The sequence below is a fragment of the Crinia signifera genome, chromosome 6, assembly GCF_055691185.1.
Source record: "Crinia signifera chromosome 6, ASM5569118v1, whole genome shotgun sequence".
Taxonomy (NCBI): Eukaryota; Metazoa; Chordata; class Amphibia; order Anura; family Myobatrachidae; genus Crinia; species Crinia signifera.
Genome location: NC_139222.1, coordinates 131,933,806 through 132,077,984, shown reverse-complemented (window position 1 = coordinate 132,077,984; position 144,179 = coordinate 131,933,806). Strand labels below are relative to the sequence as shown.

Here is a 144,179-nt window from a genome sequence, read left to right as displayed (position 1 = left end):
GTAACCAGCACCAGGCTGAAGGAGCCGGGGCTGGTATTAAAAAAATCAGGAAACCCGACAAATAGGTGTTCCCTGATTTTTTTACAACCAGCCCCAGGCTCCAGTTCCGGGGCTGGTTCCCAAAATACGGGGGGCAAAATGAGTAGGGGTCCCCCGTATTTTAAGAACCAGCCCCAGGCCAAACCATCCAGCAGGGTAATGCCACAGCCAGGGGACACTTATGATATAAGTTCCCGCGGCCAAAGCATCACCCTACTGACCAGTCAGCCTGGCCAGGGGCCAGCTAGGCCACAAGGCGGCCAATAGCGGCATTCGGGAGGCGGAGCCGCACGATGTACACAAACACCGTGCGGCTCTCAGCTGTTCGCTTGGTTCGCGTGTCAGTTTGTTATTTTGCAAAGACCCCTTCCCTGGACTACGTCGCCCTGGGACAGGTGAGTATAGTTTCCTTCCACAGCTTCCACCATGGATTTCGTCGGATCGTGGACACCGGACCCCTGGACCCCCGGACCAGGACACCGGACCCTCGGACCAGGACCGAGGGCTACCTACGGGCTCAAGATAGGTAAGTATCAGTATGTGTGGGCTGCGGATGTATTAAACTTTTATTTTTCACGTGTGTCAGTGTGTTTATTGTACTATTTCTTTTACTGTGGAACTACAAGTTCCAGCGGGCCCTTTAATGCCCCGCAGGCTGGGACTTGTGGTTCTCCAAGTCCCAGCTTGCGGGGGAGGCTTGCTGGGACTCATAGTTCCCCAGTATTAGACAATAGTTTATTCTATTTTTTTACACTTTAATCAGCCCGATGCCCACCGCACAGGGGCATCGGGGACAGCACCAGGCTTCAGCCTGGTCAGGTAAGTCCTGGAGGGGGGGCACCCCTTCATTGGGGGGGTCCCCACTCCCCCAGGGCCCCTGGCCAGGCTGACTGGTCAGTAGGGTGATGCTTTGGCCGTGGGAACTTATATCATAAGTGTCCCCCGGTTGTGGCATTACCCTGCTGGCTGGTTTGGCCTGGGGCTGGTTCTTAAAATACGGGGGACCCCTACTCATTTTGTCCCCCGTATTTTGGGAACCAGCCCCGGACCTGGAGCCTGGGGCTGGTTTCAAAAAATCAGGGAACCCCTATTTGCCGGGTTTCCTGATTTTTTATTACCAGCCCCAGCTCTTTCAGCCTGGTGCTGGTTACGGCAGTGGGGGGGACCCCACGCAATTTTTTTTTTAAATCCCCCCCCCCATCTTTACACTGCTTAAACGGGTTTTTAAACGGGTAAGTGTGAATGTGACAAAAACAGCTTTTAAACGGTAATTTGCCATTTAAAAGCTGCAGTGGGAAAGGGTCTTTATGGCTCTTACCCGTTTAAAGACCCGTTTAAAAAAAAACGGGTCATTACCCATGTAGGCAGTGGGAAAGCAGCATTAGTGGCAAGATGAGGTGAGCCAGGAGACCTCTAAATGGGTATCTTTTTATTTTACTTTTTAAACTTGCAACAATGTCTTATGAATTGGATACTGCTAGTATCATGAGCTTGCATTCCTGCAGTAATCCAAATTTGGGCCTGAAGTGAACAAGTTTTTTTTTTAACTTGCTGAATCTCGTTCCCAGTGGAATGTATATAATTGATTTTTGAGTGCTGTGTACAGAAATCTGTCTGTGGGGCATACTGCTCACAATCCAAATTTGTAATGCAGATATGATAAATATTATTAGTGTAAATTTGCAACCTGGAAAAAAAATATTTTCAGGCAAAAGTACAATTTTTTTCTGGCCAGTAGGTGGCGTCTGATAAGAGCCTGTTCTGGTGAAAAGCTGGAAGTACTGTGAGACAGTGGCGTAACAATAGCACCGCAGCCCCTGCGGTCGTGGGGAGGCAATGTGTAAGTGCGGGCGTCGGGGGGCTGCGGGGCTATTGTAATGCTCCCCCCCATCCCCCGCATCTTTACCTGTATTCGCTGCGGTGGTCCCGGCTCCCCTCCTGGCTTCATTCTGACAGCTACCTGTCTGACCACTCCATCCTTGATCCCCTTCAATCTGGCTTTCGCCCACTTCAATCCACTGAGACTGCCCTAGTGAAAGCCACCAAATCCAAGGGTCACTTCTCCCTGCTTATCCCTTTGGACCTATCTGCTGCCTTTGACACTGTGGATCACCCTCTCCTCCTCCACACACTCCAAAACATTGGCCTCTCTGTCAGTCTTCAACTGGTTTTCCTCTTACCCCTACAACCGTTCCTTCTCAGTCTCTGCCTCTGGCTCCACCTCACCACCTTCCATCCTTCCTGTCGGGTTCCCTCAGGGTTCCGCCCATGGCCCCCTTCTGTTCTCCCTGTACAACTCCTCTCTGGGTGCACTCATTAACTCCTTCGGCTTCCATTATCACCTCTATGCGGATGACACCCAAATCTACTTCTCCTCTCCTGATCTGTCCCCACTGTTTTCTCTCAGGTTTCCAACTGCCTCTCTGCCATCTCCTCCTGGATGTCTGAGCGATTTCTGAAGCTGAATATGGACAAAACCAAACTTATTATCTTTCCCCCACCCAGAGCTATGCCCCCTACTAATATCTCTATCACTGTTAACAACACCATCATCTCCTCCGTTCCCCAACTCCGCTGCCTGGGTGTCACTCTCGACTCCTCCCTCTCCTTTGCACCCCACATCCAAGCCCTGGCCCATTCTTCCCGATTTGAGTTACGCAACATTGCTCACATCAGGCCCTTTCTCTCACAGAGTGCAACTAAGCTGATCATCCACTCACTGGTCATCTCACAGCTTGACTACTGTAATGCTCTCCTCACCGGCCTCGCTCGATCCCAACTGGCTCCTCTCCAATCTGTCTTCAACGCTGCAGCCAGGCTTATCTTCCTCTCCCGCCGCTCTAATTCTGCCATCCCCTTCAACAAAATCTCCACTGGCTCCCATTCCCCTACAGAATCCTGTTCAAACACCTCACACTCACATACAGGGCCATCTCTAATTCCATTACTCCATATATCTCTAACCTCATCTCCATTCATACACCCTCCCGCCCTCTACGGTCGGCTGACGACTGTCATCTCCTCCACCCTTCACTGCTTCCCATGCTAGAGTACAGGACTTTGCCCGTGCTGCACCCCTTCAGTGGAATGCACTCCCTTGCTCCATTAGACTCTCCCCGATTTTGCAAAGCTTCAAAAGGGCACTGAAAACTCACCTATTCATCAAAGCGTACCCTTCCACTGCATAAACTAGCTGGTTCTCCGACCCCTTGCCTGTGTGATACCCTGAAAGTAATGTAAATAGTTAAATAGTGATGTACCTATTGCTGCAACTGTATTGTACTAAAAATGGTGAAATGTTAGGGAATGCCAGCTTGGCATACTGATAAACAGGGTAGCGTGCCGCCCAGTACTCGAGGACAGCTTAGTAATACTCATAGAGGGGACAATAAAGTTATAATGCACGAGCCCAGGGGAGAAGGGGATAAATAGGCTAGAAAGGACGTTGGGACCTAACCGTCCCGGAGAGCCGAGCAAGGAGGAGGAGGAGAGGCTACAGAGAAAGCTGTGAGCGGTGATGCAGGGAGGACCAAGAACTTTAGCCCCCCCCCCCCCTTGAGGGTACCTAGATGCTCTCCTCACCGGCCTCGCTCGATCCCAACTGGCTCCTCTCCAATCTGTCTTCAACGCTGCAGCCAGGCTTATCTTCCTCTCCCGCCGCTCTAATTCTGCCATTCCCCTTCAACAAAATCTGCACTGGCTCCCATTCCCCTACAGAATCCTGTTCAAACACCTCACACTCACATACAGGGCCATCTCTAATTCCATTGCTCCATATATCTCTAACCTCATCTCCATTCATACACCCTCCCGCCCTCTACGGTCGGCTGACGACTGTCGTCTCTCCTTCACCCTTCACTGCTTCCCATGCTAGAGTACAGGACTTTGCCCGTGCTGCACCCCTTCAGTGGAATGCACTCCCTTGCTCCATTAGACTCTCCCCGACCTTGCAAAGCTTCAAAAGGGCACTGAAAACTCACCTATTCATCAAAGCGTACCCTTACACTGCATAAACTAGCTGGTTCTCCGACCCCTTGCCTGTGTGATACCCTGAAAATAATGTAAATAGTTAAATAGTGATCTACCTATTGCTGCAACTGTATTGTACTAAAAATGGTGAAATGTTAGGGAATGCCAGCTTGGCATACTGATAAACAGGGTAGCGTGCCACCCAGTACTCGAGGACAGCTTAGTAATACTCATAGAGGGGACAATAAAGTTATAATGCACGAGCCCAGGGGAGAAGGGGATAAATAGGCTAGAAAGGACGTTGGGACCTAACCGTCCCGGAGAGCCGAGCAAGGAGGAGGAGGAGAGGCTACAGAGAAAGCTGTGAGCGGTGATGCAGGGAGGACCAAGAACTTTAGTCCCCCCCCCTTGAGGGTACCTGGATGCTTCCCGCAGTCCTCCGGTGACTGGTACCGGAGTCGATTGTACTGGTCCACCTGGAGGTGTGACCCCCTGAGGCTGGGTGGTCCTGGAGGCGCAGTTGAGGCTGGTTTGAAGAAGGAGTGACCTGTCCGAGTGTCGCTGAGGCATACTGTGGGGCCGCGTCACGAAGAAGGATGTCCCTGCGGCTAGTGGATATCTAGCCCTGAGAGCGGTGTACGGAGCGGTAAGCGCTGAAGGGGAGTTGAGGCGACAGAGGAGAAAAAACTTGCTGGAGTGACGTGGCTGTCAGGGCGGGCCTAGTGACAAAGGGGAAGGCCTAGTGAGGATTTAGCCGTGACGCAGCAGCCGGGGCGGACGGTAGGCGGGGCTCGCAACACAGCCTAGAAAAGGAGTGAGACAGACAGATCCTAAAAGTTGCGAGCAGACTCGTACAGCTGCATCAGGGAGCCAGAACTCTCTTCCCACAGCATGGACCTGCTGTGTCATCACCTGGTTATCCTATAGCAGTGAATAGGAAGACTCTTACCACTCAGGGTTCATATCACCTATCTGTACGGTACAAAGGGGTGGAAGTTACATATGTTGCAAGGGAGGGTAACAAAATATTGAAGAATTGTGTGCTTTTGTGCCTTTACCACTGTTTGGATTACAATATATAAATATTGCCAGCTATGGTAACAATTGTGAACAGTTAGATACTAACCATAGACTACACTGTGTGATCCCAAAATCTTGCAGCAGTCAATAGTTGATCTGTATAACCTAAAAGAATAAATCCAGAACTGTTTCAGGGACTTATATTCACCAGCATATCCGAACTAATTCTGTACTATTGCTGGAATAAGGACTGAGTCGGATCAGCACTGTCATTGTATGGTTAATGCATAAGTAGCAGTCATTACTATCTTATATTGTATTGTATCGTATAGCATTTGTTAAGTTACAGTAACAGTTAAATTCCTAAAGTATTGTATCTGGATTAATAGAATCGGATAAGATAAAAGTTGTTGATGTGAAAATAGAGAGACCATTGTGATTACCAGTATTTATGTAATTGCTGAGTCGACAATTCACGTGTTTATTACTAGCTGCTATACCCTTGTAACAGTGGGTAAGCATTGGAATGTTTTAAAGATGTTTTGTTTTTAAGTATATGACTTACAAAAGTATTGTTGTCGTCGGATGGAAAGTTGAGACAACCTGCAAATAAAGAAATACTTACCTGTTTCAAATATCATCTAACCTGTATTTGTTGGAGTTTTTCACATTAAGGATAATCCGGGTGCCAAACCCTACTTTATACCGAGAATTACAAAAGTTGGCGTCACGAACAGGATACGAGCGGAAGAGGATAGCCGAAATAAAGGCAAGATGTCGGAGTCGGAACCACAGACTTCTAAATCGACAAAAAGAAGAATCCTTCCATCCCCGACTGACATTTCTACAAGAAGGAGGGGAGAAATGGCGGAAAGTTCGCCTATTACCATGCCATACTATTTCGGAGCTCCATGGCTACCCTCGTACTCGGGAAATAAACGTACATCAGGGACGACAGCCTTTAAAGACTTTAAAGATAGGATGCAATCCATGCTTAAACTGTGCCCTTTGAGCGGTGAACAACAGGTGGAGATAGTGTTAGGGCAGTTGAAGGGACCAACAAGACGGGAAGTAAAAGCGTGGATTGGAGAAAGGAAGGTTACGGTGCCAGACATCTTTAAGAAATTGGACAGCGTATTTGACGCACGGACCATCGCGGAACTAAAAGGGCGCCTGTATTCTAGGAAACAAAAGCCGCAAGAATCCTTGAGGGATTTTGCATTAGCCTTGCAGGAAGCTTTACATGCCATTCGGGTAGTAGAGCCGGGAGATAAAGGACAGGAGAATGAGACATTGATCAATCTCTTTATAGAAGGGGCCAGGGAGTAAGCAGTATGGGCCCAACTCCAAATGTGGAGAAAACAGAGTCCGAGCGGTACCTTCTCAGAATTTAAAGAGGCAGTATTTCAAATACCAAAATGACGAGGAGGAGAGTCAAGTGGATTCAGATACCGAGGAGGAAGAGGATGGGGCGGAAGAAGAAGTTACCAGCAAGATGTTTAACCGTATGGGGAAAGGGGCCATCACCCAACAGGCCCAAGCGGGACGAGACATCTCCGAACCTCTGGCAGAGAAGCTTGATGCTATTACGAAAAATTTAGCAGAAATGGGAAAAGAGCTCAAAGACCTCCGACAGGAGCAGATACTCCTCAAACGTAGAGGAGAAAGTTCAGGAGCAAGTGGTAGAGGTCGAACACAGTGGGCCACTATCCCTGGTAGAGGACGACGAATCACTGACAAATTCGTTGCCCAGGGTAAACCAATTTGTCGACGCTGTGAACAGAGCGGGCACATTGAGCGATATTGCCCCGAAGAGGATTTAAACAGGGAAGACCCGAGGCCAAGGACCCGCCCCCGGGACAATCTGCCCCAGTAGGTCCAACCCCTTTGACTTGGTGGTCCCGGTATGTAGGGGCTTGTCCACGATCGACTCCGGTACCAGTCACCGGAGGACTGCGGGAAGCATCCAGGTACCCTAAGGGTGGGGGAACGAAAGTTCTTGGTTCTCCCTGCGTCACCGCTCACAGCTTTCTCTGTAACCTCTCCTCCTCCTCCTCCTTGCTCGGCTCTCCGGGACGGTTAGGTCCCAACGTCCTTTCCAGTCTATTTATCCCCTTCTCCCCTGGGCTCGTGCATTATAACTTTATTCTCCCCTCTGTGAGTTTTACTAAGCTGTCCTCAAGTACTGGACGGCACGCTACCCTGTTTATCAGTATGCCAGGCTGGCATTCCCTAACATTTCACAATTTTTAGTACAATACAGTTGCAGCAATAGGTACATCACTATTTAACTATTTACATTACTTTCAGGGTATCACAACATTCCCCGGTTAAAACAATGCCTGTCCCCAGGTATTCTATTACGTTCAACATTTTCTTAGTATCTACAACATTGGATGTACCTCATAACTACACAGACCCCAGGGCAAGGGGTCTACATGCGATATCGTATGGGCAATATGCCCCAGGTACTTCGTAATGGTCTCTCACTCGGATGAATCTGAGCATCATCCTCGTCTTGATCCGGCATGTCTAGATGATCAATCCCAGGGTTCTGGGTAGACTCGTGTACTATTGAAGGGCAGTTGCTTCATTCTCTAATTGCGATACGTGGACCAGAGATGAGCCTAAGTATCTCAGTAGGACCAGGCATAGCTATGTCCTGAGGAAGATCTTCCTCTTCAGACTCCAGTAGGCTCTATTTTGATATGGGTTCCACTGCCGCCATGCATGCTTTCAACTGTTCTCGTGCTACAGTAATAATTGGACCATCTTGACCTCTTTGGATCTGATAGACATGGAAATCATCTGTCAGCATTCTCACAACAGTGTAAAGGCCTCCATACATCGAGGCGATTTGGTCCGATTTTGGCCGATTGCGACCAATCGGCCGGTTAAATCGGACCAAATCGCCTCTCCCTGACATGCAGTCGGTTCCGATGCGCGGTCCCGTGCGCATCGCACCAGACGAGGTGGTCAGACTGGCTGGCCGTCCGACCACCCGTTCTGGGGCGGGCGGGAAGCAGGGACGCATGCGATCCACCACAACGGATCGCACGTGTCCCTGCCGCCGGGAAGGTTCTGGCGGCTCGCACTCTGTCGGGTGTCCGTACACTGCTGTGAGACGTCGCAGGCAGTGTATGGGCACCTTAAGGCTGAGGTTCCCACTTGTTACTTATCCGATTGTTTTTCCACCACACCTGCTCCCCCAGGCTGAAAGGAATCTCGCATATGTCAGCGTCGTAGTTTATTTTCTGACGCCGGTGGACACCTTCCATCCGTTTGTTCACTACTTCCCTGACCGCCTCCATTTGTCGCTGGTGTTCACCGACCCAGTCAATTGTGAATCCCTCGGTTCCCATGAAATCCTGGTATAATTCCAGATCTTTTGGCAATTTGCCATGTCGCCCAAACATGAGATAGAACGGGGTATAACCGGTGGAGCAGTGTGCCGTATTGTTGTAGATGTACGGAAGGTTGGATAGTAGGGTTTGGCACCCGGATTATACTTAACGTGAATAACTCCAACAAATACAGGTCAGATGATATTTGAAACAGGTAAGTATTTCTTTATTTGCAGGTTGTCTCCTCAACTTTCCATCCGACGACAACAATACTTTTGTAAGTCATATACTTAGAAACACAACACCTTTAAAATATTCCAATGCGTACCCACTGTTACAAGGGTATAGCAGCTAGTAATAAACACGTGAATTGTCGACTCAGCAATTACATAAATACTGGTAATCACAATGGTCTCTCTATTTTCACATCAACAACTTTTATCTTATCCGATTCTATTAATCCAGATACAATACTTTAGGAATTTAACTGTTACTGTAACTTAACAAATGCTATACGATACAATACAATATAAGATAGTAATGACTGCTACTTATGCATTAACCATACGACAGTGCTGATCCGACTCAGTCCTTATTCCGGCAAAAGTACAGAATTAGTTCGGATATGCTGGTGAATATAAGTCCCTGAAACAGTTCTGGATTTATTCTTTTACGTTATACAGATCGACTATTGACTGCTGCAAGATTTTGGGATCACACAGTGTAGTCTAGGGTAAGTATCTAACTGTTCACAATTGTTACCATAGCTGGCAATATTTATATATTATAATCCAAACAGTGGTAAAGGCACAAAAGCACACAATTCTTCGATATTTTGTTAGTAGCAGTCATTACTATATTATATTGTATTGTATCGTATAGCATTTGTTAAGTTACAGCAAAGAGGTTGGCATATGCAAGGGTCTGGCACAGAAAAGAGGGAAAATAGAAGCTGCAGATATACTTACCTTCCAGCGGCGGCTGCAGACTTTGGGCTGCAGTGCCGACCATGTATCGCCAGCACTGAGAGCATCGGTCGATCCAGCCAAAGAGTTTAATGGCATATAGCAAAGGTAGAGGTGCGGCACTCAGACTAACAAAACAGGTCAGATAAAGGAGATGACTACTCTATCTGATGACATTTCAGTTTATTAACTGTTATATACAGCATATACACACAGACATACACATATATACAGATGGAGCCCCTGTCATCTTTGCCCTGCGTCTGCCAGAATATCCCCTCTGGTGAGCGCCATCAGACAGGGACTCCATTGAACTGTGACACGCGTGTGTCTCACAAGCACGCGCATCCCAGTCTCTCAGCCGCTGTGCAGCGGCAACCTGGCCGTCTCCACTTCAGGGAGATGGGCACGGTTAGGAAGGGGGGGTTGGGGCGGCGAGGGGGACTGGCAGCGGTGGCGGGGGAGGCAGCAGATGGCGGCGGTTAACTACATTGCCACGGGAGCTTGCGGCTGGAGGGGGCTGGTGATGGTTTCGCCAGCCCCTGCCTGAATGAGACAGGCTACTTCTGTACACACACAAAGTTACCTCCTTAGGGGTGAGTCCATTCTATACGGTCACAGGAAAGTAGGCAGCACACAAAAGGATCCAAACTTATTAAGAAAAGTGCCGGTGCAGTTATTTAAACATATTACAAATTCCGACACTCACGGGGTGCAGGGAGATATCTTGCCGGATGCCCTCCAAAGGTGCACCTGCAGGACACAGCTGTCTTGCAGGGTGAGGCAGCCTTCCAGTCATAAAAAAAAACCCTGAAAGCCAAAACTTGATCGACAACATTTCAGCACCTTTTATGTAGTCACCTAAGTTTACCACACCATGTACCCCATATATGAATCATGGAACACAATAGTAACCCCTTATACTGAATTTGCCTCTTACACATTATGCCACATGGAATGAGCCAAATTTCATACCGACTGAGCCAAAATTCACTGTATGGCACATGGATTGAGTCCAAATTCACGTTATGCCACACAGATTAAAGCAAAATTCACATTTTGTCACATGGATTGAGCCAAAATACACACTATACAAAACGGATTGAGCAAAAGGTCACAATATGCTTCCTAAACAGGGGCATTGCGCGCCAAAGGGCACGCATTCAAATTTACACCATAATGCCCATTACATGTTAAACCACACACCCTCAAATCCATTATGCATTATGCCAAACACCATAATGCCTATTCAAAATTATGCCACATAAGTGCTGCTTACCTACATGCTCATTGCCAGGGGTTCCATGCTCATTGCCAAGTCGGAATACTTGCTCACGTTAACTGGGGGACAGCTGTCGCTGAGCAGAAGTGACAGCCATTTACAGCCAGGCAGTGGTCCCGGCTATTTGAAATAATACCCCTTTCACACCAGAAAATGCAGGGATTTACCCAGGAATATGGTCCCAGGATCATGCAGCGGCATTCCTGGGCTGGCCCCTTTTACACCAGCCTAGTCCCTGCATTTTCTGATGTGAGGGGGAGAGAAAACCACCCCCCTCACCCCCCCTCCCCCTTTAACCAACCAGCTATATTTTCAGAACCAACTGACCCATGTACTTGAGACCAGTATCATATTGAAAAACTTTTGAGTGGGCTTTGAATGATTTTGGTCCCATGAAACTGGGCTGTTTGGTTCCAGAAAAATCTGCCCTCAAACAACATGAACAACAATGAAATTACATTTCAGAAATGTAAAAATCGGCTTACCCGCAATATCTCTGGAAACAATTAACCCATATGGACCAGCCTGGTATCAGATAGAAGGCCCAGTGATTTGAGGTTGACTGAGATCAATATCGAGCTTTTGTGATGCCAGAGGGGGAACTGGCAGCCATTGGAACTGGGTGGGGGTTAGGAATTAACTGGGCCCATATCTCCGGTTCCCGGGGGTGCTAGCGACGTGGGGCCAGGCTCGTTGAAAAGCCCCAGCCCTCAGCTAGAAAATGGGCCTATTTGAAGAGTGGACCTGAAGCTACAGCTCCATCAGGCCCATTGTTAATCCGGCCCTGCATCTCAGCAGCTTATTATACTTAGAGAATCTTTCTTTTCACAGAGACATCAAACCAGAAAACTTTCTCATCGATGGAGCTGGGCATATCAAGGTTGCAGATCTGAACTCAACAAAATGCATGAGGAGAGAGAGGGAGGGAGGGAGAGAGGGAGGGAGGGAGGGAGGGAGAGAGGGAGGGAGAGAGAGAGAGAGGGAGAGAGAGGGAGGGAGGGAGGGAGGGAGGGAGGGAGGGAGGGAGGGAGAGTTCAGACTTATAATTACATTATTGTGACTAAAACTATTACATGTAGTACATTATGTCTTATGCTAAGTACACACCAGAACAATGTGGCCATTTACCCCAATCTCTATTGTATGTAAATTGGGCATGATTTCAATCCAATTTCGATCTGATGCGTGCCCCACTGGTCGTTTTGGAGCTCCTAGCTGCTGCAGTCAGAATTTGTCAAAGATCCCTTCTGCTGGGTGAGCAGTAGGGATGCCAATCCCGGGGCATTTTTTCAATCCCGGGATTCGGGATTGAAAAATGCTCAATCCCGGGATTGGCTTCCCTACCTGCACTGCACATTAGACTTCCCCATTCTCCTCCATTAGAACTGATCTCCCACCTACATAAATGATAGGAATGATGGCATGCATCACACTGTTAATCCGTGCATGTACTGCCAGCCGGCCTATCCCTTCCATCGGAGAATGGACACTGGGAAATTAAGTCTTATTGCAACAGGCTGCTATCTGGTGGGATCAGGAGGGTGGAAGAAGTCCCTGTGGAGTGTAAGGCCGGTTTCACACACTCCGGCTCCTGCCGGACGGTGAAATCCCACACGGCTAGGGAGCCATGCCGCACACAGTACTTTAACATGGAGGGGATGGCCACAGCCCGGCAGCCGTCCCTTCCAGTGGCGGGATCCGGCTGCAGCCGTGCGGCCGGGCCGTGGCCGTCCCGTGTGAATGGACACAATAGTGTCCATTCACAACTAATGTGTGCGGCACGGCTCCCTGGCCGTGCGGGATTTCGCCGTCCGGCAGGAGCCGGAGTGTGTGAAACCGGCCTTAAGCATAGCACATGATTCTGTGCTGTCCTACAGATCATGTCATTCACAATGTAGAGAGCAGAGCATACAAAGGGTCACACACAGGGTCAGACACACTATCACACTGCATGTAAACTACATTCTGCACATGCAGTCATGCACCTCCTGTTACCTGACCGTGCAGTGTCAAGACTGTCATCATCACGTACAGCAGTCACATTATGTATCACAGTGACCTGATGTACGAGTGGGCGGATGGGAGGGCTGCTGTCTTGCCGGGTTGGTACTGCCGTCTCCTACCGCGGGATGGCCGGGAGCCGGAGAGGCTGGGTGGGTGGGTGGACGGCTGAGGCGGGATGTGCGTGTGTGGCTGTGCCCTGCGCAGCGTGACCTCGTCACGCTGCTCAGTGCTGCACTGCCGGCCGGGTAAGGGAGAAGTCGGGCAGCGTCTGAGTGCTCAGACGCTGCCCGGTATTAGACTGCGCATGCGCAGTCTAATCCCGAAATTGGACACGCCAATCCCGCCGATCCCGATCCCAGGATTGGCCACCCTAGTGAGCAGATCAAGTGCTCCATACAGATCATGCGACCATCATACTCACGATCTGCTCACAATCATGATCATTCTGGTGTGTACCCTTCTGTAGATTACTTTTGGCAGATGGAAGATTTCATTGGTTACAACTGTGGGGCCAACTGGTTTTCCTTTGGAGTCGTCCTTTTCCAACTGCTGACTGGACAATCCCCGGGAGAAAGCAGTCTAGGTAACCTCCAGGACTTAGCTCCTGATGCTGAAAACATCATTGAAGATGAGTGTGAGTGATTGCCGAGTATGCAGCTATGGTTGCCAGATCAAGTAATTCACCTGAGCATGTGAGCCATCCAATTCCAGATTAAGGTGCACATGTGCAGAGAGAGTTACATGTGAGTGGGATGTGTTCAAACTGAAATCTAAATTGCATGGTAAAAATAAAGCAGCCAGTATTTACTCTGCACAGAAACAAAATAACTCACCCAAATGTAACTCTCTCTGCACATGTTACACGAGCCCCATCTGCAGTGCACATGGTTTTGTCCATTAAAAAATGAGTTTGCTTTTGCAAACCAACCTGAATCATCCCCATATTGTATGTTGTGTAATACAAATGAAACAATCATCCAACAAGTGGCATGTTTACCTTTTGATTTAGAGAATTTACCTCGGGTAAAATTTCTCTGATACCCGCTGGTGGTCATGGTTTGCAATAATTTTATCAAACGTGTGCTTCTTTCACTGTGACTTCTATACAGTACTCTATTTTTAATAAATGATGTATCAATCAGTAGAAATCATATTGTTTTTTATTTTATTAACCTAATCCAATAATAGATTTCGATTTGGAAGTATTGAGATTGGTTGTTCTTACAGTAGAACCTGTAACATAATAGTCAAAAAAAGAAGGCACCTAATATTGGTGGAGACCATTCGTTTCTTTCCATAAATGGTATGACTCATATTTGCTGACGTACAGGTGCAAAAGAAAAGAGCCTCCCAGTAACAAATACTGTCAGGGTGGCCAGATTATTTTCTGCCCAACTGAAATTATTTCTACTTCTTATAGAAGAAAGCAGGTATTAATTGGGCCTTTAGACTCTGGTGGACTATGGTTACAATGGTTTTCATTTTTCATATTTTAAATGCAAGGAAATGGGTGATTCATTTTAATCCTAAACAGGTTTTCTAATCTCCTTCCACCTAGAAAATACCTTAATAAACTCCCAAATTGTTTTGCTTCAGGAACTGGATAAAAGCTTCTTACTTTTATCAGGTGTTTCTGAGAGACTGTGATCATTTTGAAACTGCCTACAGTTTATCATTAAAGGACATTTTTAGAAGTATTACTGACCAGAACAGCTTCTCTATATACAAAGCCTGGCCTCTTGACTTTTCATCTTATTGCAATGTCTCTGGAGTCTATGGAATGTCTACTGATGGTCTACTGCAGCGGTTCTCAAACTGTGGGTCCCGACCTTCTCAGCATGGGATCACGACTCCATGTTGCTGATGACTTTTATAATCTCAGACAGTGATTCAAGGAGACTAAAAAATGTGTGAAATTGTCTACTAAGTTAGACTCCTCCCATCAATGTGTGCCTCCTGTAGTAACTTGCTGGGGTCCTGTAATTATTTTTATTGTCTGATGGGGTCACAGAGCAAAATAGTTTGAGGACCCCTGGTCTACTGATTGGAGAGTCCCTTTATTGCCATCAGGCCAGAAATTTTGTAGGCCGATGTAGGCAACCCCGGGAATAAGGTTCACCATGTTTACTGCTAAAAATACCTTGCGCTGTATGTCGGGTTCTTCTTATTGTTGGCAGGTTGCAGTGTTGAGTGAGAGTTGAGTTGAGTGAGAAAGACTGTACCACCTACTGCAGTTCCTCCAGCCCTTACGTTTGTAAGTTCCTTTCATCTTTCCTCAAGAACATGATGCTCAAGGCTGGATAGAGGCAGTGGTGTATATCCTGCTAGTAAACATATCTTGGTATCCACGCTGACTTCCTGTGTTCCTGGAATACTCATGGACAAATAATATTCTCCCTTGCTGGTCAAGTGACCTCCCGTCTTATCTAGCTTCTGTTTTCTTGGCTGCATAATTTATATAAATAAAATTCCTCCAGCTGCACAATAATCTTCTGTCATTTAGTTTCACATCTCCTGTTGCCTTTGGAGGAACTAAGAGTTTGGAAATAGACATGCTCTTTAATTTGATCAGGTACATCATTTTATTAATGGTTATAGAAAAGGGAATCCCGCACTGGTATCAATTTCTCACTCTGGTCTCTCTTACTGTCCACTCTCCCAGATACCTCTCCTAATATTATGTGGAGTTACATTCATGAGGCTCTCATGAGGTGCCACCCCCTACTTATATAGTAACAACAATTTGTAGCAAAAAAAGAGAAAAATAAGTAGATTTATGTCTTGGGTGTACTGGGATCAGTTACAATATAAAAAAAATGTTTAAATACATTAATCAATACATCAACTAATTCTCCACTTTTTAAAAATATTAGTTAATTTAGAGCAGAGCCCCTGCAATTTCTAATGAAACAATGTGGTCATAAGCCATAGCACAATTCAGCCCGGCACTCCTCCTATAGCCACAACTGCCCCGGTGCCCTCTCGGTGAAGATTGTATACACTGCGTCCAAAAACAAACAGAGGCACTCGGGAGGTCTTTTAAAAAAACTTTTAAAGGCAATGGAAAAAGGTTCCCAACGTTTTGGGGTTCACTAACTCCTTTGTCAAGGTTACACCTTGACAAAGGGGTTAGTGAACCCTGAAACATTTTCCATTGCCTTTAAAAGTTTTTTCAAAAGACCTCCCGAGTGCCTCTGTTTTTGGACACTATGGGGGAAATTTACCAATATGAAAAACCTAGTTTTCCGTACTAGTATTTCCCCACCGACTGCATACGACTGTTTCAGTCGTATGCAAAGTCGTGTTCCGGAGGGGAAATTACAAAGCAGTCATATACGACTGCTTTGTAACCCTCCGATGGTGTAACCATTCGTATTAGCGGCACATATATACGGCTGCTAATACGAATTCGTACCGCAGTCTGCACGGATCAGTCAGATCCGTGCAGGCTGCAAGGTGTAAAAAAATAGAGAAATTAAATAAAAAAAAAAAAAAAACAGCTTGGGGTCCCCCCCACAGCTGTAACCAGCACCAGGCTGACAGAGCCGGGGCCGGTAATTAAAAATCAGGGAACCCGACAAATAGGGGAACCCCTATTTGTCGGGTTCCCTGATTTTTAATTACCGGCCCCGGCTCCTTCAGCCTGGTGCTGGTTATAGCTGTGGGCGGGACCCCACGCCGATTTATTTTTAATATTTGTTTTTTTTTCTATTTTTTTACACTGAAGCCTGCATGGATCTGACTGATCCGTGCAGGCTTAAAGCAAATACGACAGGGAAAGCAAGGTGTATTTTCCTGTCGTATTTGCGTGGGTGTTTTACACCACTTAGCAGCCGTATTATCAGTACGGCTGCTTAGTACATCAGGAACCACCATTCTTTTGAATGGTGATTTCTGTCGTATCCTATCGATGGTGTAGACATTCAAATACAAATACGAATGTTCCATCTTTAGGAATACGAATTGTTGTATTTTCGGGATTGTAAATCCCGAAAATACAAATGTGTAAAAAATAGGTGTATTTCTGCCTACAATTACACCTATTTTTTACGAATCCATTTTGGTAAATATAGAGTTACATAGTAGGTAAGGCTGAAAAAAGACTTGCGTCCATCTAGTTCAACCTGGTATAGATATCCATTGCTGATTTGGTAGGTTCTGGTATTTTACAGACAAATTATATTTCTTATTTGTACTCATGGATGTTTTTCTCCAGTAAATGTTTGTCCAACTTTGCCTTGAACGCATTTAATGAGCCAGCCGTTACCACCTCTCTGGGAAGAGAGTTCCAGAGTTTGACTGTTCTGACCGTAAAGAAATTCTTTCTACTAGCTGAATGAAATCTTTTTTCTTCTAATCTATACTCATGCCCTCGCGTCCTAGATTCCTTTCTAGTAGAAAAGAGGGTGCGTGACAGTTCCTTATATTGGCCCTTGATATACTTGTACATGTTGAGCATGTCCCCCCTTAAACGTCTCTTTTCTAATGTAAATAGTCCCAAATTGCTTAATCTCTCCCCGTAGCTTAAATTCTCCATTCCCCTAATAAGCTTTGTTACTCGCCTTTGGACTTTTTCTAATTCGATGATGTCCTTTTTATAGTGTGGGGCCCAGAACTGTACTCCGTACTCTAGGTGAGGTCTCACCAATGCTTTATATAGTGGCATAATTACCCTCGAGTCCCTAGTTTCCATTCCCCTCTTAATACATGCCAGAATTTTGTTGGCCTTTTTTGTAGCTACATTACAATGGGCACTACATCCTAGTTTGCTGTCTATTTGGACTCCTAGATCCTTTTCAAGTATGGAATTACCCAGTTCCTCTCCGCTAAGGTTGTAACTTGCACACTGGTTGTGTCTCCCAAGGTGCATAACCTTACATTTATCTACATTGAACCTCATCTTCCATTTTTTTGCCCACTCATCTAGAATTGCAAGATCATTTTGAAGCATGGTGATATCTTCTGATGATTTGATGACTTTGTTAAGTTTTGTATCGTCCGCAAAGATGGATACATTGCTGAGTAACCCTATCCCAATATCGTTAATAAAAATGTTAAACAAAATGGGCTCCAAAACTGAACCCTGGGGCACTCCACTTCGTACCGGTATCATATCTGATACAGCACCATTCACAACCACTCTTTGGCCCTTATTCTGATCTGTGCGGAAATTCCCGCATTCTTACGGAGCGGTCAGCACGCAACGGTGTTTTGCCGCATGCGGCCATCGTCCGTAGAAACGCCCACGTGTCCTCCGCATTCGGACGGACTCACTCTTTAAGAACAGGGCGTGTTTACGGACGACATACAAACCATGCGTGTGCGGGAGAAACACTCCGATTCGGCACGGTATTACAGAGTATTACAGAGTATGCTCGGGAATACCGCATCCGAACGGGAGCCAAGCGGTGCTACCGCACGTAAGCGGAGTATTTACGCCAAACAACCCACTATGAAGTATCTTCTGCAATACATCACATGACCCACTTATTCAATTACCTATCCTCATAAAAAGAGGCGAATTATACTTACCGATAATTCCTTTTTCTTCATAGAGATCCCATGGCAGCCTTAACACTGGGGATATTCCCATCCCCCACAGATTCAGACAGGACATTTTTCTCTAGGACCGCCCACCTTGGGTATAATAGCCCCCTCCTTGCTCTCCTCTGTGTCTTTGATGTCTCCGTAACACTGGTCCTGGAGAAAAAACACACATAGCATAATACACAGGGAGGGTAACCAATGGCTGCCATGGGATCTCTATGAAGAAAAAGGAATTATCGGTAAGTATAATTCGCCTCTTTCTTCTACGATCCCCATGGCAGCCTTAACACTGGGACATACCCAAGTAAACACACGGGAGGGCTGAATTCATGCATGTAATATTTATTTATAGATGTAGGCTCTTAAACGACCGAAGTAGCCTCTTGTAAGACATGCTTCCCAAAGTGGGCAGCCGATACATTAAGTGCGTAGTGATTTGCAAAGGTATGAACTGACGACCAAGTAGCTGCTCTGCAGATTTCCGCCACCGACGCCTTCGCCTTATTCGCCCAGGAAGTGGAAACTGCCCGGGTAGAGTGTGCCTGAACAATAGGAGGAGCTGTTCTACCGGCCTTCTTGTATGCAAACAGGATGGTCTCTCTGATCCACCTGGATATTGTCTGTTTCACCGGTGCCTTCCCTCTCTTCACTCCTTCTGGAATGACAAACAAGTGATTAGAGGTTCTGAAAGGCTTAGTTCTTTCCAGATAAATGGATATAGCCCTGACCAAGTCTAGAGTATGCCAGGCTTCTTCCTGCTCGTTTTGCGGGTTGGTACAAAACTGAGGTAGTGTTATCTCTTGGTTCAAGTGGAAGGAAGAGACGACCTTAGGGACAAATTCTGGGTGCGTACGTAGAACTACCCTGTCTGGATATATCACCAGGTATGGTTCCTCTATCCACAAGGCCTGCAGCTCACTGACCCGTCTAGCAGAAGTGACTGCAACCAGGAACACCACCTTCCAGGTGAGGAATTTCAATGCGCATTCGGCTAGAGGTTCAAACGGCTCCTTAGTTAAGACCGCCAGCAATAGGTTCAAGTCCCAAGGTGCTACAATGGCTTTGATTGGTGGCCTGATTCTTTTCATCGCCCTACCAAATCTCTTGACCATCTTGTCTTCTGCCAGAGGCCTATCCAATAGAACACTCAGAGCCGAAGTCTGTGCTTTGATAGTGGCCGTGGCTAGTCCCATTTGAAATCCCTCAAATAGAAATTGTAACACCTTGTCCGTGGGAATGCATGCAAAGTCTCCTTTGAATTCACCCCAGGAAATAAACTTATTCCAAGTTTTATAGTAGGCTGCCGAAGAAACCGTCTTCCTAGCCTTCATCATCATCTCCGCGACTTGTGGCGATAGATTATGTTTTCTCAGAATCTGCCGTTCAATTTCCATGCCTCTAGACACAATGCTGCTGGGTTTTGATACCACAGTGGCCCCTGACTCAACAGGTCTGGTCTGTTCGGTAATCTCCAAGGTTGCTGTATTGACATTCTCAGGGCATTGGTATACCAGGCCCTCCTCGGCCAATGCGGCAGAATTACTATCACTTGTACCTGGTCTTCCCGTATCTTCTTCAGTATCTTGGATATTACTGGGAAAGGGGGAAAGACGTAACCGAGGTCGAACGACCATTTGATCGCGAAAGTGTCCAGCGCTTCTGCCTGAGGATGCCAAAACTTTGAGCAGAATCTGCTCACCTTTCTGTTGGTGGCTGTGGCCATCAGGTCCACTTCTGGCACCCCAAACTCCTTCACAACCTCTTGGAACACCTCCTGGTTCAGTTCCCACTCTCCAGGTAGTATTGCTCTGCGGCTCAGGAAATCCGCAACTATGTTCTCCTTCCCTGGAATGTAAACCGCTGAAATCGACCGCAGATTCGCTTCTGCCCAGCTCATGATCTTTTTCGATAATCTCATCAACTTCTGACTTCTGGTTCCCCCTTGATGATTTACGTGGGACACCACTGTCACGTTGTCGGTCATAATTCGAAGATGAGAGCCTCGAATTTCCGTCTTGAGCATAGACATTGCTTCCCAAACAGCCTGCAGTTCTCTTGCGTTTGAGGAGTTCTTCGCCTCTTCCTGAGACCAGTTTCCCTGAACCGACGATTCGCCCATGTGGGCTCCCCATCCTGACAAACTTGCGTCTGTTGTCAGTATCCGGAAAATTGGATTTTCTAGGCTGGAGGTTCTGCTCTCCAGATCTTCTATCCACCATCTCAGGGATCTTCTCACTGGATGAGGCAGCTTTATCATATGATGGTCTTTGTATCCTCTTTTCAACAGTGGAAGCAGATGCCACTGTAACTGTCTTGAGTTCCACTGTGCCCAAGGTACAATCTTTATACATGACACCATCATCCCCAGCAATTGAACTGCTTTTAGGAGTGGGATCCTTTTCTTCAGTAGTATCCACTCCGTCAGCTCTCTTATTTTCGAACATCTCTCCACTGACAAGGCCACTGAGTACTTTCCCGTGTCTATTCTGACCCCCAGGAACTGTATTATCTTGGTAGGATTGAACTGACTCTTCTCGTCGTTTATTATCCACCCCAGTCTTGTCAGTGTCTCTAGAGTAAGCGATAGGCTCCGCCTTACCTCTTCCGCTGAGTCCCCAGCAATTAGCAAATCGTCTAAGTATGGCCAGATCTGGACTCTCCTTTTCCTCAGTTCCGCCATTACTGTGATCAAAACCTTTGTGAAGACTCTCGGTGAACTCTTCAGTCCGAACGGTAGGCATGTAAACTGAAAGTGCTGACCTGCCACGTAGAATCTTAGAAACTTCCTGTGGTCTCTGCATACTGGAATGTGATAGTACGCGTCTCTTAGATCCACTGAGGCTAGGAACTCGTTCCTCCTTATGCCTGATAGTATTGAAGTTAGACACTCCATCCTGAACTTTATCTTCCTTATGAAGTAATTCAGCTCTCTTAGGTCCAGGATGGTCCTGAACCCACCTTTGGCTTTTTCCACTAAGAAGAGATTGGAGTAAAAGCCTTCCTTGTGTTGGGTCTGCGGTACCTTCTCTATTGCTTTCAGCTTCAATAATTGCTCTATCTTCTCCCAGAGTGCTGATCTCTTTTGGCGATCTTCTGGTACCCTTGACTTCATGAACCTGCTGTGAACTGGGAACTTCGCAAATTCTATGTGATAACCTTTTTGAATTATCCCCAACACCCACTTGTCTGTTATGGTGTCCCTCCATTCCTGTAAAAACAGTGACAGTCTGGCTCCTACCTCCAACTCCCGAGGATAGTCATGATCTTCCTCCTCTATCCGACTGGAAACGCCCACGAAAGGGCTGACGAAAGGACTGCCTCGAAGTGCTGGAGCCTCTTCTATAGTACGGCCTGCCCGGTCTGTACGTCTTGGCCTCCTTGTACGACTGTTTGGATGATGTCGGGTAAGGAAAACGATTCCTTCTATCTTGAGGAAGCCGGATAGATTTTCCTCCTGACAACTTCTGGATCATTGTGTCTAATTTAGACCCGAATAGGAACTTCCCTTCGAAGGGCAGCGTTGCTAATTTATTCTTAGAGTTGGCGTCCGCACTCCATGGCCTAAGCCATAGCGCTCTTCTGGCTGTGACCCCAGCAGCCATAGTTTTCGCTGAGAATGATACAGAGTCTAATGAAGCCTCACATAGGTAGTCTATTGACTTCTGCATAACCTCAAGGGTCTTCAATAAATGATGTTTAGATATCTTCTCCTCCACATCCGTATGGAGGTTAGATGCCCATAGCCTTAAAGCCCTTGCCACAGATGCCACTGCCACCGTGGACTTCAGTGCCCCTGCAGAGGCCGAATGGACCTTACGTAAGGCGTTCTCAGTTTTCCTATCCATGGAGTCTTTGAAGGCCGCCGAATCCTCCACTGGGATAGTGGACCTTGATGTAAGTTCTGCCACCGCGGCATCCACCTTGGGCAGTGAGCACCAGCCTAGGAACTCATCGTCCTTGTATGGGTACATTTTATCGACCCGATTACCCAACGTTAATTTCTTGTCCATATTCGTCCATTCTTTGGCGATCATATCTCTCACCATGGTGTGGACCGGAAATGTTCTCCCCTTTCTCGGTTTCTCATCGTATAAGGGGTTCTTCACTCCCGACGTACTAGGCTCTTCTTTGTAATTCATCGCCTTGTAAATATTCTTCAGTATACCTTCAACCAAATCCAGATTAAAGGTTCTGGCTTCCTCTAACTCCCCTTCGTCCGTGGAGTCCTTCTCTGGCTCCTGATGCTCTATCTCATCAGCTGAGCCCTCTTCACCACTGAACCCCGCCTGAGCTCTAGATCTCTTTGGCGTTTTTGCCTGCAAATATTCATCTTTGGAGACAAACGAGTCCTTCATCCACGTCATTAAGTCCTTGAGAATCTCTGCTTGCTCAGCCTTTCTCTCCACTCTTCTCTGTCCAGCCTCACATTCGTCACACAGTGATTTATTTTGAGCTGAAGCAAATAGCTTATCACAAGACATGCATCTAGTCTCCACAAACTTCTTTTTTGCTGTTTTCTTTTTGGGAACTGTATCCGCAACAGGCACACTACAAGAAAAAACTACACTAAGTATCTTGCAAATAAAAGCACTAATGCCCAAAATCAAAGGGCTTACCTCACTGGGGCATCAACCGGCTTGTGGGGAGAAGGTGTATCCATACTGCTCTCTGCTTCAGTGCTACAAGGTCCAGAGAATCCTTAGAATAGCTGCACAAGCCATTCATCCAGGCGTTTCTTTAAATAGGGCGCCTTAACCCTATGTTAGCCGCTTTTCCTATTCAGGATGGCCAAGCGGAACACAAATGCTTCCCCCTTGTTTCCGTGGGGAAGCATTTACCAGCGCACCTCCGGCGCTTGTGGGCGGAAGTGACGCGCACCGCACACTTCCGCCCCTTCTGCCTGTACTCCGGAGCACACAGACGCGGCTTGCAGCCCGGCCTGATGGCTCCCTCCTCCTGCTGCTGCCAGCGTCAGCGCTTGTGCCAGACACCACGCGCTGCTCCCACAGCCTGCAGTTTCCGGGTATGAACATTTTTCTTTACATAGCGCATATCAGGGTTAAAAACAGCGTTTTCCCTATGGACACTGTATGAGGCAGTGTCTCTGTACAAACGGCAGGCATATATGCCTAAGGCAGTGTACTGACCTTAGCATCTTCTTCTCCCCGGGGAGCCACCCCATCGCTTGTATCGAGGTAACCCTGTTTAAAACAATCAAACAACCTACTCTGTCCTACTCTTAACGGAGACAGGAAAAAAGACACAGAGGAGAGCAAGGAGGGGGCTATTATACCCAAGGTGGGCGGTCCTAGAGAAAAATGTCCTGTCTGAATCTGTGGGGGATGGGAATATCCCCAGTGTTAAGGCTGCCATGGGGATCGTAGAAGAAAACTGCTTATTTGGAATTGGAATCAATTAGATTCCAATATATCCTTACAAGCATGCCTAACACATGCATTGCACACATTAACCCTTACAGCAATGTAAGTGCAATGGTTTTTATTACACCCTGTGTAAAAGATTATAAACAATCTACACATATACTGTTTCAAGTGCAAATAAAACCAACAACTGTGACAAGTACAGCATATGTGGGGGACTAGTAAGGTTTCCTTGAAGCAGCAATGGTTTCAATTAAAGCACTGACAAGCGGCCTATTAGTGAGTAATGAGTAAAGGAGTAGATTCTATTGGGTTCAGGTGTTAATGGTTGTAGTCATTAGGCGTACGTTCGCCTAGCGCATGAACGAGTGGTGTCCGCAAAGCAATAGTACACTTGTGGACACCGCACATTTCTGCCCTTTTTGATCGCGTGCATTCGGAGTGGTTTCCGAATGTACGCCCCCCAACATAAGTGTACTCCCCCGTGTCCGCCCATGTTTCCGCCCCGTTTTGCCCACTTTGAAACTACGCCCATGTGTCATTCCGCATGACGCCCATAATACGCCCCTATTTCCCGAATGATAGCGGTGAACAGTTCTGGACGGGATCTGGCCGAACTGGTACCGAGTCAATGCGTGGCACATGCGCGTTGCGTTCTCCACGCATGCGCAGACGCTGTAAAGACGCGATCCGAAAGTATGCGGTAAAGTCCGCGTCAATCAGAATAAGGGCCTTTGTTCTCTATTACATAGCCAATTCCCTACCCATCTGCAGATATTTTCACCCAATCCTAGGTTCTCCATTTTATTAATCAATCTCTTGTGTGGGACAGTATCAAATGCTTTAGCGAAATCTAGGAAAATCACATCTACAGCATTTCCATTATCAAGGTTTTTGCTAACCTCTTCATAGAACCCTAGTAGATTAGTTTGGCATGAACGATTTTTCACGAACCCATGTTGGTTAGCACTGAGTAGATGGTGATGATCTAAATATTTCTGGATACCATCCCTTAAAAATCCTTCAAATTGTTTAACATCAATTGTGGGTAAACTAATGGGTCTGTAATTAGCAGGATCTTCCTTTTTTGAATATTGGCACTACCTCTGCTATTCTCCAATCTTTTGGTACTATACCTGACGATAGTGACTTGCTAAAGATATAATGTAGGGGGGTAGCTAGTTCATCCCTTAATTCCATTAATACCCTTGGATGAATCCCATCTGGCCCTGGTGATTTATTTGTTTTGAGTTTGCTTAGCCTCAGTATTATTTCCTTCGGCGTGAAATCCACAATGAGATCTGGCTTATTTGTCCCGTTTATATATATATATATATATAATATATATATATATATATATATATATATATACACACACAACGGTTTGGAAAAAGGTCTAAGTGACTACAAATATCTGTATCGGAAACGTTTTACTTTTAAAACATATAAAAGTTTTATTTAGTACATGTAAAAAATATATATATAAAAATGCACAAGAGCATTTATATAAGAACAAACAGTACAAGAAATGTCATAGAAAAAACCAATAGTAAAAATAGCGAAGCTAAGTAAAAATGCCTATCTAAATTATCGCTAAAAAAATGGGAGATATACAATAAGTTATAGATAAAAGATACAAAGGTATCAGAACTTATCTTTCTATGGAGGAGTCAGCAGGCAGTACCCAACGCGTTTCGTCATCTAAGACTTCATCAATATATATATATATATATATATATATATATACACACACACACACACACACACACACAGGATGTTGGACCGGCACTCTCCACAAATGATTCAAATGGTGCTGCGTGCCTTTGCTGAAAATAAATACCAAGCAGGAATCCTAGAAGGATTAAACACGTCACTGCAGCAGGTTCTGGTGAAGAACTTGAAGTTTATTAGCCTCGACGGGCCGTTTCGGGGCACACACACACACACACACAGGATGTTGGACCGGCACTCTCCATAAATGATTCAAATGGTGCTGCGTGCCTTTGCTGAAAATAAATACCAAGCAGGAATCCTAGAAGGATTAAACACGTCACTGCAGCAGGTTCTGGTGAAGAACTTGAAGTTTATTAGCCTCGACGGGCCGTTTCGGGGCACAACCCCTTCTCAAGAGACTTCCAAACAAGTACATTTACTTCTAGGATTCCTGCTTGGTATATATATAGAAAGTATCCCTGCACTCGAGCAGTAATACTGCGAAGACTTAGGTGTCCTTCAATCCCAAAGGGAAATGTACAGTAGGCAGAAAAAAAGTCACTCTAAGATTTTAAAACTGCATGGCGGCAGTATGCACAATAAATGAAAGGACACTGGTAAGGTGCAAATCGACGTTTCGGGCGGGTAGACCTTTATCAAGACATACAGTACACTTGATAAAGGGATACCCGCCCGAAACGTTGATTTGGTTTTACAGTATTTAACCCCTTGAGTGGTGAGTTTTGCTGGGGCAGGACAAACCGACCAGGGCAAGTTTGTCCTGCCCCAGCAAAACCCACCACAGATTGTAGGAAGCCGCCGCCCCTCCCCCTCACCTCCGTCCCTACGCCTGAGCTCGCTTGCCGCCGCTAACCCCTGCCTCCTGTAAGTCATCACACAGGTGGCAGGCTCGGGGATGTTTTTTTTGCGGTGGCTCGGGCGCCTGAACTCTCCCGAGTCCCCCTGAGCCACACCAACAATCCCCGAGCCTGCCGCCTACGTCACTGATGCAAATAGTGAATGCCGGCTGGGGGCAGGGGAGCTCCCGCGTACGATTGCCAGAGCGGAGGGGGTGCGACCCCTAAAGGTAGTGCGCCAGTGGTGCTCCGCTGTTATGACATAATTATTATTGTCTTTTATGTAATGTATCTCCTACTTACATACTAATAAAATATTTCTCTACCTAATTCTTGATCACCTATCAGCAGCATCCATCCATTGTCATCATTTTTCCATTAACATGCTCATTTTTATTATCAGCACACTGTATGCCTTTCCCCATGCTCTATATTATATATAGCATGGGTCTTCAACCTGTGGCCCTCCAGATGTTGTAAAACTACATGTTCCAACATACATTGCCACATTTTTTCCTATAAGAGCATGCCAAAACTGTCAGGGCATGCTGGGACATGTAGTTCCACAACATCTGGAGGGCCGCAGGTTGAAGACCTGTGATATATAGTGTAGATTTCTCAGCTCTCGAACTACTGTATTATTTCCCATTACCAATTCTGGTCTCACTGGCCTTGCTGGGCCTCACAGCCCCTTCTCCTTCTAATAGTATACATTCATAAAACAAAGACACAATCAAGCATAATCGATTTTTAAAGTAAAATAACTTTATTGAGTTTTTAAATAAATTATGCTTTTTTTTACTCTGCATTATAAATTAGGATATATTCGACCAAGATTGGTCAGTCCTTAATACAAGCTTATCCTATATTGAGGACCAAGCTGTTGGTAGCCTCGTGACTCACATAGAGTCATCCTTCAGCACTCAGGAAAGGCAAAACCCGCTGTGGGGGAAACCTCTGGGGACCCATGGCTGAAGGATTGCCCATCCCTCTGGGCATTAGGAGGCTATGCAGAGTTATATTACCAAACATAATGGAATACCATATGAACATGGAAGAATGAAATATACATTCTTATGAAAAGAAACATACAACTATACCTTAATAGCTAACATTGTCTGATGTCAATAAAGCTCCTGTCCACATCTCCTGATATTACCCAAGTCACATTCCTCACAAAGCTGCGCAATTTTCTGAAGAGGCCGGCCATCCCCTTTTGAGAAGCATCGTATTTATCTGCTAGAACCTCCAATGATAGTAAACAAGTACCAAGGTCATTTTTTTGTAGGGTAGCCAAGCTCCAAGTCTGCAGGCACATCTAAGTTAGACACCTTGCCTGTGACAAGATACTTACCTCCCACGGGGATCTCTCCCCGAGAAGGCTAGGTATATTTGAGGAAACATCAGGTTGCAGGAGATATTTCTGGTGGATGGTAATGACAGCAATGTGTATGCTGTGTCAGTGTCCTGGTTGTGTGAGAGATCCAACAGCAAAGCATTGGTATAGTAGGTAGGTACCATTATGATCTCACAGCACAACCTCATTCATACTATACCTTTATTAAAGAGAAAGATACTAGATAAAGATATTCTCTAGTGATGTGTGATATGTTTACATTCCTCCATAACACCACCACCTCCTATTATACATCTATCATGTAATACATATCTGTCCCTTTACCATTTCCATAAAGCCAAAGTGTATTTAATTCATCAGCTCCTATCACCTCTCAGTTTCTCATTTCATTATTGTGCTGCTTTTCTCTACTGTCTATTTTTCAAGACTGCTACTAGGGTAGAAAACAAGCAAAAAGACAAATAAAACCAAAAAACAGAAGGAAAATAAAATGAGAGAAATAAGAGAATAGATGATATTGTGAAAGATATCATTCAGAAAGGGCTTTATGAATGATGGCTTTCACTTTATCTTCTAGTGTGTATGGTGCTTTAGGGGTAAATTTACTGTTGCCAGTAGTGACCAATCACATTCTTCTTTTCATTTAGCTAGCAACTTCTATGGGGCCCTCCAGTTGTCATTGATTTACACATCTCAGCATGCTCTATAATAGTTCAAGCATGGCCAAATAGCAAAACTGTAGCAGGGCATGCTGGGATTTGTAGTTCAAATTTTAAAAGATCCACAGATGGAGCTAATTATTTCACTTGATTCTGTGAGGAGACCTGCAAAACTTGCACTGTGTGGGGTCCTGAGGACCAACTTTGAGAACCTGTGCCATAGCACATTGTAAAAAGATTCTGAACAACATTTTTTTATTCATCTGTTTTTAAATAGTACATACAGGAAAACAAAACAAAATCCCTAATATTTATAGTCTAGTAATAAAAGAAAACCAAGACCATACTCTGTTCTAACCTTGTGGGAAAATTACTGTTGCTTACAGCCGTGTATACAGTGTTTTTCTACCAGGGAATAGATTATACATTCAGGTGTGCCTCCCTGTTCAGTTACATTATGATCCTTGCACTCTATAACTGCCGGCGCCCTCTAGTGTTGCAGATATCCCATCCCAGACAGTCTACTCAGCATTGAAGAGGAACTATGAAGTTTACTATAGTTTACTATATGTCTCCAAATCCGCACTCGCAGCAATCCAATGTCAACACTGGGGTGCTACCTCTAAGGCAACCGATATCTGTTCCACATACTGTATAATAGTCCATAGAACCACTTAGGTCCAATAAGGGCACTCACCAAAAATTTTCACAAAAATTATTATTGTTTTTTTTATTACATCACCATTTCATAAGTTTGTCTCCTTACACGCAGGTAGGTATTGTAGAGGTCGACGTTTCGGCCACGTATGGCCTTTTCCAAGACTCGGCAGCACTAGACAACTGTTTCGTTCCAGAGACCAGGGTAAATTTTGGTGAGTGCCCTTACTGGTCCTAAGTAGTCCTATGGAATATATATATATATATATATATATATATATATATATATAATTTATTTATTAACAGTTTCTTATATAACGCGTACATATTCTGCAGCGCTATAAAAGGGGACAATAGCAGGGAGGCAAAGAGACAAGTGGACAGAGAGCTCTCCATATAAAATGACAAATACACAAAGAGGGGAAATCAATAGAAAAAAAGCAAAGAGTAAAGGTGACAATTTATTTATTTATCAACAGTTTCTTATATAGTACATACATATTCTGCAGCGCTTTACACAGTATAGCTGAACATTCACATCAGTCCCTGCCCCAGTGGAGCTTACAATCTATATTCCCTACCACATATACACACACAGACATTCTAGGGTTAATTTTGTTTGGAGCCAATTAGCCTTCCAATATATTTTTGGATTGTGGGAGGAAACTGGAGTACCTGGAAGAAAACACACGCAAGTATGGGGAGAATATACAAACTGCTCACAGTTAGAGCCATGATGGGGATCAAACCCATGACCCGTACAATCTGGTTTGTGAAAATGGTGCAGGTTAGGGTATGGTGGAGAAAGTGCTCAACGCGTTTCAACGTGTCTTGTTTTATTGTGAAAATTCTCATTAATTGTACAATATTTATTTTTATTTAATAAATGGCATATTTTTATCAGTAGTAGAGTGTATCGTTCAGTTTGCCATTTTTTCAGTAGCTAGAGCATTTTGTATGTTTTTTACAGTATTTCTGCAACTTTGTATTCTTATCTTTTTATGGGGAGGATTTTGTATTGTTTGGGGTATTGTTTGCATTTAGTAAATTTTTTTGGTTGAAGTCACACCAGGAACCCAAACACTTTATTCAGATCTGATCGCAGTACAAATTTGTTTGGAAAATGAGCAAAACCATGTGCACTGCAGGTGGGGAAGATGTAACATGTGCAGAGAGTTAGATTTGTGTGAGTTATTTTGTTTCTGTGCAGGGTTAATACTGGCTGCATTATTTTTACACTGCAATTTAGATTTCAGTTTCAACACAGCCACCCAAATTTAGCTCTCTCTGCAGTTTAAATCTGCCCCACCTGCAGTGCACAGATCTGAATAAGGGCCTTAGTTAGGCATCCTAGACCATTTGTCATCCATCTGTAAAAATTCCATCGAAATACATCTAGTGGAAGTCCCAGAACACCCTCCCTGGGTCAAAGGTCTGCCCGGCTTACACCCACTTGGTGAAAAAGCTGCAAAGCGAAAAGCGTTGGTGACTTCAAACACAGACAACCATCAATTTGGATCCCCACCTGCTGTCACAATTTTTAACCGGACCAGCTTTCCACTTATCCCTACAGCCATTCAAACATCTAGGACCTAAACAAGCCAGCACTTACAAAGAGGAACCCTCCACCATCAGGCGTACCCTTGGCAGGAGGGAATCGGTACATCTGTCAGAATGAACTTAGGTCTACAGTCATTAGGTCGACCCCACTAGGTCAACTGGCAGGAAGGTCGACCTGACTTAAGATCGACATGACTTAAGGTCGAATTTGCATAAAGGTCGACATGAGGAATGTCGACTGATCATAAGATCGACATGGGGTTTTCACTGTTTTTTTATCCGAATGTCGACATAGTCGACATGGACACAGTTGGCAATGAGGATCGGACGCTCGCGATGCTTCGGGCATGGTGGCTCGCTTTGCTCGCCACAGCTTTAATAACCTCCTCCACGCCCTAGTGGATGGTAGGGCATGAAATACCGCCTGTCGGCACATGTCGGCTCAAAAAACAGTGAAAAACCCCATGTCAACCTTATGACCAATCGACCTTCCTCATGTCGACCTTTATGCAAATTCGACCTTAAGTCATGTCGACCTTGGCCCATGTCGACCTTAAGTCAGGTCAACCTTCCTGCCAGTCGACCTAGTGAAATCGACCTAATGACTGTAGACCTAAGTTCATTCTAATAGATGACCGCATCCTGGCAGGAGAGCGCTGTCTCTCCCTAAAAGCCTTCTTGCTTCACACAATGGGCTCATACATTTTGGGATTCATAAGGAAAGCATCCTAGGAACGGACACTCAGCAGGAGCCCTATTGGATAATTGGGTGACTATATCGGGTGCCGGATGGGGTCCCGACAGTCATTAGCCTGACGTTGGGATCCTGACTGTTAAAACCCAGACACTCGGGGTCCCGACGGCCACTGGCTATTCTTCCTTGTGGGGGTCCACGGCCTCCATAGAGGGAGAATAGAATAGATGGTGAGCGTAGCGAGCCATTGTTCCCGCAAGGGGCTTTGTTCTCCCCCGCTGTCTTTTTGAAAAACAGTACAAAATTTATACTCACCCTCCATCCGATGTAGATTGCGTCCTCTTCAGTCTAAGTAGCATCCACAGCTGTGGCAAAAAAATTTAAATAAACTGAATCCCGACACCAGCGGACTGAGGGAGTTGCAAGTGTGTTGCCCTTCCCCTTGTGTGACAGTGAGCAGAGCCGGATTTAGGGTTTTGGGGGTCTGATGCACAGACTGGAAAACCCTAAAGTTTCCCCCACTAACTTAACCAAACCTACATCTCCATCCTAACATCTGATTCTAATTAGATAGATAGATCTATCTATCTATCTATCTATCTATCTATCTATCTATCTATCTATCTATCTATCTATCGTCTGTGTTTCAGCGAAACACTCATCTGCAGCAAGTGAAACCACATCTCTTTCTCACAGAGGCAATCATGTACAATTAGCTGCCTTACTAGTTTCCAAACATTTTCTTCAAGGGGCTTACTAGTAGGTTTATCTAGGTCTATTTTTCGCATCCTAGGCTGGTGGGATGAGTCTCATGACTATCCCTAGGAGACTTTTGTTGGAATGCCGATTGCCAGCATCCTGAGTGAAAGTATGCAGTGAGCAGTAATGTTAGGCCAGGGGGATGGGGTAAGTTTAGGCACTGGGGGCAAGGCTTTCGGTTAAGCTACAGGGGTGATGAGGGAGGTTAGTGATAGGCTGCATAGAGGGAGAGTTAAGCTGCGGGATGGAGAGGTTAGCATTTAGGCTGTGGGGGCATTATATTTAGGTGAAGGGACTATTGGGGCTTGTTAAGCACTGGGGGGGACTTAGAGTTATGCTGCGAGGTAGTGTTGGGGTGTTTAGGGATAGGCGGCGAGGGGTGGGGGAGGGTTAAGCTGTGGGTGGAGGGTGTATGGCAGGGGTGGAGAACCTCAGGCCCAGGGGCCGTATGCGGCCCCCGTAGCCGGTCTGAGTGGCCCTCCCACCCACCTGGCAACTTTTCCAGTTAGCAAGTCCCGGGAATTCTCGTGAGATTCCTATTAATCAACAGCAGCCGGACATTGTCCGTCCTAATCAGTGGCAGCCGCCGGAGCGTGGGACGACTGCAGCAGGACAATTTGTAAGAGAAATTTTTAATTATGGCCCGAAGGATTTTTTCCCCATACAAATGGCCCTTCGCACAAAAAAGGTTCCCAACCCCTGGTGTATGGGCATCTTTAAGAGGTGAAAACTGCCTCCTGCTGATAAATATACTCAGGTGATAAGAACACCATTATTTTAGGAGGACATATTTGTTCCCCATTGCACGATTTTTATCCACAAACTTTTCAATGCATTTAGGTCTTCATCTGCAGTATAGTTACGACAACCATATATTAATTCATACTTGTTTTCTAATGGTTTGTGTCCTTCAAATAATAATGAAATTGCTATCTCATGTACCTATTGTGATTAGTATTGTTATAAACATGGATTATTCTGTTAGCCCAATTCTTTGGCTACAGCCATTACAGTATGGGGGGTATGCAATGTGCCGCCGCTATTTCATACGTGGGAAATAGCGGCGGCTCCCTATTCAATGCTGTCATTAACGACAGCATTGATGCGGGATCACGGCAGAAATGGGCCCGACTTCAGAAGCTGACAGGCCCGTTCTGCCGATAACAGCTGTGCATTGTCGTGATCCAGGCCGCAGATTGACAAGCCATGCCCCCTTTGCGCCCATTGGCAGGCGGGACATTGAATCCCGGCTGTCGATATGCGGTCAATCTGACCGCAAATGGTCCAGGATCACGGCTGTCGGTGGGGGATCGGCAGCCGTGATCCCAGATTGCATACCTCCCTAAATGTAGTAGATTTTAATTATTATTTATTAAAGATTGAAAACTAAATGAATCAGCTTAGACATCCCCTTTATTTGTAGATCTAGCTATAGACCTATCCTTTTAAAATTCTTCTTTACAAGCAAGGCAATGCAGGCATTCACACATAGCAAATTTGCTCACAGTTACTGCAGGTACTGAACTTTCACAAGGAATCTGTTGCTATAGGAACAAAATTCAGAGAAAAATCCTTGCAAGCATGATCTGTAAGTATGAACATACATACTTATACTAGGAGAGAGAACCTTTATTCCTAGTGTGTGCTCTAAACAGCAATATATGCTTCCAAATTACATTTACTTCTACCAAAACTGGCAAAGGACTGTCACCTTGGCAACATACAATGACAAATGCCATCTGCTAGCGTGGGTGAGTGTAGGCATCAGACTTCCTGGATGTCACTGTACTGATTAGACAAGCATATATTTGATAGAGAATGACAAGCAGTCTGGGATGTTGGAGAAACAGCCAAGCATACATAAAGTAACAAAAAACTCTCCTATTCTTTATCTCCTACAGAACAATGGATGACATTTTATCAAAATCTACCTTCGCTAAGCTAGAGAAGTTTAAAGGAATACCTCCCAAGCATTGCACATTCCAGGATGGACAAAATGCTCTGCTCCTGGACTTCCATGGCAGTAGCATTCAGAGTTGAGGCTGCAACATAGCCCAAAATTCAAATAGGGAAGCCACACCAACTGCCAGTGAGTCCCAAACAGGAATGTTTACAGTGTTTGGGGTGGCAGTTGGTGAGGCTCCCCTATTTTAATTTTGAAGTGTGCTGCAGCCCCACTTCTGCAAATGCCACTGGCATTGAAGTCCAGAAACAGAGCAATTTGTCTGTCCTGTAACTGGTCATGTTGGGAGGCATGGCTTAAGGCTATCCATCCTTGATACTTCCACCACTGACTAATATGCGCACACACTTAGTGGTTTGGTTAATTCTCCAAAATGTAAAAATTGGAATGACACAGTTTTGGCATTGCCGTTTGCTATATTCTAAAGGGGTAAATTTACTAAAGCTTCTAAAAAAAAAAATAAAAAAAAAATGGGAAAACAGAAGAAAGAAAAGTGATGTTGCCAATAGCACCAGAACCTGATTGATTACGATGTGCAACATCACAGCTTTTCATTTTACAAGCTTTAGTTAATTTGAAATGAATAATGAACATGGATCTTGAAACTATTTTAATTGCCTTAGCCCAGTGGTTCCCAAACTGTGTGCCGTGGCTCCCTGGGGTGCCGCGGCTTGGTGGTGCAGGTCCAACTCAAATTATTAATGGTTAATTATTTATGAGCAAAACCAGTGTCGGTGGCTGCCAATGATAGAATGTGTACAAACAGAAACAAATCCTGCCCTTTACCACATAACTGCCGCTAAGAATCGCATATAAAGCCAATCTAAATATTTATTTTTGGACCTAGGGGTGCCGTGAAAAAAATTCTGATTCTCTAGGGTGCCCTGAATCAAAAAAGATTGGGAACCCCTGCCTTAGCCTGTAGTTATAGTGGGGCAGATGTATTAAGCCTTAACAAGAGATAAATGCAAGGGTGATAAAGAGAGAAAAACATCCAGCCAATCAGATCCTTACTGACTTTTTCAAACACAGCCTGTAACATGGCAGTTAGCAGGTGATTGGATGGACGTTTATCTTTATCACCCTTGCATTTATCTCTTGTTAAGGCTTAATACATCTGCCCCAGTGAATCCAGAGTTCTTCAAGGTGGAGGCAACTTTAGCTTTTAGGGTGTCAAGAATGTCGCCAGTAAATGGTTCCACCAAGCAGATCACATAAAATAAGTTGTAAGCTAACATTATCGGATATATGTTATGCTGGCCATACATCAGAAAGACCTGCTCACAATCATGACTGTATCCAGATTTCCCATCAACTCTCCGGCAGTATTAGTGGTTCCATCGTACAATCCAGCTGCTGCTGCTGCATACAACCAAGGGTTAAGTCACCAAGGTCCTCTGATCAGATGTTCTGCACGTCTGGTCAGTCGTGATTGGAACGAGTTTACATGTGCTTTAATTGTGTCTGCCGCTTTCCTCTTCACTACTCCGACTAGTCAGAGACAGATGCTAAAAGTCTTATTTGACCTCTAGCATCTGACAAAGAGTACAGCACTGCAGCATTACCCAGAAGTGGTGGGAGTACATAGATCTGTGCTCCCTGTCAGATGCTAGAGGTCAAATATGATCTCTAGCATCTGTCTCCTCCGAGGCGGAGAAGTGAAGAGGAAAGCGGCAGACTCAATTAAAGCACATGTAATCTGGTCTCAATCACGACTGACCAGGTGGGCAGCACATCTGATCAGACGACCAACTACTCACCCGCAAAGCTGCGCATTGCACGACTGTGTGCACACAATCTGTCATACAACCTGTGAAGATTGTACTCTTGGGTACAATCTCATTCTGGTATGTGGGGGGCCTACAAAACCATCATGCCTGAGCTCCTCTAATTCCCTTCTCTCCACCACCAAACCTTCATACCTCAGATATTAGTTTTCCAGACTACGGAAAAACCTACTCTGGCTGAATCTGTGGTTATCATTTATGATTTTGAATGCATCAAGAGAAAATGTTGTCAAGTACCTGTCCACTTTGGCACAAGTCATCATTTGTCCTGCCAACTCATGTAGCATTTCAGTATATGTCCATGCTTTAAGCTCATCACTACCACCAATAAACCATATGCCAGCACCATTGCAAATGTTTGGCCAGAACTGCATAATTTAAATCAATCATTAAGGACATAAATATTAAGCAAAAGTTTAACCTAATAGCCATGGATTCAACAGATGCAACATTCACTTGCTTTTGCCCATGCCATTTCAGTTAACTATGACATTATTCTTGTTCTGAAATCTATAGCGGCTGCATAGCATATCAGCACAATGCAGTTCATGTACTGGGAATTGTCCCAGAAAAAGAACCTTTGACTACTGTAATATAAAGGCAGCTACAGGAAGAAAGCCAAAACACAGAATAACTTTTTTTCTATTTTTATTGGTCTTTCACAACTTCATAGATTGCTTGAACTACTAAGCTAGACAGCTTGTAAAGATTACTATTGGAATTGGTAATAATTGATCATTTCAAGGCTCCAGTAGTATCAAAGGTTTAGCACCCCTTACAGGAAATTAACACTGTTGCAAACAGTTGTTGGGCGCTGCACAGGGAAATTTACAAAAAAGAGGTCTACTCCTGGACTAGGCAGCTTGATAGCCATTTTCTTAATGCTGTGAACACGGGGTGACAGGAGCTGCGGTGCGGAGCGTTTTGCTTAAGCAAGATCGCTCAGCACCTGCAATAAGTGCTTCTAGGCAAAACGCACAATCTTCACAGGAAAGGAAGTGCAAACACGGTCTTTCCCCGCAAGACTGCGCATCTCCATCACTGGGGTGCATATACACAAAGCAATCCATGCTAGAAATGGGGCTGAAATCACCCCATGTGTATGCCTCTGAAGAATAAAACTTGTTAATGCACCATAGAATAAAAATATACCTAAACAAGCTAAAACCTTAGATAATGCCTTACCAACTTTAAAATCAGTCTAGTCCTCAAACTAGAAGTCTGTCACAAAGGGGCATTATTTATACAAATAAAAAAACTTTGCAGTAAATGTATGAAGCTTGAAGAAGTATCTTTCCCCATAAAGAACATACAGCCAGATGGATCAAGCTTCAAAAGTGATCAAATGGAGAGTGATAAACAGCCAGCCAATCAGCTCCTGACTGACATTTTTCAAATGCAGCCTGTGACATGGCAGGTAGGAGCTGATTAGCTGACTGTTTATCACTCCATTTTATCACTTTTTGAAGCTTGATACATCTGGCCCATTATGTGCAAGGTGTTAATGCAACAGCCAATCATCTCCAATATGTACATTGACAGTTGATGGCTGATTAGCTGGAGCATTATCACATTGCAAATAATGTTCTTTATGGGGATAGATACTATTTCACCAAGCTGCATACATTTACCCCAAAGTAAAAAAACAAACAAACAACAAACACACACACACTGGATTTTTTGTCTTAAGTGTCAAATCCTTTTTTTCTGAATCCATGGTTGTCACTGGAACGATGGTGTGTGGGTGGAGCTTAGGCAACCGGGCACCAAGGAGTTAGGAAAGCTTTGTGTGAAACCCAGGCTCCTCCTCCCCATTCTCTGTCCCATTCGCCCAAGATAGCCTCTGAGAGAACGGGAAAGGCATGAAGGAGAGGAAGAGAAAAAGGAAAAATGTCCAACCCTCAAGGCAGCCAGGTACATAAGGGTGGACGTCCAGTGACCACCATGGAGTCAGAAAAAAGGATTTTACAACCAGGGCGAAAATCCAGTTCTCTTTCATTCAAATGGCGGTCACTGGAACAGTGGGACATCCCAAAGCTGTCCCTTCACGGGAGGCAACACTCCTGACCTGGAGAAAGAACAAAAGGCAGAATCCAGTGAGGCAAGAGTGTCAAAACTATAGAAATCTAATGAATGTGTGAATGGAGACTATGTGGCAGCATGACAACTGCTCTGCCGAGGCTCCCCGACCCGCTGCCCGGGAAGGCCGCCCTGAGCGAACTGAATGGGCTTGAATAAAACGGGAAATGCTGATTAGCCAACAAATAAGCCTGTTTGATGGTAAGACATAACCAAATGGGCCAAAGTTTTGTTGCCGGCTAACCCCGCTTAGCTGCATTGTACAAAACAGGGAATCAGTCTAGCGATTAGGTTTGGTCCGGTCAACGTAAATACGAAATGCCCTGAACACATCCAAATAGCAGAGGTCAGGAGAACGCCGGCACAACAATGTCCTGGTTCAAGTGAAACTGGGAGACATTTCAGAAGGTGGCCAGAGTGCATACGGAGAACCACCCTATAAGAAGAAACACCAGAAAGGGAGAAGCCGGAGAAAAGGCTGACAAATCCGAGACCCGACGCGCCAAGGCCACTGCAAGTAAAAAGAAAGGTTTTCCAAGAGAGCCATCATAAATCCACACCATCTAGAACACAGCTCTTCAACCTGTGGCCCTCCAGATGTTGTGGAACTACATGTCCCAGCATGCCCTGACAGTTTTGGCACGCTCTTATAGGAAAAATGTGGCAATGCATGTTGGAACTTGTAGTTTCACAACATCTGGAGGGCCACAGGTTGAAGACCCATGATCTAGAGGCTCAAAAGGAGGCTTTTGGAGAGCCTGTAACATCAAAAGGTAAATCCCAAGGATGCACATGCAGGGCACCCTGGAAAAATGTTTGGATGGCCATGCATTTAGCTAAGCGCACTTAAACAAAGCGGATAAGGCCGAAACCTGGACCTTCAGAGAGGCAAAACGAAGGCTAAATTCCATGAGACTGAATTCTCGCATAGATAAAACTTTTTCCGCACTCCAGCGGAAGAAAGCCCACCAAACCCAGTAGTAAGTACGGGCAGAAGAGGGCTTCCTAGCCGCAATCATAGTTTTCACCACACTCTGAAAAACCTTCGGCTCTTAGGATCTCTGTTTTAAGAGCCAAGTCGTCAAAGCCAACTTCCGCAGGTTCGGGAGACAACACAGACCCTGAGTAAGAAGGTCTGGGTGCAACGGCAGAGGCCAAGGAGGGGCTATGGACAGGGCCCGAAGATCAGAGTACCACACCCATCTTGGCCAATTGGGGACCACTACAATGGCCACCAGAACTTCCTGCTTGAGGCGCTGGAGAAACAGGCAGCAAGGCCACCGGAGGGACCACTTAAATCTTTGTGAATGGCCAGGGAGCCAAAAGAGCATCCACCAGAAAAGCTCTGGTGCGAGAGCCGAAGCAAGGAATCTGGTAATTGAACCGCAAGGCTATCAGGTCTATTATGGGGTGAGTGCCCACACTCCCGTCTGAATGTCCTGCCGACTGAGAAAGTTGGCTTCCCAGTTTTTGATGCCTGGAATGTACAATGCTTAGAGGGCGAGCAAGTGGAGTTCTGCCCCCAAGACAGAATTAAAGAGGCTTCCCTCATTGCCGCACTGCTCAGAAATCCGCCCTGGTGATTGACATACACCACAGCCATAACGTCGTCCGTATAATCCTTTATAGCGTGACCCTGAATGAGGGGGGAGTCAAGCCTTGCAACGGGTGCAGAAAAATCACATGAATCAAGTCTGAACTCCTCCCTGGACCAACGGCCCTGAAAGGAATGACCTTCCAGGACTGCACCCCAGCCTCGAAAACTAGCCGTCCTAGTGAGGATGGTCGGTACTCGTGTAGTTTCACGGCACCACCGCGCACACAGTCTGTTAGAAACGTGGCAGCTTGCCAGACTCTGTGCGCGTGCCGCTCTAGCTGTTCTCAGCGCTACGTTACCAGCGTAGTGTGTGCCACTCTAGCTGTTCTCAGCGCAGCGCTACGTTATCAGCGTAGCGTAATGTACACGCTACAATTGAGACACTTTAGTGTCTGAATCCCGAGTCCTTGCATGCCGCTAAGAAGGGGGTTATCTGGATTCAGACGCTAATGCGTCTGAATTTCGTAGGGTGTAGGGGTACATAGGGGTGCACTGTGCAAAACACTCCTAAACCTGTTCACAATGACACTAGTCGACATAACAGCTGTCGACCTTGTTAATTACACTATCCACGCCAACCCGAAGCATGGCGAGTGAAGCGGTACGCGTCCTAGGACATTTTCATACCCCCACTATCCACGTTGGCGTGGAGTTGCGAATAGAAAGTGTGGTGAGCGCAGCGAGCCCCGCAAGGGGACGCGGACACCTTCACAGGTATCCGCGGGGCTCGCTGTGACCGTGACCTGTCAGCGCTGGGCAGCTGCTGCCCGGCGCTACGCTGATAACGTAGCTTTACATATGGGAAGCAGCCACGCTGAGAACAGCTAGAGCGGCACGCTCACAGTTAAACAGAGTATCTGGCAAGCTGCCAAGTTTCTGAGAGACTGTGCGCGCGTTGGCGCCGTGAAACTACACAAGTACTGGATGGTCTAGTTGAGTATTGCAAACAGATGGCCCTTCATCAGATTGGGGGCATGAAGCCACTAAAGCAGACGTACATTCCTGGAAAAGGGGAATGGTCTGAGACCTGAGGATTCGAGGTGGGCAAATCCACCTGCAGAGTTTTTTTTTTCTTTTTGCAGTTTCAGCCTGATAATACACATGGACACTTTGGCTTTAATTCTTTAAAATATTCAATGACCGGTAGAGAGAATAGCTTGGTTGCTAAACTGCAAAATATGTCACTCTACATGCAGTCATTGCATTGTCTTAACCCCTTCCCGACATTGCCTTTTATGGTAATTTTTTTTTTTTCCTCCTTGCGTTCAAATAAGCGTAACTTTTTTAATTTTCCGGATACACGAGGGCTTTTTTTTTGCGGGACAAGTTGTACTTTGTAATGGTACCATTTACTATACCGTATAATATTCTGGGGAATCAGGAAATAATTCAATGTGGGGTAAAAAAAAAAAAAAACGCCATTCCACAATTTTGCGCTGGTTACGCTTTTTTTGGAGTTCATAGTTCGTTTAAAATGATGGGTTATCTTTATTCTATGGGTCGTTACGATTCCGGTGATACCAAACTTATATAGTTTTCGTTACATTTTACCACTAAAAAAAAAAATAGAAAAATGTTACGGTTTTTCGAATTTGCGCCGCGTCGCCATGTTCTGCGGCTTATAACTTTTTTATTTTTCCACCTACGGACCTGGGTGAGGGCTCATTTTTTGCGGGCTGAAGTGTACTTTTTAATTAATACCATTATGGGATATGGGCGACTTTCTGATCTCTTTTAGCTATTTTTTTTTGGGTAGGCGATGCGACCAAAAAACGTAGTTTTGGCGTTGGGGATTATTTTCCGTTTACGCCTTTAACCGTGCGGGATAACTAATGTTATATTTTAATAGATCGGACTTTTAGGAACGCGGCGATACCAAATATGTTTATTTTTTTTATTTTTTATTTATTTTTATTTGGGAAATGGGGAAAGGGGGGTGATTTGAACTTTTAATATTTTTTTTTTTTTTTTTTTTTTTTTAAACTTTATTTTTTTTTTTTTTTTTACTTTTACTACAAGGCCCCCTAGTGTACTTGACCACTAGGGGGCGCGATCGCCTGTACTAGGTTTAGCCATAGAGCTCTATGGCTGAACGTAGTGATTTTATGCACTTCCTATTACATCCTGCCTCAGGCAGGATATGATAGGTATGCAGACACGGCCAGCACAGGGGTCTACATTAGACCCCTGGCTACCATGGCAACCGATGACACCCTCCGATCTCGGTGTGGGGGGCCCCGATCGGCGCCGGAGGGGGGCGCCCCCCCTCCGATCAGCTATTTAAGCACTGCGGTCGCTTTGCCCGCGGTGCTTAAAGGGTTAAACGGCCACTATCGGCGAACTCGCCGCTCGTGGCCGTGAGAGCAGGGACCTGGCTGTAATATACAGCCATTACCTGCTCTCTTTCAAGCCAGCTCACTCCGTGAGCTGGCTTGATTCCCCCTCAACCGACATATGACGTAAATGTACGTCATATGTCGGGAAGGGGTTAAGGTGCATACACTGATAGATTTGGGAAACGATCCAATATCGTTAACTATTTCCTCAGAACTGCTCTAAAAATGATTTGGTGTCAAATAGTGAACAATTGTATAAACGATTACACATGAACAGTCTATCTTTAACGATTACCATTTATTACAAAAATGCATAATATTGATCTGGTCTTCGGCAAAATTTAAGTAAAGGGTGTGGCTAAAGATGATAAAAAGCATCCACCATTTCTTGCTGTGTTTATACCCGCTTTTGATTATCTTGTTAAAGTGTGTTGAGTTGCATTTGTACATTGGTGTACAAGACATTAGTGGCCAGCAGCCTTTCAGCAAAATGTACTTGAATGCTGCTTGCTATCGGTTTCTTCTCCGTGCAGCATGGCACAGAATGAGAAAATGGAGGGGACTGGTTAGCCAGTCAATCAGCTTTTACCAAATAGTTAATCATGCATACACATGCAAACGATTTGAAACCATTGCAAAAGATTGGTCTATGATCTTTTGCATGCATAAAGATCATAGACCTATTAACAAGCGGCGGGTACACGCATCGGCATCATACACAGGAAACACCCACATGCTATGCCAATATATCAGTGTGTTTGCACCTTTACTCATCGAAGTATGCTTTGTGCAGGACTCAAGTGATTTAAAAATATAATGATAATAATAATGGATATTGCAATGAAAATTTTCTGCATCCTAGTAACATCAATCTTTCACAATTTCTTTCTAACATGGGTGCTAAAATGAGCCATTGCTGCATTCTAACGTCCAGTGGCTGAACAAGGGAATGTTTAAGAGGTCTATTGAGTGCAAAGATGAAACTATACTATTAGGGATGCCAATCCCAGGATACGTGGTCAAAAAATGGTCAATACCAGGATTGGCATCTATTTTTTTTTTTTAATTAAACACAAAAACACACCCCCATCCCAAACATTTACTCAAATGAAAAGGTGTGCAGTCTCAACACGCGGCCTTTACACATTATGCATGTTCTTGGTAGTCTTAGATGAGCTCATTAGACTTCCAATACCATCTCTATGCTGAGGATACTCAAATCTACCTCTCCTGACATAACGGTCTCTGCCATTTTTCCTGGATGTCCCAGTGCTTTCTTAAACTTAACATGTCGCTGATCATCTTCCTACCCTTCAACATAACCTCACCTCCCACAATTTCAATGTCTCTTCTAGCATCCAATTATTTTACCTTTGAGTTATTAACTCTTCCCCTTTAAACCACACATTCAAAACCTCACAGACCTGTCATTTCCACCTCAAAAATATTTCCAGGATCAGACCCTCTCTCACCCACAATGCTACAGAGACCCCCATCCACCCAGTAGTCATCTTCTGATTGGACTACTAAAATCTCCTTTCTGGCTTTCTTGTCTAAAACCTCTCCAGACCCTAATGTAACCTCAATGCTTCTGCCAAGCTCATCTTTCTCTCCAAATATACTATGTCCTCCTCCCCTTTCCCTTCACAATACAATGCAAGTTCCTTGCACTCACTTACATAGCCATCACCCATTCTCCTGCCACCTACATATCTGACCTTATCTTGCTTCGCTCCACAAATACACACACCACCATTCCAGGCAGCTGGTTATTGCCTCCCATTTGCGTACCTGAACATATCTTATTGAAAGACAGAATTTAAAGTTAACATTAGATGTTTTTTTTTTTTTTTTAACTTTAGAGAAATGTCTCCATTTTCCAAAATTGATGGATTTTATCAACTCTTCATCTGGTAGTGTCAATCATGATTATGGATGATGAAATCTAACTTAGCTTTGATTGTAACATAAATGTCTTTAGTGTATAACCCATTTCTGCAGTGAAGACTTTTCTATCTTGTGTAAACAGCTGCTGCCTGAATTGATGAAGCAAGCAACAGATGGAAGTTATAGATGCACAGTTTGCACTTGAAGACCTGCTCAGAAACACAAGCTTAGAAGTACTTGTTTCAGACCAATTTCCAAATGTAAAATAATTGGTCTTCACATTAACAAGGTTTATCTGTATTTAAGTTTGGTAATTGGCATGGTCACATGTGAATGTAAAAAATGTGCAACACAAAAAGTTCATTAGGCAACAAGAAACTAAAACACTGTCTTCATGTTCCTCTTACTACATATGATCATAACTCTTATAAAAATCACACCAGAAAAATAATGGTATTTTGATTATTCCCGTTAAGTAATTCAATTTTTTTTTCATTCTATATACTGAGCATTATGTTCATTTTAAATGTTTAAACTACATACATTAAAAATACAGATTTGAAATCTTACATTAAATACTGGTTAAGTAACCCGTATAGCCTAAAACCGAAATATTCCAAAAGCCGTGGTCTTTCAGAATATTTCCCCCCCTTTTCATACTTACCACGTCCCTCGTAGTGTAAAACTTTGCCGTTAGAAACAAAAAAATTGTTACAGGATACATTGAACCTAGTGACCAATCCAGTCGGCGATCATTTCATTAGTATGTACTGTGTCACCTAAGTTAACATTTTAATAGGCCGGAGCCCAGTTAGATGCAGGTACTTATGCCATGTATGAACACTAGTTGTTACCTACCATTATAAACTCTTCCACAATTACATTTATTCCTCTGAATTAAAAAAACAGCATGTCCATACACATCACAATATTCACACCAGCAATTTATGATATCTAAAAAGTTTTTGGTGTTTTCCAAACCATGGAATGTAAGTTATTACCAGCCAGAATTAATTATTTAACCACAGTCTAACTTTTTTTAATTTTCTTGCAGCTTCAATAAAGAATGAACAGAGAAATACATTTAATCCCAGAGCAACCACACAACATTAAACAAATGCAAAGCATTCAATAATATATGGGATGGAGTCTGTAATCAATCCAACCAACCATCAACCCGTACATAGGTTGGATGATCCTGGAGTATCAAGTCCCATGGAAACCACAAATAGTCCCTTTGTTAGAGGTAGGAAGAACTGCAATAAAGCCCTCTTGTAGCAAAAAAATAGTTTGGGTACAGCGGTCTCTCTTAATAGAGGCTTCTAATGGAAAATGGTGAGTTTAGGTCAATAACAAAACAAGACGAAAAAAAATAAAAAGAAAGGTTGCTTCTGGTATACACAGTCACTTTTTAATGTCACGTATAAGAGCACAAACTCCAAATAAAATGAAGAAAAATAGAGGCCCTATACATTGACACTGTTCAATCACCACATTTTAAACACTCTCATGATAACTAGAATGCATTATAAGCTTGCAAACCCCAAAAATCTTTCTGCTGGAGTTTGATAATGGTATACAAGGTTAATATTTAATATAATACATGAAAAAATTGTGATGAACAGACATTAAAGTGCACCCATTGCCTACACACAGTGGAGACATCCATTTAGTGGGCTAAGCCAATATTCATAAGAATACGGTGTATCAATTCCTTAAGAACTTGAGACATTACTGAGGCACAAAGTAGGCAGCCATTTCGTATGCCGAACCAATATTCATTAACTCACAGCAGCACTGCCAAAGTGAAGACTGAATTCTAAGAGTTTGGTTCATTCCACAAAATGGATGCCCCCAGAGGCCAAAAACTGCTTCTTCTATGTGTAGGTGACAGATGTATGTATGTATGTATGTATGTATGTATGTATGTATGTATGTATGTATGTATGTATGTATGTCCTGAAAAAAAAAAAACACAAAAACACACACTATACAAGTAAAATTTAAACACAAATAAAATAAAAACCGCAAAAAAACACACGTCCCGCATAGACATGGGTAAGAAAAAAGCAGGGAGAATACATATTTTTCACTGTCCCTCTGTAAAATTAAAAATTGGTGTGCAATCACAACTTGCTCTTCATAAGAATACATTTAGTATACTCAGAATATTTTAATTTTTTTTTTTTTTTAACGGAACTCAAAAGTTTCTCCCCTTCCGAACTTTCCTCAGCAGCAGTTTCCTTTGTAATCATTATCCAGACAAAGTTTAACAAAATCAATAGGGTAGGCTCACAATAGAAAATGGTTTCCCCATATTCACATATGTAACATTAAACATTTAATGGTCTGTCATAGTATGGAAAATATTTATATTGGGAGTATGGTGCAATATATGCTGATCTGTTTCACTAAAACCTGTATAAGCCCATTCTAGGCAACAGGGATTATTTTTTTATTTATAAAACAAATGAAAACTCTGGTCTATAATCTGGGAGCCTGGGTCAAAAACAAGGCTGCGAAACATAGGTCTGCAAATAAAGGTCAGGCGGTACTCTTCTCTTTCATCTTCAAATATCTGTTTTCCTGAAAAGCAAGATAACTTATTGAGTTTATGCAAATAAGACATTTTCTAAATAAACCAATATAACCGATATTAAGCCATATGAGCATCTCTCAATGAGAAACTTTTGTTCAGCTCAAATATGGGAACACTACAGAAGATTACAATACACTTACACCTGGCCCTGTTTCTCTAACCAGACCTATAGTGACTTGGCAGCTATGCAGAAGGGTATAATGGTTAGCATTACTGCCTCACTGTACTGAGAGCTCACTGCATTCAAAAAGAGCTTATAACCATATATCCGAGGCAGCGACAGATTTGGAAGAGGAAGCCAGAGGTGAAGGTTCCGGGGAAACTAGTTGAGCACATCCAATTTGCTGACACCTTCCATTGAAAAAGTGACCAGTTCATATCCCTCTGACGTCCCTACACAAAATCATCTGGATACAAAAGCTTGTGGGTTACCTGCATTAGCCCTAATTCCGATCCAGGAAAAGAGGAAGACTGTAGAATGGGAATCCTGAGCCTTTGAAAATATAAGGCAACCTAGAACTACAAAAGTCACAAAGATCTGGACGTATACACACCAGAACAATTGGATGGTAATTTATATTACACCTGTCAGCTTTCAACTATCCCCTGAGAAGGGTACATGCATATATAGTCATAATAATTTTTATGACACCCCAAAAATGATTCACTAGCATTTGTAAATATATGTAATTATATATGGTACTTGTGGATTATAACGGCTCCCATCGCATGCCATATGTAGTGGCATGCGATTGGATACGATTTGCCATTTTTATTCAAAAATCGCATGCAATCGCATCGCATGCGATTTGAACGCATGCGATTTTTAAACAGAAATGCATCCAAATGCATTGAAATTTGTATCAAACATGTTCAATGGCCCCCAAATGTCATTTTTCAGGCTGTACCACCCCCACTATCAACGCAAACCCGAAGCATGGCGAGCGCAGCGAGCCCGCGAGGGGCGGCGGTACGCGTCCTACGACCTTTTCATACCCCCACTATCCACGTCGGCGTGGAGTTGAGAATAGAAAGTGTGGTGAGCGCAGCGAGCCACCGAGCCCGAAGCGTGGCGAGCGCAGCGACGTGGACACCTGTGAAGCCCGCGAGGGGATGCGTATACCTGTGAAGGTATCCGTGTCCGCTCGCCACACTTTCTATTCTCAACTCCACGCCGACGTGGATAGTGGGGGCCGCCGCTCGCCACTCTTCGCGTTGATAGTGGGGGTGTTACAGCCTGAAAAATTACATTTGGGGGACATTGAACATGGATACAAATTTCAATGCATTTGGATGCATTTCTGTTAAAAATCGCATGCAATGCGATTTTTTGCTATACGACGCACATCGTGGGAGCCGTGATTGTCCACAAGTACCTATATATGTTTTATATATTAAAATAAATTCTTATTTTTAGAGAACCGTGTAATTATTGAGATAGCTGGCACATCTTTCTATTTTTGTATCTTACCTTTGGTGTTCTGACAAACCCTGTGCCAACAGCTGTTGATTGCGCAACGCACACTTTGTTTTTACAATCCAAAACATGCCAAATTTGAGCTTTCTTGGAGCCTCGTCAGGAAGGAGCAAATGCACAGTAAAAAAACAACGTGATTTTGGTCCTCCCTGTAAAATCCTTTTTATTGGATCAATGGTGGACACTGGGACAGTGGGGTGTGGGTGGAGCTTCGGCTACAGGCACCAAGGATATTGACAATCTGAGTGCAGCCCAGGCTCCTGCACCTCCAAGCCCCTACAGGTTTCAGTTTAACAGCTATCCAAAAAGGAACAGGAATAGAAAAAAAAGGAAGGGAAACATGCAACCACAAGGAAAGATACGTTTCAAGAATGTATACTACAGTCCCCCTCATTGTCTATGAGGGTGGGCGCCCAATGTCCACCATGGATTCAGAAAAAGGGATTTTACAGGTAGGACCAAAATCCAGTTTTTTCAAATCAATGGTGGTCACTGGGACATCCCAAAGCTGTTCCTTTTTGGGAGGGAACGCACCTGAGCTGCACTGAGGACACGGCCCCCAAAAGCAGAATCTGCCGTGGGGAACGAGTCAAACTGGTAAAAAAACTTTAGAAAGGTATGTGGTGTAGACCAAGCGGTCGCACGACACAACTGATCTGCAGAGGCTCCCTGGCGAGTTGCCCAACTAGCCCCCACTGAACGCGTGGAGTGGGCCCGAATGGATGATCCCGCTTATTTGAGGACAGTTAGCCTGCTTAATAGTTTGCCGCAGTCAGCGTCTGTTTAGATGAAGGCCAGCTACATTTGGCCACATTGTATAAAACAAATAACCCATCTGTCTTACGGATGTGTTGTGTTCTGGAAACATAAACCTTCAAAGCTCTCACAATGTCTAGAAAACATAACTCTGTAGAAGTTTCTAACGGAGCAATGTCCTGATTTATGTGAAACCTGGAAACAACTTTTGGCAGGAACTCCCTTAGAGTCCGCAAGACTGCTCAGTCCGCTGAAAAAGGTGGAACTGGTAACACCACGCCTGCTGCTAGTAGGGAGTGTATGGAGCTGGCTAATGCAGTAGCCTTGTCCGGCTCTCGCGGGGTGCTTGTTGTGAAGAACTGAGCTGGAGGGCGGCCCTGAAAGGAAAGTGAGTATCCCTGAGATACTATGGTGTTCACCCACCTGGTCGGTGGTTGTGGCATGCCATACCTCGGCAAACAACAACACCTGAGAGGTCTGGTGGGCTGCCCCTTTTTCATGCTGAGGGCTTATCAGCCTGTTTAGGGGCCTGACGGCGCCCTGCCCAGGACTGTTTAGGCTTGGAGGCTGAAACTTGCTTAGAGGAAGGTTGAACCCTTGCTGAGGGCTGTCCCCGAGCTCTTCCCAGTGGCCAAAAGGACTGAGACCGAGCCTTTGGGGGAGCGGAAGGCAAGAAAGCGGTTTTGGAAGTGGCTATTGTAGCCACAATTTGATCTAACTGGTTTAAAAAGGACATTACCAGTAAATGGCAAAGCCTCCAAGGCCCATTTGAATCCGCATCTGCATTCCAGGTGCGCAACCAGAGAGGTCGCTACGGGAGATGCCGAGATCTTAGAAGATAGAGCTGCAGCATCTACCGCAGCCTCCTCTAAATATGTGGCGGGTTCCCTTATTAGATCCACTGTCGACAGCAACTCTGAGCGACGGGTACCAGGCGTAATCTGTTCCTGTAAAATGGTCCACCCGTGAGCCAATTGCCTTGGCCACCCATGCGGAGGCCATTGCTGGTCTGGCTGAGACTCCTGCATTGGTAAACACTGCTTTAAGACAGTGTTAAATTTTTCTATCAGTGGGGTCTTTAAGAGAAGCCACTGTGGGAATAGGCAGAGTGGTTGCTTTAACTAACCGAGCTACATGAGTGTCTACTTGTGGAGGCGTCTCCCATTTCTGACAGTCTGCCTGAGCAAACTGAAAGAAGGATATGAGACGTTTAGATACCAGAAACTTTTTGTTCGAGTGTTGCCACGCTTCTGACAGTACCTCCTCCAAGTCTGTATTAGAAGGGAAAATAGCCAACTCCTTTTTCTTCTATTTGAAAAGGAGAGTGTCAGGTACTGAGGACTGGGTGTCCTGTATCTTGAGACATCCTAACAGCCTTAGAGAGTCTACCCTGGTCTGGGTCATCCTCTCATCAGGTTCATCTGCGTCAACCTCATCGTCAGTGTCGACTAGCACCTCCTTCTCGGGTCGTCATCAGAATCAGACTGATGAGCCACTAAAAAGGAGCCTGTGCCGTACGTTTAGGCAGTGTAGCCTTCAACATGGACTGTAAGAAGGTAGACACTTGAACCAAACCCTGAACTGAGGTGGATAACCCCTTCACCCAGGAAGGCTCTGTACTAATTTCAGGCTGTGCAGGCCCCCTGGCTGCAGCCAACTGTGAGGCTAACTCCTTCATAGCAGATGAAAGAGAAGATGCCCAACTTGGCTCCACTGTAACTGGACCAGAGGGTCTGTTCTCAATGAAGTCCTGTACAGAGCAGCGGTCACACAGGCCAGCATGGTCCTGTTCAGAGGAATAATTCTCTTTACATTTAGTGCATGTGTAAGCATGCAGCCTAGGAGCTTCCCTAGAAGGTTTAGCTTTGGAATTTTTTTGTGACATTCTACCTCACAGAACACCCAAACACACTTATGTGACAATGAGCCTGCAATTGTAAATTACAGTACAGGACACAGTGTACAGTTGTATAATACTACTACCCTCTAACACAGCAAAGAAGCAGGAAAGAGGAGAGAAAACAAACACACACGATACTCTGACCAACACTAATTTAGTGTGGTGCAGAGGCCTGTTGAAAAACCTGGTCCTGTAAGGTGTAAAGAAGAGGGAATCCTGGTGCGCTTCTCTCAGTGAAGTCCCGTGCAAATGGTGCTTCTGGACGCTAAAGGGGCAGGGAGAAGCCTAGCTCAGGCGGTAAACTGTGACGGGGCCCGCTCTGAGTGGAGGCGGGGAGCTGTGGATCAAGTTGCACCTCCCCTGGAACTAACAGTGCCCTGCGCCAAAATGGCTCTCCACAGTACAGCGCCCTGGGGGTCTAGTGGCTGCGCAGAAATAACTGTGTGCCACTGCCAGGGTCACCCAGCCTGCATTCGGGTGACTTTACCGCTAGCGGTTGTCCTGCGCTGTGACAATGAACCCCCTTCCTGTCAAGTGACCGAAGGCGGACCCGCAAAAGAAAAAAATCTGACAGGGCACAGAGCCCTGTCCCTTGATACCTGTGCCACCAAGAGGAAAAAAAAAAACTGAAGCCTGTAGGGGCGTGGAGGAGCCTGGCTGCACTCAAAGATTGGCAATCTCCTTGGTGCCTGTAGCTGAAGCTCCGCCCACACCCCACTGTCCCAGTGACCACCATTGGTATGATAGAGAAATTGGAGTGGCTAATTAAGAAACTTCATACTAAAAAAGTAATAACTTCCCACAACTCTACAATTATGTTCACGTGGCCCCTGGAAATCCCACTGTTCTCACCCCAGCTTTCTGCATTACTGCTTAGTCCAACATGGATTTACCTCAGTCGGTCATTTGAGACATATGTATGCATTCTAAGGAATAATGTACCCACTTAAAAAAAAAAAAAAAAGATTAGAAGTCACCATGGCTTTACAGGACTAGTGTAAAAAAGTAGGTGGCCGGCAGTCTAATCTATAAGGTCACAAAACTCCTGAGACTTCTAAAATTCTTGTATTTCACAGTTGGGGTATATTACCAAAATATATTAGTACATATAGCCCCCCAAAAAACATACACAACCGCAGCAGATAGTCAACCACAGCAATTAGCTGTACACACTGAATGAATCAGTCGCCAATATCGGTAAGGGACGTCACCAGGACCCACTGAACATGCAGGTCGTTTGGCTTTTATTGCGAAATTGACCCGAATGTTCAGTCAAGATTATTAAATTAACATACGGAAGCGTGCTTTGTTACCAATATTGAGTGTCCACACTAGACGATATTGAGAATAACATTGCTCAGAAGCCCCCTTATTGTTAACAATATCATTTAGTGTGTATGGGGCTTAAGAATGGAATATTTTATGTCCATACCTTTTTCTGGACATTTAGAAAAAAAAAAAAAAATATCCCATTCTCCGCACCAATTGGAGGAACATTCAAGTGAAAAACTAATAGAGTAGAGGGGTTGAAGGCACAATTCTATACTTATTTGCAATCTTACCTCTGGGGGTGGGGGTTTGATAGTGACTGGTTGGGATGTGCGCCGGGGCGGGGAAGGTTTTGGCTGCACTTGCTGTTGTACAGGGTTATAATAAGTCACCCCTCCATATACCTGGGATTGTGTCTAAGAACAAAAAAACACCACAACAATCATTAAATATATTTTTATATATATTTATATTAAAGCATTTTCCTAGATGCATAGGAAGACCTTTTTTTATAACTATAAGATTGCTTACCTGTGGATTAGGGTATATATGAGTTGGTGGTGGAGGGGGAAGCGCTCCAGGTGGATATGGGTAGGTGGGGTTACCAAAATTTATAACACTAGGGGGAGCAGTAAAGTATGGAGGAGGTAATAACTGCTGTGGAGGTGGCTGTCCTGGGGGAATGGAGACAGGCGCAGGGTAAAGGTTTGGTGTAGACATGGGAGCTGGAGATTGGTGCGGGTGCAAACCTGAAAAAAAAAAAAAAAAAAGGATGAAATTGAGATAAAAGGCCCCAGTTTTGTTTACAACACAATCAAGCAAAAGCCAATACACTTTTTTTCCTCATTCTACCTACTTTTCAAAGAACTGTACCAAGAGAGACATGCAGCACACTAGATTATTCTTATCGGATAGGATGAGAACTTCTCACTGCTCCATCAGACAGTGTATACAAACTAAAAGTTATTAGTATCTCTTCAGCTGGATTGTAGATGGTCTTGATAAAAGCCTTCAGAGCAGATCAACCTCCTTTTTGAGTTAAACAGTTTTGGAAATTTGAACCTGGTGAGTGCATTCTTGTTTGTAACTATGCATTGTTTGTGTGTTCAGGTTAATCTAGCATTAAACTATCTGCCCTACTGAAGCAACAGTTCATTTCCTTTAAAAAAAAAAAAAAAGTACCTGGATGGGGAAGGTGCATTTCTTGCTGTACAATCATGCCCTGAGGAGGCATAGAGGAAGTACTGTCACCATGAGCGTAAATTGGTCCTTGGAACTGGACTACAAAATAGAAAAGCTATTGTGGTTAATAAATAAAATAAAAATACATACAAAAGTATAATAGGCTTAATTTGTGCACTCACGTGGGTCGTAGTAATGGCCCTCCATAAGACTAATATGCATGGGAGCAGGGTCTGGAACTGGCCTCTGACGCTGAGAGGAATACCTCTTAACACGCCCACTTTGAACGGCCTACAGGACATGGAAGATCAGGAAACAAAAGATGACGAGACAAAATTAACACACCCCAGTTACTACAACCTGTGGGGTCAAATAAAGGTTTATGGGGTATTGAATATACATTATATGTGAGGAGGGTAGAGCTTGCCCATAAGGAATTAGGACACTGAGAACATGGGATATTGTGTAGCCCTGGAGGCAGAACCAGAGTTAAAATTTTGCTGTAGCACATGCTCCCCATACTTAATACACAGCCTCACCTTATTCTAATCAAGCTCAAAGATCAGGAAATGTACATACACTAGCCTGGTACTGGAAGCTGCAGACAGGGTGGACAGTGTAAACATCCAGTCTCTTCCATGGACTCTTTGAGCTTGAATGTCAGAAAGAACTACAATCTCATGGTTGATGTGGGAGCAAGAGACCAATATTAGGTAGGTAATCCGGAGAAGTACATAAAACCACATGGCCAGGATCGAGATTAAGGAAGCGCATCCAAGTCCGAAACCCTGTGGCTCAATGGGATGGCTAATGAGAAAACTTTTTTCCATGTTAGCCAACTTAAAATTGACCAAAAAGCTTAAAATGGAGAGTCCTGTAATGCCCTCAGCACTAAAGTGAGGTATCACATGGATACAGGTGGAACAAAGTGCAATACCCCATGTAGGAATGTCTGAGCAGCAGGTAGACAGGCCACTATGCCAATACAGGCCAGAAAGGGACGATACTTGCACTTAGGGAGATGTATACGAAGATCTAACCCTCTTTATAAGTGATAGAGCATGCGACAAACAAAATACAGGAGGGTGTTGTTCTACCTTGGGTAGAAAACCAGCCAAAATACACTCAAATACTGTAGTAGTTACTTGTGGAAGAGGGCTTTCTGTTTTGGGCCAATTGGAATGGCAGGGACCCTTTCTAAACTCAGTCTATGGAGAATCCACGGGAGAAGAGGAATTGGAGAAAGTTACAATTGTAAAGCAAGAACATTCAATAAGAAGGCATTTGGGTCCCTGGTGCAGGAACCGTAGCGGGTGCTTATGGCTGTGTCGGGAGGCCATTAAGTAAATGGCAGGTCAATCCTAGTGGCAAGCCAACAACTGAAAGGAGCCCTGCGATAGGGAGAAAGGTTCCTTAATGCCATCTTGGAAAAAATTAACAAAAAAGGAGAAGCCATTGGTCTTAAAGGAAGATTCTTTTTTTAGGCCACCTGTGTAAGTGTCCCTGGTAGTCTAGTGTTAGCACAAAAATGACTGGGAACCATTACAAACCTGCCAGAGTCTCCCACCGACCAGCCTTTTCATTTACTGCAGACTCGGACTCCCTGCGGTACAGGGAGCCACTTACCTGTCCCTAGCTCTAACCACTCTGAGTGCCTTGTGGAAGAGACACTAACCCAGTTGTCGTGACAGTGATGTAGCATGTAGAACGTGGACTATTCAAAAGCCAAAGTAAAAATAAAGAGTGACAGCTGCTATAAGCAGCCCAAAAAAATATGTGACCAGCTTCTTGGGAACCACAAAAAATACGGGCTTCCCAGGGACTGGAGGTGTATTGGGGAGGAGGAACCTGTGCTGCTGCAGAAAGAAGTTTCCTTTTGGTGGTGGCTCCAGAACTCCACTCAATATTACATGGTTCCAGTGTTCCCCCATTGTTCAAAGAAAAAGTCCACATTAATCCCTCCGTTGCAGGAATATAAAGGGGAGACTTGAGTCCCATACACACACTAAGATGTCTTCTTAATGATGATGAACGGCCCCATTATATTCACCTCCTGAACAACCCAGAACGACTTCGTTCAGGGTTGTTTAGGAGGTGAATCCCAACATCGTCTAGTGTTTATGCTGTGAATGACGGGCAACTATCAACGATGCGCATACCCGCGGGTCGTTAAAGACCATAGCCATCGTCTATGCATCCAGGTCAATTTGGCTATGGCAGTTAACCTTTATTTTCCCAATAGAAAAAAGGTCCTGCATAGCTTGTGGTAGTTTGTCATCAGTCCTGCACCAGAGATCACCTGCAATGCTGAGGTCGCTCATTTTCACTTCAAGGGTGAAAATGAATGATGGTAGTTAACGATGTGACACATCGTGTGTGTATGGACCTTTAATGTTGGTTATGTCAATTCTGGTATAAAAAAACGTGACTAGTTACAGTAGTGACTAACTATACATGGCCCAGTGGTGGGTACTAGTATATGCTTTTAGACTCCAATACTACCTATATGCCATAAAGGCCACAGAAAAATATGAGGTATACTTGAATGTTTTTGAAGAAAGGGCGTGAGCTTTCCTTCAACTGAAGCAGACTCACCATTCCTTCCATGCGGCTGTACTGGGGAGGGCCTCCTGCCATGTGAATGTGATTTGGAATACCTATTAAAAAAAAGAGAAATACCAATTATGAATGAACATGTGACTAGTGCACACTGACAACATAAATGCAAAAAAAAAAAAAAAAAAAGAAGATTCATCTTTAATTGAGCAAATGAGTAATCTACAGTTAACTAGTTTAAGTGTCTGGCAAAGACCTGGGGTTTTATTTTTATCATCATTGTAAAGGGCATGGGGATGGAGTTTAAATAGTCTAAGTTCTTCAGCAATAATATATATATATATATATATACACACACATATACACACACACACACACACACACACACACACACACACACACACATACTCCAATAGGTGGCACTCCAACGGACTTAGTAGAAATCACAAAACACCAGTCAAGGTATCGGTATCAAGCTTGATACCGATACCTTGACTGGTGTTTTGTGATTTCTACTAAGTCCGTTGGAGTGCCACCTATTGGAGATTAGATAGAATTTTTGGAGAGGCATACTGATAACAAAACAGTACTGTGAAAAAAATAAATATATATTACAGAGCGCAGAAAAACCCTTACCGCGAGCAGCAATGTATGGTGGTTGTCCTGGGCTCCAGCTCTGATCTGAAAGGTTGACTTGTGACAGCTCCTGCTCTAGTCCACTCACACCACTCTCTACAGAAGGTTCCCAGCCACCAGGTTTCACAACTGGCATTTGAGGGGAAGGCTCTGGCACTACTTCAGCAGGTATTTGAGGGGGAGGGGGGAGGGGCAAATCTGGTATTGTAGTGTCTTCTGTGCTCTTTCCCACTTCACCCCCTTTAATCCGACTCCTCCTGGCTCTGGAATAGGATTTCTTCTCTACAGGGCGGTCAGGAGGAGGCGGAGATGGATCTGCGGCTTGTTTCTCAACCGCTGGCTCAGCTTTGTTTGGAGCCTCTAGGGAGCACTCGCTTGCTGGTGGTGGTGATAGTTGTGGTACAGCTTGCTCCATGCTTCGACCTCTATAACTCCCATATTCGTATCTTCTCTCAGTAGTAGGATGGGTGATAACACTGTCTTCTTGTGGGTAGTAGTCAGGACGGCTCTCTTTGTATCCACCTGGACGAGAGTATGTCCTGTTTGTGTTAGTTCTGCCATTTCCGGTAGCACTGCGATTGTTGTAGGTTCGGGGTGGAGGAGTAGAACTAGAATCCAGATAACGCGTCGAGGATCTGTTTGGCTTCTCATCTTCATCTTCCCTCCTGGAGGGGCTGCTATACCTGGAAAGAGTCAAGAGCAATGGCTATACACAAGGAAATACACTTACATTTGACAACAAATTACTTGAAACATACAAAATGAAATATGCCAATGACAACTGGCCTATCCAGAGAGGATGCCAGGAACGGCAACTGGATTACTTGTAAAAGGAATAATCCCTGGGCACTGTATAGAGAGCACAATACAGGTGTTTAGACTCTCCATTTTTTTTCTACCTAAATGACTGAAATATGTAATTAGTACAGGTCCCTTATCTAGATATCCCAGAACCGAAATCAGTAGGTTTTCAGAATATTTAGGGAGTATTCTCTTTTTGTGGCCACAAATTGTGGTCTAGGAAGTACTCAATACACCTTACGACTGGGGTAGCCAACTCCAGTCCTCGAGAGCTACCAACAGTTAACGTTTTCACGATCTCCTTGCAGAATCGCAAGTGAAGTAATTAGCTCCACCTGTGGATATTTAAAAATGTGTCAGTGAATAATGAGTGCACCTGTGCAGAAGCTAGGTTGTCTGGAAAATGTGCACTGTTGGTAGCTCTCGAGGACTGGAGTTGGCTACCACTGCCTTATGAGATCTGGTAATTTATTCAATCTCCAGAGACTCACTACTGGTTAGGGTTTATATACCCTCATGAGGCACCATTAGCTCTTAAGCTGCTTTTTCTAAATAAAAGCTTAAACAGTACCTCCTTAGTGATTGTCTGGTCATAGGACAATAGAACACCATACAAAGCATTACAAACGTAGGGCCTTTATTTCTACTACTGACTTCAGTAAGCCCTTAAATCACTGCATTATTGCGTTACCATATTACTATGAAGCAAGCATTTTATATAAAACAATTTTTTTTTTTTAATGTAAGACATCTGAAAAGTAATAAAATGGTATAATTTATCAACAATATGGATGATGGAATGTGACCAGCCCAGAGAGTGATTAAATAAGCTCAGCTGCAAAAAAGGTTAAGTCTCATGACCAGTGGTCATAAGGAGGGATACGGTATAGATCAGGGGTGGGCAATAAGCAGTCCTCCAACTGTTGATAAACTACACACCCCAGCATACCTTGTGTCAGTTTCAGCAAGGCCAAATAGCTAAATATGGCAAGGCATGATGGGATGTGTAGTTAATCAGCAGCTGGAGGGCCACTTATTGCCCTGCCCTGGTAAAGATGATAGACAATGTCCAGGTCGACCACTAATGGTAGACATTGACTACACAAGCTTATGGTAGACATAGGCAAGGTCGACACTCCAAAGGATGACATGATTTTCCATGATGTTTTAGTGTCTATTTAATTGTACATAGATACCTTATATTTGAACCGCTTTGCCCGCCATGCTTCAGACACAGTGCCTCACTGCACTCTGCACACTATTAATTATCCAAGTGGGAATCACCTTATACCATACTTGCCGACCTTGGAATTTGCCACCAAATAGCCTTGTTCGCGCCCCCCAGACCAGGAGGAGGACTCAAACCGTGGCTCCAATGCAAGAAAACCCCACGAGTTGAGGTTCCAGTAGGGGGCGGGGCGGGGCTACAATGATGCGATTTGAAGTTTTTTAGTCCCGCACCTCCCACAGACACGCAAATTCCAGTGTTTCCTGTAGTGGCTATTGGGGGGGGGGGGGGGCGCATGCAGGAGACTTACCCACCTTCCCGGGGGGCCGGGAGGGGCAACCCGATTTTTGGGAGTAAGCAAGTATGCGTTATACAGGTAAAAATAAAATCCTGAAAAACTCATGTCGCCATTTCCTATGTCAACAATAAGCTTGTGTCGACCTAGTCACTAGCGATCAATAGTGCTCGACCTAGCCAATCATCTATCCACTGACTGCATACCATAAGTAGACTACAGAATTTAGCATCAATACACACACTTACCTTGGTTTTCTAGGCCTGTATGGACGAATCTCTTCTGGATTTTTACAAGAACGGATGTCATAACCGTACATAGCTATCAATTCATCACGAGATTTAGGGGCCTGTTCATCTTCCCGAAAGCGGTCATGCGACCATCGTCCCTCATCTTTCCACAGTTTGCGTGGATGACGACCTTTTGGCCTGAAGGTAAAATACTTTTAGTAAAACTTTATAAGCATTTAATAAGATTAAACCTTAACAGTGGATTATGATCCTCAACACATTTTCCATCTCACCTGACTTCTTCGTCATTTGTGTGCCCACGCAAGTCATGCTCAAAGAAAAGCCCCTTGCGAGGTATGTAAGCCGGATTTTTTCTGTCCTCATCATCATCCAGCTGCTTTTGAGATTTCTTGGAGGTCTTGATCTCATCTGGCTCTGTGCTCTCCTGGGAAGAGAACATGATCACCCGCACTGACACTATAGCAATCTTTTCCAACACTTGTGAGATATTCATTCATGAAGATACAGGATAGATACTAGGCACTGAGGACCAGATAATATGAATAATTTGATGTCCACTAATGTGGACATCAATCATTCATAAGATTTACAAGTCAGGAATAGCTGCTCAGTGGGTTCACGTACAGTCAAACTAATACAGACAGTACACTACAGAACTATACTGACCTGGACACAGATCTCTAAGAAAGTTACAAATGTATTACAACTCCACATGCAGTTTAACTATTTTGGTTGTGATAAACACAAAATCTAGTTTACCGCATTAAAGCGGATGGTAGTAGCCACACTAGGCTGCAGAGGAAAATTGCATAAATGATAATATTGTGAAAATAATTAACATTTTGACTTTCTTTGAATAAGCAATATGACAATTATCTACATCAGTGGTTCTCAACCCTCTGGTATTTACAACATGTTTGAGGATTTGTTTTGAAGCAGGTGGTATAATTACTGAGCCAACAAATTAGATGAACTCACCTGTTTGAGTACTGAATCCCCAAAACACAAGCTTTTGGTGCTTCTTGGGGACTAGGGTTGAGAACCCCTAACCTAAATAAACATACTTGTATTTTAGACGTAATTTGAATTCACTTTTTTCTTACCTGTCCATCTCCGCTCTGACGTTCCCCTGTCACTGTTCCTTTAGTTTTTGGCTTTTCGTCTTTTGTTGTCGGGGTTTCACTGGCATGGCTTTCTGGTTTAATAGTAGCTTTTAGGGACTCATCCTCACTATAATGAGCATCCTCTTCCTCATGGATAGAAATAAATCCATACATTAGTGGGTAGATTAAGAATACCCACTTGTCCCTTCTCTCCCTCTTTCCCACATCACTATACTTTTACATTAACTTAACCAATAAGGTGAACCCATTTTAAGCATACAGTGAATGCATTCACTTTATGGGCTCCTTCTGTGTGCAATTCATATCATTTGTAGGAATCTGTACCACCTTGTATTTTTAAAAGGTATAGCTTATATTTACAGATTAGATTCCTACTTAATAAATTACATTAATCACTACATATTTAGCACAAACATATATGCATTGTTTCAGTTTATAGCTGCATTTCTCCTTCCAAGCAAAAAAAGACTTCATTAATGTTGATCAAAGCTTTAATAAAAAAAAAAAAAAAAAAAAGGAGAGTGGGCAGATTCTTTGGTATGTTCCATCCCTAAACTAATGGAAAGGAAATATAAATTCCTCATCACATAACCACATTGTTTTTTTCTGTGCCAAGACAGCTGTAAGCTGAGAAGAAACAAACGAGAAAAAAAAAAAAAAACACAGGAAAAAAATAAAAGTTGGAATGTCACAAATTCACAGATGAAGGAAGTGAGGGATTTTTAAATGTGATCACCTGGACGACCTTCCTACCAAAATCAGCCACTACAGAGATAGCACAATGCATGGTTGACTAGTACTTGCTGCATAATACAAATGGTCAGCTTATAATACAAACGTAAAGAATAGAAAGGATTCAGATGACTTTCTGCATGGCTCCTATGCTTTTGGAACTGCCACAATGGTTGATTTACTGTGGCCAAACTTGGCCTATATTCAATAGAAATATTAAGAAAAAAAGATGGGGGGGGGGATTTTATAAAAATCCTGATTATGGGAGTAGGAACCTGTATTCAAGTTCAGCATTCCTTGTTCAACATAAATGACATATGTGATACTCACTTCCGATTCCTCAGCACTCTCATAGTCAGACAGCACAGCTGAAAGTCAAAAAGAAAAAAAAAAAAGGCATAAATAGTGTAGCCAGTACAGTACATGTAAACTAATGGAACTTCAGCATGACTCTGCAAGATCATGAGAGGGGGCTGGCAGTAGTGTCAAGAGACCACTCACATCCGTTCACACTTCGACCCAGGAATATCAGCAAGGATTGACCCTCACACACACAAGAAAAGGTCCCATGTTGAAAGGCAAAGTTACCGGGTAGACATGCTTCACCCAGTAATAGGATATGCAGTGTAAACAGGGGGGTCAGACTAGAACATGCAAAATTACCTGGCATTCAAATGACAAGTAAAAGCTGGAATTCTCAGACCAAAAAACATAACCTCTAAGCAGTCTATCCTGTTTGTGTCCTACACAACCTTGTCGCTAATGTCCGGTGATGCACAATAAGTATTATTAATTTTTTTTGGTACTTGTTTCCTAGCACGGTGCCCACGATTTTCATCTCATGCCATCGTTTTGATCGCATCGCATGCGATGAAAACTATTTTTTAATTGGACAGGCACCCTGATGGGTGATTACTATGTTAAATGCACCCCATTCTGTAGCTCCAGGGAGTTCAAGGGAAATCGTTAACTAAATAATTGGCTGCCTTTTTTGCATAGTGTGTATGCAGCTTTAGTTACATCCATGTGTTATAAATGACCTGCAGCGTGTCATTAATATTCAGGTAAGTGTAGCGGTATCTGCAGACAAACCTGAATTGAAAAAAAATTGTTGGACTCATTTTTTTAACATTTAATAAAAATAAATAAAAAAAAAAGGTATGCAATGGGACCCGATTTTTGGGTACTAAGAGCCGCACTGTACAATTTTAATATCTCGTCGCATTGCATGCCATTACAATGGCATGCAATGCGATTTGTAATTGTACAGGCACCCTGATGGTTGATTAGTATGTTAAATGCACCCCCATTGTTAACGCTGCCCCCACTATGAACGCCAACCCGAAGCGTGGCGAGCGCATTGAGCCCGCGAGGGGCGGCGGTACGCATCCTCCGACCTTTTCATATCCCCACTATCCACGTAGGCGTGGAGTTGATTTTATATAGTGTGGCGAGCGCAGCAAGCCAACGAGCCCGAAGCGTGGCGAGCTCAGCGAGCCCCGCAGATTACTTCACATGTATTCCACCTCCGCTCGTCACACTATATAAAATCAACCCCACGCCGACGTGGATAGTGGGGGTATAAAAAGGTCAGAGGACGCGTACCGCCGCCGCTCGCAGGCTCGCCACGCTTCGGGTTGGCGTTGATAGTGGGGGTGCATTTAACATACTAATCAACCATCAGGTTGCCTGTACAATTACAAATCGCATCGCATGCCATTTTAATGGCATGCGATGAGATATTAAAATTGTACAGTGCGGCTCTTAGGACACGAAAATCGGGTCCCATCGCATACCTTTTTTTTTTATTAAATGTTATAAAAAAAAAATAATAAAAAAAAAAAAAAGAGTCCAACAATTTTTTTTTCAATTCAGGTTTGTCTGCAGATACAGCTACACTTACCTGAATATTAATGACATGCTGCAGGTCATTTATAACAAATGGATGAAACTAAAGCTGCATACACACTATGCCAGGGCTGGGCAACACCGGCACTCCAGATGTTGATGAACTACACATCCCAGCATGCCTTGCATCAGTTTCGGCATGGCCACATAGCAAAACTAATGCAAAGAATCCTGGGATGTGTAGTTCATTAACATCTGGAGGGCCGGTGTTGCCCAGCCCTGCACTATGCGATAAAGGCAGCCAATTTTAGTTAACGATGTCCCTTGAACTCCCTGGAGCTACAGAATGAACTACATATTGCATACACACTTAATGATTTCAAATGATAAATTGTTTGCTTTACCGATTAATTAAGATACCTTGTTTTATGAAAAAGGTATCTTAATTAATCATACACACTGAGCGATAGGAACCTAGTTTATAAAAGACATGGGCAAAATGTAACTGCATGTACAGAAAAGGGATTATCACTGAACAATACGCACGATAATATGGTTAACTATACAGTCATTGTGCATATTGTCTGCCTTTGTCACATAGCATGTACATTTATCATTGCTGCCTATGAATGATGTCATTTAGGACAGTGGTTCCCAACCTCGGTCCATAAGCACCCAAAAGGGCTATTTCACACGCTCCAGCTCCTGCCAGTTGGCGAAACCCCACATGGCCAATTGCCGTGTCGCACACAGTAGTTAATATTGGACACGATTGTGTCCATTCACACAGGACAGCCACGGCCCGGCCGCCCTGTTGCAGCCGGATCCCACCACTGGAAGGGACGGCTGCCAGGCTGTGGCCATCCCCACCATTGAAAACTTCTGAATGCGGCACTGCTTCTTGGCCGTGCGGGGTTTCGCCACCCGGCAGGAGCCGGAGCGTGGGAAATAGCCCATACAGTTAACGATTTCCAGGTTTCCACAAAGAATTGTAAGTGAAATAATGAGACCCACCTGTGGGTCTTTTAAAATGTGTCAGCGAGCATCTGTGCACCTGCTGGGTGACCTGGAAAATGGGAACTGTTGGTGGTTCTTGAGGATCAAGGTTGGGAACTACTGACATCAGTTATAGAACAGCTGTAAAACATGGTAACATTCTGCCATGTTTGTAACCAAAGCAATCCATCTTATCTATCCATAAAAAAGGTTACAGAAAACATTAAATGAAACTCACCATCTCCTTCAATACCATCTTCGCTTTCCTAACAAAAAAAAATAAAAAAATATTTAAATATTTGATGCAATCACTTCTCCACACAATCTTAAGGTGCATACACACGGAGCGATTTGGCAAATTATTCACTGCCTTTAACAATTTCCTCTGAATGATTTGTTATCAAAGGATTAACGATTGAGCAAACAATTACACATAAACGATTGATCTTTAACGATGGTGGGGAGTGGTAGCCAGTCAATTAGACTTACCAAATCTTTCATGGTGCATACAAATGAAACAATTGGTACACATCACGAACAATTTGTCTGTGATCTTTCTGCATGCCGGAAAGATCATCAACCTCTACCAACGACCAGCGGGTACACGCATCTTCAGATATATCGTTCATACACAGGGAATGATTTGAGCGATTGGTCGTTTCAATCGATCGGCAACGCCAAGATCTTTTGCTAAATCTATCAGTGTGTACGCACTGTCAATTACAGAATAGTAAATTGTTTTTCTCCTCAACCTCACAAAAAAAACAAAAACCATAAAGCATTCCGGCTGCTTCCTCAAACTCTCCAGTATGAACAGCATTTTAATTAAACTGTCAATACCTACATGTCATTGTTCCCTAGCTAATCCACTACAAATCTTTCCACCCAAGCGTCCAGACATCTCTATTCTACCTATACATATTTCATGCCAATTACACAAAGATAAAACTAGCGTAGATTCTCATAGGGCAGTAAGAGGTGGAAACTATTTTCGTAGATGCCAATATTTACAAACTGTTGATCTACTGAGGTATTTTTGCACATTTTCTGTGGGTTTTAAAGGAAGAGAAAAAAAAAAGGGGGCAATATATGATGTGTGTAAACATATGTAGCATATACACGTTTGGCTTCCAATGGTTCTGTTAACGATCTTAAAGGCCCCACACAGCGCGATAATCAGGCTTTTCTGAGCAATTTTAACAAATCACTTCTAAAATGCAGGAAAGCGCATGTAAATCGCTGTGTGTATTGACCACACAGCAATTTACATGCGCGCCCCCGCCGTTCTGAATCTGCCCAAAATTCAGAAAGGACACGACGGACATTTTAGAGCAGTCACTCAGAAAGCACCTGCTCATCTCCTGCATTTGTGGCCGCGGGCAGATGAGCAGGGCTTTTCTGAGCTGAAGACGCCGCAGAACCAGTGGGGCAGTATGCACCAGTATAGCATACCGCCACTTCTGCACAGACCCGGCACCTGCAACCATGCCTGCCCAGTGTTCCTCCCGCCCGGATGCTATTTGACTCACACCTTTTTGACCTACATAGTGCACTCTCGCTATTTGTTCACATAAGGAGGGGCAAAGGTCAGGGTAGCCGGATCGTCAGATTGTACTGATTTCAGTATTATTACCTGCATCGGGCTCCCAGAGTCCCAGTACTCACGCATGCCGCTTCTGCCAGGACACTGGGGCATACTGCTTGCAGTGAGTAATCTGCTGAATGCACATAACTACTGGCATTGCCTAGTGTCCACGCAGCAGCACGAGCGCAATTAAGTACCGGGAGCCAGATGCAGGGGATAATACTGCAATCTGTGCACAGAGTACAACTATCCCAGGCTACCCTGACCCCCCCCCTCCTCTCCTTCTGTGAACACATAGCGAGGGAGCACTAGGGAGGGCAAACGGGGAGGCAAATGTCAGCTGGATGGGAAACACCCTGGTGGTCATGAGGCAAGCCACAGAAACATATGAATTGAAGTTGCCAGCAGAAGCGCTGTGGAGCAGGGGCAGGGGTTTGCCACTAAGGGCCGTTGGGCGCCCCTGGACCACTCACAGCCACCGCTGGTCCCCTTACTACCCCCACTGGAAAACGACAGACACCTACACTTGGCTCTCATCCTCACCTCCCATCTCTCGTTGTCTCGGGAGCCCTGCATCCATCAAGTCTGATTAGCCTCCAATGTTTATTTGGTTGGGGTGGGGGGGGGGGCGGGGGCACTATGCAACCAACGTTTGTTTATTAAGGAAATGTCCCCTCCTGCTGCCGGAGCTCAGTACCGGGCGATGAGAAGGGCATCACGCTGCCCAGCATGTGTCATTCCCGTGACAGCAGCAGACATGTTCCCCGCCAGGGAACATGTGACCACTGCGGGCAATGTGGAAAATCCTGCGCCTGTGCTTCGTCTCCACCACAGGGACAGGAGGCAGGCACGTTGCCTGTGTCACCGGAATGTTGCACACACGCTGGCCGGGTATAGCTCAGTCCTAGGGCGCAGGATCACGACATGTAAGGCCAGTGGCACATAGACCGGCTTCCCCCTCCTCTCACTACAAGGAAAAGTAGCAGCCAGGAGGGCTCGGTCCTGCTGCTATCCCTGGGCTGAAGCGGCGCCTCTGCTGCCCTGATCCTTTCTCCAAGCCCGGGCTGAGAGACTCACCGGTGCTGCTGTGGGCTGCAGACCCCCCGGGCGAAGCCCCTTCAGTGATCGCTCAGAAGCCACCACACAGTACTTGATATACAAGGCGTTCTGAGCGATAGCTTTGTATTAATCAGCAGGGCTGTTATTCATTGGGGACCTGTGGGGCCACGCATTAATATCGCTGTGTGGGTTACACACACAGATATTCAGCCACTTTCTGAGCTGTTTAGTAAAATAATGTCACTCAGAAAGGGGCTGAATATCGTTGTGTGTGTATGGCCCATTAGAATGGAGGTTAACAATACAATGGTAGAAATGGAATCCTGCAAACTGGATGAGACTAGGGATCAAGAAGGACAAGTCCAGGATTCCAGACTGTCAACAAATCCAAAATGGGATTTTGGTTCTAACCTGACAAATAATTTTGTCCAATTCCATTAGGGACACTGGGATATAGGTGGTGCTGTATTTGCCTGGGTACTAAGATTTGAGTTCTGACAGCTCAGGCTATTAGTGCGCTATACGCCGCCCCCCACCCAGAGCAGTCCAATATTATTACAAAACCTATTGTACAGGAGAAGAATTGGTCACACAAACTGAAAGGAAGTTAATGGGCCTGGAACACTACAATCCTAAACAAAACGAGGGTGGGCATACGGCGTCTCCATACAATTAAACAAAAGGAGGTGTCAAATCAAAACACATTTTCTCCTTCATTCATAGGTTACACACCAAAGCTACCCACTGAAGGAGAAAACGCTTCTACACTGTGCAGTACGCCAGACACCAAAAACTAGTGACCTAAAAAGACAAAAGGTGTCAATTAGTAAAATTTCATAACAGCCCTGCAAGGCAAAGCAGTTGCATCAAAGAACCACACCAGTACAATCTGGTCTGTATTGAAATACAGACCAGACGGTGCTAAAAATATCATAGCAGACATGGGCGGGTTTTGAAAGGTGCAGGGTGCTACAATGAACATTATAATGTCTGGTGATAAAAGTGATTATCAAGACATTAAGCCCTTGCACTACAGAATAATAATATGTAATAATAATGTCCAGGTGTGAGGAAAGATCTGCCCCAACCTTGCTACAACTTAAGGCCCATAGACACTGGGCGACTGAGCTGAAAGTCGCCCAAAAAAAGCATGTTTGAGCGGCCTTCGCCTTAAAGCCGCCCAGTATGTATGCCCCAGCAATCAGTGGTGAGCGCTGCAAAGCGCTCCCACATCATCACCGGGAAAGCCGTTCACGTGCTGGTATAACCAGCAGATGAGCTCCTTTGAGGACGCTATGCAAATCCACCCCCCCACACCCCCCCCCCCCACACACCTGCAAAGTATCTCATTCGATAATAAGTGTGTTAGCATACACATAACTGTAAAGCAGACAGGAGAGGCGGTCTCCAAGCCTCGCAACCCTGGCAAAGAGTAAAAAAAAAAAAAACATACAAAACAATGGGTGGCTGCCAAATAGCTGTGAGTGCTCTCTAAAATCAACAGCCACCCATTGTTTTGAATATTCTTTTTAATTCACTGCCCCCGTCTGCTGCTCCCTGGGAGTTTACATAAGATAAATCACATGTGATTTATCGCAAAAAAGTGCCAAATCGGCAATGGGCTCTCCCAGGGAGCTCCTTGGAAACTGGGTCCGACTTGTCCTTATATCAAGTTGGCAGTGTCTGCAAAAAAATTTTTTAGAATCTTAAAAATCAGTGAGAAGAATGTAGGGCATCTATTCACCCCAAACCATAATGTTTGGGCTTGATAGGTCGACAGCCAAAAAGTCAACATGGTCAAGTGGGCCACACAAGGAAGGGGGGGGTTGCATTTTATCAACATTTCCATACTTTAACATCCACGTAGACCGGGATTAGAAATGTTAATATGTGCCAAGCACCTTGCCCAAAGAATGGTGAGCAAAGCAAGGGGATGCCAAGTTTTATGTGCCCAAACCTACAAAGTTACACACAACTTTTTGAAACACTTCCCCACAACATATCCAATTCTAACCTGATGTCACATGATAATAAAGTGAAAATATGGACACTTTGAAGGCAGTAACATTAACTGATATTTTATATAATAGATTCGGTAGACATTAATATTTTAGAAATACAACATCGGTAATGCCACGATGCACAGGCATACACATCATTGTATGCTACACCTGGCTGTGAATAGTCACACCAGGGGGTCGTTCCGGGACTATGTAAAAACCGGACTACACTCCGGACCGCCGGACAGGACATCAAAATCTGCAGTCCGGAGCTTGTAGGGTCCGGGGGGTGTCCTGTCCGGGGGGTCCCTGTCTGGGGGGGTCCCTGTGATAGCTATCACCAGGGACATGGGGGAGGGGAGATTACAGCCTCCCCGTGTGGTCCGGACCGTCCGGCTTTTGCTGCATGCCCGGACCATACAGGGAGGCTTTATTCTCCCCCTCCTCCACTACCTGGTGACAGGTGTGACAGGCAGCGCCCCAGACAGGACACCCCCCAGACTGGAGGCTACAAGCTCCAAAATGCAGAGTTTGATGTCCGGTCCAGTGGTTTTGTCCTGGTCCGGTTTTCACCCATACCCCATTCGAAGAGTTTAATGGTGTGACCGGGCATACACATGTCATTGTCACAGACATACTTGACATTTCATTAATGCCACAAAGCAGAGTATGGACACATCTGTAAATAAGGTCATTGGGTAGTCCAATATGGTGCTTTATCCTGAGAAGATATATACAGACAACAGGCAAAGTGGATATTTAGAAACAGTGGCATAAGAAATGTTAAGAGTCTAGATTAATAGATATACAGTCAAGGCTGTATATTGCACAGTCCACTGCAGAGCGATATGCATGCATGGGACCTTTAACACCACCTCTCACACGATACATCCCCTCCAGCAGACAGCGCTCTCCTTTACCCCATGTCCGGCCTTCTATACTCACACATTCAGACTCCTTCCCATCCCTGACCACCTCCACTCTTTTGGTCGCTGGCTCCCGGGTCTCAACCCTGCCAGGCGGCGCTGGCTGCTCCACAGAGCCGGGGCTCTGACTCCCGGACTCCTCTTCTTCCTCTTCGCTATCCTGGGACGCACGTCTCCTACGCCGCCTCCTGTCCGCCATGTCGCTTAGTCGAGAGACTCCTTAGGGCTGCTCTTGCAACTACATTTCCCGGCGTGCACCGCGCTATACGGAACGCTGCCTGTATGCAGCGTGGAGTCTTCCGCCCAGTGCACGGCGCCCCGTAGCGAGAATCTCGCTGCACACCACGCGATAACCAGGTAGAGGGGGGGTGATAGAGGGGGCGGGGTCATATGAGGGCGTCTTTGCACGTGAGTTTAGCTTTAAGCGGGAACTTCTGTTGTGCCAGCGATGGATGACTGGGGGAGGGTCAATGTGCGAGCGGAGGTGGCCATTTTATCTGATCCTTAATTTATGTGATAATACGAATACTGTATACTAAGCAAGCTCCGTGCTTTGTAGGGTTACTCAATAATAACAACAGTAGGCTATAAGCCAAGGGTAGCCAACTCCAGTCAAGAGCTACCAACAGTTCACGTTTTCCAGCTCACCTCGCAGGTACACAAGTGCATGCACGACCATAGGTGCCGATTTATGTTTTCGCTGGTGGGTGCTCAAGCCAAAAATATAGGGGAGTGGCTTCATGGGGAAGGGGCGTGGCCACAAAATAATACCAATTTATATTACGCAGCACAGTTGTCTCCAATATTCAAATTAGAATGTGACTGTCAGCGCATGGCCAGGCCCAGGCAGGCACCCCAAGAAAATAGAATCTGACAGGACTGGAGTCAGATGCTGTTGTGAAACTACATGTCCCAGCATGCCCTGTTACAGTTTTAGCAATCTATTATCTAAAATCTATTGCAGGGCATTCTGGGACATGTAGTTCCACAACAGGTGGAGGGCTGGGGGCATGAGTTTGACACCAACCACTGATCTAAACACTCCTCCTTTCATTTATTCCCTGGCTGCTGTAATATGAGCTCTGGTTTTTATAAATGGCCTGCCCAGTACCCTGCTATTAATTTCAATTACATTCTTGAGGTACTTTTGTAGTTTCACGGCGCCACCACGCGCACAGTGAAACTTGGCAGTCTGCCAGACTGTGTTTACTGTGCGCGTGCCGCTCTAGCTGTGCGTGGCTGCTTTCCTTATGTAAGCTACGTTATCAGCATAGCGCTGGGCAGCAGCAGTGCACCCAGCGCTGACAGGTCACTGTGGTACTTGTAGTTCCACAGTGAAATAGGCAGTCCTGCGCACCGCTGACAGCCCGGCAATTTAGACTCCTCCGGCAATTTAGAAGTCTAGATTTAGACGTCTAAATCCAGACTCAGTGCAGTCCTGCGCACCGCTGACAACCCGGCAATTTAGACTCCTCCGGCAATTTAGAAGTCTAGATTTAGACGTCTAAGTCCAGACTTCCTGCAAACCGCTAAGATGGGGGCATCTAAATTTAGATGGTAAAGCCTCTAAATTTAGTAGGGTCTAGGGGTACACTATTAAACCTGTTCACAATGACACTAGTCGACGTAACAACTGTCGACCTTGTTAATTCCACTATCCACGCCAACCCGAAGCGTGGCGATCGCAGCGAGCCCGCGAGGGGCGGCGGTACGCATCCTACGACCTTTTCATACCCCCACTATCCACGTCGGCGTGGAGTTGATTTTATAAAGTGTGGCAAGCCACCGAGCCTGAAGCGTGGCGAGCCCCGCGAGGGGACGCAGATACCTGTGAAGCCCGCGAGGGGATGCGGATACCTGTGAAGGTATCCGCGTCCCCTCGCGGGGCTCGCTACGCTCGCCACGCTTCGGGCTCGGTGGCTCGCTGCGTTCGCCAAACTTTAGAAAATCAACTCCACAGCGACGTGGATAGTGGGGGTATGAAAAGGTCGTAGGGCGCGTACCGCCTCACGGGCTCGCTGCGCTCGCCACGCTTCGGGTTGGCGTGGATAGTGGAATTAACAAGGTCGACAGCTGTTACGTTGACTAGTGTCATTGTGAACAGGTTTAATAGTGTACCCCTAGACCCTACTAAATTTAGAGGCTTTACCGTCTAAATTTAGAGGCCCCCATCTTAGCGGTTTGCAGGGAGTCTGGATTTAGACATCTAAATCTAGACTTCTAAATTGCCGGAGGAGTCTAAATTGCCGGGTTGTCAGCGGTGCGCAGGACTGCACTGAGTCTGGATTTAGGCGTCTAAATCTAGACTTCTAAATTGCCGGAGGAGTCTAAATTGCCGGGTTGTCAGCGGTGCGCAGGACTGCCTATTTCACTGTGGAACTACAAGTACCACAGTGACCTGTCAGCGCTGGGTGCACTGCTGCTGCCCAGCGCTATGCTGATAACGTAGCTTACATAAGGAAAGCAGCCACGCGCTGCGCTGAGAACAGCTTGAGCGGCATGCGCACAGTAAACACAGAGTCTGGCAGACTGCCAAGTTTCAAAGTTTCACTGTGCGCGCGGTGGCGCCGTGAAACTACACAAGTACCATTCTTGATTTTGCACACCATAATGCCAGTTACATGGTACATCACACACAGTAATGCCCATTACATGTTATGCCAGGACTGAAGAAGTTTTTTGTAAAGGAGGGAAAACCTGGGAAGTGCGCGCCCAAGGCGCGCGCCAAAAATTTTCAACATAATGCTGATTACACGTCACACCCATTACATAGTATACCACATGCCATAATGCCCATTACATGTATGCCACACACCGTGAAGCCCATTACACATTATGCCCATTAGTTGTTATGCCACACACTGTGAAGCCCATTACACATTATGCCCATTAGTTGTTATGCCAGGACGCATTTTTTTTCTAAAGTAGGGATAACATGGGCAGTGTGCGCCGAAGGTGCTCGTCAAAATATTTCACCATAATGGCGATTACACGTCACACACCCATTACATAGTATACCACATGCCATAATGCCCATTACATGTTATGCCAAACACCATAATGCCCATTACACGTTATATTGAACACAGTAATGCCCATTACACCACACACTTATATCCATTACATATAATACCACACGCTTTCGTGTCTATTACATATTATGCCACATAAGTGCCGCTTACCTACATGCTTGTTGCTACAGGTTTAATGCTCGTTGCTACAGGTTGCATGCTCTTTGCCAGGGGTTGCATTGCATGCTGTATGCCAGGGGTTGCATCATGCTCAATGCAAGGGTTACTTGCTCATTGTCAAGGGACGTGAGATGCTTGTTACCATGAGGGAGGTGATGGTGACAGTGGCAGGCAGAGAACATTGATCAGGTCTAGGGGCGAATCCAGAAAAATATGACAGGAGGGGCACCACAATAAGTGGGTGGGGGGAAGGGTAATATTGTGATATATAATTGTGGGTGGTATAGACGCTTTGGCGATCCCTTTATGTTTGAACTGATGTGAGGAGTAATGTAACAAAAAAAATGAAAAAAAAAATGAAAATAAAAATGAAAGTAAAAAAATAAAAAATAATAATAATTAATAAATAAATAAAAATTAAAAAAATAAAATAACAATAAAAAATGACAAATTAAAATTAAAAAAAGAGAAAAAAAGTAGAACTTTCCTTGTTGTCTTATCTGTTATCCCTTTGTTCTCCTTTTCTGTTTCCTTGGCCTGGTATTTCTCAGGAGTCGGAAGAGCGAAACCGAAAAGACAAGGTGTACAGCAATGTGAAGTAATGTTGGTATCTTTAGTGGTATATTTTCAATAGCAGGCTTAAGCTGGATGGCGTACCAAACTCACACAGATATGAGTATGGATAAACTCATCAAGGTATCTTTATGGTACTCGATAAATATGCGTACCAGTACTCACGTGGATTCATGGGTAATGACACACATCAGGGTATCTTTTCCTCAAAGTAATTTATTCCAAATAACGTACAAAAGTTTAAAAATGAATAAGAGATAGCAATTGAAAGCAGCGCTCACTGTGATCCTGAAGGTGGGGTCAAATCCGGATATCACCCACCACAGAGAACATAGGATAACTACGATGTTTTACCTGTCTCTCTCCTTGTAGATCACACTATGCCTGGATCAACATGTTTCAGGAGTTTTACTCCCTTCCTCAGAATACCAGGCTAGTGTGAGGCACATGGTCTTTTATTCTAGAGTCCATTTCCGGTTCCGGGTTGCGTGACCCGGAAGTGAAAATTCTGCAGTAAAAAAGTAAATACAATGTTTTCACAGGAACTTATCCATCATCCTATTCCCTCCATATACGTCACCCAACAGTTCCACAATTTCTATCAAGCTGTCTCAACTGTTCCCTCCACACGTGTCCGTCCGCACCGGCCGGAAGTTGCTCCGCCGAAACCGGAAGTCTGAATGACGCGATAGCCGGGAGTGTGTCAGTCACCACAGGAAGTCCCGTTCTCGCTGGGCCGGACGTCCACACCCAGTACACCTTTCTCCCTGTGCTAATAGCTTCATTTGGAGGTGGAAATGGATGGAATGCACGGTCTTGTGTAATAATTCTGATATGACGATTATATTACTAAATAGAAAGAAATAGGTATAAGTGGGTGGAAGTATATACATAGATGTTACATAATCAAATTCACAGGAACCATTTCAATTTAAAGTCCTGGTTTAACCCTGTCGGTATTAGTGTTTTGAGTTTGTATATTGTTCTCATTTCAGTTTTTGCAAGATTTATTTCTGTATTACGATCTTTTCCAAGTGCTTGTCACTTTTTGTATGCCCAGAAATCTTTTTATATAGTTGATAGAGCAGTTGTGTTTAAGTTTAAAATGCTGAGAGAGATGATGGGCGAGTACTCCTTTTTTTATGTTTCTTAAATGTTCAGAAATACGGACTTTAAGAGGTCTTATAGTCCTGCCTATGTAGCTTAGTCCACAACTGCACTCTACAAGGTAGATTACATTTGAAGTTTCACAGGTTATGAAGTCATTTATTTTTATCTTAATTTGATTAACTGTGATTTCTGTGGTTATCGATGTTTCTGCTTTGACATGCCTACAGCCCATACACATTCCACAGCGATGAAAGCCTTTGGTGCGTACGGTGGCTCTTCTTTCTTCTGGTAAGGCACTCTTAACCAGGTGATCTTTCAGATTCTTTGCCTTCCGGTATATGAATTTGGGTTTGCTGGGAATGATGTCTTTGAGTATGGGGTCTTGTAACAATAGATGCCAGTTTTTCTTGAAGATTTGTTCTACTTGTTTGTGGTTTTGATCAAATTTGGTAAAGAATGCGAACCTGAATTCTTCCCTTCCTTTTTCATCTTTTTTTTTTTTTATTGTTCAAAGAAACAAACTGAAGGAGGTATCTGAAAGAATTGACACCCTACAAACCTTAATTGATCCTTTTTGCAACATGGCCACATTCCCAGAATTAGAAAAGAAAGTAATAGAGAAAAGCACCACATTCCTCACAAAGAAAAAACAGAAGAAACTTCAGAGAGATTACAATTACTACAAATTTGGAATCCAGAAACACACACACAATAATAATAATAAAAAGATTAAGGACAGCAAATCGAGGATCCACAACTATTCAAAAGGACCATATAGAGGTAACCAGAAACATCCAGATAAAACACCATATAGGAGAATAATTAACCACAGAGACAGGATAGAGTCAGAATACAATCAACACCGGAACATAAGACGCTATTCTGACTATCAAGATTGGAAGAAACACCAGAAACCAACATCACCACTGAGAAGAAACTATAATAGAGGTGAAAACCTCGAATCAAGACACAGAAACCATCCACAACAACGTTATAGAAAAGAGGATCATTACAGAAAAAATCAAAGAACACCGATACCATGGGTAAAACCCAAAATTCATCATCAGGAGAAATATCATGAGGAAAACATCTCTTGGAGAGACAGAAGACCAACCATCTACAGAGCCAGCCAAAAAGAAAGAAGAACACCAACTAAGAAACATAGAGAAAATAAAGAAAACGAGAGAAACATTGGGAGAACCACATCAGAAACCAATAAAAAAAAGAAAGAATGAAAGATACATCACAACTGAAATGATACAAAACTCAGGACGAATCAGAAGAACTTTACCTGAAGATGCAGGACCAAGCAATAGACAGGCTATAAGCGCCTTAAGAGACAACACTCCCGGGGGGCGTGGCCTGCACGGAGTTAGGGACAGCAGCTTTCCTCAACAGCTCCTGCCAGTCTAGCTGTAAAAATAGTATTCAGTGCCTCCCCCACACCTGAATCTCCCTCACACCCTGCTGCTTAAGCCCCACAGGCACTGGGGAAACGGGTGAAGAGAGCTGCGGAGCCGGGAGACCTTTTACTAGGTCTCTGCGGGTTGCGGCCTACCTGCCCGGAGAAGCCGGGACCTAGATTTTGGAGGCCTGCCCAGGATCAGGCTCCACGGCGAATTCGCGGCAAAACGGGACCCGGGACGGCGCAGATTCGACCACCCACAGCCTGCCATACCTCAGGGGGTTCCCCAGCAGCCGGACAACCCACATCTGGAAGCCTGCTCCCCGCTTACAAGGAGGTGAGAAGCCCTGTAGGCACTGCTGCTGGAGCTCAGTGCAGCTGCGGCGGCCATCTTTGATTTTAATGCTCGGGACTGTTCAGCAGTAACTGCTACACCTCATAAGCAGAGGATAGATTTAATAGCTGAGGGTACTCCCAAACCTGCCCCTACCCTCCAGTCCTCTGGGCATATAAGACCCTCACACCACTTACTGTGCCACCCTCACTAGAAACTGCAGTGCTGCTACTGCCTGTCAGGACTACCTGTGTAGTTACACAGGAGTCTGCTGCCATACAAACAGGGCACATCACTGCATCACTGCAGTACTGTGCCTAATACACTGTAAAACACAGTTCTGGGAGCTTCCAATAAAATTGTAGAGCAACAGCCAGCCACCCCCTTTCCCAGAACTGGGGTGCCTGGACCCCTTGAATTAGCCCCACCGAGTACTGTGGTAACTCTCTCCCCCTTGGGGACAACGGCTGCCTGGGCTCCACATAGCACATCTTGCCCTCACTCCTTCACCTCAATCTCCCCCCTGCCAAAGCCATCCACCGGAGCTTAATGTGACCGCCGTCACTACATGGCTACCACTCCGTGACGACTGCAGTCTGCCTACCCCTATGTGAAAACGCAACTGCTACATGAACCCCCACAGTGCCTGATCTCTATTCTCTCTCCACATATCTAAAAAGTGCCTGCTACCGTCATGCCCCCAAAGAGGCCCAAGGAGGTCGCCCCCACCAAGATCAACATGCCTGCTAGAAAATCCCCCCAAACCCCCCAACTGCAACCAAGCCCTCTGAAACAAGTGTACACCCACCCGGGTGCCCAATCAGAGCTTAGCCCTCCCCCTGGAATAGCTGGTATAGATGCTGAATCAGACGAACCGGTGACTGTGAAGTCACTCTGCCAAGTCTTTTCAGCATTCCAGGCTGAATTGGCCAGAGATCTCAAACTGGCCATTCGTGAGGTTAAAACAGAACTAGTGGCAATTGGCGATAGAACAGATCATTTAGAGAAGAAAATGGAGGAATTGGTCACATCCCACAACGCTCTCGTGTCATCCTATGATCGCCAACAACTTGAGATGGACCAGTTCAAAACCAAACTAGCTGATCTGGAGGACAGATCCAGACGGAACAATATTAAGATCAGAGGCATCCCAGAATCGGTGACCAACGCTGAGCTTGAAGGCTTTGCCACAGCACTGTTCCGTCGGCTCCTCCCCTCCGTCGACCCCAAGGATCTCCTTATTGATCGTATCCACCGCCTACCAAGACCCAAAACGATCTCAGCCGACCTACCCAAGGACACACTGCTCCGGGTCCACTTCTTTACAGTGAAAGAGCGCCTACTGAAGGCGGCCCGTGACGCAAAGATCTCAGATACACTGGGAGGTCTCCAAGTGTTCCAAGACCTCTCCCCCGCAACACTGGCCAGCAGGAGGTCGTTTGCCCCTATTACCCTGGCACTACGCAACCACGAGATCCGGTACAGGTGGGGGTTCCCGGTAAAATTGATCATCACACATGAAGACACCACCTATACAATATCATCTCTAGATGCCGGGGTGAAACTTCTGTTAGAATGGGACATCTCCATCACTGCCCCCCAGGGGCAGAAGCGCCTACAACCTCTTCGCCAGGAATGGGCCGACACCTGATGTCCCTCTCCCGACTACAACCATTCCTGCCTAATGATGGACTTCCCATGCCACCAGACCTCCATCACCTCCCCACTGCGGGTTGAGGCTTCAATGATAAGTATCAGCTTTCATTACCTACCAATGGTGCAGGTCTATGAGCATCGGGACTTTGCTGCTCACGGTTTGTAGCAGCACAATGTTAGCCTGTTTAAGGTTTCGGTTTTTCCTTATAGTTTATTGCTCCCCACTGGCTGGGGACCCTTTCTCTCCTTATCTCCCGCAACCTTGATAGAAATTAACCAATGTTATAGCTTGTTTCCCCCCCTGAGTTTCTCAGGCGGACTGTTATATTTTATATCTTATATTAAATGTTTTGTTTAGTTAAAAATGTCGTTACTGGAGGGGTGGCCAATCTCCCCCCGCCCTCTACCCGGAGACGCCAGGCCACCACCCCCAACCTCTCCATATACTACTGCACGAAAATGCCTTTCCTTTCCCCTGCAGTAGTCATGCGGGTCCTAGTTATTGGACCCTTTTGTTTTTTTCCTATCCCTATACCTCCCCTCCTATCAACATACTGTCCTTCTCAATTTCCTTTCCCCCAACCCCACCCCCCCCCTTCCCCCCGGACTGCATTCCCCTTACCTACCTCCATTTTGCGCTCCCCCTCCATGGATGTACTTGCAACTTTTCTGCATTACTTAACACTCTGCCATGCCTAAGTTGATATCCTTAAATGTTAAAGGGCTGAATTCCCCACATAAGCGCAGAATGGCATTGACATACCTCCATAAACAGAAAGCGGACATTGTGGCCCTTCAGGAGACCCACTTCGCCTCTCCCCGACCTCCCACATTTAGGGACTCCAACTATCCGACTGCTTTCTACGCCAACGGACCCTTCAAACGTAATGGTGTTGCCATTCTGTTTAACAGACGCACCCCCTTCACCTGTCACTCCCAGACTGCTGATAAAAACGGCAGGTATCTGATCATAACTGGCCTCTTAGAAGACAGACCCACGACGATAGTCTCTATCTATGCCCCCAACACGAACCAAGTGGCCTTCCTCCGTAAACTCTTTACCCTCATACAAAAAAACACAAAAGGCTCCCTGATATTGCTGGGAGACTTTAACCTAGCACTAGACCCCCGACTGGATAAATCCCACCTCCCCTCCAGCCACCAATCTCACACAGACAACCAATCATTAGCCCTTCGTAACCTCCTCTCAGAGTTTGACTTGTACGACACTTGGAGAACAACCTACCCCACAGGACGGGAATACACCTTCCACTCCCAAGTCCACAACACCTACTCGAGAATTGACTATATTCTCTGTGATAAGTGGTCCCTCCAACACTCCGTAGGAGTTGACATTCTCCCCATCACGTGGTCTGACCACGCCCCAGTTGTGTGGCATTGGAACTTTCAACCCTCCAGAATTCCCCCTAGGCCCTGGCGCCTGTTTCCCCACCTATTGTCAAACCCAGCAGCCAAAAGTACCATTCAAAAAACAATGGAACTATACATGTCCAACAATAAAACGTCAGATACCTCGGTGACTAACCACTGGTGCGCTTTCAAAGCGGTTACAAGAGGGGCTGCTATTCAAGCTGGGGCAACTCTGAAGCGAAATGCCACCGCAACCCAAAAAGCCCTAGAGACTAAATTAGTAGAACTTGACACAAGAAATAAAGAGGCCCCCTCTAACTCCTTGAAGGCAGAGTTGGCTTCGGTACGGAGCCAACTACAGAAAATGCTCCTGGCCCGCACCCAATCAGCATTAAACAGAATAAGACACAGGTTCTACCTAGCTAGCAACAGATCGGGCAGAATGCTAGCCCGGAAACTCCGCGCCCAGCACGCTAGAAATCGTATAAAATACATTACATCCCCCAGCAATGAGAAAATATATAACCCTAAAGATATAGCTAACCAGTTCGCAGATTATTATTCCAATTTATACAACCTTTCCAAGGACCCCTCCACGCCACAGCCCACCCCTTCCTCTATCCATAGCTTCCTCGAAAACCTACACCTTCCCTCACTCTCCCAGGACCAACTGGACCTCTTAAACGCCCCCTGGTCCCGATTGGAGGTCCAGTCGGTTATAAAGTCACTCCCGCGAAATAAAGCCCCCGGGCCGGATGGGTTCATTACAGATTTCTATAAAACCTTCAGTGACCTGCTTTCCCCTTACCTTACTGACCTGTTCAACGAACTCTCCTCGCTGGGACGTGCCCCCCCTGAACTGTTAGAGGCCAGAATTGTCACCATCCCGAAACCCGGCAAGAACCCTGCCTTGTGCCAAAACTATCGTCCTATAGCCCTGCTGAATAGTGATATCAAGATCTTCGCCAAACTAATGGCATCCCGAATCAACCTCTACTTACCCTTGCTGATACACCCGGACCAGACGGGGTTTGTTCCGGGACGCCAGGCCCCGGACAATACACGGAGAGTCTTTAACTTAATAGACTCCTTGTCTGCTAAACAAGATCTCCTTCTCGTCTCACTCGATGCCGAAAAGGCATTTGACCGCCTTAACTGGCAATATATGCGGGAAGTCCTATCTCGCTTCGGCTTCAGGGACCGTATACTATCATCAATCATGTCATTATATAGCTCCCCCTCGGCCCGAGTGTTCAGCAATGGCTTTCTTTCCTCCCCCTTTAATATCAGCAATGGCACAAGGCAGGGCTGCCCACTTTCACCCCTAATATTTGTTCTCTCCATTGAACCATTAGCTACGGCCATTCGCAAAAACCCTAACATTCCAGGTCTTAAGGTAGGCCCCAACAAGCATAAACTAAGCCTTTTTGCGGACGACGTGTTACTTTTCGTGACAGACCCCATCCATACGCTCCCACACGTCCACGAGACGCTAGCTGCATACAGCGCCGCATCCTACTATAAGCTTAATACATCCAAGACTGATGCACTACCGATTAATCTCACAGTCCATCTTCCCCTACTGAAAGCCACTTACACCTACAATTGGCAAGCTACCTCTATAAAATACTTAGGAATCCACATCCCCCCTAACATGGCGTCTGTATTTGATGTTAACCTCTCTCCCCTCCTAACTTCCCTTGCATCACTATCCAGATCTTGGTCGGCGTACGAAATTTCATGGATGGGTAGGATGGCGGCATTTAAAATGTCGCTCTTACCCAAACTAATGTACCTGTTCCGCACTATCCCCTATGTTTTCCCTAAAAAGTCCCTTCAACAGGCCACCTCTATCCTGACAAAATACATCTGGTCATCTAAACCCCCCGCTATGGCCCGCTCCAAAATGACAATCCCAAGAGCATATGGGGGTCTTGACCTCCCAGACTTGTCTCAATACCAGGTAGCTTGCCTACTTGCCCCATCAAAACATTATTTTGAAAGTCCTACCCATAGGGCCTGGGTGGACATTGAACAATGTCACTCCCCCAATATCCCCCTTAGCGACCTCCTTAAGATCCCAAAACACATCAGGCCCCCACTACCTAACCTGCTCCCAACAACGTCCGCTACCTTATATGCATGGGACCAATTACTGTCCGTTCTACGCGCCTCTACCTCCCTTATCACTACCCTCCCCATCACTACCGTGGCGAGACTAATACCTAACCTTAACCTTACCCTTTGGAAACAAAGTGGGATCACATCCTTAGGAGACGTAGTTGACGCTAACTCAATCCGACCTTTTCCCTACCTCCAAGAAACATACTCTCTCCCCCCCCACGAGTACCTCCACTATCTCCAAGTGGCACACTGGTGGGACTCCCATTTTTCCAAACGCCCCACTATAGACCCCCGCCACCAGACGATCCTTTCCCGACCTTCCCAGACACTCTCCAAAGGGGACATCTCCTTCTGGTACGACACACTCATAACCCCCGCAGAGTTTACTAAAACTTCAGCTCATAAAAAATGGGAATCCGACTTGGGCATCCAGCTTTCTGGACCTCAATGGCGTAAGATATTCCTATCCTCTTACACAATGTCCCGCTGCCTCAATCACTCGGAGATGCACATCAAATTGATAAATCGTCTCTACCTAACCCCAGATCGCCTCCACACCTTCTGGCCAACGTGCTCCAATATGTGCTGGCGTCAATGCGGAAATATAGGTACCATTTACCATATCTTCTGGTCTTGCCACAAGCTCAGGGCATATTGGGGAGAGGTCTTTGATCTCATCTCTGAAGTGATTCAACTAACCCTTTCCCCTGACCCACTCCTAGCTCTATTCCATGTATACCCACAAGATCTCCCGATTGGGAAAACATATGTCCTCGGACACATCCTCATAGCGGCAAGAGCAAACCTAGCTCAACATTGGAAGCAGCCCTCTCCCCCCCCCTTTCTCCAGGTTATACTAAAAATAAACCACCATTTCCTCATGGAAACTGGTTTTCAACCCCACTCCCCCAACTCCTCCTCGCCACACTCTAAATGGGCTCCCTGGCACACCTACACAACTGAAAGGGAGGGTACTAGACTCTTCCCCTCAGCCACGTCTGGACAAACAACCACCTTTAGCCTGAATGAACCCCCAGATTCAGACTCAGACCCTCCCTCACCCCACACCCCTGTCTAATTGATGCTCTCCTACCTTAGACTAACTCTATAATTGAATCTGTATTTATATGCTTGTGTACAGCTCGCTCTGCGTAGCGATCTAATGTGTCTGATATGGTCGTGTATAAAACTCAATATGTAAAATGTTACTGTCTTATATTGTCCTCACCCCCGATTGCAGTCCCCCCCTTCCCCCCCCCCCCCAATGTTTTCCCTTTTTCATTTCTGTACCCCATATACAAATCTGTGTCAATAAAAATTTATTGATGGAAAAAAAAGAGACAACACTCCCACAACTAGGCGACCTTTTTTAGAGCTAAGGATGGAGAGAAAGGAGAAGAAGAAAAGAGGGGAGGAAGAAAAGAGAAGAAAAAGAAGACTCAGTTTCGCCTAAATCGAATCACCACCTGTGGGAAAAGAGGAGGAAAATTTTCAAAGAAAAAATACACACAGAGAAAAAGACTACTAACAAGGAATGTCACAAGGAAAGAAGTTATCACACAACAACCAACCATATTCAATTTGAGTGATAGACCACTGACAGAAACTGAGGAAAGGGTCCTCTCCAAAGGCCTAAAATATGCACCCTCATCCACCACAGATCCATTAGAAAAATATATCGATATACAAAAATTCATTAGACAAATGAGTCTGAAGAAATTTTTTGCTAAAAAGGAATTAGAGTCCAAAGACCTAATAAACCCAGAAAAAGTAACAAAATCCAATACTGAAGATGAAGGAGAGCCAACCAAACTGAAGAAGAAATCAAAGTTCTACCCCGCTCACATTAAAGGTAATTTCATAGAAACTTTCAGCAAGATCGTAACCAGTGAAGTTGAAAACCTGAACAGTGTAAAACGAAAAAAGACACAAAATCTCAGCCGAAAAGAAGTAGAAGCAGTAAAAAGCCTAGGAAAAGAGAAGAACATTGTTATAAAGCCATGTGATAAGGGAGGAGGGATTGTGATTATGAACACAGACCAATATACAAATGAGATCAATAAACAACTTAGTGACGTGGAAACATACAAAAAACTCGGTACTTGTGAGTTATCTGGGCGTCCGATTTTTTGATTGTATGCCTTAAGTTAAGGCATACAATCAGATGCGATGCGATACGATATCGCATCGCATCGCATCGCATGCGACCATCGGATGCGATGACCCGATTTTTCCATAGGAATCAATGTTAAAATGGACTGAGTCCATTTTAACATGGAATTCAATGGGAAAAAGGGGTCCTTTTCATACCCCTACTATCCAAGTGGGCATGGAGTTGGATATAAACCTGTGGCGAGCGTAGCGAGCCACCGAGCCCGAAGCGTGGCGAGCGAAGCGAGCCCCGCAAGGGGACGGTATTCCGTGTCCCCTCGCGGGGCTCGCTACGCTCGCCACGCTTCGGGCTCGGTGGCTCGCTACGCTCGCCACAGGTTTATATCCAACTCCATGCCCACTTGGATAGTAGGGGTATGAAAAGGACCCCTTTTTCCCATTGAATTCCATGTTAAAATGGACTCAGTCCATTTTAACATTGATTCCTATGGAAAAATCGGGTCATCGCATCGCATCCGATGGTCGCATGCGATGCGATGCGATGTCCCGATCCGACCCGATTTAAAAATCGGACGCCCGGATAACTCACAAGTACCAAAAACTCAATCATTATCCTACACTAAAAATCAAAAGTGAATAAAAAAAAACTCATAGATAAACATCTCCAAACAGGAGGAATCACAAAAACAGAACATGATTACATCAACATTGAAGCAGAAGTAACACCCACAATATACATCCTACCGAAGCTTCATAAAGATGTAAAAAATCTCCCGGGGAGGCCAATAATAGCTGGCACCTATTCATTAACATCGAACCTTTCAGCCCTTATCGATTCCATCCTACAACCATTGGTAACAAAAAGTCCAGCATACCTAAAAGACAAAAGTGAGGTATTACAAATACTGGAACAAGAAACCTGGAACGAAAATCGCATACTGGGAACTGGAGACGTTCCCTCTCTTTATACATGCATTTCCCATGAGGAAGGCTTAAAGGCAACAAAACACTTTTTTGAAAAAAACGATCTGTCACCAGCCCAAAATTTTTTTGTTTTGGAATCCATCACGTTTATACTGCACAACAACTTTTTAAACTTTGAAGGCAAGTTTTACCTGCAAATTAGAGGCACAGCAATGGGGACAAAATTTGCCCCAAGCTACGCCAATTTATTTATGGCTCACTGGGAGGAAAATAACATCTATGGCAACGAAACTTGGGGCACCCAACTCCTCAAATGGAATTAGAGTCCAAAGACCTAATAAACCCAGAAAAAGAAACAAAATCCAATACTGAAGATGAAGGAGAGCCAACCAAACTGAAGAAGAAATCAAAGTTCTACCCCGCTCACATTAAAGGTAATTTCATAGAAAACATTTCCAATTTCAATGGAAACATTACATTGATGACATTCTCCTAATTTGTCTCAGCAAAAATACAATAAACTTTTTGGATCTCACCATTTACATCGAAGAACAAAATATTCAAACAAAAACATACCAAAAACCTACAGATGTCAACACCTTTATACCAACACACAGCCAACATTACCATCCCTGGCTGAAGGAAGTCCCAAAAAGTAAATTCCTACGTTTAAAATGAAATTGTAGCGACGAATCGGTATACCAAACACAAATACTCAAAATGAAGGAAGATTTCTCTGTTAAAGGATATAAAGAAGATACTCTGGACCAAATAATAGAAGAAACTAACAAAAAAGACAGAAGAATCATCCTTCAGAACAATAAAAACAACAAAAAAGATGGAAAAAGGAAGGGAAGAATTCAGGTTTGCACTCTTTACCAAATTCGATCAAAACCACAAACAAGTAGAACAGATCTTTAAGAAAAACTGGCATCTATTGCTATAAGACCCCATACTCAAAGACATCATTCCCAGCAAACCCAAATTCATATACCAGAAGGCAAAGAATCTGAAAGATCACCTGGTTAAGAGTGCCTTACCAGAAGAAAGAAGAACCACCGTACGCACCAAAGGCTTTCATCGCTGTGGAATGTGTATGGGCTGTAGGCATGTCAAAGCAGAAACATCGAAAACCACAGAAATCACAGTTAATCAAATTAAGATAAAAATAAATGACTACAAACTCAAAACACTAATACCGACAGGGTTAAACCAGGACTTTGAATTGAAATGGTTCCTGTGAATTTGATTATGTAATATCTATGTATATACTTCCACCCACTTATACCTATTTCTTTCTATTTAGTAATATAATCGTCATATCAGAATTATTACACAAGACCGTGCATTCCATCCATTTCCGCCTCCAAATGAAGCTATTAGCACAGGGAGAAAGGTGTACTGGGTGTGGACGTCCGGCCCAGCGTGAACGGGACTTCCTGGGGTGACTGACACACTCCCGGCTATCGCGTCATTCAGACTTCCGGTTTCGGCAGAGCAACTTCCGGCCGGTGCGGACGGACGCGTGTGGAGGGAACAGTTGAGACAGCTTGATAGAAATTGTGGAACTGTTGGGGGACGTATATGGAGTATATAAGTTCCTGTGAAAACATTGTATTTACTTTTTTACTGCAGAATTTTCACTTCCGGGTCACGCAACCCGGAACCGGAAATGGACTCTAGAATAAAAGACCATGTGCCTCACACTAGCCTGGTATCCTGAGGAAGGGTGTGACACCTCCTGACAAAGTCCCCGATGACGAAACGCGTTGGAGTGTGGCTATCCGACGTACTGAGTCTGGTCCCGGTCCGTGTTCATCTCGTGGAGTGAGACGCTGTGCTGACATCTTGCTGCTTTCCCTGGTACTTCCCTGAAGTCGGACGGCTGTATGCGGTGACGGTGCACCATGATTCACGCTGATAATTTCTTTCTATGATGTATGTGAGCTTTTAAACATTTTTAGTAAAGGATTAATACATTATTGCTCATTATTGGTGTGCTCCTCTTATTTCGTTTCTACATGTTCCTATGCTGGGGTTTTGGCAAGCCCTAATTGGAGTTGAGCTGCACCTGAAAACATCGCTGTGACCTGGGACAGATGATTTATATAGGACTTTGCGCAGAGTAAAAACCTGTATGTATATATATATATATATAATTGTGCAAAAACGCTGGCACTCAACTCCAGAAGGAAACTTTTTGCCCGGTGCCTTCAGTATAAGTACAGGCAATGCTGTCCCATGTAGATAATCGGAGAAGACTGCGTCACTCGGGACTGGTTCAATAACAAACAACTCATAGCCAGACAATGGTTAAGTTGACGTTTCAGCCCTCAGGCTTTTATCAAAACAGCTTACCATGTAAGCTGTTTTGATAAAAGCCTGAGGGCTGAAACGTCAACTTAACCATTGTCTGGCAATGAGTTGTTTGTTATTGAACCAGTCCCGAGTGACGCAGTCTTCTCCGATTATATATATATATTTATATGCTGTGTGTAGGTGCGGCACTCCAAACAACGGCTGAAAAACTTGAACCGGTGCCCTCACAGTGATAGGGATATTTGCGGTAGAGGTGCTTCACTCGGTCACATATAAGAGGCTGGAAACTGTGACTCTGCGACGTTTCAGTTTAATAACTTTTTTCAAGTCTGTGACGCAGACTTGAAAAAAGTTATGAAACTGAAACATCGTCGCAGTTTCCAGCCTCTTATATGTGACCGAGTGCCGCACCTCTACCGCATATATATATATATATGTTCATTCGTTTTCTGATGTGGAAATTAACGCCATTTTATTGGATAAAGGCATTGACAATGAAGTTGAGGCATTACCATAGGATATTATTTATCATGGCCTCCTTCGACTAAAAAAAGAAAGAAATCGATTACCATCTTCATGCTCTATCCTTGAGTGACTACTATAAAACAAAGATGATTCCACAAGGATTTTGGGTCCATAACTGCCCGACTATTGGCCATTACGACCCACAGTTTTGTAAGAGGTGGATAGGAACATTGAATAAATGTTCATTCGACCACCTGGTGTTGGTGATAGAACAGTCATTTAAGGAGCTATCTATTATTAAAGAAAAAATTGCTGGTTTTGAGGAAATACATTTTGCGGCATGGACATCTGAGCAGGAGATTGATTGGATGAATTGTTTAAAGAATCAACTGGCAGCCTACTAAAGAAAATTAATCCTCTTTAAAAAGGAAAAAAAAAAGTTTAAGGCGATAATGACAGGCAACTGTCTATAAGTGGCTGTCAGGGAACTCCAGTGAAGATTTTAGACGTCCATTATTCAGACGCAATCGCAGGCAACCCTGCAAGAGTTTCAGTCATTTGGAAACAGAATCATCTCGGGAAAATGCTAGCTCAAATAGCGATAATTATAGGAGGTTGCCATCCAGTGTCCCTTTAGGGGTGACAACGAAGGGGGTGCAAGGTGGTACCAAAGGCGGCAAAAAAGGAGGTACACAAGGCGTGGCCAGCAGCACAAAAGGCAGAGGTCGACCAGGTTGTCCTCCGACCAACAAGAAAGCCTAATATTTAATCTTTTCTCCCACGACTTTCATGCAGTGAGAAAAAATTAATGGTACTTGTTTCCAACCAAATCGCATGTGATGCGATCGACCCGATTTTTACATTGGAATCAATGTAAAATGTTCCCTGAGACCCCATTTTTACATTGATTTCAATGTAAAAAGCCCCAAAACCCCCCATTTAGATAGCAAACCCCCCCCCCCCCTTGATGGGTGAAATGGCCTCCATTGTTAATGCCACCCCACTATTGACGCCAACCCAAAGCGTGGCGAGCGCAGCGAGCCCGCGAGGGACGGCGGTACGCGTCCTCCGACCTTTTCATACCCCCACTATCTACGTCGGCGTGGAGTTGATTTTATATAGTGTGGCGAGCGCAGCGAGTCACCGAGCCCGAAGCGTGGCGAGCGGACGCGTATAACTTCACAGGTTTACGCGTCCCTTCGCGGGGCTCGCCACGCTTCGGGCTCGGTGGCTCGCTGCGCTCGCCACACTATATAAAATCAACTCCACGCCGACGTGGATAGTGGGGGTATGAAAAGGTCGGAGGATGCGTACCGCCGCCCCTCGCGGCCTCGCTGCGCTCGCCACGCTTCGGGTTGGTGTCAATAGTGGGGTGGCGTTAACAATGGGGGGCATTAACCTTACTTTATATCCATATACAATGAGAAATTGGCCATATTGGCCCATTTCCCATTGTTACCTATGTAAAATCGGGTTGATCACATTGCGGCCCATTATAATGGCCCACGACCGACACGATCAACCCGATTTTAACTTTAAAAATCATTTAACATGGGAAAATCACGTTGATCGCGTCGGTAAGGGGCCGCGATGGATGCGATCAACACGATTTTGTCTTTACCGGCAAATTAAGCTGGTAATTGACAGAAAATCGGGTCCATCGCGTCGATCGCATGCCTTAAGTACCTTAACTTAAGGCATGCGATCAACCCCGACGGGCGCCATGCTAGGAAACAAGTACCAAATTAATAAATCGCGGTCTCTCCTTTATTCCATTTGTACCATTTGAAGATCTGCAGTGGCAGATTAAAAAACATAAGCTAATTAGAAAAATTAAGCTCAAAGAATTTTTTTCCAATCACCCGACGACCGATCCTGTACCTGCATTGCCTCCAGCAATTAAGAAATTTGGTCCTGTGTCGACGTTTGAACCTAACTTCTCAAATGCGAGCATTAAATCAATCTCTAGGATGATTGACCATGGTGCAATGGAAATCTTAAAGAGACCAGCCCATTTACATCCCAATTTGAGCACTGCGGAATGCCATGTGTCTAAGAGTCTACCTGATAATAAAAATCTTATAGTGCATCATGCTGACAAAGGTGGTGCTATTGTCTTGCATGACTTACCTGACTACCACAAGGAAGTGGAAGGATTTGGCGGATTCATGCACCTATCGCCAATTATCCAGAATCGACTTTAGAATGTAAACAAAAGCTGCTGGCTAATCTTCAAATGGGATTACAACATCATTACAGAAGCTATCAAAAGCGCATTATTTCCAAGTCACCCGGTAGTCTGTACACACTACCCTAAATTCATAAGGGTATTAACCCTCCACCCAAACACCCCATCGGATCCGCATGTGGTTTTCTGCTACAACCAGCAGCAACTTTTTTGGATGCGTTACTACAACCTTTAATCCAAGCGCAGTCTACGTGCTTATTAGACACTACTTCTTTTTTTGAACATTTATAACATTTACCACCTCTTACCAGTTACTGTTGGTTAGCAACCATTGATGTGGGGAATTCATACACTGTGATTCCAAATTCACTTGGTTTAATTGCTTTGAAAAGGTTCCTGGAACGTAACAGTAATTTTGATTCTCTTATAATTTAGTTTTACTTGGACTTCATTTTTCTTGTATAACAATATTTTTTATTTCCAGATCTTCAGTAGCACCATATGTTAATATGTTTTCCGTTAAGTTTGATGTATTTTTTTCTATGATCCCTCAATAACGCAACATTTTGTTTCATTCAAGAGAAACATTGGTGATTTGTTTGTGATGTGACAAGGTGATAGGGCTATGTTATGTGACCTTATTGACAGGTACAAAAAATCTGATAATACTGTTAAGTTCACCTTTGAGATGTCACAGCATAATGTCCATTTATGTTAACCTTCATCTTTCCTATAATGTACTCTCAATCAGTGTTTATTTAAAAAGCACTGACAGGAATACGGCACTTTTACGGTACTGTTATTCCAGAGTCCACAGTTTAAAAGATTTACTTGTTAAAACTAATGTCACTTACAATAAGGACCCTACGGCCCGTACCTGGGTGGCATTCATCATGGGTGTTTCAGATATTCTTGTACCACATGCCAGTTCATGCTAAACGGTGATACATTCCATCACCCCCATACCAGTAAGATTTATAAAACCAGACACCATTTCACTTGTTCTTCATAGTTTATAGTTTACCAAATGATTTGCCCCTGCAGTCTTTGCTATATTGGCAAGACTGAATGCAAATTTTAAGAGAATATGACCATGCATCGTAGCACAATACGACAAGCTATTGCTTCTGGGCAAAGTGATCATCCTGTAGCACGGCATTTTGTCGAGAGAAAACACCCATTAAACAGCTTACGATATTGTATTATCGATTGTGTGCCTAATAATGTTCGTGGTGGCAACCGTGGTCTACAGCTTATATCGCCAATGAAATGCTTGGCATTCCCATGGGCAGGTCTATCCGCAACCACCGCATGCCCCCTGCCCGCAGTCGTGGGTGTGTTCACTCGGCGAACAGTCACCGTGGCGACACACACCCGTTGTATGCACATGCGCAGAAATTTGGCTGCACATAAGCCAAACATCGGTCCCCCCTGCAAACGTACGCCAGAATAAGGTCCATAATGTGTAATAGGCATAATGGATAAACAGTGTATATTGATTTAAGTAGCCTGTCACTGTTTGGGCTTGTGGGGGAGGTTTGATCTGTGCAGCCTTCTGGGTCACTGTGTGGGCCATCATGTTTATATGTCACTGTGTGGCCTATAGTCTGCCAACTTAAGCGAGGGAGGCAGGGCCGGTGCAAGGCACCGGAGCGCCCCAGGCGAGTCGGGGTGGGGGTGCCCCGGTGCCGGGGGGAGGGGGTGGTACCTGTGGAAAAAACTTGTGGCCCCGGCGTCCCTGCAGTGCTGGGGCGGTCAGGGGTGTCCGTGCCGTAGGGGCACCTCCGGCGCCGTCATGTGTATAAAGCTGGCTGCGGCCGGCGGGGTCCCTGTAGTAAATAGAAAATAACTAGCGCTTCCCGCGCCGCCGCGCGCATAGCGCTAGTTATTTTCCATTCACTACAGGGACCCCGCCAGCCAAGCCAGATTTACACACATGACGGCGCCGCAGGTACCCATACGGCACGGACACCCCTGACCGCCCCAGCACTGCAGGGACGCCGGGGCCGCCCTCCAGGTGCCGGCGCCCTAGGCAAATGCCTAGAGCTGCCTAGTGGTGGCGCCGGCCCTGGAGGGAGGACAATGACCATTCCTGCGGTGACCATTGTCTGGTCATGCAGGTTGCAAAATTGTAGTGTAAGTTAATTGTTTCCTGCTAGACCACACCCCTTATCATTAGGCCACACCCCTTGTAATTAAGCCACGCCCTCGTTAAAAAAAACCCCAGCTAAAACAGAGATGGATATGGATCATAGGGTCGACACTTTAAAGGTTGGCCACTAAAGGTCAACACATGAAATAGGTTGACTTGGCTAAGGTTAACAGTCAAAAGGTCAACATGAGGTTTTTTTTTAAACCCCCCCCCCATTTTTATGTAAGTCGACATGGACACCTTAATAGTGTACCATGGTAAGCACAGCACTATTATATTCTCCCTCCACACCCTAGTGGATGTATGGTATGAATTACAGTTTATTTTGGAAAAACTTATGTCAAGCTAACTTGGCAGTTAGAAGCTGAAATGAAATGAATAAATCTGCCCTTGAAAGACCCAGCATATGCCGGTTCCAATAATCTCATTTATGTCTATATATAACATATATACGCTATCTACATTATCTATCTACATAACTCCCAACATCACCCATTCCAGGATAGATAAAATGCTATATTCCTGGATTCAAGGAGGTGGCGTCAAAGGCGGAACTACTACTGGTGCAGCAGCTACATTGCACCAGGGCCCTTGAGGATGGAGGGGAACACTGCTGCCACCCACTGCTGTGTGGCATATTGTGAACTTAGTGTGGTGTAGAGGAGGGGGGCCCAAATTATAGTTTTGCACCTTGGACAACCACTCACAAGTTCCGCTACTGAGTGGCGTGGCTAAAATTACAGAGATTTGCATCATTTTAGCGCTGACACTCCACGATGACCAACATTTCCCTCTACTTTATGCACGTATCCTGCCTGCTTCCCTAGGAAGTGGGTGGGATGCGGGAGGAGCACCCACTCTTCCAGCATTGTGGGAGAGTAAGTATGTAATTAAGCACCACGCCATCACCCCTATATCAGAGTCTGGTATAAGCACATAACAAGGATACCACACTTTTAGCTGTTTGCATAAAAGTATACTCCATATATATTGACCTTTAAATAAATCTGACATTGTTTTATACATCTATTCTCCAATCTTTATTCTTTGCTCATATAAACACTTTCATAGCACCAATACAAACAGGATAGCGCTGTCTCACCCCAAACTATCTTCGTGAGTAATTATGTATGTCTATCACATGTATGCATTTCCATCCACAACCTTGAAAGTAAAGAAAAACAGGTATCCAATAGGATACCACAGGTTCTAGTGGGCTAACTTCACAACCAGCAGCAGTTATATACAGGGATAGTGAATCCCTTATTACACACAGTCTTCTGTGACTGTGGGCCTTATTCTGGTTGGTGCGTATATTTCCGAATACTTTTGGATGGCGTTTTTTAGCCGTCTGCGCATGCGTGGGGAACGCTATGCGCATGTGCCACGCATGTTCTACGTACTTGTTCTCACTAATACCGTACAGAAATGTGCACCGCAATCACTCGGGAAATATGGGCGTATTATGGGCGTCATTCGGAAATACACAGGGGCGTACTTTCAAAGTGGGATAAACTGGGCGGAAACATGGGCGGACACGGGGGAGTGCATTTATTTTGGTAGGCGTGCATTCGGACAGCACACCGAATGCACGCGAACAAAAAGGCAAGAAATATGCGGTGTCCATAAGCAAGTATTGCTTTGCGGACACCACTCGGTCATGCGCTAGGCAAACGGAACGCCTAATCAGGACGGCCGCACCTCAACCAATGTCAGCTGAACACAATACAATCACCTCCTTTACTCATTACTTGTTAATTACACGCTTGTCACTGCTTCAATTGGAACCATTGCAGCTTCAATGGAACATTACTAAGCACACACATATATGCTGCACTTTTCACACACTTTTACACTGCAAATAATGAACACAACTTAATATTAATAATACAAATACACATGTCACTTCTACATGTATCAATTAAACCACACATTTGGGGGGGAAAAAAAGTAAATAATAACTCCATCTAACATCTAATGTAAACATGACTGGTCTTGTACTGCTCAAATGTAACACACATGAACTTGCCTCTTCTTAACGTGCTCCGTCTCACGAACTTGTGGAGCCACCGCATTAATCTCCGCCGTTATGTCCTCCCAGATCTTCCATCTCCTTGTGTGTGTCAACCGGTCCTGTGGAAACTCGATCCAATCCCGTGCGCGGGGCACCAGGATGGCAAGCTCCTGCGCTTCGAATGCCATGTTTCTGGTGGTTGGTTCCTCTGTTGCCCTATTTCGGCCACGGCCACTGGCACCGCCACTGCCACGGCCACTGCCACGGCCACGGCCACCTGTCGCTGTACTCAAAGTGCTGGGCAGGCTACTCTGTTGGGAAGCCACCTGCTGTGTTCCTAATGATTCTGCTGAGGCTGAAGATGGGCCAGCTGCCGATTGGCCTGATGTAGATGGCCCATCTGGCTGCTGTTCTCCCAATGGCTGGTCTGGGTTGATGGGGACATAGGTGGTGCTGGAGTCCATGCGGGCAAACAGGTCCTGGCACTCCTGCTCTTCCTCAGATAGAGATCCAGCCATGTTTGCAACAACATTGCATTTGTCTAACACACCTTTATATCCTATTTCTGTAATTGGCGTACATCAGCTACACCCTGCGTTCCGTACGGCCGCGTTCCGTACGGCAGCGTCGACCGTGCGGCGCATAGGCCACGCCCCTAGCTGCGAAAAAAAAAAACAGGCAAACTTAGTAAGTCTGATTTAGTAGGTAATTGCAGATTTGTACTCCAATGACCAAATAAAACTGAGGTCACACATGACATGTATATGTGAATGTACATCTGTACTGAGCACTTGTTTGGTATGTAGTACAAATGACACTACCCATTCCATATGTAAATCCAGTCCACCACTTAGGCAATAGTAATCAGTGATAGCATCCAAATCACATGTGAAAGGTCTCCAAATTCTGCCTTGATGCTAGCTACTTTCCATTCCACATCTCTAGTGTGGGCCAGTAGAAGGTAAGTGTACACATGGCACCATGGCCTAATATTGGGAAAAGGTCTGCCACTATTTGCTATGTTTCTGCTGCATAGCTTTCACTATAAAAAAGCTGTTTAGTACCTTGTTGAGTTAGGTGTAAGTGGCTAGTGATGCAGACTATTTCACCTGTTGCTTATACCCATGTTTGGTGAATGTAATAGATTATATAGAATGGGTTCCCAACTTATTTTACACTGTCTGTTTAGGAGATAGTAAGTAATGGCATGGTCTGCTCAACTATGCAAAGGTACAGCAAGTGTGGGTTTGCGATGCAATGGGTTAGCCGTCTGTTGTGGCGCATACACGCTGTTACTGTCAAAATGAACAATAAAGTTAATACCAAATATCACTCTGATCAACCAATGACAGGACATGATTGCTTGAATTGTGCCATTGCTAAGATGGCGGCCTATGGCAGAGCAGCACCTTTTTCGCCAGCGGAGCTGAGGACATTGGTCTCCGTTATGGAGACCAGGCTGGGGCGGGCGGGCCCATTTATTACAAATAGGCAGAAGCGGAATGCCTATGCGGTGGCCCGCCGGCGCATATACGCCCGCACACAGGTGCGGCGGACCATCGCTCAGCTGGAGCGCGGTGGTCAGACCTGAGGCGTCAGCAGCCGGATTTGCTCCAGCAAATCAGGGCCAGGATTGCGAGATGTGAGTGTTTATACATTAAATGGCCATTTGTACATGATTGCTTACATGACATTATTTAAGCCAATAAGGTAACCAGCCTGATCATGAGTTAAACATGGCATACACTATATGTGTGCTACTTCCTGTTTGACACCCTGTAATGGTCATAAAATATGTGATTGTGTAGGGTTATAGATTGTGATGTTTACAATGGCCCAAATGTCACATCATAACTGCCATGTTACAGGCTGTGTTGTGTAAAAGACACTAAGGAGCTGATTGGCTGTACAGTTATCTCAACTTATAACCTTTGGATTTTTTTTTTTTTTTTAAGGCTTAATACATCTGTCCAAATGACCCCTAATTGGCATTTTTTTTCTCAAACACAGCACGGGATCGAGCAAGACAGGCCCGGGAGGAGGCAGAGGTGGCCCAGGAGGAGGTTGCTGAAGCAAGGGCAGAGGAGGTGGTTTCGGAGGAAGGGATGGTGGAGGAAGTGGAGGCGGAGGAGGTGGCAGAGGAAGTGGAGGAGGAGGTGTGGGCTGTGGAGGCGGAGGTGCTGCCAGCAGAGGAGGAGGTGGCAGCAGAGGAAGCCCCTGAAGAAGAGGAGGAGGTGGAGGCCTGTGAGGTCGTGCAGGCGGCCGAAATTGGTATGTATACATAAGGATTATTTATTCCTTTTCTCATCTACTATTTGCTATGTAGCACTGGTGATTCAATTGTGTTTTTTAAAACTATAAATTCATATAACAAACAGGGTACCAACAGACACACTTATATAGGGTGGCCAAACCATCCCTTTCATCCTGGACACATATTAATGACACAGGTTGTGCGGATGGCTTTCAGGTCGATTTTAAGAGCCACTGAACCTGTGTAGTTAATCTGTATCCTGGAAGAAAGGGATGACTTGCTCATGTAAGGGTTACATGTCCCTGCTGCAAGCATACAATCTGTAGCCTCATATAGGTGAGTAGAGTTTACTGGTGATTGATCTTTCTAAACTAGATTACGTATGACATAAATGGAGTATGGACAGGCGTGGCTTAGAATGGAGTAACAAGTGGTCAGTGCCCCTGGGCCCTTCTCTAGCTAAACCCCCCCTGCGGTCTGCATGTATGGTTGGCACCATAATTGTGTGTTGATTTGGTCTTAGTAAAGATTTTGTGCATGGGAGTGGGTTAGTGCTGCAGCTTCACCTAACTGGCATTATGACAATGATTTATGGAGCAGACCATCAACAGGCAAGCCATGCTTGATTGCACAAATGTACTGAGCATTCCTGAGAGTTGACTAAGTCCCATGCCACGCTCCATCATATAACAGACACTAGCGCTTTTTGATGAGTTGGGATTGGTGCAGCGCATGACATGCTTCTCAGAGCTTAGTCATGGGTGGGTTTGGATTCTGAAGGAGCACTATGACTGTGAGGTGTTCTACAGAGTAAAGGGTAGAGGGGAAAAAACAGGCTTTCCATGTAGTATGTATGCATGTATGTTTAGCTGTATGTGTCATATATATAGTTATATATGTGTCTATATACATATATATAAATATATATACACACACACCTGTCACGTTGCATGTTTAAAATTTAGGTATGACTATGTAAAATGTATGCATGATTATCATTAGTAATTTGACCCTTTTTAATATGTCCACAGATGAGCCAGCCCAAGCAGAAGAGGGTCTACGTGGGGCCCTCTTAAGAATCAGGGAACACATGCGCCAGGTCATGGCGGAATTGGACCAGCTGCTAGATGGTGCCATTTAATTATAATTTTTTTTTCCTGAAAACATTTGTACCTTAACCCCTTCCCGACATTTGACGTACATTTACGTCATGGCCGGGATGTACTTCCCGACACATGGCATAAATGTACGTCATGACTTTAAACTGTCACTGCGTCTCGAGACGCAGTGACAGAGGGACGATGTCTGCTGTCCCTGACAGCAGACATGTCCCTGCATGCCCAGGGGGGGCTGCGATGTCGCCCCCCCGTCGGCGATCGCAGTGATTGGCTGTTCAGTGTGAACAGCCATTCACAGCGTTTTCCTGTGTTACCAGCGAATCAGACGCTCGGTAACACAGGTGTCAATCACCGCCGGGCGTCAGGGGGCATGAGGGGGTCATCGGTGGCGATGACACCTCACCCCACCCTCACCCCACCTGCCCCCAAGGCTGTGATTGGTCCGTGGGACCCACGGACCAATCACAGCCAAGGCGCGACATTTAAACTACCGGTGACTGCGCTGCAGACGCCATTCCGGTCTGGAATAGCGTGCAGAGCGGTCACCGTGCCTATCTGCCGTGATACTGATGAAGCCGCTGACGAGAAGGCGGGGAAACGCGTCATCAAAACGTCACTTCCACAAACAAACTAACGCCACGTGAGCTGGGGAGACATCTGCCGGAGTTGGGAATCCTAGAAAAGAGCTGCAGAATCGGGAAGACCAGCAGCTGGGGACCCGCTTCAGGCCAGCAAACCCTCACCCATTTGTGGGCAACAAAGCGCTGCACTTGCTGACAAGCATAAGTATCTTTCCATTCTTTATTCTAATATGCTGCTTTGCTTGAATGAATGAGCACCCGCATTTTTCATATGGAGCAATTTCAAAGACTGCCCTGCATTTAAGTCTTACTGTATGACTGACTAACACGCTTGCAGTTAATACCTATAACTATCAAAGTGTTACAAAAAAGCTTTCTGGGACTGTCTAATTATTGAAAGGATTTTAAGTTACCAAGCTTCAAATTCACTTTATGCTGCAGCCTAAGTTGGGCAAATCCAGTTACAAAAGCGAATGGAATACCATATCTAAGGCATACATCATAGCCTAATGAAAGAAGCCTTTCTTTCTTGTCTTTTTTAGGAGATAGCATTGTGCACATTTTAATAGCTCTACCGGCCGGTGGTATTGTTTGTATTGTTGTGTATATTTCATTTAATTAATTTTTAATAAATTTATACAATTTTTCTGAATACTAATCAGTGTGGTCCATTAGCGCCGTTTACCTGGTGTATATGCCGTGATACTGACCTGATCCTTGCTAATACTTACCTGATCCTTGCAAATACCTTACCTGATTACCTGATCACTGCTTGTAGCGTGCTGGACGCTTCCTGGATCTGACTTCTTGGGACTTCCTGCTGCTGCTGCAGTGTGATAGAGAGATAGAGAGATAGAGAGAGAGATAGAGAGAGATAGAGAGATAGTGACAGAGAGAGCTATATTTTGTGTCTGCTACCCCCCCTTTTTGGGGGTGCAGGTTTTTTTTATATATAAATTACTGTCAGTGCTGCTGCTGCAGTGTCATAGAGTGATAGATAGTGATAGATAGTGATAGATAGTGAGAGATAGAGAGATTTGTGTCTGCTACCCCCCCTTTTTGGGGGTGCAGGGTTTTTTTTTATATATATAACTGTCAGTGCTGCTGCTGCAGTGTCATAGAGTGATAGATAGTGATAGATAGTGATAGATAGATAGTGAGAGATAGAGAGATAGAGAGAGATAGTGACAGAGAGTGATAGAGAGTGTATATTTTGTGTCTGCTACCCCCCCTTTTTGGGGGTGCAGGTTTTTTTTTATACATATAACTGTCAGTTTGAGTTTGAAGAAACTCAGGGAGCCCGAGGTGTGCTCCCACCACCACCAGTGACGTGACTAAACGCGTGCACAGGGGGCAGCCGTACAGAACTTGTGGCCCTCTCCCGAAGGAGAAAGGCCCCATGGTTCCCCTAACCCCCCTCAACCATAAGGCCGAGGAAGGGAAAAAAGGGATCGGTGGGTCCTCTTCGCCGAAGCTCAGAGGGACCCGCGTTTCCTCCACCCCCGGAAGGGTTTCGGACGGTGGGTCCTCCGCACCCGAAGGTTTGGAAGGACCCGCTTAGGCTTCCCTCCGCCTTGCGGCTCGGGGTTGCCCTCGAGAGAACCGGGACTCTCCCCAAAAGGTGAAGAGTCCCAGTCACGTTTGGGGAACGGAAGGCCCGTTAGGGACAGCCGCACTACCCAAATGAAAAAACGTGACAAACTAACGAAAAACGTGAAGTGCAAAACGTGCAAATCATAAAAAGAAAAGAATAAGGCCCTAGCCAGAAGGCCGGGGGGGGTGTGAAAAATTGTCCTACCCCATCCAAAAGGACAGGGTAAGGACGTGAAGCGCTAACCTAAAGGGAAGTGCGCAGTGCAAGTGCCATTCGTGCAAGGTGACTTGGGATCACCCGTGCATGTCCGGCACCCCCGAGTTTCCCCGGGGGCACAGTGCAGCCTCGGACTCCAGGCAGCCAGCCAGTCAGCGTCCGACCAAGTGTTTCTCCGTCTCACCAGCAGGTACTTTCCAGCCCCTGGCATGGGAATGGGTACTCCACTGGGCTTTTCGAAAGACTCCCTTAGGGGCTGCACCCCCCTCGGAAGAGCAATCTACTCAGTCCCAGTGTTTCTCCGCTCCCAGGGTTAAGATACTCGGCTGAGCTTTTCGCGGTCTCCCCCTCAGAGGCTTGCGATCCTCTGGAACAGGAGCCATCTACTCAGTCCCAACCTTTCTCCGCTCCCTGGGAATGGATACTCGACTGAGCCTTTCGCTGTCTCATCCTTTGGGGGCTACAAACCCCGTCAAGAGAGTCAAACTACTAGGCCCAGTGTTTCTCCCCCCCTCCTACCAGTGGGTTTACGGAGCCTCCTACCACTGGCAGAGGTGAAGATACTTAGTGAGACTTTTCACTACTCCCGGGAAAAAACAGAGGGGTCCCACACCCTCCGCCCATCAGAGCAGCTACTCAGTCTCACCTTTCTCTATTCTCTGCCAGAGGCCAGTCCATACCCAACTGATAAGAACAGATACTACACTTGATCTTAGCCAAAAGGCCGAGAAGTCAGTGCTGCTGCTGCAGTGTCCTAGAGTGATAGATAGTGATAGATAGTGATAGATAGTGATAGATAGTGAGAGATAGAGAGAGATAGAGAGAGATAGTGACAGAGAGTGATAGAGAGTGTATATTTTGTGTCTGCTACCCCCCTTTTGTGCTGATCAGTATATCTGTGCTGATCAGCAACTTTTTGGGGGCGCAGGGTTTTTTTTTTTTATATATATATACCTGTCAGTTGCTGCCAGTTGCACTGTCAGTTGCACCAAAGGTTGTGCACCTGCTGCCCCTCACTGGTAATCAGTGTTGCATCACTGATCACCTTTTTTTTTTTTGAGGCTGCTGTGGGTCTTTTTTTAATTTTTTTTTTTACACACACTGTGATTTTGTGGGTGTCCTGTGGCCACTGTGCGCTGATCAGTGACGTACATCACTGATCAGCTTTTTCGGCACAGGGTTGATCTATTTTTTTTTTTTTTTTATCAAATTCCTGTTGCCTTTGAGCGCTGTTCAGTGACGGACGTTACTGACCAACATCTGTGCTCAATTTTTGGCGCAGGAGCTTTTTTTTTTTTTTTTTAACCCCTTCAATTTTTTTTTTTTTTAATTGGGTTCAAATTCCTGTATAAAGTATTTTTTTTTTTCTGCACTACATACACACTACATACCCCCCGGGTTGAAATAAAGTTTGTACCCCCCCCCTACACTATACACGTGTTGAAACATTTCACTACCAGTAACACAAAAATAAAAATGGCATCCCAAATGTCATCCCAAATGTCATCCCAGTCATCCAGAAGAATGTATTCAGCGGAGGAGGCATATGCCATGCTTGCCTCTGATTCTGACACAGCCAGTGAGGCAAGCGGGGAATTTGAAGGATTCATCTTAAGCTCCTCTTCCTCCTCTAGTGATGAGGGACCCCCTCAAAGACGCCCCCGTAGAGCAGCTGAGACCCCCCCCCCAATAATTGATCTCGTATGGACCCCACCACCAGACAATTTTGAGCCCCAGGTTCCTGAGTTTTTGGCCATGCCAGGAATCCAATTTGATTCCACAGGTCTCAGAGAAATTGACTTTTTCAAATTATTTTTCTCTGATGATTTTATAAATTTAATTGTGGACCAAACTAATTTATATGCCCAGCAGTTTATTGCTCAAAACCCCACGTCATCATTTGCTAGGTGGACCCCTGTAGATGCAGTAGAGATGATGACGTTTTGGGGTCTGGTGTTTCATATGGGCATAGTAAAAAAGCCAGAAATTAGGCAATATTGGAGTACAGATGTTCTGTACAGCACCCCATTTTACCGTATGGCCATGCCCCGGGCTCGATTTGAGACGATCCTTAAATTTTTGCATTACAACGATAATGCACAGTGCCCAACCAGAGATGATCCCACCTTTGACCGGCTATTCAAAGTCAGGCCGGTCATTGATCATTTCAGTGCCAAATTTGAAGAGATGTACATCCCAGATAAATTCATTTGCATAGACGAGTCCCTTATACATTTTAAAGGAAGGGTTAAATTCCGCCAGTACCTTCCCAGTAAGAGGGCAAGGTATGGCATAAAAATGTATAAGCTGTGTGAAAGCACCTCAGGGTACACCCACAGGTTTAGGGTATATGAACGGAAGGATTCAAGAATTGAACCGCCAGAATGCCCCCCCTCCCTCGTAGGTGTTAGTGGAAAAATTGTCTGGGATTTAGTGCACCCCTTCCTGGATAAAGGTTATCACCTCTATGTGGATAACTTTTACACCAGCATCCCCCTGTTTAAGGCCCTTGGTTCAAGAGGTACAGCAGCTTGCGGTACTGTGCGCAAGAACCAAAGAGGCCTCCCAAAAACGCACATTGCCCAAGTAATGAGAAGGGGTGAAAGCAGGGGAATATGCACCGAAAATATGTTGTTGGTCAAATATAAGGACAAGAGGGATGTCCTTATACTGACAACAATTCACGGAGACAGTACCACCTCCGTCCCTGTACGAGGTACCAGTACCCACACCTCCAAACCTAATTGTATCCTGGATTACAATAGGTACATGGGCGGAGTGGATCTTTCAGATCAGGTACTGAAGCCGTACAGTGCCCTGCGGAAAACAAAAATCTGGTACAAGAAGCTGGCCGTGTATATCATCCAGATGGCACTGTATAACGCTTATGTGCTATTCCGTTCTACCGGCCAGAGGGGGACATTTATGCACTTTCAAGAGGAAGTCATAAAGGGCCTAGTATTTGGGAACCAGCAGGCAGAGGGCCCCAGTACTTCTAGTACTGGCCCCCGTATTGTACCAGGGCAGCATTTTCCTGATGAAATCCCCTCCACTGGAAAAAAGGGCAGGACACAAAAAAGGTGCAAAGTTTGCTATAAAAAGGGAATAAGAAAGCAAACTATTTTCCAGTGTGACACTTGCCCCGACAAACCCGGCCTATGTATAAAGGAGTGTTTTAAAATATACCACACATCTATGGATTTTTAGGTTCATCATTTCACCGTGCTTCGGGGGTCTTGCTAATGCCACATAGCACCCACCATTCATTCCACCAGAATCTGAGCCGCAAAATCCAAAAATCACTCCTTCCCTTCTGAGTCCTGCCATGCACCCAACTGGTATTTTTTGGTCACATGTGAGGCATTGCCGTACTCGGGAGAAATTGGGGCACAGATTTTGGGGTGCTTTTTCTCCTTCATACCTTCTGAAAATGAAAAATTTTGAGCCAGAACTGCATTTTTGTGTAAAAAAATGTAATTTTTCATTTTCACTGCCCAGTTGTATCAAAATTGGTGAAACCCCTGGGGGTTTGAAATGTACACTATACCCCTAGATGAATTCCCTGAGGGGTGTAGTTTGCAAAATGGGGTCACTTGTGGGGGGGTTCCACTGTATTGGTGCTTTGGGGGTCTTGCTAATGCGACATAGCACCCACCAACATTCCACCAGAATTTGTGCTGCAAAATCCAAATATCACTCCTTCCCTTCTGAGTCCTGCCACTTTTTGGTCACACATGAGGCATTGCCGTACTCGGGAGAAATTGGGGCACAGATTTTGGGGTGCTTTTTCTCCTTCATACCTTCTGAAAATGAAAAATTTTGAGCCAGAACTGCATTTTTGTGTAAAAAATGTAATTTTTCATTTTCACTGCCCAGTTGTATCAAAATTGGTGAAACCCCTGGGGGTTTGAAATGTACACTATACCCCTAGATGAATTCCCTGAGGGGTGTAGTTTGCAAAATGGGGTCACTTGTGGGGGGGTTCCACTGTATTGGTGCTTTGGGGGTCTTGCTAATGCGACATAGCACCCACCAACATTCCACCACCAAAAATCACTCCTTCCCTTCTGAGTCCTGCCATGCACCCAACTGGTATTTTTTGGTCACATATGAGGCATTGCCATACTCGGGAGAAATTGGGGCACAGATTTTGGGGTGCTTTTTCTCCTTCATACCTTCTGAAAATGAAAAATTTTGAGCCAGAACTGCATTTTTGTGTAAAAAAATGTAATTTTTCATTTTCACTGCCCAGTTGTATCAAAATTGGTGAAACCCCTGGGGGTTTGAAATGTACACTATACCCCTAGATGAATTCCCTGAGGGGTGTAGTTTGCAAAATGGGGTCACTTGTGGGGGGGTTCCACTGTATTGGTGCTTTGGGGGTCTTGCTAATGCGACATAGCACCCACCAACATTCCACCAGAATTTGTGCTGCAAAATCCAAATATCACTCCTTCCCTTCTGAGTCCTGCCACTTTTTGGTCACACATGAGGCATTGCCGTACTCGGGAGAAATTGGGGCACAGATTTTGGGGTGCTTTTTCTCCTTCATACCTTCTGAAAATGAAAAATTTTGAGCCAGAACTGCATTTTTGTGTAAAAAAATGTAATTTTTCATTTTCACTGCCCAGTTGTATCAAAATTGGTGAAACCCCTGGGGGTTTGAAATGTACACTATACCCCTAGATGAATTCCCTGAGGGGTGTAGTTTGCAAAATGGGGTCACTTGTGGGGGGGTTCCACTGTATTGGTGCTTTGGGGGTCTTGCTAATGCGACATAGCACCCACCAACATTCCACCACCAAAAATCACTCCTTCCCTTCTGAGTCCTGCCATGCACCCAACTGGTATTTTTTGGTCACATATGAGGCATTGCCATACTCGGGAGAAATTGGGGCACAGATTTTGGGGTGCTTTTTCTCCTTCATACCTTCTGAAAATGAAAAATTTTGAGCCAGAACTGCATTTTTGTGTAAAAAAATGTAATTTTTCATTTTCACTGCCCAGTTGTATCAAAATTGGTGAAGCCCCTGGGGGTTTGAAATGTACACTATACCCCTAGATGAATTCCCTGAGGGGTGTAGTTTGCAAAATGGGGTCACTTGTGGGGAAGTTCCACTGTATTGGTGCTTGGGGGGTCTTGCTAATGCAACATAGCACCCACCAACATTCCACCAGAATCTGAGCTGCAAAATCCAAAAATCACTCCTTCCTTTCTGAGTCCTGCCATGCACCCAAATGGTATTTTTTGGTCACATGTGAGGCATTGCCGTACTCGGGAGAAATTGGGGCACAGATTTTGGGGTGCTTTGTCTCCTTCATTCCTTGTGAAAATGAAAAATTTTGAGCCAGAACTGCATTTTTGTGTAAAAAATGTAATTTTGCATTTGCACAGCCCAGTTGTATCAAAATTGGTGAAACCCCTGGGGATTTGAAATGTACACTATACCCCTAGATGAATTCCCTGAGGGGTGTAGTTTGCAAAATGGGGTCACTTGTGGGGGGGTTCCACTGTATTGGTGCTTGGGGGGTCTTGCTAATGCGACATAGCACCCACCAAAATTCCACCAGAATCTGAGCTGCAAAATCCAAAAATCACTCCTTCCCTTCTGAGTCCTGCCATGCACCCAACTGGTATTTTTTGGTCACATGTGAGGCATTGCCGTACTCGGGAGAAATTGGGGCACATATTTTGGGGTGCTTTTTCGCCTTCATACCTTCTGAAAATGAAAAATTTTGAGCCAGAAATGCATTTTTGTGTAAAAAAATGTAATTTTTCATTTTCACTGCCCACTTGTATCAAAATTGGTGAAACCCCTGGGGGTATGAAATGTACACTATACCCCTAGATGAATTCCCTGAGGGGTGTAGTTTGCAAAATGGGGTGACTTGTGGGGGGGTTCCACTGTATTGGTGCTTGGGGGGTCTTGCTAATGCAACATAGCACCCACCAAAATTCCACCAGAATCTGAGCTGCAAAATCCAAAAATCACTCCTTCCCTTCTGAGTCCTGCCATGCACCCAACTGGTATTTTTTGGTCACATGTGAGGCATTGCCGTACTCGGGAGAAATTGGGGCACATATTTTGGGGTGCTTTTTCGCCTTCATACCTTCTGAAAATGAAAAATTTTGAGCCAGAACTGCATTTTTGTGTAAAAAAATGTAATTTTTCATTTTCACTGCCCAGTTGTATCAAAATTGGTGAAACCCCTGGGGGTTTGAAATGTACACTATACCCCTAGATGAATTCCCTGAGGGGTGTACTTTGCAAAATGGGGTGACTTGTGGGGGGGTTCCACTGTATTGGTGCAACATAGCACCCACCATTCATTCCACCAAAATCTGTGCTGCAAAATCCAAAAATCACTCCTTCCCTTCTGAGTCCTGCCATGCACCCAACTGGTATTTTTTGGTCACATTTGAGGCATTGCCGTACTCGGGAGAAATTGGGGCACAGATTTTGGGGTGCTTTTTCTCCTTCATACCTTCTGAAAATGAAAAATTTTGAGCCAGAACTGCATTTTTGTGTAAAAAAATGTAATTTTTCATTTTCACTGCCCACTTGTATCAAAATTGGTGAAACCCCTGGGGGTTTGAAATGTACACTATACCCCTAGATGAATTCCCTGAGGGGTGTAGTTTGCAAAATGGGGTCACTTGTGGGGGGGTTCCACTGTATTGGTGCTTGGGGGGTCTTGCTAATGCGACATAGCACCCACCAAAATTCCACCAGAATCTGAGCTGCAAAATCCAAAAATCACTCCTTCCCTTCTGAGTCCTGCCATGCACCCAAATGGTATTTTTTGGTCACATGTGAGGCATTGCCGTACTCGGGAGAAATTGGGGCACAGATTTTGGGGTGCTTTGTCTCCTTCATACCTTCTGAAAATGACAAATTTGGAGCCAGAACTGCATTTTTGTGTAAAAAAAATAATTTTTCATTTTCACTGCCCAGTTGTACCACAATTGGTGAAACCCCTGGGGGTTTGAAATGTACACTATACCCCTAGATGAATTCCCTGAGGGGTGTAGTTTGCAAAATGGGGTCACTTGTTGGGGGGTTCCTAACTTTTAGCATCTTATGGTGCCTAGAAACCTACATGGTGCCTAAAAAATAATCTCATAAAAAGGAGGCTCCAAAATCAAGTAGGTGCTCCTTCTATTATGAAGCCTGTGGTTTGGTCAACGTGCACACTAGGGCCACATATAGGATATTTATGAAAACAAAAGAATTGGGGGAATCAATTTTTAGTCACATTTCTCTAGTAAAATGTACTGTGTTACTTAGAAAAATGTATTAAAATTGCAAATCTGCAAAAAAAATGAAATTTTGAAATTTCACCTACACTTTGTTTTAATTCCTGTGAAACACCTAAAGGGTTAACAAACTTCCAAAATGCTGTTTTGAATACTGTGAGGGGTGCAGTTTTTGAAATGGTATCATTTATGGGGGTGTCTCACATACAAGTCCCTCAAAGTCACATCAGAACTGAACTGGTCCCTAAAAAAATCAGTGTTTGAAATTTTCTTGAAAATTTGAGAATTTGCTATTCATATTGTAAGCCTCCTAGTGTCCAAAAAAATGAAAAGGAAGTTGAAATAATGATGGAAACATAAAGTAGACATATGGTCTATGTTAGTTATTAACTATTTTGAGTGGTATGATTATTTGTCTCACAAGCAGAAAATTTAACATTTTGCAAATTGCTAAATTTTCCATTTTTTCACGACATTTTGGTATTTTTCACAAAAAAACACAGACTGTATCGACCCAAATTTACCACTAATTTGAAGTTCAATGTGTCACGAAAAAACAATCTCAAAATCACTGGGATAAGTAAAAGCAAAAAAAAGTTATCCCCACTTAAGTGAGACATGTCAGATTTGAAAAAAAGGGCTCTGTCAGGAACGCAAAAACTGGCTCTGTCAGGAAGGGGTTAAATAAATAGTTTGTTACAGTTCGAAGTTGTCTGTGTTTTTTTTTTAAATGGAAAAGTATATGTGTAACTTGTTTATAATCTTTTAAATTAGCAAAATGTACATACTGTATATAGATGTATGTTATGTTCACATGCTGTAAGGGTTAATGTGTGTAATGAATGTAGTAGTAATGTGGTTCAGTATGTATTAGGATTTAATTGATTTAAATAGAAAACAATCCCTTTTTAATGAGGTTGGCTAATTGCATAAGTGGGTCATGTGATCGCTGTGTGTGCTCAGATAAATAGTGTTGTATTTAGCGTAAATACTCTGCATCGGTGTGTACGGCCAGCTTCCCGTCCGTTCTGACGCGGTAAGACCGTGCTTACGCTGTAAGACCGTGCAGAATCTGTGCGTGTCCACCGCACACGCAAGGTTTGTATGTCGTCCGTACACACGCCCTGTTCTTAAAGAGTGAGTCTGTCCGAATGCGGAGGCTCAATGGGCGTTTCTACGGACGATGTCCGCATAGCGTTGCGTGCGGCCCGCTCCGTAAGAATTCTGGAAAGTACGCACCGATCAGAATAAGGGCCTGTATTTTGTTTTACATCAAAATCTGTGATGCAGAATTTTTGTGTAAATAAATAAAATATGCTTATGATCACACTGTCAAATAAATTTTCAGTACAGGGTTATCTTGGCTTCCTCCAAACCCCACAGGCTTTTTCAAATGTGGCAGTACAAGATGTAAAACTTGTCTACATATAGGCCCTTATTCTGGTTGGTGCGGTAATATCCGCGTGCGTTCGTGCCGCCGATGTTTTGTGTCTGCGCATGTGCAGAGGCGTCTCTGCGCATGTGCGAACGGAACGCACGTCCAAATTCCTCATGAAATGTGTACACTAAGAACAGGGGGTGGAGAGGGGCGTGAAGGGCTATTTGGGCTCATTACCATATGCATACGCCCCGCGTTTCATGGGCGTTCCCATGCAAATGCTGGGCGTACGTATGGTAATGCGGCCGTGACGCAGGTGTAGGGGGCGGACATATGACATCGCCAGATCCCTGCTTTTGCACGGAAAAATGTCCGTGTGGTCTGAGGTTGCGGGAGCTGGTGGACCACTCGGTCCTGCATTCGATGGTCTGCGACCATCGAATGATGGGGGAGGTTCCCTGAGATGGAGGAGGCGTATTCCATGAAAAATACACGTGCGGTCCGTTCGGCCAGCTTCTTACCGCGTACGGACGGAGTTGGCGACCCGTATGGAAGGCGGGGTTTCGCACGCACGGTCCTGGCCGCATATTCGGATCCGGCCGCACCGATCAGAATAAGGGCCAAAGAAAGCAATAAAACTACTACCTTCCCTATAGGTGACAATAGTTTTAGTATCAAGAATTTTATCAAATGTAACACCATGTATGTTATTTACGTTCTGTTATGTGGATGCGGACTCCACTATGTGGGACGCACCACAAGAAAATTGAGGATAAGATTCCTCGAACACTGCCGTAACATAACTAACCGGATACTTACCCATAGGGGAGACCCCTCCAGCCTATGTCTGTGCGGAGTGGAACATATCACAACTACATCAAGGGGAGGGGGGGGGAGACAGATTCAGAAGACTGTGTAAGCAAGAAGTCTATTGGATGCACTTGATAGGGTCTATACATCCTGAAGAGTTAAATGAAATGGTGGAACTTAATATGGTAATTTGATTATAGCTGCTACATCTCCTTCCTATCTTTCCCTAAGCAAAATAGAGGACCTTAATTACTGCTAATAATTATCTATAGCAATTGGTCTATTAAATTTGAATATGTCTAAATAATAGTCCTTACTTAAGCAAAATAGAGGACTCTAATAACTGCCACTAATTATGTATAGTGATGGGTCTACTAAATATGAACAGGTTCCAAATAATATTCTCTCCTTCATCAAACTAATATAGAACATATTTTAATTATTACAAACTTGAACAGACTTTATTTATTCTATTATGTTTTAAATAATATCTCAATCTTAGGAGATCAATGTACCTGGGCTGTGTTTTTGTCTAACTTATGAGGGATTACAGTTTTAGGGTAAAATACACGCTATAGCGCGTTTTTGCGAACCCTGGTCTGTACATCAAAGAATTAGGCCCCTTATCAGAATAATATGAAATATATTATGTCAGAGGATCACTTTCATTAATCATATTACAAAATGTATTAATCTTTAGCACTTTTACATCTATGTATATGTTTAGGTAACAATATATACTAATGTATCTGTATGTTTTATTGTGGTCAATTAGAAAAGGTTATTTATCTTTCGTCCAGTCCGGTGACACAGCTAACCTTGGGATGTAGGAGGGTCCGCAGGAGCCAAGGCACTAGTGATGGGTAGTTCGTGAATGATTAGTTCAAAATGAACTAATCTTCAAAGTGAAATAAATCGTTCAGATCACTGCTCTGGCAAAGATTAGTTCATTTAGTTCACCAGGAAGTAAAGCAAGTGGGAGGTGTAACACAGACAGACAGAGCCCAGTGTAACACACACACAGACAGAGCCCAGTGTAACACACAGACAGACAGAGCCCAGCAGCTCCATAAGGCTCATTTATGAATTAATACATTTATTGTGAAGATCATCCAATATTAAGCTTTTTGAAAGGTACAGCGCTGCTTTCTTTCTGTTTTTCCACATTTTCAGTACATCCTGCAAATTATGATTTTGATAACAGAGCTTACAATTAAAAAAAAATTCAGCCATTGAAAGGTGCACTCTATTTATGTATTCAAGAAGGGCCAGTGAGCTACACATGATATTAGGGAAATTCATAAACGGATGGAAGAGCTGATTTAGGCAGTAACTACAGTATGGGCCTAATACAGTGATGTAACGAAAAATGGTTTTGTGATTTCCAGGTCACGCGGCAGGTGCACAGGTGTTTTCATTACTCACACATTTCATAAGATCCATAGGTGAGCTAATTATTTCACTTTTGATTTTGTGAGGAGACCAGAAATACATGCACTGTGTGGGGTCCTGAGGACTGAGTTTAAGAACCTGTGCTTTACATAAATCTTCTATGTTAGATGATCTGCACATATGCAGATTTGTTTCTAGGCCAATCGTAGCAGTGCCCCATAAGTCACAGCATGATTGACATGTGGGTATTTGCGGACGGGGAAAGGGTAATTGCCAGCTTTTTAGAAAATGAGGGTATGGCCTATTTTATGGGTGTGCTGTGGCTGCATCCTTGGATGTAGCTTCACTGGCCCCGGCAACATGAAGAAAAAAAAAATGAGGGTTGCTCAGATGCCCAGTGTATATGCAGATGATCAGATGCTGCATTCTCAGGCACAGCAGCGGAACATAGAAGCCAAAAAGACACATATGTTCACAGAAACCACCTGCTGCATTGCTATATATTATTACTCAGACACTCTGTACATAGATGCAGCAGCTGTTTACTAGTATCCATCTCTGAATCAGGTCCTATATGTGTAGAACATGGAAAGATGCAGATTTTCACTTCATGTTGGCCCATACACACTGGAGGACTTTTCAGCTGAAAGCCGCTCAGTTTACTTGTCTGTATGGGGCAGCGATGAGCCGTGAACACTGATGCGTGCTCCCACATCATCACTGGTCTGGCCACTCATCTGCTGGTATTTCCAGGGTACTTCTGTAATAGCCGGGCGCCCACTAGCTTAGTGGGCGATTCTGCGTAAGAAAATCCCATCGCATGCGTTTTTTTTTAATGCGATCGCATGCGATGCGATTTTCCTATGTAATTTATTCACTGCTCTCTGGCCTTGGGCGGTGTGATGAGATGAGATCGCATGCGATTTTATAGGGTGCAATGCCATTTAATGTAGTATACACTTGTATGACCTACAATGGGATTTAGGCACCCCCCACTATCCACGCCACCCCCGAAGCATGGCGAATGGTGGTGGAACGCATCCTCCTGCCCTTTTCATACCCCCACTATCCACATCGGCGTGGAGTTGATATTATATAGTGTAGCGAGCGCAGCGAGCCACCAAGCCCGAAGTGTGGCGAGCGCACGCGAATTATGTTACATGTATTCTGCGTCCCCTTGCTTCGGGCTCGGGCACACTATTTAAAATCAACTCCACGCTGATGTGGATAGTGGGGGTATGAAAAGGTTGGGAGGACGCTTTACGCCGCCGCTCGCCATGCTTTGGGGTGGCGTGGATAGTGGGGGGGGGGGTGCCTAAACCCCAGTGTATGTCATACAAGTGTATACTACATTAAATGGCATCACACCCTATAAAATAGCATGCGATCGAATCACATGCAAAAATCGCATGCAATGCGATTTCCATACGGTGCCGTACGTATGCTAATTGGGCGCCCGGCTAATACATAAGTACCATTTCCAGCAGATGAGCCATGGAGTCGATGGCTTTCCATAGCATCCTGCTATAGGAAGTCATCCACCCTCAGGAAAATTACCAAAAACAAGCGAAAAAAACTCAGTGTGTAGGCACTGTTCATTTTTCAGCCCAGCGATTTTCCCCATCATTGGGCACCATACACCCAGTGTGTGTGGCCTTTAACAGTTTCATAGGTGGGGATTTATTCTGCCCAACATTTCTAGATTAGGAACATTTACAAAAATGGTTTCACAGAAAAAAAACTAGAAACTAGGCATCAGGTTATAAGAACATGTTCTACATTTCTAAAAACTGTTTTAACATGTTGTATAACTTTTCTGTTATAGCAGCATTCTTTTAATAGCCTGTATGAAATGAATGACAGTAATTAAATATATACGATTGATATGCTGTTGGAGTGTATTCAGATTAAATTCTACACTTCCAGATTGTTATTCTGAATGCATAAAATTACTTAATAGTAATAATGCTGTCAGTTGAGCAACTTTAGTGCACAGTAATTCATTCACAAATGGTTTTATAAATGCCCTCATATGTATTCCAAATTTCTGATTTTGTATAAAGCAGTTATCCATCATGTTACATTCCATCTGAGGCCAGATTTTAACTCCCAGCATGCTTTGTTACTGTGTCCTTACAGTGCAGGTCACAGACTAATGCGTTTGTGGAGCTACTGACTCTAGTAGTCACTCCTGTCCTGGAAATTTTCTGTTTCGGAACACAGAAGATTTATGTTATGAAATATCTGTTCTCTGGGGAAATGGTCACAGTATACATACAGGAACAGAGGTTGTATATATAATAATGCCGAATATGCTGCACATTGGTTTGTGTTTCTCAAACAGAAACTGTCCTCATTGAAATAGACTCAAGACAGATTAGTGTCTGAGATATTTTTATTAAGTGATGTGATTATGCCCTTATGGTCGTGAGAAAATAGACACACATACATACAGTATCTGCAAAATTGATTATTAAAGAGCAACAGGGAGTGGCCCTAAGGACACTTTGGAGCGCTGGTAGTTCTAAACTATCCGATTTAAAAAAATCCTCTAATAAAAATGTGTATTAACCACAAGCAAAACTGCAGCCACTTAAAAGGTTGTGTGCCTTTACGAAAATGGAAGAGAGTGTGCAGATGACTAGAGAGAGGTCACCTAAAGAGGTGCTGTATTGCTTGGGCCAATGAACACTCACTTAAATTACTATAATGGACATTTAATCAAACATTTTTAATAATATGTACAATCAAGAAGTGCACTTCATGTAAAACATCACAATGAAAATAACCAATAAATATGTATGGCTAAGAATAAAAAATGAAAAAACAAGGGGGAGACAGACAAGACTCACAACATATAACATAAATAACTGGCAATTAGTATTGAGGCTTAATAGTGGCTCTATTTACTTAAGGCTTTACAGGGCTGTATATAGAAGTTCTCGTCATGTGATAATTGTAGGGTTATCCAATATATTTACCAGTCCTGCAACCATGAAAATCTTCTCCAGTGTTGTACAAATAGTACCAGAATGGTATCCACAGCAGAGTCTCTCTTTATATTACCGGGACTGCACTCCGGACAGATTTTTGAAGAGATCGCTGTCACACTGTGGGAGAATAAGGCACTGAATACCGCCAGCATTTTTGAGCTATTTGGACCGGTCCATGCTGGCGGTATTCAGTGCCTTATTCTCCCATTAAATGTCCATTATATTAATTTAAGTGAGTGTTCATTGGCCCAAGCAATACAGCGCCTCTTTAGGTGACATAGACCTCTATCTAGTCATCTGCACACTCTCTTCTGATTATTAAAGAGATACAGATGCGCAAAAACAACTTTTTCTTATGTTCTCATTCGTTACAGCAGAGACGTGATAGAGAGTACGAAAGGAAAGACAGAAGATGGGATTCTAATCCAAGCTAAAGATTAGATATTTACGGTATTGCATAGCCACAGAGGCTGTGCAATGTTATTCTAATAGTGCCTCGGGGCCTTTTAAGAGAGGAAGATGCCTGTGTGCAAAGTTTTCCACTGGGGCCCCCTCTTCTCTTCCATTTACACCGCCCTGTCTTTCAGGGCATGACAGAGCATGCACAGACCTCCTGAAAAAATGGCACAGTGCCCATTTATTGGGCAAATCCGGAAGCGCTGCTGCCTTCATTACGGGACTCTGGAGGGATCAGTATTGAAAAAGTTTACTCAGACTGACCATTAGTACTCCTACTTAATTGGTTGCTAAGGGCAACATGCCATCTTCAGTAGAACTCTCACCTTAGTAAATTTAGCCCACAGAGTCTGGCACCAGCACTCCTACAAAATAGAGGTGACACACCCACATTTTGTGGAATAAACCTTGTCAATCATGTTGCAGATAAGGAGGTACTGCGAGCGGTGATGCAGGACTAAGAGGGTTATTCTGATTCACTCAGAAAGGCAAAATCACTCTCTAATGGACAAAACCATGTGCACTGCAGATGTAACGACTGATGTAACGTGTTTAGATTTGGGTATTTTATTGTTTCTGTGCAGGGTAAATACTGGTTGCTTTATTTTTACACTGCAATATAGATATCAGTTTAAAGTACACCCCCAACCCAAGATTAACTCTCTCTGCACATGTTGCATCAGCCCCACCTGCAGTGCACATGGTTTTGTCCATTAGAGAGTGATTGTGCCTTTCCGAGTGAATCAGAATAACCCCCTAATTCTGCACATTCACAGAACACTGCCATCAGTAACCATCGGGTTTACATACTAAACCAAATCTGTCCTTTTATATGCAGCGGCTAGCCACAAGAGGTATTAGCAGAAGCATTTCCGAAAAAAAGGTGCCCACTGCAGGCTTCTCTGACTCTGAGTGCTATGTCTAAAGATCCGATCACCTTTGGCCACCTTAACTTAATTTGATAAAAAAATAGGAATGTTTTACTCTTGGGGTGGGGGGTGTATACAACAGGGGAACTGATGTAGAGTTGGACACTTAAGGTGCCCATACATTAGGGCGACTTCCCTGAGGGGAGAAGAGGGACGACAGGGGGTGTGGCCAGCTGCTCACAGAACGCTGACCTGGCCAAGCCCCAACATTGCAAGAGCGCGCAATATGCAAATATGCCCATGTGGCCTAACATATATCAGAAAAATACTAGAAATTTAAAAAAAAGGATGTCTGCCCATGGATCCGCATTACATCGGCTTGGCAAATGGGCAACAGTGGCCATCCTGTTGCTCGCCATTTTCTAGAAGCCAAACACAATGTGTGCACAATTCGTTACCAAATGATCAATCACATACCCCTTTCTCCTAGGGGAGGTGATAGTGGATCAGCCATACTTAAGCATTCAGACCTGACAATTTCAGGTGTGAATGCACGATTTCTACAGCTCATACAATGCATTGTGTTTGTTTTTGTGCACATTGTGAGGTGTTTTGGTATGATTATGATCTGATGGGCGGGCCTGTGGGTCATATGATCTTATGTGCAGTTGCAGATCTTATGATAGATCTTATGTGAAATTACAAATGACATAGAGAGTGGCAGGTGCTCAATTAGTTTAGTTTTGGGGTGCCTCACCCTGCACCTAGATATAGCGCTAGGGACCTCAATATACAGAGAAGCCTTGACACTGGCTTGGGGCTTACACATAAATTTGCACAAATATATGTAACCAATATCTCTGAATTCTATTATCACAGGGCTGGGCAACACCGGCCCTCCAGATGTTAATGAACTACACATCCCAGGATGCTTTGCATTCGTTTTGCTATGTGGCCATGCTGAAACTGATGCAGGGCATGCTGGGATGTGTAGTTCATCAACATCTGGAGGGCCAGTGTTGCCCAGCCCTGTATTATCATGTAGTGTTCTAGACTGGTTACTCATTCCATTCAGTGAGCTGGGGGAAAACCATGGTTGAAATTACAAACGTAAGATCTATCCTGTGTCTTGGAAGCTGCCAGGGAGTTCAAGGGAAATCATGACATGATCTGGTTCGTAAGCTGGTCATTTTGATGTATGGCCTGCTTTAGATGTGAGACTAGATGGATACAACACCTAGAGGTTATAGCTCCACAAGATTTGAAAGAGTTATTAGCGCTATCATTAATACCTGTTCTCGCTGCTAGGCAAATTCCACTGGCAGCGTGAACACCATATAATAGGTATTCTGCATGCTTTTGACTTATTTATTCAATTTACTCCATGTATCCTTTAATTTGTCTGTTAGTGTTATTGTAAAATGCCCCTGCTCTGATTATGCTATTTGTATTATCCCAACTTGTGTATTTCATAAACACTATGGTTTATGCACCTTCACAAAGGGGTCTGTGTACCTCGAAACGTTGGTTCCCATGCACCATGCACTTTTTTTGAATACATGATTTAAACAATCTCTAAAGCCTCTGAGTTCCACTATTTTCTATCAAATCTACATTCAGCACACAGGACGCACCGAAGCAGCTGCCTAGGGAATGGTACGCGTCCTCCGACCTTTTCATACCCCAACTATCCACGTCGGCGTGGAGTTGATTTTATATAGTGTGGCGAGCGCAGCGAGGGGGGGCGCATTACTTCACATGTATTCCGCGTCTGCTCGCCACACTATATAAAATCAACTCAACGGCGACGTGGATAGTGGGGGTATGAAAAGGTCAGAGGACGCGTACCGCTGCGCTCGCCACGCTTCGGGTTGGTGTTGATAGTACGGGTGGCGTGGGGGTGCTTTTAACATTGTAAGCACCTATTACGGTGCTTATACAATTATTTATCTTATAGGGGGCACATTTAACATTGAAAACACCCATTAGGGTGCTTATACAATTTAAAATCATATACCATTGTATATGCCATACAATGGCATACAATTCGATGGTATACAATTTAAAATTGTATAACATCGGCTTACATCGCATCGCATCGTATGCCTTGTGGTATGCGATGGGCGCCGTGCTAGGAAACAAGTACTGATTGAATTATACATTTTTTTTAAAAAAATTGATAATATAAATAATATGACTAAAATGAAATTTATATAAAAATACTATAAAAATAATAATAATATTAATATATTTTCTTGTATGTACTTATGTTTTCAGTGAATTCTAGTGTGGTCTTTATTGTGCCTTAAATTTAATGAATTTTATATTAAACATATCTTTTAGTGTAAAGCTTTGTTTTTATTCATAGGTTTATAATCTTGAATGATCTTTCATTTACAGTATTGGCATGATATACTCATATTACATAATAAAGCTGTGGATTAAGTCAGGGCTTGACAAATTATTTAAAAATCTAGGAGCCAGGAGGAAAATGTAGGAGCCAAAAAAAAATAGTGACAGTGTGCGCCAAAAAGTGACACCATTATGCCTATTACACATGTGACATACCCATTACACATACCCACATGCCACAATGCCCATTACGCATTATGCAACACACTGAAAAACCTTTTGCGTACTATACCACACACAATAATGCCCATTACATATACCCCACACACCGTAATGCCCATTACACGGTAAACCAATCACGTAGTGCACATTACATATATTACCACATGCCATAATGCCCATGGCATATTATGTCACAGTGCTGCTCACCTACATGGTCATTGCTATGGATTTGCGCAAACCTCCCAACTGTCACGCTGTCCCGCTGTCCCACCCGTGTCAGGAATTGTCCCGCTGCGGGGGGTGGCAGTTGGGAGACCCCCAATCTAATAGAATAGACGCTGTGCGCATGCGCACAGCGTCTATTCTCGTATGAAAATGAGGTTGTGGCTAATTAGCATAAGCCACTCCCTCATTTGCATACGCCCCGCCCCCTTTTCGGACGCTCGTCCCTATTTCATCAGCACAGAAGTTGGGAGGTATGTTTGCGGCTTGATGCCAGGCAGGGGCAGACTGAGAAAAAAATGATCGGGGGGGGGGCCTCTGTTCTCTGGTGCCTCTGTTCTCTGGTGCCTCCCTCTGCGTAAGCAGCAGGTCCCCATGGTGGGTTATAATGTTCAATACAACAGCCAGCATAGTGGGAGATGGACAGGGAGAGGCAGGGAGCTGGCAGCAGCGTCTCTGTAAGCAGTGGGTCCCCATGGCTTGCTATCCTTTCAACACTTACAGCAGCCTTGGGTGCCCGTTTCAGACACGTAAAAAGATGGCGCCACAGTGGGTTAATGTTCAATAAAACAGCCAGCACGGCGGCAGCCTGGCAGAGCGGTGCAGAACTCTCCCGGGTGGCGCTGCATCAGAGCAGGTCCGCGGCACGCCTATTACACGAGCTAATTGGGAGCCGTGCTTGAGCTTTGAAATAGGCACGCTGCTGACCTGGTCTGATACAGCGGCAGCCAGGAGAGTTCTGGACCGCTCTGCCAGGCTGCCGCCGTGCTGGCTGTTATATTGAACATAACCCACTGCGGCACCATCTTTTTACGTGTCTGAAATGGGCATCCAAGGCTGCTGTAAGTGTTGATAGGATAACCAGCCACGGGGACCCGCTGCTTACAGAGACGCTGCTGCCAGCTCCCTGCCTCTCCCTGTCCATCTCCCGGCAGCCGGGAGAGTTGTGAACTGTGCTGCCCGCTGCTATGAAGCCACCACTCTTCCCGGGGTTCTGCTTCCTGGCAAATCTGGTCGCCAGTCAGCAGAATCTGGTCGCCATGCGACCTGGCCCCCGGGTTTTGTCGAGCCCTGGATTAAGTAACCCTGAAATGTGTACCCGATGTAACTATCGGTTTTCTCAAAGTCGTATATACGTTGTACGTTATACATACATTTATGACCTTTGGTCTTATAGAACTATTCATATCTTAAATCTGAAATATTATATACAGTTTTTATCAACAGTTGTATTTACAATTGTATATTAAGGTGAAAATAGCGCACTTTACATTTTCCTATAATATATATATATATTTATTGGCAGTTAAATATATATAGCGTATGCATATTCTGCAGCGCTTTACAGAGAGTATTTGAACAATCACATTAGTCCCTGCCCAAGTGAAGCTTTTATATATCGGGGATTGTTATTCGAAGGTCACGGGGCTGCTTATCAGTGCTTATGCTGTGAATGACGCCATTCAAATATGACAACACGTCAGCTTTACAGCACAGCTAATGGACGATTTATCTGGCTGTGATCTGCCAACTGCCCATACACTTGCTGCATGGGGCTGATGCCACAGCTGTGTATGCAAACGGAAATGCCCAGATGTTCAAGAACCTACCATTTATGATCAGTATTTTTAATGCTTAAAGGACTATGCACCAGCCTGGGTGAGGAAAATATAACCCTCAACACCTCTAGACTTCTTTACCCTGTTTGTAGTATTATTATTTATTAACAGTTTCTTATATAGCGCACATATATTCCACATCGCTTTACAGAGTATATTTGAACATTCACATCAGTCCCTGCCCCAGTGGAGCTTACAATCTATATTTCCTACCACATGTACACACAAATACAGACATTTTAGGGTTAATTTTTGTTGGGCGCCAATTAACCTACCAGTATATTTTTTGTTTGTGGGAGATAAACGGAGCTCCCGGAGTAAACGCACGCAAGTAGGGGGAGAATATACAGACTCTGCAGTTCAAGCCATGGTGGGAATTGAACCCACGACCTCAGGCAGTAATGTTAACCATTACACCGTACGTACTGCCCCCAGTATAGGGCAGAGGTTCTCAAAAGTGGTCCTCAAGGCATAGACGCCGATTCTGTGGGTGCTCAAGGGCTTGGGCACCCACGGAAATTGATGAGCACCTACGGCGGGCCTGAGTCCTGCTGCTGGGTGGCTGTATTACTGCTCAATATGCCCACTATTATACAGCACACTTCCACCCTGCCTGCACACCTATAAGCAGCAGCATAGCAACCCCAGCACGGCCCGCGGACTCACGCATACTCGCCGGTGCGATCACACACCGTCGGCGTCTGTCACAGGGGCAGCTGCTGCAGCAGAGTGAGAGAAGGCAGCTTGCTCACCCAAACAAGTGGAGCGGAGTAGGCTGGCAGGAGCAGGACCAGCATCTGACTCCAGTCTTGTGTGTCCTGTGACTGTCAGCTTAGGCTGGTTTCACACACTCCGGCTCCTGCCGGACGGTGAAATCCCGCACGGCCAGGGAGCCGTGCCGCACACATTAGTTGTGAATGGACACTATTGTGTCCATTCACACGGGACGGCCACGGCCCGGCCGCACGGCTGCAGCCGGATCCCACCACTGGAAGGGACGGCTGCCGGGCTGTGGCCATCCCCTCCATGATAAAGTACTGTGTGCGGCACGGCTCCCTGGCCGTGCGGGATTTCACCGTCCGGCAGGAGCCGGAGTGTGTGAAACCAGCCTTATAGGTTCTTCTTAGTTCCACTCTATAAGGCTCATGTAAGTGAGGTCAGAAAGTGCTGGGGAGGGGGACAGGCTGAGCCTGAGATACAAAAAGTGATGGGGATAGACACGCTGGGCTGAGACACATACAGTGATAGGAGAGACAGACTGGGAGACATACAGTGCTGGGGGAGAGACAGGCTTTTGGTGGCATTGATTACTTTCAATGCATTTCATAATGTGTGTATTGTCACATTGTGCCATAATGTGTAAAAAGGGGCACTCTGCTGCCATAATTTGAATATTGGAGACAACTGTGCTGCGTAATATAAATTGAGATTATTTTGTGGCCACACCCCTTCATTTTTGTCTTGAGCACCCACCAGCAAAAACAGAAATCGGCCCTTTTTGCCTCAAGGCACCCCAACTGTCCAGGTTGTAAGTATATACAGTACATGGCTTAGTAAAGGTGGTTAAATTAAATTGACTGAGGGGCTAATAAAAATAACTGGGAGAAAGCATGAATATTTGTAAAACCAGGACCATTGGGGTGCACTGATGACTGCGTTTGGGAACTTCTGGTAAAGGGTATTGTCTGGTGATAACCAAAACAAGAAGGAAGAAGAGGAAGGCTAGTTGTACGGATGCACTCCAAGGTTGATAGAACTTATTTGTTATATGTCCATTACATAAGTAAATTCTTTAAAAGTGGGGTACCCTCTATAATCTTTATTTGTTTGAGGGGTATGGGATACACGACCAAAAAATTGCGAAATCGAAAGAGGTTAAAAAATTTTTTAGGACTTACAACATACATTTACACCATGGGGTGAACAAAGTCTAGAAAGTATGAGTGAAATAGATTTTAAATATATAGATAGTTGGGGCTGGGTGGGGTAGTGCTTATCGTGCACTGGAATTGTGTCGTAGCCAGACTCTGGCGGAGAAAGTATTCTTGAGTACGTGCTTAACAATAATAGATGGTTTGTACCTGTATTGGCTTTGTTAGCACGTATGAAGCAGAGTAATTGTATGGGGTCCTAAGAAGACACCTTAATTTAGTGTTCGCGTGACCAGTTGTTATGACTGGATGTATCATACAATTGTATTTGTGCGTGGTCAGATCAACCTTTAATACGCAATTTGCCTGTATTCAGCGTATTAAGTATAGTAAGAACTGAGCTGGGTATTGGCTTAGTATACACCCTTTACATATTGCACCCTTTATTTTTATGGGAATAGCCTATATTGGCTTATATACACCTGTGGCTTGTTTTGGCCTGTTTTGGCTTTTATACACCATGAAGCCTATTACACATTCGACCTGTATTGGCTTATTAAGTGTTATGTTACACAATTCGCCTAAGATGTCGGGAAGAGTCATACACAGGTTGCCACTTTTTTTTTTTATGTATATGTTTTATTATTTTATACACTGTGTATTGGTGGTAGATTTGTTAGATGCCACCGGTGTACATAACTTGATTTATATTGATTTTATTGGCCGTCAATGTAGAGAGTTAATTTGCCTGTGTGGGCTTATTTGATGTAAGCCAAGGAATATCAAATACACCTTTAGCATCCAGAAGATCATTCAATCAGAGCTCTCTTTATGATTCTTTGAGAAGTATCAACTTGTAAAATACAATGTATAAATTATTAGATACAATTTTTTTTTTGGGCAATATGCCCAGAAATACAATGGAAACACTAGTTGTACAGATACTTCTATTACTGGACTTCATATTCTAGTAACTCCTTATGGTTGTACTGCCACCTGGTGGTATTATATATGAGAGGTATTGTAGGGGAGATTCCGCCTCAATTTTGGATGGTGAACTGTCTCCCTATATTTGATAAATACCACTCCGTTTGTACAGTAAAGGTGTGCCCTGTAGGAGAACTAGACATACACAGATCCGCTCATTGGTCTGGCTAAATATTACATGTTATAGATAATACATTTCTATCTGCCCCTTTGCCCCCAGCCCCTAACTGGCGCTATAGAAGTTAGGACACGTGTTTCATAGTTTAGTGCTTCTTCCGCGGAACGTTTGTGGCGTACTTATCCGGACAAAGGAGGACCTTTTACCTTGTTACAGTGGTCACGGACATGACACCCGGGAATCGGCTCTGGTGACTATTGATACAATAAGCGCACAAATTGCTTAACAACCAGTTCTGATACAATCATTGGTAATTGGCCCTTTTCCAGCTTGTTAAACCAGATTAGCTTTTCACCTTATATATGTTTTTGTCTTTTGTCTGATATGTATTAAAAACTGGCTTCACTATTATAAGCCCTTTCTTGTCTTGCATATCTGGGAGCATCATCAGATGATCATCATTGGTATTACAATACGATGGAACTTATGAGAATGGAAGTATAATTTTGGATTTATACTGTTATTCACCAGCCTTTCATATTAGTGCTAATCATACTCTGTCGCGCCATTTGGAGCTATAATTTATTTTCTTGTTAAGCTTCGACCAATAGGTTTCAAAAGGTAATAGCAATTAATACCTTGAATTCCATCCGCACGGTTTGTAAAACGGACTTAGAGTAAAGCTGGGTACACATACATCTATGTAAAAATCGGCAGGGATGGGAACATGCAGGGTAGTCACCATAAGAAAGTGCATAGCCACTTGACAATGGCGAGTGTGACAAGCAACAGTGTGGTGGTGGGGGTGTGTGGGAGAGGGCCCATGCTGCGCTAGTGGTATGCTCCACTTTCCTGCCTGTACAGATGATGGAGGACATCGCTAACAACTTGCGGGATTGCGCATCATTAATATAGTGCATACACGCTAGGCCAGTGGTAGCCAACTCCAGTCCTCGAGAGCTACCAACAGTTCACGGTTTCCAGACAACCTAGCTGCTGCACAGCTGCACTCATTACTCACTAACACATTTTAAAAGATCCACAGGTGGAACTAATTATTTCACTTGTGATTCTGTGAGAAGATCTGTAAAACAATAACTGTTGATAGCTCTCAATGACTGGAGTTGGCTACCCCAGCACTAGGCTATATGCACAAAAATATCGTTCAAATGGCTGCAAGCCTACATGTTGTTTAATAGATCATCTAGTGTGTACTAAGCCTTCGCAAGCGAAATAGTGGCAGCCAATCAGCTCCTACCTTCCTTGTTAGTGTATATAAAAGGTCAGGAGCTCATTGGCTGTTAGCTTATTTGTTCCACTGGTACTTATATGTTAGTTGGGCGCCCACTAAGCTATTTGCTTAGTTTTATGCGTCCCCTCGCAGGGCTCGCTACGCTTCTGGCTCGGTGGCTCGCCACACTATATAAAATCAACTCCAAGCCGACATGGATAGTGGGGGTATGAGCGTACCAACTATAGTGGGCGCCCAACTAACATATAAGTATCGTTCCGCTTTATCACTCTCCAAGTGCCCATGTATGTTATAGAATAAAGTCACAATTCCTAAATTTAAGAGTTTGCACATCTGCATTCACTAACTAGATGTGCTGTTACCCTAGTAAAACATCCATTGGTGAGACTTGTCCAAATAGTTGTGGAGATTCTAATCTCAGTCAGTATCAAGAGCATTGCAAATAGGTAATGGACATGGAAAAAGTCATGTCTCATGAGCAAAGCAGATCGAAATTGGTACAGTACATTACTATACAAAATAAAACACACATAATATAAAAATGGAAAAAGTTGCCAAACGATACATGCCCCAAAATAATTTTTCCAGTTTTATTGTTCAAAGAAAAAAAGTTTTTCAGTGCCCAAAACATTCCCATAGAACTTCCATAAACACTATTGTAATTTAAACTGGGGGGAAAAAACCCTTTAAAATTAAATCTTCCCAAGCTCCTATTTACAAAGAAAAAAAAAAGGACAAAAATTTCTCCCGCAACATTACTTGTTTTAAAATATTTACAATGAAACAAATTTTACACATTAGAAAAAAAAAACAGAACTTGAACTGTGAGAAAGATGAATAGGTTGCGACAATGTAAACTGGTTTTCACTGTGAGGACGTGTCGTTCAGATGTGACCCCGTTGTCTGTAGAACAATGCAATGCAGGCCCCTCCGGCATGGAATGGGTATGTGGAATTTCTCTTACAGTGCTGAAATGTTTGTTAACACTGCTGCTGTCTTATAGACGAGGCTATCAGGATTGTCACTTTCGATGAACTTAAGGGCTGTTTTAGACAACTTGTCTTCCATGATGAAGATGCCAACTTGGGTGAAGACGATGAATGTGCACTCTCTTTCTCTCGTGGACCATAAGAAGAGTTAGAATTGTAGCTACCATTACTTACTATTCTCTAGATTTCAGCCCTCACCTACAAAACTGTGGAAGCAGCCATTTTGTAATCTGTTTATATACTAGAAAATGTGACATCAATAAAGACAGGAAGAACATTGTGCCTTACACTTCAAGAAGTCAGTGTATTTTGGTTTGACAGACAGCAATCCTGTGAAAATTATTAGGCACACAAAATGACTGCTTCCTATATATGAAAGCAATAGGTACACAAAATGTGAACTGCTGTTGACAATTAAAAAGACATTGTAAAGCAGCTGACATGATAAGGGGGAGTTGCTAGAGAGGGCAATGAAGGAAGTTCACAATGAGTAAAATTAGGATGTGATGGGAGATGTTTTGCTTATTTACTGTACAAGTTATGTACAGAACAGTAGGAACAGATATGTCAGGATCACGTGTAGGTGGAACCATCCCGCAAAAGTAATAACAAACATATAGAGCAGTTAAGCAAGGAGCAAAGAAAACAAAAAAAAAAGGCAGCAGTAACAATTTATGATAGGAGTATCAATTTGATTTGAAATTGGAAAAAAATGGTAAAACAAAAACTTTTACTTTGGGCAATCCAAATATACTAGTAAGTGCTACCAACTGTAGCAGAAAAGAGGATATAGTTATATGGACATAAAAAAAGTCTGACTGTTGCAGAAACTATGGCAACCACAGTCATGAGGCCGTCCGCATGCTTGTTCACAGCACAGGGCAGAATGGATTGGTTTGGGCAAGAAACCATCAGTTTAGTGAAACATTAGAGCTGTAGAAGACATAACAGGAAGTTTATGAGCTAGAAGCAGCAGCTCATATTAAAGGGGAGAGGTGGTGCCTGCTTGAGCTATTTTTAGGTGGGCGCTATGCAGGCTAGAGAAAGCCCTGGGTATTTTGCATGGAACATCTAGAGGAAACAATGTTAGGAATATGAAAGCCTTTCATAATATCATAGGAATGCCCAATTTTTATTCATCCAAATTCAGATTCACCTAAAATAATAATTAAAAAAGAAGGATAGGTGTTTTAAGGGTTTTCCAGTTTTGTGTCTCAACACTACCAAATACTTATTCATGTTTCAATAGTGATCTTATGTTTGGGTATTGCAATGTTACAGCTGCAAAATAAAGGTTCTTAACAAGTATAAGGAAGTGCTAAGTTAGGTAAGCAAGACACCGCGATGGGAAAAGGGCATGAGGAACAGGACTCCCCAGGAAGGGGACCAGGCAGGAGAGACAATGCAAATAAGCGTTGAAGTTTATGTAAAAAAATAAATTCACAATATTTCTTCTCCAGAAGTTATTTAAGAGGTTTAGTTCAGTTAACTTGGTCTAACAACACACCATTAAATAGGGCGATCCTGTGACTGCACTTTCATAGCCAGCGGGGTGTGAAACAAATTGCAGGCCACACGAGGTTACTTTGTATACATCAACTTGCAGTGCATATAATTCAATATTTAAACGTCACAAGACAAGGGTTCCCAGCCTATTTACGGGGTGTCCTGTGTGGAGTCTGCTTTTTCTGCATTTCAATGCGGCATCGACTCCGTTCATCAAGCCAGGGGAGCTCAAAATTCCTACAGGGATGGAAGGAAGATAATATGAGGAAAGAGAAAATAAATTGGGTAAGTGGGAGATTAAAGTTAATTGTATTTAAGGTGTACTTACTGTGGTGTTATTTTGGGCAATGGTCGTCCAAATGCCACAACAGGGAGGTAGGGAGTGATCATAACAGAATCCACTGTGGGAACAGTAATGGAGATTGAAACAGCTTGAAAGAATACGTTTTAACAAGTCTATGTAAAATATATTAGCTAGTCAATTTATTTTTTCCACAAACAATGATACAGAAAATGTAGTGTTCCTTCTAGGAACCGTGGCGGGCCGGGCGCTGCTGCATGGGGGCCGCGTAAGGGGGGGTGGACTGGGCCCACCGACGTCACCGCTGTGGGCAGTCTTGGGCTGACAACGTCACAAAAGGGGCATGCCCGTGCCGCCACTAAAGGGGGCAGGCCAGGCCCCTCAGAAGTCTCCGCACTGCCAGGGAAGCGCCAGGCATCACCATGTATGGCGGCGATGGCCTTCCCCGGTCACACCGGCGGGGTCGGAGGCAGGCTCTTTTAGCGGGGTGCTGCTAGAGGGGCAGGGTGCGTTTTGCCCTGTAAAAATCAATCACGGTGCAGCGGGAACACTAAAAACGGTGATGGAAGATTAAAAGGAATGTATATATGGCGAATCCAGCATATTTAAATAAATCCAGAATTGATAGAAACGGAAACAGCATTTTTCTATTTGTGTTTAGGGTCTTATGTTGATGGGTTTCAAAGGGAAACACTATAATGCCATTGCGACATTTTGTAATAGCCCAAGCACTTCAGAGTATGACTCTAAACTCCAAATACTTTCTCTTTCCACCTAATAAGTCACTCACCATCAACATAAACTGATTAGACACATAGGGATGTATTAAATGTGGCTGGCGAGGGGGTTAAACTGCGGGGATCGCCGAAAACAAGCGATCCTCACCATTTAACCTATATGCCGGCCGCTTACCCTATTCAATGTACCGGGGAAATCCTCGCTGTCAGAGAGGATTCCCCCAAACAGCTAGGCTCGTGGCAAATGAGAGCCTGCTGCATTTAGCCGTGAGCCTCGCTGTTTTAGCGTCCGCCTACGCAGTTTACCCCTCGCTCCAAAAACAAAGCGAGGTGTAAACTGTGTGTCAGGTGAATACTGACGCTGCGAGCTGTGACAGCGAGCAGGCAGCACTGCTCACTGTCACAGCTCACAAAAAGCATTGAATACACCCCATACTATTGGTGGCAACGTCAGCTAGTAGCATCTCTCATATATTGGAGATTTTAGCCATACTGTGGCATATGCATTCTATATAAACACATTTCTAGTATTTTGCATGGATTCTTAAACACCTGGGAACCACAAATCGCACATTTTAATGTCCCTCTGGCGTTTTCCTGACATCTTTCCAGCAACACTTTGCTATTACATTTTCAAACTTGGTGTCATATGGGTCTAGTGGGGCCAAACTCACCCTTTCCTAGTACCTTATCTTTTTAAAATTGTATTTTCTCCTTACTCTCCCTTTAGCCTGCAATTGACCATTTTATTATCTACCCCTATGTTACCTTGGCTAGAAGAAATTTTCATATTTTCTCTTTTGCCTAAGAATTTTTTGGACTGACAGTTTGCACACTCTCATGCAAGAGTTCAAGTTTACTATTTTATAAGCTGCTATTATGATCCTCTGCGTAGGTCTGTCCACCATATTTTTGTCTTACCTATAAAAATCCAAATTTCTATAATTGTGGTAGACACGTAGGCCGTGGGGAGGGGGAGAGGACTTCCCTGGACAGAAAGATCCACTGTGATTTGAGTTGTAGGGGCGATTCATTTTATTGCCATAGAAGCTAGAGTTGCGATGGTCTGGAATTCAAAATTTCACCATGCTAAAACACAACACCAATGTTCCCAGAAATCTCATGAAAAAATTGGATCAAGACTGTGCGCTGCATAAGGAAGATTCGGATTACAAACTAAAGATCCTTAGCTTGTCTCTGGAGATAAAGACTCCATGAGCCGTGAGTCCAAGAGTGCCCCTAGATGAAGCATGTTCTAGGACAGTCAGGTTGGACTTGTGCCAACCCTAACACAAAGTCAGGCTAAGATAGTTTGGTTACCAAACCATAAGAAGGAAGTTGTTTTGGTGTGGTAGGAGGTGGACCCCTTGAAGACTGAGATGGGCTGTCCTCACTGCTATGACCTTTGTAAAAACTCTTGGTGCCCTGGAGCAACTGAAAGGCAAAGCCCAAAACAAAAAGTACCTTTTTTGCACTGCATAGAAAACGTTGATGTTTTCCAGTATGGGTATGCAAGTAGGCATCGTAAATGTCTAAGGAGGCCATGAAATCTCCCGGCTCCACAACCTGCTTGATAGACTGAAGCAACTCCGTCCAGAACCCCGGAACTCGGAGAAACAGATTTGTTTCCAAAAAGGTAGAGTATGAGACCGCCTGGCATTTTCACCAAGAAGAAATTTAGGCATGACTGGAGTAATCACTTGTGCTTTTAGAAGAAAACTGATGGATGATTGAAGATAAGTAACCTTACTGATGTTGCCTGGTTGAAAACTGCACTGGTGTATGTTCCTGAAAGGTGAGGGAGTGTCCTCTGGATACAATTCCTGACACCCAGGAGTCTCCAGCCAGAAATAGGCGACTGCAGAAGGCTCCCGCCACCTTGGAAGAGACCAAATGGGACATGGCCGGTCATAAAAAAAACTGATGGATCCTTCTTCCTTTTAAATGGAGTCACTTCTAATGCAGACTAATTTGTAAGACTGATCGAACCACCTGGATAAGGTTCTCTACTCTGACATGGGTCATGTGATCATCCTGTCTCAAGTATGTCTCGAGGTTGAGGCACCCGGGACCAAGCTTTGTCCTCTGAGGAATCCTCTGACTTCAGTCTGTGTAAAGACCAAAGCCTCTCACCTAGGGCTATTGCGCATGAATCCGGAACCTAAGGTTTATTGCAGGGAACTGGAAACTTAGCCCAAACTCTGCACCAACTGGGACAAGCACTGCACCCATGCAGGTTCTGCAAGAGATTGTCATGGGTTAGATTGCTGTGGGGCACCCTGAAGAGGAAGTTGTAGCTGTTCGGAAGTGGAACCAGTCGGTGCAGGAAGTTTAAAAGCTGCCAGCTCCATCATGGATAGGGATATCCAAGCATCCAACCAAACATAGAATGCAATCTCTAAGTTCACTCCAAACCTGTGACTGTCTGGAGATGTGAGTGACGTTACTTATCCCCAGTGAATGAATGAGCTTTCTTCCAAAATGGCATCACTACTGCAGACTGCAGATGGCCTTATAATTAATAATTGCTCCCTGCACGAAATTGCTACCTTCACATTGTATATTGTAAAGACAGTAAACAATTTTGGAAGTCATTATGTGGCCTTTATCTAATATAAGTATCCTTCTGATATCGATTTGATATCAGTGACCAGTGGGGTGCTGGCAGGGAGGGACAGCACAGGGGCATTAAACAGCATGGCCCTCATTTTAAGACAGTAGAGATGGACTGTGCTGCACAGTTTATTTCTACTTTTGATTGCGATGCCATAGATCGGGATCACGAGGCCAAACTAGGTGGGATTTATAGTCAAAAATCGATAGTCCGTGTGTACACACCATTAGATTACAGTCAGATAATCTAAACACCAATTTACCATCGTCGGGTTCTGGAAAGAAAGAGGTGACCTCCGGCTCACTCTCCTGATTCCCTTTCTTTTTGTACATCCTCAGCTGCAGTCGCTGTAATATCCTCTGCTCACGGATCCGTTGTATGTCCCACCTATAGAAAGTGAATATATATGAATGAATGGGCGCCTGCTTGCTGTCCCTTGGGGCACATAAGTGTATAAACACACGGGTATGGGTCATAGGGTCAACAGCACAAACGTTGACATGCATTGGGTCAACCACTATAGGTCGACATGCATCAAGGTTGACATGTCTCAAGGTTGACATTGGGGTTAGGTCAACATGGGCTAGCTTAACATGGGAGTTTTTACCTGTTTTTGTCCCAAACGTCGACATGGATACAAAAAAGTACACCACGTCCCCCTCACATGGTTCGCTGCGCTCACCATGTTTTGGGCTCGGTGCCTCGCTACACTTGGCACACTATTTTATTCTCCTTCCACTCCCTAGTGGATGGTAGGAAATAAAATACCGCCTGTCAGCACATGTCGACCTAATGACTGTCAAGCTAACCCCATGTTGACATTCAGACATGTTGACCTTGATGCATGGTCGGCCTAACGACCATATACAAAAAAAACATGCACACACATACAAATCAGGTCTATTACAATCACCTTTTTCTTCGCTTTTCATCTAGCTCTAACTTGGCATGTCTTTTAGCAAACACTGCATCGTCCAAATTCTGGAAAGACAACAAGATATGGGCACAAAACAGATCAGGAACATAACAGCTACCAGTTATCATCTTTAAGCTGTATTAACACATAGTCACAACAACTTGCACACCTAGTTAAACCAACCCTTCCTATCACTTCACTCAGGGCTCCATAGTTAGTGAGATGAGCCACAATCTGATAGGAGGAAGGCAGGGTTAATAATATAAAATATTAACTAAAAACAATAATGACTGTGGCACCTGATTGCTCCTATCCAACATAGTAGTTCATAGGTGACCAAGTTTAAACTTTAGCGAATTCTACAATATAAAAATGGGAAAGGGAAAATACCAAGCTAGCAGACTTTATAAATGAGGTCAGAAAGAGTGAACTAGAATAAGGCCCTATGTTCTGTACCTCGTGCTCACAGAACACTCAGCCCCTCACTTCTGGAGGATTTGCTATTTGGTACATGAAAGGGTTCTTTAATTATGCCCCTATGTTATGAAAGTCTTACCTCTGGTACATCTGATGCACTCAAGTCCTGCAAAGGCTCTATAGGATGTTCTCTCCATGAAGGAACTAGAAAAAAGAGAGAAAGTATATAAATATATACAAGATTAACATTTTTAAAACACTATGTGGCTCAAAAAAGGACTAAGTTCAGAGTTCATCACTCTTCATGAAGCAACTGACTTGCAACATTAAGATGACTACATTCCTCTTACAACATAACTGCAATGCACTAGGTATAGTGGTTTCCCTTTTTAGAATTCTAACAATAACTTTAAAAGTAAATTATACTTGATCAATTATTTTAAATCACATGTTTCTAGAATGTTACATACAGAAAAAAAAGGTATAACAGATGAATTGTAAAATGTTGAATGACTTATTTACCAATTATTCTATTTATTTTATCCACAAGAACTTACTTCTACATTTAAACATCTAACCGAAGAGCATAGATGACACCAGAGAATAAGAATGCTGTGTACACACGGAGAAACAAAGCATTCTGCAGTGTGCACCAAGATTCATAAAAACGACAGCCTCCCATTACACCAGAAATTAGGACACCAATAAGGTACAAAATGATACATATTCACAAGCATTGGTCCCAAGTAACTTCAGGCTGTAGTGTAATGAATAATGGTGCCTACACAGAGTAAGTTACCCGTGGTACCTTGAAACAAGAAATTCTAATATGCAGCCACCAACCCCTTTACAAAACAGACCAATCACTGTCAAGTTCATGTGATGGCTCTTTCCAGACATTGGAAGAAATAACAGTAAACCTAAAGTTCCCATACATCAGGTATACTGAATTTTAAGTTAAACATTTAGCACCCAATTTGACAGACACCCTTAATTTGAGTCAAGAAGCTGCATTCCCCCCAAAAAGGGTAACACTATATACAGGTCTGGGTTAACATTTCTAGTGTTTAATCCTGTAATGTTTTCAAAGGGGAATGAGCAGCTGAAGCTTGCACATATATTAAAGCAGTAATCAGTTATTTATTCCATTTTAACTGAACTGCTCCTTCCCTTCTGTGGAAATCCAGAAGCTTCTTGCTGAAACTATTCTTGGGGGATCCTTCATTTTCATGACCTAGCTCAAAAAAAAAAATGCTGCTGTTCACCATCCTAACACACTATTATATAAGCGTGAGCAAGTAGACCAATAGGAAGCTGCAAACTCCATGCTTGTAGATTATTGATCTGCACAATCACACTACCACAGACTGTATAGGTAAGCAGAGGAGTGCTAGCGACAAATTAATATATATATATTTTTTTGCTACTCGTTTAGTTTCACGGCGGCAGCATGGCCACCCGCTACTTCTGGGTCCGGCGCTTGGAAAACTATTTGAAATAAAGTCCATGCCAACGTGAATTGGTTCATACCCCCACTATCCACGTTGGCATGGAGTTGATTTTAGATAGCATTACGAACGTAGCGAGCCACCGAGCCCGTAGCGTGGGCAAGTGAAGCGAGCCCCGCAAGGGGACACAGACGCTGCTGCGACTGAGTCGCTGCCGCCGTGAAACTAAACAAGTACCTTTTTTTTACCATGCAGTTCATACCCCTGTACTACGGGACTGGAGCTGGTCAATCAAAGTAAAATAGACACAATAATAATAAAAAAAAATAATCCAAGCTGCAGTACAATAGATAATGTTAACAATATATAAGGCAGCTTTAGATGGTAGATCCAAAAAAAAAAAAAAAAAAAAATTAACGATGTTGATGTAAAAATACCTACTAGTACATACCCACTATACCTACTAGTACATTGTAAAGATATTATGAATTATAAACTAAGATATTAAAAGCTAACTGACATAACTTTTGAGATAACTAAATAAAGGGTAAAAAGCAGATGCTTGTAATACTCCCTCTTCTAACCTAAAATGATTTTTATTTTATTCTATTATTTAATAAAAAAAAAACTAAGATGTGATGTTTGACAAAAAGGTTGTAGAAAAACCTACAAAACTGGGTAAAATGTAAGATAAATATCAAATTAAATACAGACTAATCTACATACTAAATTGTACAAGCTTGGAGTGGTTTATTTTAGGATTCAGATCACGAACAAGTTCTTAACAATCACTCCTCTTAAAAGGAGAACTCTAGTCTCCAATAAACTTTCACCTTTTGCCACCCCCATTCTCTCAAACAAGTTGTCCCTCCCATCTAAAGATGCTAACTATCGATAACGTTGCCATTTATAGGAAACTTATCACTGGTGCCCTGCTCATCCCATGTTTTCTTAGCTGGGGGAGGGGGATCAATAGGACTGACCCATATTGGGTCTCAAATGACTGACACACAAAAATATCTGCGACTAGTGAAAAATAATTCAGTTGGTTGGTTACACAGAGCCAGACCCATTCACAAAGGTTTTGGCAAATACAAGTACTCAGGGGCCTGGGATTTTAGTACAAACAGATTTAGGGGATTGGACATTATGTGGTCATTTGAGATTCAAAATAGAAATCCAGTCTGGCCAACTCTGAATATTATCCTGATTCCAGGATAAACCAAGCAGCATGAGGAGACAAACCGTGAGGAGTATTGTACAAGTTGGAGGGACTCCTGCATTTTTATCTGTGTAAGGGTTGAGGGGAAATTAGAGTTCTCCTTATACGAATATTTAAAATAAAAATAAATAAAAAAAGGTCACCAGACGTGAACATATTGGGGGTAAACAGCATTTGTTAGCCAATAAAAAATTATATAACTTTTATTCAACTTTTATCTTGTGCAATTAAACATATGAAAGTTGAAAGCATAACAGGGTGACTCTTCCAAGAAATGGTTAATATAGCCCCTAAAATATTCAAGTTCTCTGTACCATGGGATATTAGAAAAACAGGAACAATTTCTCCACCCCAGTGTACTTAGGGAAAGAATGGCCTCTTACTTGCCACACACTCTTCTTTCTTGGGGGAGGGTTCCCTCAGCGGGGAAGGAGGTGGCTGATGCCACCGGCTTAGATACATGTCCGTGGTGGCGAGGTAGGGTAGAGAATCTACTTCGCCAGGGTTTAGGTCACTGTCCTTTATTGATGAGGCTGTTGCAGAGGTGCCCCATGCAGACCTCAGGTGAGCATCTATTGGAGATTGCGAGTGCTCAGGAGTCTCTTTGCTGCGCAGCTCTCGCTGACAGCCCATCTCGGACATCGAGCCCCCAGGCTCCATATCCTGTGTTTCTGTCGGCAACCGAGACATCTTGCCCTTTATCTTTGAGAGGTTAGACAATCTCTTCACAGGGGTCCTGTGTTCTGCGCTGCCAAAAGCAGATTTCCTAGATGGTGGAAAGTAAAGAGTTACTTTCTTTGACACTGTATGTAGTGCTTGCAAAAATCCAACACACAAAAGACATTTTTTCCCTTGCTAATGGACTCACTCATATTTCAGGTTCTTAGCCCATACGAATGGATAATGTATATGGTAAGTCATTTAATGGGCAGTATGGATGGTATAATTGTTAGAATTACTGCCTCAAAGCACCGAAGTCATGGGTTTGAATCTCACCATGGCCTTAACTGTGCAGAGGTTTTTTTTTTGTATTCCCTGTGCTTGCGTTGGTTTACTCCAGGTGCTCCGGTTTCCTCCCACAATCTCAAAAAAATACAACTGAAATGTTATACTAACATCCCTCACCTTGCAACTATGTGAATGGGGAGCAATCTATTCCCCCCACCACTGTAGCTTAGCATGTTTCGTTGGCCACCAGACATGTACAATATTCACAGTATATGTTGATTTGTTCAAACTAGCTGAGGCTCAACACACAATTTACTCAACTTTAAATCTCAATTAACTGAACAAACTGCAGTAAACTTAAATACTAGCCACATATATAATCCCACCTCCTTGAAATATTCTTAAAACCACAAATGTGTGAGGGAGGGTCCTCATGTTATCATAAGGGTACTAAGGCAGGAGCCCATTTACCTTTATGGAGATTTTTTTTATTATGCTTTCAATTATTAACACAAAATGCACCCGTGCCCAGGGTGCAATTATTACGCAACACACCTTTTGTGACCTTTTGCATTTCGGCCATAGGAGAAGGGTTTTGGGGTAAGGCCTGAAAGCCGAGGGGAGGCCTCTGGGGGAAACTCCCCACCCCCTGCACTCTCTGGAAGGGGAGCCTCTGGCATGTCGACTGCCGACTCACGGCTTTGAGACGTGCGCTGTTTGTCCTTCTCACTGTCCTTTCTGACCAATTGCATACGTCTTTCCATCCGCTCAATGCGGGCCAGGAGCTGAGGAGGACAATTGGAACAATTATCGGTAAGTTTTACAATAGGGATAGAACAAAATGAAAACAAATTCACACAATTTTTATGTAGAACACAAAATGTGTGTGTTTGAATATATAATATATTACACATACAAACAAACTAGCATGTTTCATTACCTTGATCCCTTCCATTTACAGACTACAATATAGCAGCAGAGCAGTAGTTACAGGTATTGCACATAAGTGTAGAAAAGAGACTGCTACTTAAAGGCCCTATCCTTAGTCAAGAAAAAAAGGACTGAGTGGAGTCAAGTAGCACAAGAGATTCCGAACATGGAGGGGTCTGCTTCCGAGCTTAGATAGCTTAAGGTATGGATCAAGTTGGGCAGATACATGAGCAGAAATACGAGTAGGAAGGGGGGTGTATTAAGGTGTCTTAGAGGTTTGATTGGAGGTAAATTAGGTGTAAAGAAGAGATGATCAGAGAGAAGGAAGAGAAAGCAGAGACATTCACAGAGCAGCCATATATAGTCTGCATTGCACCAAATCATTTAGTGAGAGTGTGTGTTAAGACAGACACCTATAACAACCAGAGGACATGCTAAGGAAGACACATTTGCCCATGAACTGGAGAGCAATATAAAAACACAAATGGTTGTAAAATCAATTTGAATAAAACAACAACAAAATATGTAAACACAGGATAGATTGTCCATTTGCGATATGCAGTATAGAGGAAGCCAAAATAAAATAAAACCTCACTGCAAAAGCTTAAACATTTCTCAGACTGCATTCAGGGTCCATGCAGATATTTGGCCATAGAAGTGTTAACGATTCAATGTACAGTCAAAGGGGCCTAAACAGATTGAAATGCTAGGAGATCCCCAAGCTCCTATAGCAGTGAAGGGGTTAAAGGGGCAGACAATTCACTTATGTATATACATGTAAAAATATAGAAACAAGATGCAGCAGACTTGCGGATTCTATTAACCATTACTGCTAATGCAACCCACTTCTTGTTGTGCATATTGCGAGTTAAAGGGGAAAAATAACAATAATAATAATAATCCAGAGACTCCTCTGATTCCACCAAACCTTAAATCCATGGTATCCCATCCTCCTTTCCGTTGCCATGGCAGCCCATTTAAACCGCCACCCCCCCTCCAACGCCATGATGGTCTTGTGTGAGTCTCATGAATGTGTATAGAGCGGAGGGGGTTTGTAAAGAAAAAAGGGGGAGGGCAATGAGAGGGGGAAAAGGGGGGTGGGAGAGAAATGGTGAGGGAGGTGGCATTACCTCAGCTTGCATGGTTCCTTCCTATGCAAGGCAGATTCTCTAGCATTACAGCATGCAAGCTCAAACATCCACTCCATGTCTCCTCTCCCCCCTCGCAAGCATCCTTTCCCTCTCTCCACTACAAGATCCCTTCTCTTCCAACCCCCCACAACCTCCTACCCCCAGTCTAGCCACAAGATGCATTGGATTTAGCAGTACTGCCCGTCCCTTAGGAAAATGTAGGTCTACCAGAAAACTTTATGTCATGATGCTAGATCACGTTTATTTATAGTAATAGCAACCCTTCAAAGATTTCCTACAGCAGTTTTAATAAATCCACAAGACATGTACACATTGTTATATAATACAACAGTGAACACTGGGAGCCACATGCAGATCCCTAGCAATACCCCCACACACTGCACACAGGCAGGGAGTAACAATGAGCATTTACTCCACACAAATGCTAAAGACCTGACCGATCTGCAGTGTGATATATACAGTAATGTGTGTCTTGGATATGTGTGTATCGGCAGTAGCTAGTGTGCACACTGCGGCTCATTGAACTTTGACGTGTGCTGCTGACTACAGGTACACACACACACACATGTACATGTATGTACACACTACAGTCAGTCCGTGTGCTGCTGGTGTAACAGTGCACACTATACAGCGCTCAGTGGGGACATTACATGGATGACATATCACAGCCACTCACAGGCCGAGTCCCCGCTCTCAATTTCCCCTCTCCCCCGGTCAGCTGCACCGTCCCGACGGCAGCCGTTTTCTTACCGTGTCCTTCTCCGCCCGGAGCTCCCCGATCTGCCGCTCCCGCTCCTGTATACGATGCTGCTGCTGCTCGATCAGGTCCAACTGCAGGAGGACGATCTGTTTGAGGCAGGCCCCGGGACCGGCGCCCCCTCTCAGCGGCGGTCTCCAACGCGGACCGGCCGGGGACGTTGAGCTCGAGGCCGGGGCCTGGCCTTGCCCCGTGGCCGCCGTGGTAGCTGCCCCGGCCCCGGTCACCGCCGCCCCGGCAGCTCCCCCGGCCCCCTTATCCGCCAGGGCCCCCGCTTCAGAGCCAAGCTTGCCGCAGGGATCGCTGAGCCCGGCCTGACCCTTCCCTTGCTCTCCAGCCCAACTGTCAGGCTGCGGCCTACTCCGGCCCGCAAGCCCCGAGCTTTCCTGAAGCTCTTCCCCCGGCAAGGGGTCTTCGTGCCTCGGGCGGCACACACTGCCTTTCATACTCATGACTCCTCCTCGGGCCCGGCATCCTCCTGCAGCCTCGAGTGAGGGGAGGAGGCCGAGGCCCCCGGGGCGCAGTGAACAGGGAACCGAGGAGGAGGAATCAGTACAAGATGGCGGCTGCTGCGGGGGGAGGGCGGCTGGCCACAGGTGGGTATGTACAGGAGAGAGAGTCGGGAGAGCTGCTCATAGCCGCGGCAGCGGCGGCGCTGCTGCATGCACACAGTGGGCGAGAGCTGAGCACTCCGGCCGCATATGTCATGTACTACCTACATATCATCATCATCATGCTGCTGTATACAGTGCTGTGTACAGCCTGGGAGGGTGTGCTGCGCTTGTTATTGGGCGTAGAGATTGGAACCAGCACCACCCTGTGTAGACTGAGGAAGGCAGGGGGTGAAGTCAGTGTGCAACAGTTAGTATACATGGCGGACAGTCTGAGTGAGTGACTGAGAGAGAGAGAGAGTGAGTGAGTGTGTTGTGTGCGTGTGAAGAGACTGATCAGCACCAAAAATCCTAAACGACATAAAACATATAAAACTCTGCACTCACATGGTGGAAGTGTATATGGTCTCTGTGATGATATGGCATATATTTACACACCTGTTATTCTGACTATACTTCGGTTTGACATTGTGGCTGTTATGTTGACACCACACATTTATACTACAATCATAACCTAGACATAATAGTAAAATAAGGTGCTTATCTATGTTAATTGGCCACAAGATCTGTTTGAATGTGTATTCCCTATTAATTTGTCTATAGGTGCCCCCACATCTCACCTGAGATCACCCCCCCCCCCCCTATCGTATACGATACACCATATGCAGAGGTAGAGGTAGGAGAGCAGGTCCCTCCTACCTCTATGTTCCTTTTGTTACTACCCAGTTTGTTTTATCGGCCTTGCATCTGTCCCAGCAATGTGTGAGTAAAGCCCCCCCACACACACTCGCCAAGTGGTCTGCTGTTGTACCCTGCTGCATGTGTTGAATGAAGGGGGATGTGGTGTCTGTGCTCAGATATACACTATGAGGTCAATTTACTAAAGCTGCTAAAAATTTAATTGGGTAATGTTGCCCATGGCAACCTATGTCTTGAAATGTCTTTTCATGTCTTGAAAAAGAGTCTGACGACCGAAACGCGTTGACTGCTTTGGAACGTGAACAGTCATTTTTACCACATGTATGAATTTGTTTTTATGGACTTTTTTGTATTGTAAATTTTGTATTGTGCACTCTATCCCCTTTACATCTGGCATAAGCCGTGCTTTACATTCTTGGCATTCTGTTGATTGTAAGTATATTTGGGATTTTTTTTTCATGGGAAAAAATTCTGTTTGATTTTTTGAACGTATGAGGATTAATGTTTAGGGTGAGGTTTATGCAAAATCATTCGATGGTCAGCAACCGTTGAGTGATTTTGCCAATGCACACAATGCTGCAAATGGATGTCTATGCTAAACATCCATTCGCATGCATGCTGGGAAATTGGCATGAGAGGGTGGGTGGACGTTCCTACTGGTGGCTTTTAGATGACCCGCAAAGCTGCAAATTTCACAGCTTTGTGGGTCAAGCAGAATCTCCCTCCAAATGTGACAGGCTTATGGTCATGTTGCACTTCTTAAAAACAAAGCAAGTGTTATAACTGTATTTAACATCTCGCAACATGCATATCTAAAATCAAAGAATAATGGCACTGCAATGTTGGATCTACAACTGTCGAAGAGTTATCTGTAATATTGAGAACATCTATAAACCCTTATAGAAATATAACTATTTCAAATAAAGTGTGAGAGAGGGAGGGGGGTTAAGGGAATCAAGGTGGGAGGGAAGGGGTGATGAGTTACCCTACTTAGAAATTGTATGCTAGAAAGGCCCAACCCAAAAATACTAGGACCCACCCAATAATTTCTCACACTCTTGATGTCTGGGACACGACAAATAGAAAACTCAATCTTGCCCCCTTCCCTAGCCCTTTGGTACCTTTGTTTAATAACCCCAGCTTTCGTCCGGGATGTTCCCTGAACACCTTTGGATATTGGTGGAACAGTGAGATTAGATTTCTTAATGATATTTCCCACCTTTACGGAAATTCAAACATTACACGCAATCCCTCATGAAACTTTCTTTTAATATCTCCAAATCAGATATTTCCACTTTTCGGTCAAATCACAAATCACTGCTAGACCCCTTTCTTCAGAAGAAAACCTAGTTTTCTGGGTCCTATCACCACATCCCTCTCTCCGCAGCCACCAGGTCCTGTTTCTGCAGTGACCGGGTGCTGTCTCCTGCAGGACTCCAATAGAAGTAATTCCTTAGAAAGGGGGGCATGGGTTTTATGGACTAAAGGAGGTGGTGGCAGGGTCTGTATTTGAGGGTGCTGTGTTTGGGGGGGGGGGGGTGTCCCTGCCTCCCTAGGATAATGTTCTCTGGCTCTACCCAGTGGCTGATTTAAGGGGGGGGGGTGACCCCCCCCCCTAGGCCAGTAGAATCACTATGCTAATAGCTGAGGATCCCCTTTTTCCAGGGACACCAGAATTTTGGAAATCGGCCCTGGGGAACTGGAGATATCCAACTTCAAAGCAGCAGTCCACATCCGACCTGTTAATTGCAATTCCCAGTCCTATTTCTCAGGTTCTCTCTGACTTAGAGTTTTTCTGAGAAAATATCCCAAAAGCTGGGACTCTCCCCTTTCTGTGGACACTAGCGGCTTGTCTCTATCATGCCCAGAACCAGAGATATCAGCCCTCCAGCAGCCAGTCCCTGCTCCAGCTCCAAACGTCTGGTGTACAGTTTTATGTTTTTGTCAATGGATTGCTCTGGCTCCTGATCTCTGATCCCCAAGTCCCCAGCACCTCCTGAAAGGTGGGACTCTAGGTTTTTATACTAAGAACGACAACTCAACTATAGATTGTAATCTTAACAATATTGAACTTTTACCTCCTTGTCTATCTGTCATTACACAGTCTTGTTTTATTACTGTTGCATTTATGTCTTGTCCCTCAAATGCAAAGCACAATGGAATATGTTGGCACTATATATAAGTAAATACGGTACTCTTTACCTATCACGGCGCCCATCGCGGGGATCGCGGGTACATTTATGTCTGGCCGCGACGCGACCGACGCGATGCCCGCGATTTCCCATTGAAACCCATGTTAAACATGGAAATCGCGTCGGTCGCGTTGCGGCCGGCCATAAATGTACCCGCGATGCCCGCGACGCGATGCACCCGATTTCCCATAGCAATCAATGTTAAATGGCCCGACCGACGCGATTTTACTGTTAAATGCCTCAATGGACCCGATGTGGCCATAGGAAACAATGTTAAATGGGCCACAGAGGCCAAATAGGCAACCTTGACTGGGAAATGGCCCCCCCAATTGTTACCGCCACCCCACGATCAACGTCAACCCGAAGCGTGGCGAGCGCAGCGAGCCCGCGAGGGGCGGCGGTACGCGTCCTCCGACCTTTTCATACCCCCACTATCCACGTCGGCGTGGAGTTGAGAATAGAATAGTGTGGCGAGCGCAGCGAGCCACCGAGCCCGAAGCGTGGCGAGCGGACGCGGATACCTTCACAGCTATACGCGTCCCCTCGCGGGCTTCACAGGTATCCGCGTCCCCTCGCGGGGCTCACCATGCTTCGGGCTCGGTGGCTCGCTGCGCTCGCCACACTATTCTATTCTCAACTCCACGCCGACGTGGATAGTGGGGGTATGAAAAGGTCGGAGGACGCGTACCGCCGCCCCTCGCGGGCTCGCTGCGCTCGCCACGCTTCGGGTTGACGTTGATCGTGGGGTGGCGTAAACAATTGGGGGGGCCATTTCAGAGTTCAGGGTAAGTATTTGGGCTCTAAGGCCCATTTAACATTGTTTCCTATGGTAAAATCGGGTCCATTCAGCCATTTAACATGAAAATCGTGTCCATCGGGCCTTTTAACATTGATTCCTATGGCAAATCGTGGGCATCGCGTCGCGGCCATCGTGTGCACATTTATGGCCGGCCGCGACGCGACCCAAGCGATGTCCATGTTTAACATGGTTTTCAATGGGAAATCGTGGACATCGCGTCGGTCGCGTCGCGTCCGGGCATCTTTAGCCCGCATACGACGCGACCAACGTTATTTTTTACCTCACGATGCCCACGATCAAGATCGTGGGCGCCGTGCTAGGTAAAGAGTACCGTAAATACTAATAAATGAATAAAAAACCTGTATCTCAACGTTTATTTTTTGCGGTGTTCCAACGTGACCCATGTGCTTTGCACCAGATCTGCATCTCTCATTGAGGGCTAGATCTACTAAGCTTGAAAAGTAATAAAATGGAGAGTGATAAACAGCCAGCCATTCAGTGCTTCACTGCTGTGTCACAGGCTGTGTTTGAAAAATGACAGGTTGGAGGTTTATCAGGGGGTTACTATTGTGTTGAATGATTTGTATAAGGGGTAAGCCAAGTTTTGGCTTTCAGTATTTTTTTTATGACTGGAATGCCGCCTCACCCTGTAAGTATCTTAGGACATCGGCATCCTGTGGGTGCACCTTTGGAGGGCACCCGCCAATATATCTCCCTGCATTTTTCCTATGCCAGCTCCCTGCCTTTTCCAGGCATATATAATTAGTTGAAAGTATTTACACAAATAGAGACACACCCATGAGCAGACCACCCAACCAGAACACTGGTCACGCCCCCCACATTATTAGGTGCTGGCCACAACCCCTATTATTGCACATAATAGGCCCTTGATCATTTTCAGCTCCATTTAGACCTTAATCTGGCACTGGGTTTATCACTCTCCATTTTGTCACTTTTTAAAGCTTAGTATATCTGGCTCTTACCACCCTTATCTGCTTGCCTTCCATGCTTACTGGACTTTTCCCAAGCTGCACCTGCTCTATGAAGTGGTCACTCTTGGACAGCAAGCCTTTCCTGTAGCCTTGCAGCATTCTCAGAAAATTACCTCCACCAACTCATCAAATTCTAGAACCCCTATGCATGATACCTTTTTATTTTACCCATGTACCTCTCTTTTACCAGGTACAATAGCACTTTATATCTTTCCTTTGTGGGCATTGTAAGTGCACATTGCAATCGGGCTGTTCTATTTATAATATATGTTGCTTATTGTCACTGTTAAGATTATTTGTGGACCTGACGAGACTGGAGTATGGTGCCCTGACTTGCACAGACGATAAACATAGCAGGTCTCATAAAAATTTCATAAAAGTTTTATTCAAGAATTAGTATGAATATGACAAGATACATTATAAATGGCATTGGAAACAAAATAGACCAATATAAACAACTGCGAATGTCCTGCGCTGCAGGGAGTGCTGAGAAAATTCAGGTGAGACACACTTGTGCTAGTACAGGTTGAGTATCCCGTATCCAAAATGCTCGGGACCAGGAGAATTTTGGATAACGGATTATTCCGTATTTCGGAATATTTTAATATTTCAATGATGTATTTTGAAGTATCTTGCATTTATGCTGTATAAACACATAATATACACACAAATATATTTTATTACCACATAAAATACACACAAATATATTTTAATTGTTCAAAAAACAAGGTTTCAAAACGTGAAACTAAATTTGTGTACTACCTCAGCACTGAATTTGAATGCCAAGCAATCATTGTCTTGCACATATATAGTGCCAGTTACATATCATGTCCCCAGTGATGCTGTTACAAATGTCCCCAGTGAGTTTTTAGCAAAAAAAAAAAAAATTTTCACTTTCTGGAAAGTCCGTATTTCGGAATAATTTGGATAACGGATATTCGGATACGGGATACTCGACCTGTACTATTGGTGATGAGCTGGGAGAATGCAGACCAGCAGGGTGAAAACACAGTGCTGGAAGGATGCGGCCCAAACACCATGTAGCAGAGAATTACCTTGAGCGGAGTCTAGTGGTGAGCTGGAAGAATGCAGGCCGGCATGCGGAGCAAGACACAGCAGGTACCGGTAGAGCATAGCAGGAGCAGGTAGCCGGATTGAACACAAGGTACAGTCAGCAGTGCAGCTTACTACGATGTACCGGATGAGCAGAGAACAGCAGGTGCAGGTACCAGGATTGAACCGAAGTGCAGACAGCAGTGCAGGTTTCCAAACTGTACCCATGAGCAGAGCAGATCCTGGGATTGAAACGAAGTGCAGGTTACCAAGATGTACCGGATGAGCAGAGCATAGCAGGTGCAGGTACCAGGATTGACAAAAGTGCAGACAGCAGTGCAGGTTACCAGGATTGTACCAGATGAACAGACCACAGTTTATGCAGGAACCAGGATTAATTGACGAGCAACAACAGTGTAGAGAGCTACCTGGGAACACCGGGGTAGAACCTTTAAAAGTGGCTATGGAGCTACTCATGATAGCTGTGGAGCCAGCCAGGCTATGGATGGAATAGCACAGGAGTCTGGACAACCAGGCGCAGGATAGCAGACTGCATACATGGGTATGTACAACAAAGCAGTGGCAATTCCCCCAGTCCTGGAGAGACTTATACCACTTTCAAATACAGAAATAAATTAGGATATATCCAAAACGCTGTCTGTATCTGGTTTTTCTTCTTCTCCCGTTCTCACAGATAGTGTATATGTGAAACAAAGAGAAGGATTAAATGTGTAGGATCATAATGTTCCTTTAAAGGAACATAAAAATGGGACTAGAATAGAACATACCACACTCACAAAAAGTGTGTGTGTCAGAAGCTCATAAAGGTATCTTTATGGTGATTTTGATAACCTTCACCAGAATCCACCAAAGTGTCTGAGTAACTTATTTAGACGTACATTTCCACTCACTCAAATTCAGATGGTATTACACGTATAATGGTTTATTTTAAGTAAGCGTACCAGTGACTCACAATTCACAGGAGGTTTTCAAGCACATCTGGGTTTCTTTTACTTGGAAAATATTTTGAAGCAGGCAATGGTGGAAAATTCAACAAAAAAACTTTTTATTGACAAAAAAACAATTTTAAAATAGGACCACAATTAAGTATAATGAAGAATAAATCCAAAGGTGGGTGGATGGTGATATGGAACTCACTATAACAACAAAAGAGGCGAATTATACTTACCGATAATTCCTTTTTCTTCATAGAGATCCCATGGCAGCCTTAACACTGGGATATTCCCATCCCCCATAGATTCAGACAGGACATTTTTCTCTAGGACCGCCCACCTTGGGTATAATAGCCCCCTCCTTGCTCTCCTCTGTGTCTTTGATGTCTCCGTAACACTGGTCCTGGAGAAAAAACACAACATAGCATAATACACAGGGAGGGTAACCAATGGCTGCCATGGGATCTCTATGAAGAAAAAGGAATTATCGGTAAGTATAATTCGCCTCTTTCTTCTACGATCCCCATGGCAGCCTTAACACTGGGACATACCCAAGTAAACACACGGGAGGGCTGAATTCATGCATGTAATATTTATTTATAGATGTAGGCTCTTAAACCACCGAAGTAGCCTCTTGTAAGACATGCTTCCCAAAGTGGGCAGCCGATACATTAAGTGCGTAGTGATTTGCAAAGGTATGAACTGACGACCAAGTAGCTGCTCTGCAGATTTCCGCCACCGACGCCTTCGCCTTATTCGCCCAGGAAG

General features: G+C 44.5%; 2 protein-coding genes and 1 pseudogene across 2 annotated transcripts; all 3 read right to left on the bottom strand.

Moving 5' to 3' along the window:
• Nucleotides 1-44,466: 44,466 nt before the first annotated feature.
• CASC3 (CASC3 exon junction complex subunit) lies at nucleotides 44,467-69,059 on the bottom strand. The gene is made up of 13 exons (XM_083147247.1): nucleotides 68,696-69,059; nucleotides 63,345-63,372; nucleotides 60,593-60,630; nucleotides 59,510-59,656; nucleotides 58,679-58,830; nucleotides 58,404-58,583; nucleotides 55,832-56,514; nucleotides 55,235-55,296; nucleotides 52,822-52,930; nucleotides 52,640-52,738; nucleotides 51,989-52,206; nucleotides 51,751-51,873; nucleotides 44,467-46,042 (listed from the first exon to the last, which is right to left on the bottom strand). Exons 1-13 carry the CDS (start codon nucleotides 68,873-68,875, stop codon nucleotides 46,001-46,003), a joined length of 2,061 nt encoding a protein of 686 aa, XP_083003373.1. The 5' UTR covers nucleotides 68,876-69,059; the 3' UTR covers nucleotides 44,467-46,000.
• Nucleotides 69,060-98,904: 29,845 nt separating this feature from the next.
• Nucleotides 98,905-99,113, bottom strand: LOC146012767 (U2 spliceosomal RNA; annotated as a pseudogene).
• A 23,639-nt stretch (nucleotides 99,114-122,752) lies between these two features.
• Nucleotides 122,753-136,900, bottom strand: MSL1 (MSL complex subunit 1). The gene is made up of 8 exons (XM_083147246.1): nucleotides 136,106-136,900; nucleotides 133,830-134,059; nucleotides 132,710-133,092; nucleotides 129,796-129,860; nucleotides 129,237-129,304; nucleotides 128,586-128,710; nucleotides 125,000-125,072; nucleotides 122,753-124,908 (listed from the first exon to the last, which is right to left on the bottom strand). Exons 1-8 carry the CDS (start codon nucleotides 136,562-136,564, stop codon nucleotides 124,818-124,820), a joined length of 1,494 nt encoding a protein of 497 aa, XP_083003372.1. The 5' UTR covers nucleotides 136,565-136,900; the 3' UTR covers nucleotides 122,753-124,817.
• Nucleotides 136,901-144,179: the final 7,279 nt, after the last annotated feature.

What these genes read in the sequence shown, in the direction of transcription:
- CASC3 (XM_083147247.1), bottom strand. Translation starts at nt 68,875, where the DNA reads ATGGCGGACAGGAGGCGGCGTAGGAGACGTGCGTCCCAGGATAGCGAA. An exon ending in ATGGGAAGGAGTCTGAATGT is followed by an intron (nt 63,373 to 68,695) that starts GTGAGTATAGAA and finishes TTTTTTTGTTAG; the next exon opens with GAAAGCGAAGATGGTATTGA. An exon ending in ATATATACCCTAATCCACAG is followed by an intron (nt 51,874 to 51,988) that starts GTAAGCAATCTT and finishes TTTTGTTCTTAG; the next exon opens with ACACAATCCCAGGTATATGG.
- MSL1 (XM_083147246.1), bottom strand. Translation starts at nt 136,564, where the DNA reads ATGAGTATGAAAGGCAGTGTGTGCCGCCCGAGGCACGAAGACCCCTTG. An exon ending in AATGCAAAAGGTCACAAAAG is followed by an intron (nt 133,093 to 133,829) that starts GTGTGTTGCGTA and finishes TCCACCATCTAG; the next exon opens with GAAATCTGCTTTTGGCAGCG. An exon ending in GAAAGAAGAGTGTGTGGCAA is followed by an intron (nt 129,861 to 132,709) that starts GTAAGAGGCCAT and finishes TCTTTTTTCTAG; the next exon opens with TTCCTTCATGGAGAGAACAT.